The sequence below is a fragment of the Phascolarctos cinereus genome, unplaced genomic scaffold, assembly GCF_003287225.1.
Source record: "Phascolarctos cinereus isolate Bilbo 61053 unplaced genomic scaffold, phaCin_HiC Scaffold_726;HRSCAF=1367, whole genome shotgun sequence".
NCBI classification, from domain to species: domain Eukaryota; kingdom Metazoa; phylum Chordata; class Mammalia; order Diprotodontia; family Phascolarctidae; genus Phascolarctos; species Phascolarctos cinereus.
In genome coordinates, this window is record NW_027556098.1 from 102,046,006 (window position 1) to 102,190,184 (window position 144,179).

At 38.3% G+C, this 144,179-nt stretch overlaps 1 protein-coding gene across 1 annotated transcript; it reads right to left on the minus strand.

The window, feature by feature from the left end:
* Positions 1-5,190: 5,190 nt before the first annotated feature.
* Positions 5,191-83,451, minus strand: SLC9C1 (solute carrier family 9 member C1). The gene is made up of 31 exons (XM_078146070.1): positions 83,289-83,451; positions 82,987-83,060; positions 79,121-79,312; positions 76,738-76,838; positions 72,585-72,713; positions 63,092-63,257; positions 61,851-61,979; positions 60,742-60,903; positions 56,974-57,073; positions 55,401-55,544; positions 53,947-54,121; positions 46,078-46,159; positions 43,563-43,729; positions 41,854-41,976; positions 40,509-40,606; positions 39,412-39,531; positions 35,896-36,091; positions 32,247-32,429; positions 30,944-31,093; positions 26,964-27,015; positions 23,466-23,564; positions 22,557-22,705; positions 21,919-22,044; positions 21,646-21,744; positions 19,794-19,964; positions 13,502-13,633; positions 13,193-13,378; positions 11,809-11,935; positions 10,030-10,094; positions 7,540-7,642; positions 5,191-5,480 (listed from the first exon to the last, which is right to left on the minus strand). The coding sequence occupies exons 3-30, from the start codon at positions 79,272-79,274 to the stop codon at positions 7,571-7,573; spliced, it is 3,657 nt and encodes a 1,218-aa protein (XP_078002196.1). The 5' UTR covers positions 79,275-79,312; positions 82,987-83,060; positions 83,289-83,451; the 3' UTR covers positions 5,191-5,480; positions 7,540-7,570.
* Between the last annotated feature and the right edge of the window lie 60,728 nt (positions 83,452-144,179).

Here is a 144,179-nt window from a genome sequence, read left to right on the forward strand (position 1 = left end):
TGCAACATTTGATACAGTATTTGTTTCAATAACAAATTAAAGGTCATAATATACAGAACTTAAATAAATACTCCCGACGCTCTGACTGATATTGGCTTAGTCCTTAACTATAAACTTCTCCCTTTGACGTTCACCAATGAAGTTTTCTTATTAAAAGGCACATTCTTATCTTCGTGGATGATTGGCATCAAACGAAGTGGTATCGTCATCATCGTCATCTTGTTCTAAAGGTGTTAATTCTATATTGTCTAGATCTGTGTCCGAAACTCCGTGTCTTCGTCTTTCTATTTCTTCTCATTCTGATCACAAAGACCACCAGGACCAGGGCGCTGACCACCATCAGCACCAACAGGGCCCTGGCTTGTCTCCGAAATTCGGGGACACGGCCAGATCGACCCCTCCGACCCCGGCAAGCCTACTTCCCAGGCTGCTGCCATTGCTGCGGAGCCGGGCCTGTTGGGAAGTGGACACAGTCCTAACTCCGCCCGGGAGGCCCTGGAGGTCGGCCCCGCAGGGAGGGCAGTGCCCGAGCCGGGGGCTGCGGCGGGGGCGTGGGCGGCAGCTCTGTCCAGCAGCAGCAGAAGCATCAGCAGCAGCAGAAGCATCAGCAGCAGCAGCAGCAGCGGCAGCAGCAGCGCGGCCGGCCGACAGCGAGCGGCGGCAGCGACAGCGGCAGAGCAAGCCCCGCGTCATCCCGTCGCCGCCCGCTCACCCCACGCCGCACTCAGCGGCCTCAACACCCCAGCCCCGGCTCGGGCTCCGGGAGGAACCATGGGCGCAGCAGGGGAGGGGAGGCGGACTCCCAGGAGGAGGAGGCCAGGCCCTGGCCCACTTTCTTTATTTTTCTTGGAATTTTTTCTGTCTTTTCTTTCACAAAATTACGATTATGGAAATACGTTTTGCACGAGTATAACCTATATCAAATTGCTTGGCTTCTCAATGAGGGGGGAGGACAGGGTAGGAAAGAAAGAATTTGGAATTCAAAACTAAAAAAAAAAACAAATGTTGAAAACTGTTTTTGCATATAATTGGAAAAAATACTTTAAAAAATAGACATACTTTACTTTCAAATCTGTCTTGTGTTACTGTGTTCCCTTCTAAATTGCCTTCTCTCTGTGTGTGTATGTGTGTATTTCAATGGCTCTCATTTTGGGCATCATTCTCTGCCTGTGAACCTTCCCCTGCCCCAAGAGCTGAGAGAAAGAAAGGGGGGAAAAAAATCTTATAACAATTAAACATAGTCAATCAAAACACATCTGCAGAGTAACCATGTCCAAATATGTTTATCTTTTTCTACAGTTTGTGTCCATCATCTCTGTTAGGGGGATAAGCTTTGGTCATTGCATTGATCAGAGTTCTTAAGTCTTTCAAAGTTGTTTCTCTTTATAATATTGCTGTCCTTTTAACTTAATCTCCTGATTCTGTCCTCTCCACTCTACATTAATTCAGATTATCCAGAATTCCCTGATACTGCCTCTTTCTCCGTTTCTTATAGTACAATAATATTGCACTACATTCACATAGCTTAATTTGCACAGTCATTACCCAGTCGTCTAAAAGGAAATCTAAGGCCCCACTTTAGATTACAGCTTTGTTTCTATGTCCCCTTCCAGAAGTGGGAAATCTGTTTTTATTTGCAGCTATTATTCCCTACCTCATTTTATCCATCCTTTTAACCTGCTTCTGCTCAAGGCTTGCTCGTTTCCTTGCTGAGTTTGCTGTATTTGTACACAAAACTCTTTGTGTGTAGTAAATGACCATAGTAATCTGGTGTTTGAAAAACCCAAAGACTCAAGCTTTAAGGGTAAGAACTCAGTATTTGACAAAAATTGCTGGGAAAACTAGAAAGCAGTTTGGCAGTAAGTAGGTGTAGACCAACATCTCACCCTGTATAATTAAGATAAGGTTAAAATGGGTACATGATTTAGACATAAAGGGTGTTATCATAAGCAAATGAGGAAAGCATGGAAAATTTTACCTGTCAGATCTACGGATAAAAGAAGAGTTTATTACCAAACAAAAGATAGAGAGGATTGTGGAAATTATAATGGATAATTTTGATTACAGAAAATTACAAAGCTTTTGTGCAAACAAAATCAATACAGCTAAAATTAAAGGAAAGCCAGAAACTGGGAAATAATTTTTAGAGCAAGTTTCTCTGATAAAGGTCTCACTTCTCAAAAATGAGTCAATTTTGTAAAAAACCCAAAAAACCCCCCAAAAACTGAGCCATTCCCCTATTGATAAATAGTCAAAAATATGAACAAAAATATGAGTTCTTCAGATGAAATCAGAACTATCTAATGATGTGGAAAAAATGTTCCAAATCACTATTGATTAGAAAAATTAAAGCAACTGAGGTACTACTTCTCACCTATCAGATTTGTTAAACATGATAGAAAAGGAAAATGACAAATGCTGGAAGGGATATAGGAAAGCAGGGACACTAATACACTATTGGTGAAGTTGTGAACTGATCCAAATATTCTTTTTTTTTCTCTAATAGTATTTTATGATCCAACTCTTGTGGAATGCAATTTAGAACTCCGCCCAAAGGGCAATCAAACTGTGCATGCTGTTTCATCCAGCAATACAACTACTGGGTCTGTATCCCAAAGAGATCAAAGAAAAAGGAAAAGGACCTGTTTGTACAAAAATATTTCTAGCAGTTCTTTTTGTGGTATCAAAGAATTGGAAACAGGGGATGCCCATCAACTGGGGAATGGCTGAACAGTTATGGAGATGATTGTGTTGGAATATTGTTGTTCTATAAGAAATGATTAGTACACGCTCAGAAAAACCCGAGACCTATAAGAATTGATGCACATGGACAGGACCAGGAGATCCTTATACACAATAACAGCAATATTGTGCAAATTGAAACATAATTCTTTTATTTTCTTTATTTTTCTTGCTTTTTTGCAACATGGCTAACATGTAGGTGTTTTGCATGATTTCACATATACAAATTATAGAATATCATATTACTTGAAATCTCAGTGGAGGGGAAGGAGAAATTTGGGACTCAAAATTTTTAAAATGTTAAAAGTATATGATAATTTTTTTAATTAAGAAAAATAAATCTTTGCATTAAATATTTTAAAAATACTTTGTGTGAGGGGTTCAAGTTTCCATTGTTCATTTCAGATGAGTGAGGCTTATCTGATGTCCATCCCTTCCCCTAGATTTGTATATTCCTTTTCTTATATACCTCAATTAGTAGAAATCAATTCCATTGCCTTCTTCCTCCTTTCTACACTAGTATACTCCTTTTAACCTGTTTTCTCTTCTCTCTTTGAACCTTCAGAACAGAAGCAATCAACCTCTAAGACCTCTGTTTTTTCTTATTTAACCCCTACAATGCATTCTGAAAATTTTAGATTTGAAAACCAGGGATTTTAAACTTTGTATCATGAACCTCTTTCACAGAATAGGCAGGGATGGGGAACCTACAGCCTCGAGGTCACATGTGGCCTTCTAAGTCCTTGGGTGCGGCCTTTTGACAAAGTCCAAGCTTTGCAGAACAAATCTTTTTATTAATGAGATTTGTTCTGTGAAGTTTGAATTCAGTAAGGGCTGCACTTGAGACCTGGAGGGCCACATGTGGCCTCAAGGCTGTAGGTTCCTCAACCCTGGTAATGAATTGTATAGACCCCTTCTCAACATAATGATTAAATAATTGAAGGAAATCCTAAATTTCATTCAGAAATAAGTGAAAATTAACTTACATTTTCCCTTCCAATTTCAGGAACCCTCTGGAATCTATCTACATATACCAGATTAAGAACCCCTTCCTATGCTTCAGAGATATGTCTGTTTTCAAAATTTTTACTAATCCCTAGCCTTTTTTCAGAAACTCTTGAAGTCCTATATTCTCTTAAAGATCCATTTCCCCCCCTGTAGGATTTTACTCAGCACTGCAGGATTTTATTCTTGCTTATAAGTTTTTATCATTTGCCTTTTGGAATATTATATTCTTCTCATTTCCAGGTCTTGTCTGCTCCTACTTGCGATCTTAAACTGCTTCTTTCTGGCAGCTTGTATTTTTTCTTTCTTATGAGACCTTTGGATTTTGGCCAAGACATTTATGGGACTTTTCCTTTTGGAATTTCTTTTAGGAGGTGATTGGTAGATTGTATCTACATGTTGTCCTCTGATTCTGACAAATCTGAATGGTTTTCATTTGTGATTCCTGAAAATACAGTGTCTAACTTTTTTGAGAGTTGGGTTTTCAAGGAGTTCTATGATTATTAAATATCTTTTGTTCTATTTTCCAGTTCAGTTTTTTTAATCTTTTTATGTTGTTCAATTAGTAACTCAAATCAACTTTCCGCTCCCTGTGTGGGACTTGCAAAGTTTAAGTTTGGATATTCTAAAAGAAGTTGCTAAGCCAGTTACTAAATAAAATTTAAACTATTTACCAGCTTATAAATGATGGAGTTTTGAACGTTTTGCAGTCAAACTCCAGACTCAAACATAGGAAAGGCTTCTATGCTGAATATATAGAATACGTGAGTGCCTAGTACATCAGAACTTCCTACTTTCCCACTACTAAAGCATATTCCTGAGGAACTCAACTATCTACTTGTTTCTCCCTCCTTTTGTTTTGACACTGTTCCTGATAACCCTGGGAAAGAGGTGGTCAGGAAATTCTCCAGGCTTCAGCACTTGTAGCTTGGTCCAGGAATATAGGTGTGCACCCTGACCTCTAGTTGCTCCTTGGAGGGTAAAGTAGGTATGGCTGGAGTCAGGAAGACTTATCTTCCTGAGTTCAAATCTAGTCTCAAACACTTACCAGCTGTGTGAGCCTGGGCAAGTCACTTAACCCTGTTTGCTTCAGTTTCCTCATCTGTAAAATGAGCTGAAGAAGGAAATGGACAACTACTCCAGTATCTCTGCCAAGAAAACCTCAAATGAGGTCAGGAAGAGTAGGACACAACTGAGAAATGACTGAACAATACCTCTAATCTTCAGTGTTTCCTCTGCCCCTTCAAATAATTTCTCTTCTTTAAGAATTTAACACCCTAAATGAAATCCAAGATATGAAAAACACATGGACAGCACTAACCAAGGTAATAAGACTCTTTGTCCAGCAGTAGTTTCAAATTGAAATATTGATACTTTAATTTTTAAATACAGCATTACAGTTATTTTAACTCTAGTATTAATATATTAACTATGTGACATGGGCTTATTTTATATCTCTATGAGTAAGAAAACTTACCAGAAATTTACACTGGGATCTTTGAACAAAACATAAATTTAGATATGAGGAATTCCTAAAAATGTCTTCAAGAAAAATGTTACCAGTCTAATCCAGATTTTACTGAAGTCATTGCCAAGGGATGTTAGGGCAGGATCACTGAAGTTTTGCATCTTCATCTATCCACAACAAGGCAATAGCCAATAGCAGGAAATGTTGTATACATAAGAAAATGGATTCTTCAATGAAGAAAGGAAGGCAACCTTGTTAACTAGCTCTAAGAAAAAGGGTGAAAAAATAAATTTTAAGATGTTAAAGACTTTTGAGATATCAGGGTAAGTTCTTGATAATCACAACTGTTACAGTAATTACAGTAGGTCAAATTAATTCAGAGTAGCATCTCTTGAGATGGTTAACGAAAGGAAATTGTGCAAGGGAGTGTAAAGAAGGAGGGTATGACAGGTTACCCTTTTTTATCTTTAAAGTAAGAGATAACTGGATAGAACGTTAAGGTCAGGTTCTGACAAGCTCCCTGAACACATGGGTGATTAATTGGAGCATTGTGCCAATCCAAAGCACTGAGAGAGCTTGACTTTCCCATAGTTACTCAGACTTTGTGTATAAGATGCAGAACACAGATGGGGAACAGAAACAACAGTCTAAGCAGTTATTCATTAACCACTTTTGGATAGCTCAGGCCTCATCCTATTGACTGATGTTGTCACCAAAGCTATTTGAAGGAAATAATTAATCAAAGGAGTGGTTGAGATAAGAATACCATGTTATACTAACTTTGAAGTCTTTCAGCTTCTGACTTCTTTCACACTAACTCTTTTGTTCTTTTCTATGGAGTCATTTTCTGACTGGTATGGCTGTTTCTGGCATATCAGGGTGAGTTCTACTATGTCCACAGTGACTCCTTTTTCCCTTTAAGTTCAAAGTATTTAATAATTTGCATTTTGATTAAAAGCCCTAAACTTCATTGCTTTTATTTTACTTTATTTTTATTGACATATTTTGCTCTCAGATCACCTTTTCTGAAAGTATTTCTCCATATTCCATGAGCAAAGATTTTCAAATAGAAAAAAAGCTGTTCAGCAAAACCAATCAACACATTGACTGTGCTTGACAATATACACAGTGTTGTATACCTGATAGTATGTGCAATACCATATCCATAATCCCTCTGCAAAGAAGAAAGGAAGGTGCATTTTCTCAACTCCTCTAGAGCCAAGCTTGGTAGTCTATAAACCTTTAGAAGGTGCATATAGTCCTTTGTAAAGAAAGGCCTAGTGGACTAGAAAAGGGGATTGCTTAAGACCAAGACAAATATGCACATATGTAATACATATATGTGTACAAATATGCATGTATACATGCATGTCTGTACATATCTTTATGCACACACATCTATACCACAGTTTCTCACACTCTGAGACTATTTCAATTTCCTCTTAATGTGTCTCTTCTCTCCTTCCAGTTTTACCTTAATTCAAATTCTCTTTCATGCTATATCCATATTAATTTTTTTTAAAAGCACCATTTTCATTATGCTACTCATCTGCTCAAAATCCTTGACTCCCCTATGCTTATAGGTAAACATTTAGATTGAGCTTGGTATTCAAAGCCCTCCATGATCTATCTAGTCCTGACCAACACAGCCAACCTTCCATCACTATCATGTATGAACCCATTTTCTCTAGGAAGATTGATCTATGGGTCTACTTACTTACTGTTCTCCAAGTGATCCTTTTTAAAAATTGTGACATTGTTAAGCCAGTTTTCACCTGTCTGGGATATTTTGTTTTGTTTTATTTTTCTTTGCTTATCTGAATCCTGCTCATCTTTCAAGATCAGACAAAAGTCCCATCTCCAGTCCTTCCCAGAGAAATTTCTATTTCCTCCTATCTGACTTCCTCTTTATCACTTAGGTTATAACTCCTTATACTGTCTTGCAATACTACTGTTTCATGTATGTATGTCATAGTTCTTGACCTTGATTGTAAGCTTCCTAAAGATATCTGGGGACTATATTTTACAGCTATTTCATATTTTCCTTAGCACAATACTGGGCAAAGAATAGGGTCAATAAATATTTATTGGATTGGGAACTGATCTGGACAGCTTACACCCATGAGAACAATGAACAGAAACATAAAAGGAGAACTAAGGGACATAGGTTGTCAATTAGAATGTAAGGATTTTCAGGAGCCAGGACCAAAGAGATTTTATTTGAAAAGAAGCTTTCCCAAGATAAAAGCTGACTGATACTCAGAGGCTCAGGAGAACCATCTTAATGTCAGGATATGACATGATCCAAGAAAAGGATTCTTTACCTTCTCCTCTGCAACAGCTGGTTCTGGGAAATCAGGAACTCTCAAGTGCCTCCAAGTTCACCCTGATGTCAGTGGGACAGTCTTTCATGTGTTTGTGAAGATGCTAGGAAATGAGAAAGGGTATAGTGACCCTTCTGGGATTCTTTCTGATCCCACCTTTGTGTTGTTATCTGGACATTTACTCCTGTGTTGTCAACCCCTCACAGTCCCATACTCCTTATCACTCCTGACTCCTTAGAATGGCATAGTCAGTCAGGTACCCTCTGTTCCCTGGAGGTGTCTAGCCTCTCATTACAGTTTTCCCTTCCACAACGTGGGGGATTGCCCCCGCAATCTGGAAAACCCACGTACAATTTTTGGCCCTGCCTTTGTACCAGAGAAGTCTGAATTATTATAGTATTAAAAGATAAAATATATTCATATTACACAATACTATGCATACATTTTATGCATTTCTCAGTTTCTAAACTTTTTTCTGGGTCATGTGCTGGCCTTCACTTGTTTTCTACAGCTTCTGCAAAACTCCCCCCAAATTCTCATTTAATTTCTAATACTTATCAAAACCATGATAAGGAAAGTCGTGATGTGGAAGGGATACCTGTACTTTCAGTTCCCCCTCCTCTCAATGGAGAAATGTTGGACCACAAGACTGGCAATAGGAAATCTGTGATTTCCTAGTGCTAATAAATTGCTAAATACTATCTCTACTACTGCTTCTGCCTCTAGCTAGGATTTATAGAGTACTTAAGATTAGTAAAGCAATTTACTAATGGTATTTCATTTTGTCTTCACAACCACCCAGGGCAGTATTAACTATTTATTCTTATTTTACAGATGAGAAAACTGAGTCAGGCAGAGGTTAAATGACTTGTCCAGGGCCATATAGCTAGTAAGTATTTGAGGATAATGTGAGTTCCATCCACTGGGCCACCTAACTACCTCTCAGATTGGTAGAAAGTGGAGTAACATTGTGATTCCCCAAATCAAAATATATAATTTATTGATTGTTTGTTCCTATTGATAGTCAATGTGATTCTGGAATATGTTAATATCCATTTTTATCGATTCTAGCATGTGTTGGGGATGAGACACAAAATCAACCTAGAAAATTCTACAACAAAAGAAAATCATTGGCATGTGTGGTATCCTGAGTTTTAACATGCTGTTGGAAATGGTTGGTGCTGGGCTGTACCCTCACCTTACACCTCTGGATTCCACTTTGGTATAGGGTTCCCTATTACCACTTCAAAGATAAAAGTCCAAAGCCAGATTGCAAGTTCTCAATGGTCCCTGATATGGAGAATTCTGGCTGTAGTTTTGGTGGGCTTTAGGAATTTGAGTCATCTAGTTCATTCAAGGACTCCAACTCTAACCCCAACTCAAGTCAGTCAATGGGGTTATGGAACTGACCAACCTTAGTCTCACCCTTTCCCATGGCTTCTTCTTCCTTGTGGCTAGCAGATGACCCAGAAAAAAAGTTTAGAACTGTGGCTCCTTCTTCCTGTGGCTTTCCCTACTCCCTTCTTTGGAACTCCAGATTCTCTGAAAGCTTCTTTTCTTGGAACATTCCAAGATAGAAACTTCTTGTTTCCTGCACGATTAGTGGCTCTTTGGCTATGACTACAGAGGTGGGAAATTTCTCGGATCCATCTCTCCCCTCCCCACTAAAACTCCTGGAGCAGTCTCAATATCTGAACTGCCCTGACCCCTAAGCTTCCCTGAAGCATGGTTGACTCTCTTCTGACCATGGTCTGGAGACCATCTTGCCTAAGGCTCCCTGCTGCCATACTTGTTTTCTGGGCTGCCCCAATCCCTGTTCCTTCTCCCCCCTTGGCTATCTCCAGGTAAGCCATGTTGCCTTTCTTTTGGAAGGCCTTCCTTCAAACATAACGAATAAAAGAAATCATTACTTTTAGTGTTGATTGGCTCATTAATTCTTCTATGAAGCTTCTTTTTGTACCATAAATGGACCTTGATAGTGTACATGGGTCATCATTTGAAGCATTATTGCAAATTGCTTGTGCCCACCATGAGTTGCTCCATTGACTTTTGAGTCATAATCTTTTAAATAATAAACATATTTTTGAATATACTTTCAAAGCTATGGAGCTGTCAAAAATTCAGTAGATTCCATTTTTCCCCCAAAACAAGGAAAATAAATTGGGTAATATTCTATAGTGCAGACTTCCTTTTACCAAATTGTAAACTCAGCTAGGTGATGCAGTGGATAGAGTGCTGGATCCAGCTGGAGTCAGGAAAACCTGAGTTCAAATCCAGCTTCAGATACTTACTAGCTACGCGACCCTAGATAAGTCACCCAACCCTGTTTGCCTCAGTTTCCTCATCTGTGAAATGTGCTGGAAAAGGAAATGGCAAACCCACTCCAGTATCTTGCCCAAGAAAAGTCCATATGGGCTCATGAAGAGTTGGACATGACTGAAACGAGTGAACAACAAAAACAACAAACTTAGAAGAACTGTTTTAATTTACCCCAGGGGTTTTTGAAGGTAGGTCCCTTTCAGAAATGGAATCTGTTGTTGATTTCACACGACCTGCTACAAAGAGAAGATCGTATTAGACCAACTAGAGAAATAACCGACACCTTCTATCAGTTCAGAATAATCAAATAATACCAGTTCATACAAATAGTGATTTAGAGCCAAGTTGGAACCTCAGTTTGGGGGGTCAGAAATCACTTTCTAAAAATCTTATTTCTATTGATTTTAAGTATCAAATCAAGCTAACAGCATTTATTAAGCTTCTACTGCATGCCAAGCCTTGTACCAAGCATTTGGGGTACAAAGAAAGACAAAAATAAATACAAAAATCCAGCCCCTGCCCTCGAGGACCTCACAGTCTAATGGTGGAAACATTCGGCAAAGAACAATGTCCAAACAACATATAGACAGGATAAAGTGGCGATAATCAACCGAGTAAAGGAAGTATAATTCAAGGAGATTGAGAAAAACCTCTTGAGGCCTGTAGGATTTTAGCTGTGACCTGAAAGAAGCCAAGGGAAGTCAGGAGATTGAAAAGAAGAAAAGTATTCCAGGAATAGGTGACAGATAGTGAAAAAGTAGAATTGTGAGATGGAGGGTCTTGTGCAAGGAACAGTATGGAGGCTGGTGCGAGTAGATTGTAGAGTACATGGAGGAGAAGGTGTAAGAGGGCTAGAAAGGTAAGAGCAGGGCAGGTTAAGAAGGACTTTAAAAGTCATGAGAAGATTCTATATTTGATCCTGGAGGGAATAGGGAGCAATTACCTAGAACTTATCCAATGGGAGTGGGGTGACGTGGTCAGATTTTCAGGAAGATCAGTTTGACAGCTAAGCAGAGGATGGACTGGAGTGGGAAAAGATGTGAGTCAGAGATGCCAGCCAGAAGGCTATTGCTGTAGTCCATGAATGAAGTGATGAGGACCTGTACCAGGCTGGTGGCCATATCAGAGAAGAGAAGGGAACATAAAGAAGAGATGCTCCAAAGGCAGAATTGACAGCATTTCCCATCATAGTCATTCTTAATTATAATCTTTTCTCCTTCCCTCCCCCAGTGAGCCATTCCTTGAAAGATTTTTTTTAAAGGAAAAAAATATATCAATTCTGCGAAGTGTAACCTAACCAATATGTCACCCAACTGTCTGATAGTGCACGTGATATTCCACGCTCATAGTCACTTGCAGCTGCAATGAAGGCAAAGAGAGACATAGAAATAACTTTTTGAAGTAAATAGACTACAAATTACATGGTGTACCAAAAGTCTTAGTGCAGTTTTAAGACCATTAAGATAGTGAATAAGTTTAAGATAGTTTAGGCTTGGATTCAAGTCCTAAATCTAGAATCTCTCATAGTTATTGCAGAACTGTTTCTGCAGAGGGTTTTGTAGAAGTTTGAGAGAGGATGTACTTGAGAGGACATAGGAAAGTCAAAGTACAACAATAGCCATAATTCTCATTCAGTTCTCTTTTCTCTTTCTCCTTGGGATTTTATAAAAAAAAAGAAAGGGTTTGGGGAAACGGTTGGGTAGAGGGGATGTGACATAGAAACAAAATAGTAGGAGTAAAGAGTTTGAAGGAAGAAAAGATGGAGCATTTGGAGGTTCTAATGTTCTCTACAGAGAGGCAGCACAAGATAGCATCTTGGACTTGGAGTTAGGAAGTTTGGGGTTCAAATTCTCATCTTAATTTGAGAAGTAGAATTGAATTAAAATGTCCATGTTGATATGAATTTCTTTTTGTAGAAAGAAAACTGGAAAAAAAACAGATCTAACTCACCATTAGGTTTGCGTTTTATTGCATGTTTGCAAATAGGGACATATTGTTTAGTGCTGTTCTTGCATTTCTTTAGATTAACTGACGTCTGAATTATTAGCATTTTTGTTATTTTTGCAGTACCTTGTATCTAGAGGGTCAAAAAATACAAATTAATTACTGATTGACATTAACTACAGTAATATTCAGTTATAACTAAGCATCTCTCCTCAAAGCACATTTTCTGTAGGTCAATTAATGCTTCCGATCACTATTCTTAGGTATTAACAAAATAACCTAAGTAACAATTGAAAATTTTGGTTAATTATCCAGGTCTTTTCAACAGTCATTCTGTGAGGACCTTGTAAAAATCAAAATCCAGTTACTGGATTAATTTTTTTCATTCAACTTGGTAGCTTATGGACTTAGCCTTGTGATTAGTAGGAAGATTGGGAGTCAAATCCTACCTCTGATATTTAAATCAGAGGTAAGTGTCTTGACTGCTCCAAGCTTCAGGAGGTTCACTAAAACTTTACTAAATTAAATACGGTTGGGGATTTGCATTGGTTGGAGTTTTCCTGCCCACAAGATCAGGTTTATCGATGTTATAATCTATGGAGGATATAGGAGCAAAAGTAGCTTAAAAACACATAGACTATAGAAATAAAGATCTGAAAGGGACCCCAGAGGTCATTTAATCTCCTTCCCAATGCAGGAATCTCAGCCATTTCCTAATGACAGAGAACTCACTACTTGAGTCAGCCTTTTGAATGTTTGGACAAATCTAAGTTTTAGAGGTTTCTTCCCTTTACTAAGCTATATCTGATGGTCTGTAATTTCTACCTGTTAGACTTAGGCAAAATAAGTCTCTTGCCTCAGCTATACAGAAGCCTTTCAAGCATTTGAAGGTAGTGACCTCATTGAATTTATCACTTATTAAAGGCAGTTTTCTTATTTCTAGTCTAGATAGTACAAATTCTTTCAACTAGTCATTACATGACATACTTTCTTGAACTCCTCACTGTTCAGGCTTTCCTCAATTAAATTCATTCGGCATTTATTAAGTAACCTACTACATGCAAGGTATTTTGCCTGGTGCCAGAGACACATAGACAAAACCAAAAATGGTCCCTATTGTCAAGGAACTTCCATTCTACTGAACTGTCTAGTTTCGTCAATATGCCTATTAAATGTGACATCAAGATCAGAACGTCAAAATCCAGCTCTGATAAAATCAGTACATAATAGAATGGCACTATTATATCCCTTGCCCTGCATGAACTTATATTTCTATTAATATAGCCTAAGATAATATTTATTTTTTTAGAAACCATGTCATATATGGAATATTATACTGCAATAGACGTATGTATTATTACTTAGAGGTCGCATAAGACCATGCCTTTACCTGATGACACGTCTTAGGAATTAGTTTGGGTGCAAAATACATTTTCTGTAACTGACAATCTTTTGCACTTCCATATACAAGAATAACATAGCTCACAGTTTCGTCATAAATGTCAGCTTTGGAATCTATTGGTACATCTCTCACATACACATTACAGAGCTGTAATTGCAGATTGTATGTCCAATCCTATAAGAAAAAAAGGAAACAATATATATTTATTGGTGTGTGTAAATCAGTCTTATTTAAGAAGTACAAGTACACTCAAGTTTTCAGATGAGCTAGAAGGGGGAAGGACAATTAGCATCTCACCTCATAAGCCAAAATTTCCTTGACTTTTTGAACACCAACACCAAGTGCCAGCTTGAGCCATATTTTATATTCTATGGAAGGACAGCACTCTTTAAATGTTTCATACAAATGATATTTGGGGATGAAATAGGTCTGGAAAAAGAAGGAAGGAAGATGTCACATCTAAAAGCAGAAATTTATCATTTCAGTGCTCACACTTTTAAGAAAGATGAAAATATTCTTTGCCATCATGGTTTGAAAAAAAGTGCTTTCCAGTTTATAGAAACCATAGGGGTGCAGCTTTCCTTATAGTTCAACTTTCATAGCCATACATTGCTACTGGAAAAACCATATCTTTGACTATACAGACCTTTGTCAGCAAGGTGATGTCACTGCTTTTTAGTGTACTCTCCAGCTTTGCCATAGCTTTCCTTCCAAGGAGACTTTTAATTTTGTGGTTGCCTTCTGCAGTGATCTTTGAGTCTGAGAACATAAAATCTGACACTGCTTCCATTTCTTCTCTATTTGCCAGAAAGTGATAGGACCAGTTGCCAAGATCTTAATGGTTTTTTTTTTTATGTTAAACTTCCAGCCAGCTTTTACACTCTCCTCTTTCCCCCTCATCCAAAGGCTTCTTAATTCCTCTCCACTTTCTGCTAACAGAGTGGTATCATCTGCATATCTGAGATTGTTGATATTTCTCCTGGCAATCTTAATTCCAGCTTTTGATTCACCCAGCCTGGCATTTCACATGTTATACTCTGCATATAAGTTAAACAAACATGCTGGCAATATGCAGCCTTATTTTACTCATTTTCCAATCTTAAATTAATCAGTTTTTCTGTGTTTGGATCTCAATGTTGCTTCTTGGCCCATGTACAGGTTCCTCAGGAGACAAGTAAGATGATCTGGTACTCATATCTCTTTGAGGACTTGCCACATTTTGTTGTGACTCACAGTCAAAGGCTTAAGTGTGGTCAGTGAAGCAGAAATAGATGTTCTACTGGAACTCCTTTGTTTTCTCCATAATCCAGAACATGTTGGCAATTTGGTCTCTAGTTCCTCTGACTCTTTAAAAATCACCTTGCATATCTAGTAATTCTTGGTTCACTTGTTGCTGAGGTCTAGCTCACAGTATCTTAAGTATAACCATGCAGGTGTGTGAAATCAGTGCAATTGTTTGGTAATTTGAACATTCTTTGGCATTGTCGATCTTTAGGATTGGGACCTAAACCGATCTTTTCCAATCCAGCAACCAGCGCTGAGTTTTCCAGATTTGCTGGCATGTTGCATGCAGCTCGTTAACAGCATCAACTTTTAGGATTTTAAATAGCTCAGCTGGAATTCTATCACCTCCACTAGGCTTCATGTTAGCAATGCTTCCTAAGGCCCACTTGATTTCATTCTCCAGGATGTCTGGCTGTACATCAATAACCACATCATTGTGGCCATTAATGATGTTAAGATCTTTCTTGTACAGTTTTTTGGTGTATTCTTACCACCTCTTCTGAATCTTCCATTAAATTCCTACCATTTTTGCCATTTATCATGCCCATTTTTGCATGAAGCATTCCTTTGACATCTCCAATTTTCTTGAAGAGATCTCTTGTCTTTCCCATTCTATTGTTTTCTATTTCTTTTCATTGTTCATGTAAGAAAACCTTCTTACTCTTCCTTGCCATTCTCTTTAATCAAACCTCTGTCTAAAATTTTCTTTTGTATGTTGCCCTTTTTTGTCACTGGGCGGGGGGAGGAGGAGGATTACTGTTGTTGAACATTGAACTTGTCAAAAAAATTTTCATTTTTATCTATTTATGTTCATTTTAATTTTAGTCACTTAAACAGCTTATCACTAATGAGATATTTTATTTTGTATATCAGCTATTATTTACACAGGTTTTCAAGAAGTGGACAATCAGAAGAAACACTGATAAAAGCCAATTCTTTTCTTCTAAGGAACAATAAGAATCTTAGTTAAGGGAAATTTTGTCCCTTTTGAAATTGTGTTTATATATCTTGAGATAAAATACCCCCATCGTCATTATAATATCTAACATTTATATAGCACCTACTGTGTGTCAGACACTCTGCTAAATATTTAAATATTTTCTCATTTGGTCCTCACAACAACCCTGGGAGGTAGGTGCTATTATTATCACCTTTTTACAGGTGAGAGAACACTAAGGCAAAGAGTCAGAATAAGTTGCTTGCCCAGGGTCATACATCTAGTGTCAGAGGCCAGATTTGAACTCAGATTTTTCCAGCTCTAGATCTGGTGCTCATTTACCGTGCCACCAAAGTATTAGAATAACAACCAAGTTTATGGACCTTTTTTTTTAAATTCAGAAGTCTAGGCATTAAGATACAGAATGTAAAAATCATCAGCTTGAGGTATTTCATTTTATTAGTAAACTTTCTTCATTTATTTTGATTTTGAATAGCTCCAGTTCTTTAACAATAACTCCCTGTAAAAAAAAATTACCTGTGCTTTTTAAAAATTTATACTACTTTAAGGCAGGCCCCCAGAAAATTTGGATGGGAAACTAAAATAATTCATGAGCAAATTTAAAAGAGTCTGACATTTAGATTAATAATTTGCAAAAACTTCAGAAAAACGTGAGATCACAAAGAGAAAGGATAACATCCAGCATATTTCTTAGAAGTGAAATTAGATTTTCTTTTCCACTAAGATGGATCAATACTGTTTCCTTCCCAAGCCCCAGTGGCTCTTCATTCTTCTCTGCTTTGAAAGGAGAGTGGTGCTAAAGGGAGGCAGTGATGATGATGATGATGGTAGCTGCCACTTACATTGGACCGGAGCTCTAGAGCTGGAAGTACCACAAGAGACCATCTAGTCCAGCCCCTTCATCGTACGGATGAGGCCTAGGGACACACATAGGCCCAAGGTCACACATATAATAAGTCTCAGGACTGGGATAAGGACCTAGGTCCTTTGACTCATGTGGGGTCATCATGTTTTAAAGTTTACAAAGTGATTTACGTATGTGAATGAATTTGAATTTCACTTTTTTCTTTTTTTTTTTTTTGACGAGGCAATCGGGGTTAAGTGATTTCCCCAGGTTCACATAGCTAGGAAGTGTCAAGTGTCTGAGGCTGGATTTGAACTCAGGTCCTCCTGACTCCAGGGCTGGTGTTCTATCCACTGCCTCACCTAGCTGCCCCCACAATAGTATTTTGAGCTAGGTATCACATGCATTATTCTCTTCTCTTTGCACACTTGGAAACTGAGGCCCAGAAAAATTATTAGAATCAGGGCACCAAACACATCTCTACAACTGATTCCAAAACCAGAATTTTTCCCACTGTAACATAGTGGGATGTGGGGTGGTGATCGGGGGATTGTTGTTATTGTCCAATTGTTTCAGTCCTGGCTGACTCTTCATGACCCCTTTTGGGACCCTGTTGGCATAGATACTGGAGTGGTTTGCCATTTCCCTCTCCAGCTCATTTTACAGATGAAGGAACTGAGAAAAACAGGGTTAAATGACTTGCCCAGGGTCACACAGCTAGTGTCTGAGACCAGATTTGAACTCAGGTCTTCCTGACTCCAGGCCTAGTACTCTGGTATAAAAGAAATATGGAGGGTAGATAGGAAACAATTTGTATTACACATGATGGTTTTTTTCCCCCAGGAACCTTTTATGCTTGTTAGGGGATTTAAAAAAACAAACAAAAAACTCCACAAAACTTTACCCTAGTGCAGCAATCACACTGTATATATCTTGACAAGATCACAGATTTTGAGCTAAAAGCAACTTTAGAGATAATTTTGTTCGTTTTTATAGATTGAAAGATACCAAATCCCTAAGAAATAAAGTGAGTTGCTCAAGGTCAAACAGGTAGGAAATGACTGAACAGAGATGTAGATCCAAGTCCAATGCCTTCAAACCCAGCCTTTCAGCCTTTTTTTTTTTTGGCTAGGCAATGGGGTTAAGTGACTTGCCCAGGGTCACACAGCTAGTAAATATTACGTGTCTGAGGTTGGATTTGAACTCAGGTCCTCCTGAATCCAGGGCTCATGCTCTATCCACTGCACCATCTGGCTGCCCCCTAAACCCAGCCTTCTGAAACACTCACTTTCAAAAACAAATTTAAAAACAATGTCAAAATTGAGTAGTCAGCGATAGGATTTAAAGGCCTATCCATAAGGAAAACTAAATTACAGGAATAGTGGTGAAATTGGGGGCAGCTGCGTGACACAGTGGATAGAGCACTGACACTGGAATCAGAAGCCTGATTTCAAAACCCGAGTTCAAATCCAGCCTCAGACGCTTACTAGCTGTGTGACCCTGGGCAAGTCACTTCACCCTGTTTGAGTTTCCTCATCTGTAAAATGAGCTGGAGAAGGAAATGTCAAACCATTCCAGTATCTTTGCCAAGAAAACCCCAAATGGGGGCATGAAGAGTCAGACATGACTGAAAACAACTAAACAACAACAAAAGTGGTAAAAATTTATACTTAAAGCAAGAAAGTAAGTTGGGAAAAGCTGTTCTGGTCCCTCACATTTTCTTGTAGAATGTAGGTCCAGGATTCAGTGTAGCATGGAAAGAACACTAGATTTAGAGTCAGAGTACATTGGTACTTGGCTATCAGTATAACTTAAGTCAACTCGCGGGACCTCCTTCCTCATCTGGCAATCAAAGAGGTTGGATTGGACTGGATGATTCGTCTACCTCTACGTCCTGTACCCCAAGCATTATAGTTCACGGTGATTTCTACCTTGGCACTTAGTATCTAGACTACTTGTTTTCTATTTAATCATAAACTACTTCATGGCATCTCTTGCATTCTTTTCCTTGTTTACTTAATTTGATGGTAATCTCTCAGAGAGAACACACAGTGTTCGAAATACCTAGCACCCAGCAATTACTCTTTGAGATAAAAACTGTCCTAATTAGACAAACTGTAGACACAGACTGTCGTCTCTTGTTTGAGAAGTAGATGTGAATCCATTCTGGGCCTGTCAGCCAAAACAAGTCTTGGTAATTGTCTTGTTTTATAGAACACTTGAGAAAGATTATGTCCTTTTTCTTTTTCCACAGCATTCATATAGCAACCACTTTGAGATTCATAAAGTGCCTTGCATACATGAACTCACTTCAATCTCATTTCACCAGCCTTATGAGATAGGTTCTGCAATTATTATTATCCATTTCACAAATAAGGAAACAGCCTCAGAGAAATTCAATTTCTCTGTAGGTCTGTAGTCCTACAATGCTGTAAGCAGGATTGCAGACCAGGTGTTCCTGAACTATGCGGCTTAGCACTCTATCCAATGTGCCATGTCCCCTTTCTAAGTTAATTGTCACTTAGTGAATTATCACATCTGGTTAAGAGGCAGGCAAAGGTACCCCAACTAGTCTTCCCGTCTCTCAAGGTGCTTGTGTAAAAAGAAATATAGAGACCTGAGGCAGATAGGGTGCTTCTGCTGTCTCTGGAGGGAGTAGTGCCTTGCTTAATCAACTAGTTGCCTAAATAAAAAGAAAAAAAACTCAGAAAAGCTGGCTGTTATGTTTCAGTTAGCTAGTTAGAGCATGTATTAATTATACACTTATATATTTACATTTATATATTATTTAAATATTTTATTTTGTGTATATATAGTTACATATACACATGCATATTTATATAATTTGTTGTTGTTCAGTTGTATCCAACTCTTTGTGACCCCATATGAGGTTTTCTCGGCAAAGATACTGGGGTGGTGTACTATTTCCTTCTCCAGTGGATTAAGGTAAACAGAGGTTAAGTGACTTTCCCAGGGTCACACAGCTTGTATCTGAGGCTGGATTTGAACTCAGGTCTTCCTGACTCCAGGCCCATCCAATGAGCCACTTAGCTGCCTCATATTTATTATTATACATATTACGTATGATATATTATACATATTATTTACAAAATATTATATATACATACAACAAATATTTATTATTGTATATATCTACATAAAATCAATTGATTGGATAAGTTTTGAAGTAATCATCTTGGCCTTGTGAATAATGAGTGCCACCTATTAACTAATTTATTTGAAACTCTTCTTTTGGTATGATGGTATACACTGAAGTCCATAAACCAGATTCATTAAACAATTCATTAGGTTGGAAAAAATGTGGACCTTTATAAGTGTCTACCATATGCAGGTTTTGTTCCTTCACAAATCTTTTTATGCCCTCATCCTCAGCCCTCATGTAAATGTGTTAAATATAGAAACATCTTTGTTAAAAACTTAATAGCGAATAAAAGCAAGCAATTATCAGGGGAAGAGGAAGCCACATCCAAATGTTTCCTGACCTCTACTACAGTTTTACAGGTGGCAGTAAATTTCACAGGCTCATTGGTTAAGCAGTTCAATTCTCCTATGATTGCCCCACGGATGAGGTAGTCTGCATAAATTACATGACTTCTTTGTTCTGTCTCCGAAACCATTTGGTCAATTCCAAAATAAGGTCTGGAACTCTCTCGCTGTTCACAAACAAAAAACAAGGTAAAACATACAATTATCCTTCATTACTCCCTACCAAAAAACCCAAAAACTAAAAAAAAAAACCCAACCAACCAACCAAACCCAAACCCCTTAAAGAAGCAATAAAATCCCCCCTCCAAATAATCATTCAATTTGTGGCTCATTACCCTGCCCCATTCTTTGAATATTTATCCTAATATATTCATATAATTTGACTTTTGGAATTTTTCATTTCTTTTGAAAAAAATCCTTAAAGAAGGTGATCACAAAAATGGGGGGAAATGAAGTGGCTGTAAAATATTCCTTCTATGTCTTGCCTTTAATGATTCTTCCTACCTTGTGACTCATGCCCCAGACACAGCTTACCCTAAGTCAATATATTATGAGGGTAGTATGTGTGTGGTCAATTCTCTTTTCCCTCTTTGGAGAAGAGAAGGTGGTAATCCACGTGTTGGGTGGGGCCAATGACAGGTTTGTTTGTTTGTTTGCTTTCAATAAATAATTGAAGTGGACTGGCTCTTCTGAGGAAGAGTTGGGCAAAACTTTCCATCCACATTCTTATCTAGGTCAGCCAAACCCTTCTATAATCAATCCCTTTCTTCTTCTGTTCTCTTGAACTTCTGCTTGATCACAAGCAAACTCTATGGCATCCTACATTTCTTCTGATTACATTCATTGAATCTGAGAGTTCAAATTGGACTCTAGCAGGTGATCATCCAGTCTTTGCCTTAAGACCTTTAGTGAGAGAGGATCAACTCATTCCTGAGACAGTTCATTTCATTTTGGAGTAGTTCTAATTGCTAGAAAATTTTTCTTATACCAAACCAGAATTTCCTTCTCTTCTTCATCTCTATCCCCTTCCTCAGATGTATTCTCACTTTGACTTAGCTACTCTGAATCCTAATCTTTCTTTAAGGTGCAGCTCCAGGGCCACTTCTTCTATGAGACCTTGCCTGATCTGTCCAGCCATTCATATTTTCTCCCTCCACAAATTACCTTGTACCAACTGTATCCCTTTGGAAGAATGGAAATTGCTTGAGGGTAGACAAATCTTGCTTTTGTCTTTCTATCCCTAGTCATTTAATGAATTTATCCACTGAATTTAATGGAGTGAGCCTATTTGTGGTGATTGTTACCCATTTATGAATGAAACTGAAAAGACTGCTATGTGGTAATCAGTCTTCTCTGTTTCATGCAAATGTCAAAATTGTGCTTCTGGAGGAGGTAGTTTGATATAATCGAAAGTGTCTTGAACTTAGCACCAGGGTCCAAATCCCAGTTTACACAGACTAGCTATGCATCTTTGGAAATAAATTATTTAATCTCTGTAAACTTTGTGGATGTGAGTTATTAAAACTTCGTACATGGCTTGTATAACCTATCACCACTTAACCCTGCTTCTTTCTGAACTGGCTTTCCTAAGACGCTTTCCTAAACACCCTTCATGTCTATTTGTGTAGGATAAGATGGGAAAGTTCATAGGATTGTAGGGTCACAGATTTAGAGCTGAAGAAGACTTAGAGGTCATTTAGTCTAACTCCATTTTACAAATAAGGAAACTGAGGCCTAGAGAGGTAATACAAGTAGTAAGTAGCAAGGGAAAACTTAATAAGTTCTTAGTGTTATAAAGTTTTGAATGATATCACCTTAGTACAAATTTTGTCAGTATGGATTTCTTACCTTTATCATGCCAGAGATAATCAGATATATTCCTGTCAGATTATCACCTTCTTCAAATATATTATTTCCACAATCAAAGGTCAAGACTTTGACTCTTTTCTAAAAATCACCAAATGCTCGTATAAGAATGATGTTTTTGTTTGAGGGGAAGTCAACATAAAATAATGACAATGAAATAAAATAATTTCAAAAACTAGCTCAGAATGAAAGGGTGAAAGCAAAACTTGGGAGAGTGAGAAAGGAGATGAAAATAAGTATAAGTAAAAGTATTACCTTAATGAAATCTATGTGGGTTTTTGATTTACTTAGCCACGGAACATGGTATAACACTTCATCAAGAGAAGGAAGTCTGACAACAGGTTCGAAATCGTACACTTCTCTTTTTCTGGCAATAATCATCTATAAATTAAATCAAAAAGAAATTTGGTCTTGGCTGGCTTTGATGGAACCTCTAAATAGTTATTGCTAACACAATGACATTTCCTATGTTTTCTTCTTCTGAAATTTCCATCTCCTTTCCTCTTGCCTACCCCTCCAATAAGACTCCTCTTTTCCTCTCCCAGACACAGTCTGTACTGTTAAAGAAGCAAGAAGGAAGAGGGGTCTACCCACTGTGGTGGCAACAAAAGGAGTCTCTGTCAGTACGTTAAATGATTTTATGCAAGGGATGCTGGTAGGTCAACTATTATTATCTCAAAGAACTATTAGAGAAAGTACAAAATTTAAGCTCAGATTTATACAATAACTATCAATCAACACACATTTATCAAGTGCCTACTGTGTGCCAGGTACCATGCTTAGTGCTAGGGACACAAAAAGAAGCAAAAGAAAAACCCTGCCCTCAAGGAGCTTGCTACTTAATTACTATCTAATTACAATCTAATAAATACTGGTGGAATTATCCTTATTACCTTGTTTATTTCAGAACCTTCAGTTCTATTAATTATTCCTTTTGATTCTAAGCTCCTAAGAATCTCTGAAGCCATATTGAGCAAAGTGTTAATTTCCTCCTTGGTTTTCATAGTGATGGCAATCTCTGGATGATCATACTCTAAATAGCCTGAAAAGAAACAGATAATGTTTCCATTATATCATCAGTCAACTCGTTAAAGCCCAAGTCTTTGCTGCAAAATTCTACAGGTGTATGTGAGGAGAGTAGCATGTGCTTCTTTTAGAACTGGGACTGGGATGAGGGAGGTGGGTGAGAGGGGTTGGCATCATTCTCTACTTCTGTCACAAATACTAACAGAGACCTGTTGGAGTCATCCTTGCTAGCTCCTGTTTGTTCATAAAAAGGATGGTTAAAGTAGGGTCAACAGGAAAACAGCCCCATGTAATGATCTGTGATCACAACTTACTTGTGCTGTTGTATGGAGCCACTGAGACTCTACTCTCTGATTCTTCCTCTGTGTCTAGTTTATACCCTGTGCTCGAACTCTTCCTTGGATACTTGCACTCTGATTTTTCTAGTGTCCTTTGCCCTGGTCTAGATTTCTGAACACTAATCCATTTGAAATACTTGGATTATAATTCAATCTATGCCTTCTAGCCTGGTCTGGATCTTTGAAAACCAATCCATGTTTACTATGCTTAGATGATGCTCCTACCTGTATACTCCTACTTATTTTGGATCTCTGGCTACTTAAGAGAGTCTGCCTCCTCAGACATGGCACTATCCAGACTCTGACTTCTTCTTTCTAGGTTTGCAGTGTCTGCACATTCTCTTCTGTATCAGCTGATTCCCCCAGTTACAAGCTCATGCTTCTCCTCCCTCTTCCACTGGCCTGATCTTAATCCTAGTTTCCCAGTTTTGACCTTACCTGGCCTTCTCTTTCCCCATAAGATCCATGACTGGGCATTGACACACACATCGTGGTGCTTTGGTATGTGAGCTTTACTAAATTCAGTACACAGAATACCTACAAAATTCAAGGAATTGTGGTAGGTACCAAGAACACAAAGATAGATGCTCCCAGTATGTATCCCACTTTACAGATGCAGACTGTTAAGGGATGATTTAGAACAGAATGCTGCACTGGGGTAATTCAACCATAAATGGAACCTAAAAGCCATTATTGGGTTTTGTGGTTATTAACTTGATCAGTTTATTAAAATTTTGTTGCAAAGTTTCTCGAGTTCTGCTTATAGGAAAGTGATGATAGAAGAAGACTTGCAAGGGATAGAACTATAAAATATTAGACTTGAAATTACCTTAGAGATCATTTCATCCAATCTCTATCCAAATCACAAATCCCTTCTTTAATATCTTTAACAAGAACAAAGAGTCACCTAGCTTCCTTCTGAAGACCCCAAGTGAAAGGGAATTATCCCCCTCTGTTCTTAGGCAGCCCATTCCATTTTTGGACAGCTCTAATTGTTAGGACATGTGTCCTTATTTTGAGCTGAAATATGTCTTCCTATAATTTCCAATCACTGTTTCAAATCTATACTCCAGGACAAAGTAGAACAAATTAGCTCCTTTTCCTTTGGCTAAATATTTCTTCAACACATCATTTTAGGACATTTTAATTCCCTTCAAAGATTACTTATGGATAGCTTACAAAGTAGGTAGACTGAGGAGTAAATAATAGATATGCAAGTCACAAAAAAGTAGATTTGAAAGGGTCACTAGAGTAGTGTAGATATAATCTCTTTTTTTTTCTTTTCTTGGTGAGGCAATGGGGTTAAGTGACTTGCCCAGCGTCACATAGCTAGTAAGTGTCAAGTGTCTAAGGTCTCATTTGAACTCAGGTCCCCTTGACTCCAAGACTCTATCCACTGCATCACTTAGCTGCCCCGATATAATCTTAAATAAGATTCATCTGAGACTATATATTGTTCTGTTTTTCTGAATTTTTGCTAGTTTAATGTGAAGAGATACATTTCCCCCATTTTTTGACAGGTCTTTTATATAGTGTCAGCTTTTAGAATAAAATTCAAGTATCTTGACTATCAGTCCAATGCTCATTCTACTAAGCCATGTTGACTATCTTTACCTTTTGTAAAATATAATTTTTAGCCAGCGGTGGTGGTATAATCCCTACACTCACTGCTTTTGTTATTGTTGTTCAGTGTTTTTAGTCATGTAAGACTCTTCATCACCCAGTCTGGGGTTTTCTTGGCAGAGAAACTGGAGTGGTTTGCCATTTCCTTCTCCAGCTCATTTTATAGATGAGAAAACTGAGGCAGACAGGGTTAAGTGACTTGCCCAGGGTCACAAGAAGATGAATCTTCCTAACTTCAGGCCCAGCACTCTATCTACTGTGCCAACTAGCCGCCTCTGTACCATACTACCCCTTTGCAAAATCTTTAGTGTAACATGAAGTTAGAGAGCAGCTGCCCCTTGAGAGGTGTGAAGGCATTGCCCATTCAAATGTTGATGGAAGTAGACAGCATCTAGCTACTGGCTTGCCAAGACCAGTCATACTCCTAATGACCTTTTACAAAGCATGACACGTTATTAAGGGAGTCAGTTCCTTTAGTGAGGAGATAATCTCTGGAAGCCGAAAGGAGAGCCATCTATGGAAAAAGAAACTTATCTCTGAGAGAGTCAAGAGGGAGGATGGTAGAATTTCTCTCTGCTCTTCCTCCCCAACACTGGACATGGCATCTTGCTGCTTGCTCTATAGAAAACACTGTGCCCAGCAGACAGCAGAAGCACCCCTGAGTACTAGCAAAGAAATAAAAATGGCCCTGATAATACGGAGTTTAGCTTCAAAAAGGCTCAGGCTCAGGCGTATTAGAGTATAGATATATCTTTGCATTTCATTTAAGATTTTTAACTCCATGCTGTTTCCGCTACCTCCCTCTAATCTTCTATGATGACATTAATTGGACTAAGGGTAAGTCATTTGATCAGGAATGTTCTGATCAATTCTTCCTCTACTACATAAAGAACAGGTAATGGAATTGACCTGACTTCATGGGTTTCCCTGGTAAAAAGGCTCCATCACCTATCGGCCAGACTACAGGGGATATGCTTCTTTGCTCTCAGGTGGGTTGGTTCTCGAATGGCAGATTCAAGCTGTTACTTGAACTTTACCCAGAGACTTTTTGGCAGAGTTTATGCTTCTCTGGCACAGTCTTTGAGAACACTGGGCCATGTTCCCTCCCTCCCATTCCCCCCACCACACACAAGTGCCTTAAAGTCATGCTTGATTAAGATTTTGTCAGGGAATCAAGAGTATTATTAAGGACATGTATGATCATACATGGAAGTGGGCCACAGTCATGAGGTGAGAATGAGGGACAAAACATGGACAGTCAAGGAGCAATCCTGGTGCCCACAAAATACAAAAAGACCTTAAGTGAGCCCTCTAGGCCACAGGGTGAGTCCTCTGTGGAATATCGTTGGAAAAAAATGGATCAAGATGGGTAAGATGAGAAGGCATAAACAAGTTTCAATTTGCACAGCTGGTGAGAGTTCTCACATTGATGAAATTGTGGACCTAGTTATGCATAACAATAGAACTAGAAATTGCAAAAGACTCCTGAAAACATGGCCAAAAACATAGGAAGGGATTGACACAAAAAGAAAAATGACTCTGGAATCAGAGTACCTGGGTTCATATCTTGCCTCTGACTAGCTCACTACAAGCCTTTTAACCTTCTGGGGCATCACATTTCTCACCTATAACATTAGGGGGCTGAATGGATGGCTTCTGAGGTCCCTTCTAACTCTCAGCCTTTGCTCCTTATGAATAAAATCTTATGAATAAAATGGTAAGATACCCAGTCTGTAATTAAGATAATGACAGAGAAAGAGTCTAAAAAAAAAGAGTACTAGAAAATTCATGAATTACATTGCTATTTATTTAAAAATCATAGATGAGTGAGATTTTGTAATTGGAAGGGACCTTAAAGGTCTCCTAGTAATACGTTAGAGGCAGCATATTATAACCTAAAGAACATTGGATTTAAAATCAGAATCCTTAGCAATGTCAGGGTTCCATCATTTCATATCTAGGGACCTTTGCCAAATCATGTTACCCTCTCAGTCCTTCATGTTCTTCATCTGAAAAACAAAAGTCTACTACTGCTGATTCTAGAATAGCTGGTTATTTGAAAAGTAACTGCAGTTAGAATAATGTAATGTAAACAAAGAAAAGGCTAAAAACTTTAGAGACTGAAACTTTTCCTATAACTGTAATTCTCTTCAGGGGAAAAAAATCTATGTCCCTAAATATGTCCCAGACAGAATTTGAATTTATTGTGGAACCCATACTATCTCTGAACCTGTTGAAACCCAAGGCTCTGAAATGTGCTTATAATACACTAACCATATATCAAGGGTTAAAACGTGCCTTACTGTTACCTACCTAGCTCTTTCATAGCATTTTCTGCATTCTTGGACACACGATTACGTAATACCTATCAAACAAAAAGTGTAAAAATTCACAACCTATGTATATAACTGCAAGCAAAACTCAGTAAAGGATGACATGGCTTTTTAGGCCTAAACTGCCTTCTGGGCATGTTTAATCTATTATGTTTAATCCATACTTTGGGCTGGAGAATTTGAAAAGGAACAATGATATTTACTAGGGACATTTCCAAGAGGTTTAAAGGGGAACCAGATATTTCCCTGGTGGTTTGTGAGGTAAATAACTACACTTTTTTCTTTGTTGAGTGGGTAAAGGTGCTACTGTTGACCTTGGCAACTCTTCAGTAACAAGATGAATTTTTTTTTTCAACCTGTTTTGTGAGGGTAATATTAGACTGCATATACAAAAGGTAAAAGCAGGGCATTTGGCTTGAGCAAACTCAAAAGGTCATAGGATTATAGATTCAGAACTAGAATGATCACAGTACCATCGATTACAGCTCTAGAGTTGGAAGAGGTCTCAGAGGCTCTCTGGTCCAAGCACTTCAATGCACAAGGTTAAAAAAAGATGAGGCCTGGGGAAGTTAAGTAATTTGCCCAAGGTCACACAGATAATAAGTAGCATATGTGATTTGGCTCTAGGTACCTTGGCTCCAGATCTAGGGCTTTTCCCATTATACCACACACTTTACATGTAGTTGAACTGAATTAATAGACACCCAATTCTCTTCTAGATGGGAAGGAGCATGGGGGCCATCTAAGCCAGCCTCCCACTCAGTGTTAACACTTAGCCTAATCTTGGAAGGATATAGAAGCTGACATTGTCCCCACTGTGGTTAGTTGTCCTTTGCTTTAGAAAGATGCTTCCCCTATAATTTGGCTTTGATAACTCCTAGGATGCCTTGTGACTGGTTAAAAAGACTTGGTAATGATTTCTGAAGAAAAGAAGTTTTGCAAAGAACATTTCTTATTTTAAAGAAAGCTAAATTTTTCTAACTTTTTTTGCCCACTAAATATATTACATAAATGTTTCTGAAAATACATTTCTAACCCCACTAATATTAACTACCTGAATCAAGGGTATCTGGCCTTCAATTTAATGGAATAGAGCAAGAGTGTTTTAATTCTTAGGGGATAAAGTCTTCCTGTATTATTCCATTATGAAGACTTTAATCTCTGGTACAGTACGAGTTATCATACTGGATAAAAATAAGATATTGGTTATTCCATTTTGTTTTCTTCCTGAGATTTATGTAAACAGCTTAAGAAAAGATGACATCTTTTATATATTTTTTTGTTCTTATAGGGTTTGCCCCAAAATAATTCATAGGTAAGATAGCCCAGATTGCCAATGTAATAAAGAAACAGGTTGACATATTTTTCAGCACAACAGGTATATGGTATTGTGGAAGGAATACAAGATTGGTGTCAGAGGACATGAATTCAAAATTTTGTTCTCCTGCTTACTACCTGTAGGAACGTGTGCAAATCACTGTAACTCTGACCCTCAATTTCTTCTTCCTTAAAAGAAAGGATTGGCCAGATGGTATCTAATGTTCCCTCGCAGCTCTAGTATCTATGAGCCATTGCTCCAATGTAAATACTTAGATTTTTTTAATACCAGGCAAAATATTTTGGGGTAACTAGAGAGTTGATATTGTCGATGTTGTCTATGGACACATGCCAGTTCTCATCTTCTTTTTTTTTTTGTGAGGCAATCAGGGTTAAGTGACTTGCCCAGAGTCACACAGCTAGTGAGTGTTACATGTCTGAGGCCGGATTTGAACTCAGGTCCTACTGACTCCAAGACCCATGCTCTATCCACTGCACCACCTAGCTGCCCCACCAGTTCTTATTTTTAACCATCCGGAATGTCTTAATATAAAAGCATTAAAAAATTGAGGTAGTGTTGTAGAGTGGATAGAGTGTGAAAAAACTTGGGTTTGAATCTTATCTTAGATACCAGCTCTGTGACCCTGGAAAATTCATTTAGGCTTTCTAAACCACAGTTTTCTTATCTGTAAAATAGGAATAATAATAGTACATATTTCACAATGTTGTGAGAATCAAATGAGATAATGTATGTAAAAGGCTTTGTAAACCATAAGGTGCTATATAAATATAAGCTATCAAAATATTTATTTGCAGTGTAGCAGGAAGAATGATGGACTGGGAGTCAGAAAGCCCAGATTCCTTTGTTTTGTTTTGTTTTTTTTCTCTAGTGCTAATCTGCTAGTTGATCTTGGACAAGTTACTTCATCTCTCGGATCTTTTCTATAAAATGAAGTTAAACTATGTGAACTCTAGGGTACCTTATAGATGTATGATAGATTCCCACCCCCTGTTTTCAATGGGCCAGCTCACTTACCTGCTTTTCTTTGTTTAACTTGTTTGGAAAAAAAAAAGGGAGGAAGAAGATGGAAGGGGACTTGAGTATTGAAAGACAAGGCTGAAGCTCTGTGTAGGCTACAACTTTTATTAATTCTCCTCCTTCTTCCTTTTCCTTGTTTAATACAATGATATGTCAACATGGTGGGGAAGCCCAAGTCCAGGGAAAAAGGAAGGAATCAGTGCCTTCAACACAGTTCAGTTCAATTCAATTCAATTCAATTCAACTGAACCAACTTTATAAATTGCTTTATTACATATCATACACTGAACTAGGTAAACAAAGACAGGATTTAAAAAGCCACTGTCCACAGATGCCTGGGGGATATAACATATAAACATGAGTTTATAACAAAGCAAGACATCTCAAGAGGTATAGGGGGATAAAACATATAAACATGAGTATATAACAAAAGAAAGACATCTCAAGAGGCAGAGAATGTTGACGGCTTGATATTGTAAATGGAGGAAAGAGGAAATAAAGGAGTTAAAGACAACAATGCCTGTAGGCATTGCATCTGTAGTTTGAATTGATTCTAATGGGCAAAAATATGGAGGTAATACATTCTAGAAACGGGAAATGAAAAGGCCCAGAGGTAGAGCACAGAATTTAATGGACAAGGAACAGTTAGTTGGGCCAGTTCAACTTAAATTTTAAGTGCATGAGTAAGAGTAATATAAAATTAAGTCTAAAAAGACAGGTGGGAACCATGTCATGAAAGGATTCAAATGGCAGGCTGAGAAGTTTGGATTTCATGTTAAAGGCAAGAGGAAGCCATTCCTAATGAATAGGGGGATGATAAACTCAGTTTGGTACATGAGGAAAATTAGTTTGGCAGCCATGTGGAGGATGGTTTAGGGAGAGATTGGCAATCCAGGATTCAATTACAAGGCTGTGGTAGAGGTATTTATAGCCGTGTGTGTGTGTGTGTGTGTGTGTGTGTATGTGTGTGTGTGTGTGTGTGTGTGTGTGTGTGTGTGTGTGAGATGGGTGGGTGGGGAGATGGATGTGAGAGATATTATGGAAATAGAATTGATAAGACTTGGCAATTTGAATGAATAAATGATAATGATTTTGCTGTTGTCCACTGTTTTTCCATTGTGTCAGACTCTTTGTGACCCCATTTGGGGTTTTCTTGGCAAAAACACTGGTTTGCCATTTCCTTCTCCAGCTAATTTTACAGATAAGGAAACTGAGTCAAACAGAATTAATGACTTGCCTAGGTCACACAACTAGTAAGTATCTGAGGCTGGATTTGAATTCAGGAAGATGAAACTTCCTGACTCCAGGGGTTGAAGTGCTATCCACTGAGCTACCTAGCTGTCCAAATGTTAAGAACAGGGGAATTAAATCAGTATACACTAAACAACCTCTTTTCTTGTAGTGTGGTTTTGAAACCTCCAATCTATGGGGAGAGGTTAACTTTGTAACAAATAAAAGAACCACTGCTTTTATATTATCTAATATCATAATAGCAGTCTTGGAAACACAGGATTTATTGTGTTACCATCTGTCAACATGAGTCTAAGAATGAAAAGGGCAGAAATAAGTCAAATATAATTTTAACTTTTTATTGTTTCTCTCACCTGAGCAGCTGATTTACAACTAGCAATCTGGTCAATAATACATGCTATATCTGCTTCACCTTGGACATAGCCTTTTAAGATGGCATATGTAAAGGACAATTGATGGCTCATTTTCTTATCCATTACCTGAAGTAACATTGGTGTTATGAGCTGGAAATAAGGATAAATAATATTTAATACAGAAATCTATTTAACCTAAAAAAAATTAGACTGACACTGACAAAATGAAACATTTTTAAAAGTTAGTAGAGTTCTCAAGTTATCTGAGGGATTATATGTAAATATTAAAAAGGAATTTTAAAATAAGGTTTCTACACAGAGTACATTTACAGAGTAGAATGCTGTCTGAAAAATAAGTGAACATTACTTACAAATAAATGTCAGAAACAAAATGGTGTGAAACTCACCATCAAAGAGAGAGTCAAGGCTTCCTAATATACCATTAGCCTTAACATTATTAACAGTAAATTAGGGAGATGATTTCCAGAAATTGTTGCTTTCCAAACTGGACTATGGACCTCTACCACCCACTAGCTATTCATCCTGAAGCTTCTCTGCATCTCTGGAACTCACACAGCAGAAGTGTCCTCCTCTCTTGCTAGCTCTCCCTCTGATTGGCTCCATCTAAGGAGTACCCAGATCAATAGTATTTCATTCTTCTCTAGGCTGCACTCTGGATTTCCCCTATCATGCCTTTCCAATGGGCACCTTTTCCATCTTTCCCTTCTCCCCTACTCTTTTCAGTGTCTTTTTATATGTTGTCTTTCCCCATTAGAATTTAAGCTCTTTGAAGACAGGCAGGAAAGAAATAAACATGTATTAGGTACCTACTATATGCCTTGCACTGTGTGCAAAGCCTTTTATTAATATTATCTCATATAATGATCACATATATTATAATATAATAAGATGAGATTATATATATTATCTATTATCATAACAACTCTGGGAGATAGGTACTATTTTTATCCCCATTTTATAGTTGAGGAAACTGAGGCATCCAGAAATTAAATGACTTAATCAAGATTATGCAGCTAGTGAGTATCCAAGGCCAGATTTGTACTCAGATCTTCCTGACTCCAGGCCCATATTTACTATGTCACAAGGACTGTCCTTTTTTTTCCCCTTGTATTTGTATTTCCAGTGCTTAGCACAATGCCAGGCACATTGTATAAACACTTAATAAATGCTTGTTGACTGACAAAACATAACACTACCTTATACTACATTAGCTGCAACAGTCAGAAAAAAGCCTATATTTAATATTCCAGATCCATAACAATGTGATTTGATGAATATTTACCTTTATGATGCGAAATATACGAAGAAACCTCACAACTTTTATAAAAATCATACTGTTACTCAAATGGTCAAATATTTCATTTTTTCTTTCAATTGTTATTTCTCCAATGATGTCAATCAATGTTATTGCTAACTCACATATGTTCCAGCTATGTAAGAAAAATCTCTTCCTCATTGCTATTATCTGTTTGAACAAAAATGGGTACATTTACTAGTTGAGATTTGACAGCTGACTGACCACAAGAAAAGAAAAAGCTACAGACAGATTTTTCACTGAACGATAGTAAATATCTCACATTTGTCCTGTAGTCCAAAGACACATGTGGTCAGTGGGGAGAAGAGACACCAGAGAGAAGAAATGAAGGAATAATGGAAAGCATAGCTGTTTACCAACCAATAGCCTTGTGTCTTTGAGGGATCCTTTCCTTAGAGACAGTTACTGATATTCATACTGATATTTATTATTATAGTTACTGATGTTCATTATTATAGGCTCAACTCATTTAGAAATTGTGGTCTTGTGCAGTATGTTCTATTTGTGAAGTCAGGTAACTGTGTAATGTGTGTGTGGTTTTTAATTTCATTAAAATGGTTCATTTGTAGGTGTGATATATACAAATTTTGTCTACTTAGAATACCACAGCCCAAGATGATACGAGATTGTAAGATATGTTAGACCTTGATAGTTTAAGAAAAAGTCACTCTCACAAGTAAGTGGCCATATTAATTACATCAAACCTTTGCTTCATTTCATCTCTATTGGTGGGGGTGGGGGTGGGGATGGGGTAGTGTTAGAGGTAGAAGTAAAAGGGTCTATATCTGGGAATTTATCAGTGTAGGGAACATCTTTCTTTCCGCCGATGTAGATCTAAAACTCTTCCATAAGCTAAGAGTCTTAGAGAGTTTCCTGGGGCCACTGATAGGTTACATGACTTGTTCATGGTCACTTAGCTAGCATGTACCCAGAGTAGAACTTAAACCCTGGTCAGGCCTTCTAACCATTGAGCCATATTGCCTCACTCCTGTACTCACATATACAGCTGTCTAAGGTGACAGACACATAGAGTGCTTGCTTCTTGTTCATGTCTAAACAACTAAAACAAAGTAGAGGATTATACTGGCCTATCTGCAGATTTCTTGGATGGATTTCTAGACGTGAATTATTCTAACAACATGGCTGAAGGAAGCAGATAATTATAAACTGTTTATTTCATGCTAGCCGTGTCATCGTTGTCTACTGCTATTTTTGTATCTATTCTCCTCCTCTAGAATCTACAAATATGCATTCCCTTGATCAGGGTTCTCATTTAGGCTTATTCTAATCATGACTTGAAATTGATATTAGAGCCTTTCATATTTGTATACATCTGCAAAGACTCTACAACCAGTTTCAGGCAATTTTTCATGTGAAAGAGCTATTTTTATAACTATAAAGTTTTATATTTCTGGACTATTCTGTTTCTTCTCACCTATCATGGAATTGAGTACTGCTACAGGAAATTATATATATATATATATATATACACACACACACACACATGACAAAATGCTCTTTTTCTCATAAGCCACACACTCTCTTACTACTAGCTATATGCCTGGCTTAGGATAGTAAGGTTTAATTTGAGTTTTCAAATGGTCTTGGACCAAAAACTAGGAAAGTCTTTCTTCCATTTTTATCCAAGTTATCATGGAGATTTCCTTGCCAAATGAATATTTAGCAGATGTAGGATCCTAATCAAATGTGAAATAAATTTTGGCAGGAATATATTTTGTGGGTGAAACAGAAAATGATTTGGAAAATTTGGGACCCAAGTTTCCTTAAGCAACTTCTCAATTCAATTCAACTCAGTACTTTCTCTAAAACAGAAAAGGCTTCATCGTTGTCAGCCACAAGTACTGTGTACTGGTTTTTGCTGCATTCTTCCCTTCTCCTGAGAAGATGTAAAGGATATAGGGTACACTGAGATAAAATATACACTATGTGTGCATCTAAAATGAATACGTTGATTTGTAATTAAAATTATTTTAGAATGTCACAAGTATCCTAAGAAAGCGTATGTTCCGACTATATGCTATTATAGACTTATAGAGCTAGAAGAAGATTAGAAATAACTAATTTAAACCTCTCGTTTTACAGATGAGGAAACTGAAGCCAGCAAGCCCAAGGAATCTGCCCAGGATCAAATTGGTGGTCTGTGATAGAGCCAGGAATAGAACACAGGCATCCTAATGCAAATTTCAGTACATTTTCTAAGGTGACAAAATTTAGTTTTCTTTCTTTTCTTTTTTTTTTTAGTAATAACTCAATACAGATTTACATTTATGTACTTATTTTAAAACTTCTTCATCCTTTTCTTTTAGGCAAATGATTATCCAAATAATTCATCTTCAGCTTATAAAATTACATCTATTTGTGGTTTAGTTTCAAATGCATGCTTCTATTACCTTTGTACCGTAATGATAACTCAATACTTCTAGAAACCCATTATTTCCTTGGTATGGGTACTCTGTCCATCAATATAGATGACAACCCTCCTATACCTTGGTGATTGTATTCATGACTTGCTATAACCATAAACATATTATTTGGTGGTTAACCTTATGCCTAGCCTTTCTGAGTTCCCTGGCTGGTCCTCAGATGATAGTTGAACATTGATATTCAAATCCTTTCCAATTTGGTAGGATCTGCCAAAACTTTTACTTTGCTGGAATTGCCTTTGAGAATCCAGCATCACATTTAAATCTTAAGGCATTGGAGTAGTATCTTTAAAGAGGACTTCGTTGATCCTCTACTACATCTTGGAAAGAGTGCTGGACTTGGAATTATAGTGTATTGGTTCAAATCCCAGTTCTTTTGCTTATTAGCTGTGTGACTTTGGAAATATCTCTTCCCTTGTCTGGGCTACAGACATTCCCTCTGCAAAATGAAGGGTTTAACCTGGATGATTCACCAAGGGCCCTTTCAAGGTCTAGATCTATGATCCTATGATTATAATAGGATTATAATGATGTTGATTATGATAGTATCTTGCAATTGCAAAATACCTTTTAGTTTCTTAATCAATCAACAGGCATTTATTAGGCACTGTGCTAGCTGCTGGAGGTGCTTATATGTATATTATTTCTTTTGATCCTCAGAACAGCTCTATGAAGTAGGTGGGATACATTTTATTTTTGCCTGAGCTTACAAAGCTAGTAATTAATAAATCTGGAACTAGAAATAAAGTCTTCTGCCTCTAACTCAAGTATTGTTGTTTCTGCTAACCTGAACAGTTTCTCCTACACTACACATTTTTGATTTTCCAGTAACACTTTAAACTGCATTTATATTTCCCAAACAACAGATGTAATTTCACTATCTTTAATTTCTAGCTTTTTAGCCTCAGTCTCACAAGACAAGAGTTGAAATATGATCACATTTCTAATTGCATTTGCAAATGTCTAAACATTTACTCTGCACTGAAGTGTATAAATTAACATTAATTTTGTACTAATAATTGAGGAAGAATTTTTGACATCCCTCAAGGTTACTGGTGATACCTAAGTGGTAAGACAAAACCAAGTTTGGAAATTATTTCTTTAAACACAACATATCTAAAATCACACACACACACGAACACACATATAGATGGGCAATAGATGCTTATTACCTTAAATATGGCCTCCATTACGTAAAACAAAATGAATGTATTATTTATGACTTTGACTTCCTTGTCATAGATAGCATTTAATCGTGGTAACAAAGAAATTACAAGAGGAGCCATACTCAACATGATCACAAGATATCCAGTGTATTCAAATTCATCACTAAACACGATCTTATGACAAAATACAAGAATTGGAGTTCTGTTTAAAAAAAGTTTATAGAAGAAAAATCATATCATTATTATATACTTAAGCTCTTTGTGAGACCTGTTAGGACCCACCAGAGAAACTAGGTCCTTATTGCCATTATCAGCACCTGTATAATCCTACTTTTATGCTAGAAAATAGCCTAGACTTTCTAGCTCTTATCTGACCACATGAAAAAAAAAAAGTTTAAAATGAAGACTAAAAACCTTTATTCCAGGATCAAAAGTTAAATCCCAATTGTGCTATTGTGTGGACACACCTACATACTCTTGATCTTGAGCTGCAGTTCCAGGTACCCTACTCTAAGATCCATTTCCCTCCTAGTTTCCTGGCATATGACTTGGACCCTCACTTGTGCCCAGAAGTTCTGCCCGTATTTTTCATTTCTTGTACTTTTTGGAATGTTTGAATACTGTTCATAGTCAGTTTGGATTTCTGATTAACAGGAATTTTACCATAAGTCCCCATTTTGGCCTGACTCACTAGACTTTGACTTGCTATTAAATAACCCTCATGGCAAAATTTATTCTACTGGCCTCACTCAGGTGAGAACCTTGCCTTATATTTCACTGAGAAAAATAGAAGCCATTTGCTGAGAGCTTCCTCTTCTCCTCATCTCACATCACTCACATGCCTCTGCCACTCTCTCCTCCTTCATTCATCCTTGTCTCACAAGGGAGGGGCCTTTTTCTTTACCAAATCAAGTGATCCCTTTCTATCCCATCTTTTCCAACAGACTGCCCACTCTATCATCTCCACTCTCCCTGTTTGTCGGCTTCTTCTCCCCTGCCTACATACACTCGTATCTTCCACACCCTCAAAGAACTCTTACTTGACCCATCTATCCTCACTAGCTCTTTTCCCATATCTTTCCTCCTTTTTTGTGGCTAAACTCCTAAGAAAGTCACCTACAATATATGTCCCCAATTCTTTCCTTTAACTCTCTTCTTAACTCTACAGTCTGAGTTCCAACCTCATCGTTCAACTGAAGCAGCTCTCTTACAATATTAACAAATTCTTAATTGCCAGATCTAATTGCCTTTTCTTACTCTTCATCCTCCTTGACTTCTCTGCAACCTTTAACACCATTGATCATCCTCTTTTCATTGATACTGTCTTCTCTCTCAGTTTCTGTGACACTACTCTTGCTTGATTCTTCTCCTACCCCTCTGAGCACTCCTCAGTCTCCTGTGTTCAGTCTTCATATAGGTCATGCCCACTAACTGTGGCTATTCCCCAGGGATCTGTCCTCTATGATACATGTATGTATCTACATATATATAATATTTTTATATTATGTATTTATAATTACATATTACATATTTCATCTCATGATCAGCTCACATGGATTCAATTGTTGTCTCTATACAAGTGATTCCCAACCTGCTTATCTAGTCTTAGCCTCCAGACTTATATTTTTAATTACCTTTTGGACATCTTAAACTCAACATGTCTAAAATTGAACTTATTATCCTTTTCTTCAAAACCCTTCTCCTTCTAAACTTTCCATCCAGTCATCCATCCAACTTATACCTAGTTCTCATCCTCAACTCCTCACTTACCATTCATATACAAGCTGTTTCCAGGTCTTGTCAACTTCACCTTAACATCTCTGATTATGCTCCCTTTTTTCCTCTGACACTGCCACCATCCTGGCTCAGGATCTCACTACCTCATGCTTGGACTTACTGCAATAGCCTGCTGGTTGCTCTCCTTGCCTCAAATCTTTCTCCCACTCCAGTCCATCTTCCACATAACTATCAAATTGATCTTCATAAAGAGTAGGTCTTACCATATCAACCCCTTATTCAATAACCTATATCAAATCTATAAAAAGGATCAGATCTAAAAAAATCCTCTGTTTGGCATTCCATACCCTTCCTAACCTGACCACCTTCCAACTTGTCCAGTCTTTTTATAACTTACCCACCCCAACATCTTCGGAGATCTGAACTCCTTGCTTTTCCTCACGTAAAACAATTCATTTCTCTTACTCTGTGAGTTTTCACTTGCTGTCCTCCATGCCTGGAATTCTCTTCCTCCTCATGTATATCTCCTGGCTAATGTGGCTTCCTTGAGTCATAGCTAAAGTTCCAGTCTCTTCAAGAAACTTTTCCCAATCTCCTCTAATGCTAGTACCTTCCCTCTGTTGATAATCTCCAATTTATTCTGTATATAGCTTGGTTCTACAAAGTCATTTGCATGTTGTATCCTCTATTGGACTGAGCTTAAGAGCAAGGACTGTTTTTTGCTTTTCTTTCCCCAGTGATTAGCCCGGTGCCAGGAGACATTTAATAAATACTTGTTGACTGGTTGATTCTTGCCCTTCTTCTCTACCTGCAAGCTAGTGTTAACATATTTACATTACAAATCATATAACATCTTTATTCCCTAATGCTCTTAGAGCACAGGTTCTTAATTTTGTATTTGTTTATGGACCTTTTGGGGGTCTGAGGAAGCCTATTGACCCCTCAGAATGATATTTTTAAATGTATAAAATGAAATACATAGGATTACAAAGGAAATAAATTATAGTGAAATATATTATCAAAATTGTTTTAAGTCCACAGGTCCCAGGCTATGAATACTTACCTTGGAATAAAAGCAAAGAATGTAACAATATATTTTGTAGTAAATTTTTTGATAAAAAATATTCTTAAAGGTTGATGGATTAACATGCCATATGAGTAAAGAAAAAAGTATATTGTTTATATAACCTCATAAATGAAAGATAATAAGTGGTATTCATTAGCTTAATATTTTAGACTTAGCCTGTAGCTATATTTCATCATTCACAAATACCAAGGAGTGACTGCTAGCCATCCTTCTGTAGCTTATCTGTTTATTTTTAATTTTTAAGAGACAGCTTTAAGGAAACTATTTAGTGAAAAAAATAAACTAAGAGCTAGAGTTCTGTTCCCAGTGCTAACTGAAACAATTATTAAAAATTTGGGGAGCAAAGTAGTCAAGTTTACAAAAACTTTCAGCTTGTTTCTGTTTCAGAGAGGCAACATGAAAGAATTCAGGATTTGGAGCTCAAATAACTGGGTCTGAATTTGAGTGCAATAGTTACTATCTGGGTAATCATAGTTACTGTCTGGGTTACTTGCATGATCTAACTCCTGGGGCAGCTGCAAGAAAAGTACTTTGTCAACTCTAGTGCATTGTGGAAATAAGTAATCATTAAAGACATGGCTATCTTTACTAATTACTATTCTATGTTACTACACAGTAAATAAAGAATTAAACCTTGAAAACTTGGAAAAGTTTGCATAAATGTAACTACATTTAAATTAAAGTTGTATGTTACTCACTTTGGCAGCACTCCTTTCTCTTTTTTAGTGTTATAAACCCAATTTAGTAATATTTTCCTGAAGATATTAAAAATTTTCTTTTTTTCAGCATAAGCCTGTATTGTCTGAAAACTCATAAATCTGAAATTTAAAAAAGGAAGATAAGAAATTCAAATGTATTTCTGGGATATTTTGAAGTTTTGTAGAGCCTCTATCAAGCATGTGGGTCATACTGTACCATAACAAGGCATGAGCACTCACTCCGAGAACATGAAAAACTCCTGACTTGGTCAAGTCCAAAGATGTAAGTTCAATGATGTAAGGGGCTACAACTGAGAAATCTGCTTTGTTTGACTATGCACATAAGTTAAAGGGGCTTCATTTTTCTTTTGCTTTTCATCAGTACAGGGTGGGAAGGTACATGGGGAATAAGGGTAGACTAAGATAAGGAAGGATGAAGGAGAGGAGAGGAGAAGAGAGGAGAGGAGGGGAGGGAGGGGAGGGGAGGAGAGGAGGGGAGAGGAGGAGGGGAGGGGAGGGGAGGGGAGGGGAGGGGAAGGGAGGGTTAGGGTTGTCTCCCCAACCTACATTTGATTGTAAGCTTCTTGAGGAAGAACTGGATTTCCTTTTTGTTAATAGTATCTCCAGTATTTAGTACAGTGCCTGGCACATAGTAGGCCCTTTGCTATCGTTCATTTGTTTTTCAGTCATGGCCAACTCTTCATGACCCCATTTGGGGTTTTCTTGACAAAGATACTGGAATGGCTTTGCCATTTCCTTCTCCAGCTCATTTTACAGATGAAGAAACTGAGGCAAACGTGTGACATGTTCAGGGTCACACAGCTAGTAAGTGTCTGAGGCCAGATTTGTACTCAAGAAGATGAGTCTTCCTGACTCCAGGCCTGACACTCTATCCCCTGGGCCACCTAGCTGCCACAGTAGGCCCTTTATTGGATTTATTGGATTGGATTGCCCTAATAGGATGTCATTCATAAGAGTAAGGGCTATTTTTTTGTCTTTGTATCACCAGTACCTAAGACAGTCCCTTGAACGTAGTTGACTCTTAAGAAATATTTGTTAAATAAATAAATGAATGAAAGCATTAAATAGGCACTTACTCTCCTTTTTTATCACCAAAACTCCCTGCAGCGCCTACCAAGACTTTGACTGCATTTTGGGACAAAATCTCACTTGTGTATTGCCTTTCATAGCTTGCCTTTAAAGAAATAATGAAATTAATTATAATAGGGAAGGGTAATAAAGATGTCATACTGTCCTTTTCTCTAGGGAAAGTAATTTTGTATGCAGAAATAATAAGTGCTGAAACACCTTTTTTTTTTGCTACATTTTAGCCTTCATATAGAATTTAATCTGTGAGATCATATAGATTGAACACCTTGATCATGCATGCATGCTAGTAACTTAGTACTCCTGGAATTTTCTACAAACATGCTTCCCCAACAGTGACTGTGTGTGACACATGAAAAAGTGTTTGGGATGGAATATTAGAAAGAAAATGACAACCACTAGATACAGCACTGGGGAATAATAAGTGAAGAAAAAGGACCAAAAGCCTTCTCCCTCTTAGTGGTTTTTCCCTTTTTAAATTATTATGTATATATTTATCTGTTTCCACGTTACATCCTTACCCCACCCCCAACAATAAAATGTAAACTCGTTGAGGGAAGGGCTTGCTTCTCATTTTGTCTGTGTATAGCTCCTCCACACCCAGTACAATGCCTTGAACATAACAGGTACTTAATAATTAATGCTCGCTAGTTTGGATTGGATTGGTCTGGTTAGGCCAGGAGTGGTGCCTTACCTCCATTCCTTAAAAAATGTAACCTTAATCCCTAAGTACAAAATGCATTGAATTGGTGAACATTAGATCTACTATCTAATGACCTTGCAAAAATACCTCTGAAAGGCTTTGTGCAATTGTAGGTGATATGGCAGCCTATACATGTAGCACCAAGGGTTGAAAAGTGCTTTATGGGTCTTGGTTTTTATATAGGACAGAGGTCTATATAAGGCCTATGTATAGGAGAGGTAGTGTTCTATAGCAGATACACTCCAACTGCAGAGCTGGACTTGGGGTTACTAAGATCCAGATTTGAAAATCGTTATTCACTTCAGCACGACCTAAACGTCAACTATGATCAGATACTTATTTAATACCGGGTTTCCTCTCCTTATGTAGACACCACGGAAAGGGACATTTGAATTGAACATAAGTCAAGATTAGCCAAAGTAGCTTAGAATTTTTTTTTGGGGGGGGTGAGGCAATTGGGGTTAAGTGACTTGCCCAGGGTCATACAAGTAGCAAATGTCAAGTGTGTGACTGTCAGATTTGAACTCAGGTCCTCCTGACTCCAAGGCCAGAGCTCTATCCACTGTGCCACCTAGCTGCTCCTAGAATTTTTTTTTTAAAGACAAACAAAAAGAATAAAACAAAGTACTAACTATTTGTGCTGATAAGAGGCGTATTCTTGCCAGTTCCATGATTTCAGTGCTAACGCTGGCCTCTCCCATTTCCTTGTTACAGCTCGGACATTTGATCTTCTGCTCTGCATCTTCTGGTGTCAACTAATTGTAAAAATCAAATGTACTAACATAAATATAGAATTAGTATATACATCAAGTAATTAGCAAACAGCCTTTTTTTTCTAAAAAAGGATAGATAATGAAGATCATCTGATATCAAAGATACTATTTCCAGAACTAATCAGATTATCTAGATGTCCAAAATTCTCCAAATAGATAGGCAATGGCTTACTTTATAGATAGCTTATAGAGTTTGGTTTCAGGGAGCCTCCCTGTATTCTGAAGCCCTTGGATCTGGGTTATGATATTGATGGGGTGCTTTGGTGCTTGTACTCAGATCCCACTTCCAAGATCATATTTCTCCCCAGTCTCAAACATTATCTCTGACAATTTTCTCACCAGCTCAAAGACCATGTCTCTGGCAATAACTTGGAGTGGGCCCAATAGGGCAAACTATCTCACTATCTTTCCCTGTTTCAACAACAATTAGAATTAGAATTACTGCAGTTACATGAATGAACAAGACTATCTTCTATCAACAAAACTATCATGTACTGATTCCCACAGTTATTGTATACAATCCAGAAGTCAAGTTATAGACATCAACTCCTGAAGCTATCTTGTTACAGACATAATAAACTGAAAATACACCCCTACACCCCTTGGGAACCCTTTCTCTGGTTTCCCGTAGTGAATGACACCTGTGCCCAAGGTTATATGTTACCACCTGATTAGCATACTTGCCACATAATTCACTACTTTTCCTATATAAGCTTTAGCATCATTCCTGTTAGATGGCAAGCTCCCTAGGTATCTCTGCCCACCATATTAGCATTACAATAAATTTTTTGCCACCTGACTGGAAGACTGCTTGACTCCATGAATTCTTTCCAGACAACTCTGCCTTATATTTCGGTATTTTGGGGTTCCTACATCCCCAAACTGCAATAGTATCACCCAGGAATCCAAGGACCTTCTTCCCACTGCCAGGTTCCCTGAACTAAGGTTGAATTCACCATTGGTTTTGACTTACTTCTACTGGAGTGTGAATCACTGCTTAAGGATTATGGGGGTCATCTTTGGAACACTTTTTCATCTGATACCCTTTCTTCAGCTAACACCAGGAACATGAGATAATTTCATCCCGTTCCATTACAGTAGATTCATGGGGGATGCGGTTAGGTAATATAATGGCAAGTATTATGACAGCATTCTCCATAGCACCTGATATAGCAGATTGGAATGGAAAGACCTCTTGCTCCTTAAATAGGGGCCTAAAACTCCAGTGGGGGGGGCAAGTCAGAACCAATGTTCTTCCTATTATGCTATTAATAATAATATCAATAATGATAATAACTAGCATTTATATAGTATATTACAAATATTATTTCATTTGATCCTCACAACCACCCTAAGAAGTAGGAACGCATTCTATATTTGCTGATTAATTAATATCTATAGAGTTCTTCCCCCCCCAGTATTGTGCTAAACGTTAGAGAACCATTGTAACTTGTCTACTTATCCTAAAGATCAAGAATCATGAATCTGTACTCATTTCATGAATTGTATTTACTTGAGGTTAATCACATCATACTCTGTAGGGAAGATAAAGTAGGTTAATTGCTTACCTTATATGGATTTTGAAATGTGATTTTTTTGTCAACCAAATTCCAATCTGCATTGGCAAGATCTCTGTCAAATCTTAAAGCAGAGGCTGCAATCTTGGTTATTTCTTGAAAATGTTGAACTGTGTAATAGAGTGACTTGCGTTTTGTTAATGTAATATCACGGATACCTATCAAACAAAGAATGAATCTTTAAATTGTGGAAGGCTTGGCTTCCCTACGTAGATTTATATAACTTCCACTCATTCAGCTTTTAATGTCTTGATAAGAAATATGAACAGAAATGAAAACAGAGACTCAAATCAGCCAGTTTTATGGTGGGAGCAACTTAGAAATAAAAATGTTTTTGCTTCCATACTTTCTTTCGTTTGGAAGAATGAAAATCAGGGTGAGAACACTTGTGAACAAAAATAGCCATACTCCCTTGTTTTCAGTAAGAGTTCCATGCAGAATACAGAATTGTTGTCAGACAGAATAAAAGCTTTCTAACTCCCCGTTGTTTCAATTCCCTTCACTTCAACCTAAGCTCTGGTCAAACAAAGACAAAAGTGAAACAGTTCCTCCCTCAAGGAGCTTATATTCTACTGGGAGGAGGCAAGATGTCCATATATGTCTATACAGATTCTCTCTCTCTCTCCTCACACACACATACATATACATGTATATGTGTGTATATGTATATATTGTGGAACTATATGTATATATACATACATATATACATATATAAAAGTTTTGAGAGGGAAGGAACTAGTAACTTGGGTAGGGAGATTGGAAAAGGTCACATATGGAAGGCAATACTTGAACTGAGCCTTTAAAGAAACCAGAGATTCCAAGTGGTGGAGGTGAGGAGGTAGAGCATTCCCGGCATGGGGGACAGCCAATGAAAAGGTACAGAGAAGGAAAACAAGATGGCATGTATACAGAACAGCAAGGAAGTCAATATGATTGAACTTTAGAGGGAATGGAAGAAAGTGACGTGTAAGACTGGAAAGGTAAGACGGGGGAAGGTTGTGATGAAATTTGAATGTTAAGCAGAGGAATTCATATCCTAGAGGTAATGAAGAGCCACTGGAGTTTATTTAGTGTGTGGGGTAGGGGGATGGGGCATGGAGGGGCTATGACATGGTCAGAAACCCCCCCCCCCTTTAAGAAAACCTCTTTGGTGATTTTGTGGAAGATGGATGGGTAATTCAATATCTATATCCAACCCTAACCTCTTGCCAAAATCCCAGAACTAGATTGTCAATGCCCTACTGGATATCTCTACCTAGATGTTCAGTTAGCACCTCAAACTCAACATGTGTAAAATGGGATTTATTACCTTCTTCCCTCCTCAACCTGCCCCCTTTCTAAACATTTCTGTTTCTCCTAAGGGCCTTGCCATTCTTCCCCTTGCCCAAGTAAGTAACCTCTGTGTCATCCTACTCTTCCTTCTCTCATATCTCCCCCACATCCTATCATTTGCCCAGGCATCCTTAAGATCTTTAACCTCATTTATGACCCATCTCAAGTGCCACCTCATCACTTGGAAGGCCATCTCCATCCTAGCTTTTTCCCCAACACAATTTTCAATACTCTCTCCCTCCTCAAAAATCTTCATTTTACTAATCTTCCATGTATCTTTCCCATAAAGAATAAGCCTCTTTAGGACAGTAATTTTTTTTTCATTTTTATTCCTGTATCACATGACTTGTACATAATATTTGTTGAATTGAATTGAATGGTTGCTTCAAAATAGTCAAAGCGAAAAAAGAAAAGACCCCAGTTCAAACTCTGCCTTAGATACTTAATAGTTTGTGACGCAGGGTGAGGCATTTAACTCCTTGTGGCCGAGGTTTCCTCATCTGTAAAATGAGGTGGTTGAATTCAAACACACTTATGATCTCTTCCAGGTCTACATCTATGATTCTAAGTTTATGACTGATATACCACATATTACCTTTTTTTCACATTTGGTTTTCATTTTCTCATTAGTATACTTTTGTATACTAGTATGTTGTGCCATTATTGCCTTTTGAACTCTTCTAGTCTCAGTAGCTATACATGGACTTCCTGTACAGAAGTTTTATTTTGTTTGTTTTGACTGACTGACTACCTTTTATAAGCCAAAGTAATTGAGCCATTTGAAAACCCATAAAATAGGCCAGGAAAGATAAAGGAGTCAGGACAAATAGCTTAATTGACCCTGATGTTAATTATCCATATTTCCCAGTTTGTTCCAATTTCTACTTCTGCCTGCATAGAATTATATTGATTTGGCATGTAACTTATTTGGGTTCATGATGATAAATTTTTAGCTTAATTAGCAGAAGCCATTTTGAGATGAATGCTACCTAGAATCTTGGTCCAGCCTTTTCATTGATCTGCTGTGTGGTCTTGGGCAACTCATTTAATTTCTCTGGGACCTGGATTTCCTCATCGGTAAAATTAATAGGTTGTATTAGATGGACACCATTTACCATCTCTTTTCTTAGATTCTCTGCATATTTTTTGTCTTCACAATATAAATACGGCTTACCTAAGTGGATAACTGCTCGAGGTAATGTGATTGAATTCATCAACAAAGTAATTAAACATACTGTCACTCCATGAAGTAATATCTACAATAGAAAAACAAAACAAGAAATCTCTGGCAATTCATATATTATGTCATTACCAATGTAAAATTAATACCACTCTTAGCTATATTAATAATGCTGTGTACAAGTAGCTGATTCAACTTTAGTGTATAGGCAATTTTCTTTAAAACTGTATGTGGTAGTAGCATATGGTTGCCCTGCTATTCCTTTCGTTCCTCCCCAAACCGTCTCTTTGCGTCTTTGAGTGCTGTGCATTTACGTCACAAAGATCACCTGACCCGGGGAAAGAACAGATCGTGGCAGAGAAGCCCCACGAGGCCCGATTGCCCTGTGAATTCTCTTTTCCTGCTTCTTTTTGTGCTCTCCAGAAGAAAGCATTGTATACCTTTAGTTCTACTTCTTCCTCGCCTCCATTTCTTATACTTCATGATAAAACTCCTTGCAGAGATTAGGTAGAAACATGAGCTAAAGACTTCTCCATCTCAACCTAGATGACATTGTTATTTTAAAAAGGCCAGTTTAGAAAATACTAGACATTATGAATAATCCCCTTTTCCAATGGCCAGACCATAAAAAAGGTGAATGACCCAATGGGAAGCTAGAATAGCAAGTATTTAAAAGTTTACCATCATGTGGTATAGGGCAAAAAGGACTAGACAAGGAGTCAAGAGATCTGAATTTTGCCATAAATAGTCTCTATAACCTTAGACAAATCAGTTTCCCATTTTGGCACTAATAAAAGTATTGGACCCAACGGGACTCTTCCAACTGTGAAATTGTTTGTCTATAGTTTGAGCTAAGCAGAATTAAATAAAGATTGGAAAGACAAATTTATTTCAAAGAGGCAAAAGGAACTATGAAGGATGACTGATACAAAAGCTTTCATTGAACCAATTCTGTTTCCTGGCTATGACAATTTCTAATGGTCACAATGATTAGGTCTTCAGTACATATTATTCTGTGGTTAAGGATCTGTTGGTTTATTCAGATACCAACAGCAGAAATGTAATATCAGACTGTATATGGTGAAGTAGAATCATGGAATTAAAGAGTAAGGAAGTAAGAGGTAACTCAAAGATCATCTGGTGAAACTGTTCATTAATCTTCTTTAAAATATCACCTACAAGTAGTCATCCAACCTTCACTTTGTTGAGTCTTTGAGGTGTGTTTGACTCTTGATGACCCTATTTGGAGTAATCTTGGCAAAGATACTGGAATGGTTTGACATTTCCTTCTCCAGCTCATTTTACAGGTGAGGAAACTGAGGCCAATAGGGTTAAGTGGCTTGCCCAGGGTCACACAGCTAGTAAGTATTTGAGGCCAGATCTGAATTGAGGCCTTCCTGACTCTAGGCCTGGCTCTTTATCCACTGCTCCACATAACTGTTCTAACCTTCACTTAAAGATTACCAAATGGTTAATCTGCAATCTCTTAAGGCAGTCCATTCTACTTCTGGGGAGCTTTTTCACAAGAAGGACCAGCCATATCAAGGATTTTTTAAAATTCTCTTTGGCAATTTTATTATCATGTTACTATAATTTTGCCCATCTGTGTAAATGAACTTTATATACAAATAATTTTTGGCAAATATCATATTTTACTTTAAAATAAAAATTTTTGTCTTACTACCTCTAATATGTATAAGTAGATTGCATCAATTGATGCAGTTTGATTCTTCAAGGTATTCTTAAATTTTAGTCCTTCTAGTTAATTGTTAAGGTTTTTCTTACTTACATCACAATATTTTTAAGGATTTGTGTTCCTGATAGAGCATATTTGCTCTATCAGTGCAGAGTGCTACCTATCCATATATATACATATATATATATATACACATATACATATATATATGTGTGTGTGTATGTATGTATATATATATATTTATTCATTTATTTATTTATTTATTTATTTAGCCCTGAGTAATTCTTGTCCATGTACTGGATACCTTCTTTTAGACCCTTGCATAGACTCAGGCTAACCATTAAATTTTTTTTAATTTTAAAAAATGTAATTGTCTCAGTTCTTTTTCAGATCACCCACTTCCTGGAAGATCTCTTATGCTATTTTTTGCAGGTAAGTCATTTCTGGAAATAGGCTGCAGCTTACTTATGTGCTCCACTGACTTTTGCAACTTTGAGTCTTCAAAGATTATGGCATTGCAGAATTTGCAGCCCAATGTTACGGTATCAGCAGGAAGATATTATTGTTTAAAAGATTTGTGTGTGTGTGTGTGTGTGTGTGTGTGTGTGTGTGTGAGAGAGAGAGAGAGAGAGAGAGAGAGAGACAGACAGACAGACAGACAGACAGACAGAGGCAGACAGAGAGAGATTGAGAGGAGAATGTCAGCAGCCCGCATCCTTAAAAGTGCTTCATTATGACTAAGCATCAGTGTAATTGTGGGAAAGTCACATAACCTTCTGAAGTGGAGTATTCTGGGAAGATGGCAGAGTAGCTCAGAAAACTTTCAGCTTTCCAAATTTCCTCCACATGCACAAAGACAGAATGTTACCTCAGAGTGAACACAGAGCAACAGAAATGAACAGCAGTCAGGATAAAGCAGTGGTCTTCTTAACAACTTCAGAAAACCCTAGGAAATATTGGACCTCCAGGGGCTGAAGTGCGAACACCTCCAGGCTGACTCTGCAGAATCAACAAACTGCAAGCCCTGGGGGCAGCTGGGGTGGGAGGCAGTGTCAGCCTCAGGAACTTTCACCTCGCAGACAGTGTGTGGTGGTCAGAAGGCTGAGGAGGAGAAGATTGAAGGATCTTCTGCTGTTGAGGGACACCAAGCACAGTTGTGTTGACCTGATGCAGTCCTTGGCTGTGGCTGTTGGGGAGAAGGAGCTAACATGTGCCTGGTGAGAGTGGTAGCAGAGGGGTGGGGACCCTGCTGGGTGTGGGCACTTGCAGGAGAGCAGAGTCCCTGGTTTCAGCTCCAGGGCAGAGAAGACAGCTGTGGTTTTGCCACCACTGGAAGGACCACATGAAGCAAGAGCTTTTACAGGGCAGTGTGGCTGGGACCCTTAGCCATGGCTTAGAGGTAGAGAAGGTTGGGCTCCAGGACAGAGTTCAGAAAATAACAGTAAGAAGGACTTGAGACTTGGGGCATCATCTCACCCCCCTTCACAACTAGCACTTGATTATAATATTAGCTACTAAAAACAAAATAAAAATAAAAAAGAGTAAACAAAGGAGAAAGAACCCAACCATAGATAGCTACTATGAGTGTAGAAAAGATCTGGGTTCATATTCACAGGAAGACAGTGGGGCTAAAAAAACTATTCCTTTTTCAATGAGAAATGTCAAATGGTCACAATTCCAAAAGGAGAACTTTAAAAGGACTTTAAAAATAAAATAAGAATGATTGAGGAAAAAATAAGAGCAATCCAAGAAAATCAAGAAAATTATGAAAAGAAAGTCAATTAAATGGAAACAGAGAATCAAAAACTTGAGAAAGAAAATTATTCCTTGAAAACTAGAATTGGGCAAAGGGAAGTTAATGGTATCATAAGACACCAAGAAATAATAAAACCAAATCAAAAAGAATGAAAAAATAAAAGAAAATGTGAAACATCTCATCAGAAAAACAACTGATCTGGAGAACAGATCAAGGAGAGACAATATAAGAGTAGTCAGACTACCTAAAGGTTATGATAAAAAAAAAGAATCTTGATAACACATTACAAGAAATTATCAAGGAAAATCATCCTGAAGTTCTAGAACAAAAAGGCAAAGCAGAAATAGAAAAAAAAATCCACTGATCACCACCTGAAAGAGATCCCAGGAGGAAAACTTACAGGAATATAATAGCCAAGTTTCAAAGTTCCTAGGTTAAGGAGAAAATATTGCAAGCAATAAGAAAAAGTATTAAATATCATGCAGCTACAATAAGGATTATGTAAGACCTGGCAGCTGCTACATTGAAGAACTCTAGGTCTCAGAGTACTATATTTCGTAGAGCAAATGAGCTGGAGTTATGACCAAAGGTAACTTACCTAGCAAAGTTGATTATAATCCTGAATGGAAAAAAAAACACATTTAACAAACTGAAGGACTTTCAGGTATTTGTGACAAAACCAGCAGAACTTAATGCAAAATTGAACATATAAGATCCAGGAAAAATATAAAGTAGACTTCAAAGGTCAATTATAAGGGACTCAATAAGGTTTACCTCTTGTATGTAAAAATGTTATCAGTATTCTTATGACTGTCATCATTATTTGGTGATTGCCTTTTTTTTTTTTTGCTAGGCAATGGGGTTAAGTGACTTGCCCAGAGTCACACAGCTAGTAAGTGTTATGTGTATGAGGCCAGATTTGAACTCAGGTTCTCCTGAATCCAGGGCTGGTGCTCTATCCACTGTGCCACCTAGCTGCCCCTATTTGGGTAGTTTGAGAGAAAAGTTTGGAATGAGCTGTGTATGCTTGGGTGAGTCTAAAAAAATAAAACCGTGTAGGGATAGATAAAAAGGAGTAATTATATCATACAAATGAGACATGAAAGGAAGAAGCAAGTGGGGGGTGGGGCAGGGTGGGTAGTACCAGCACCTTACTCTTTCATTGGAAATGGGATAAAGAGGGAACAACACATATCTAGAAGGGTATAAAAGTCTTTTAAAATTTGAAAGAAGAGGGCAAGGATAAGAGAGTGACTCTTAGAGGAGTAGGTAGGTTAAGGTATAGGAAGGTAAGGTAGTAGGTAGAAATAAATTAGAAGAGTGAGAAAGGATGGGGTTAATAGGGCAAGAAGGGTAGAGAGGAAAAATAGGAAGGAGAGAAATACATAACATGTAATTATAGCTTAGAATGTGAATGAGATGAATTTACTCATAAGACAAAAATGAATAAAAGATTAAAAATTTGAATTAAGCAATTCGTTGCTTTCAAGAAACACAATAAAAATTGAAGATACACACAAAGATAAAATAAAGGGATGGAGTAGAATTAATTATGTAAAAAAAAGGAGAGTAGTAATCATGATCTTAGACAAAATTAAAGCTAAAATAGATTTAATTAAAAGATAAAAATAAGGAAACTACACCACATATCATCAATATTATTCAATAGTGTTTTAGATCATTTAGACAGAATAAAAAACCTAAGCATATGCCTGCCAAAAAAAAAAAATGAAAAAAAAGACACATGAACTACATGAACATAAACACTTTTTATACAAATAAAGTCAGATTTAAATAGTTGGAGTAATATTTATTGCTCAATATAATAATAAATCACAATTTTACCAAACTATTCTACTTATTCAATGTCATCCCAATTAAATTACTTTAAAACTATTTTACTGAGTTAGAAAAAAATAATAACCAAGTTCATTTGGAAGAACAAAAGGTCAAGAATTTCAAAGACACTAGGGGAAAAAGATGTAAAGAAAAGAGATTCAGCAGTATCAGACTTTAAACTATACTAGAGGCAAGAGCATTATTGAAATATAAAATGGATAATTTTGATTATTTTAAATTAAAACTTTCTTGTATAAATAAAATTTATGCAGGAAAGAATAAAAGGAAAGCAAAAAATTGGGGGAGGGGGGAACTTTCATAAACAATTTCTCAGATAGGATGTGATTGTGTTGGAATACTGCTGTTGTATGGGAAATGATGAGCTGATAGACTTAGAAAAACATGGAAAGACTTGGCAAGGAAGGAAGATGCTATCCACCTCCAGAGAAAGAGATGACAAGTGGAAATATGTACAGTGCAGTCTTACATATGTGTGTGTATGTATGTATGTAGGTATGTTTATAGGTTTCTATGTATTTGTATACATTCTCTCTGTGTATACACACACGTGTGTGTGTGTGTGTGTGTGTTTGTGTGTGTGTGTATACACATTTAATTGTAGCCTTCTCAAGGACAGGAAGGGAGAGAGGGAGAAAAAAAATAAAAAGTACACAGCAGATAACAAAAGAAAACCTAGAAGGATGCAAAGAAAAGCTGGGTAACTTTAAACAAAAATGATTATTATTTTTTTTTATTATTTGTTAATTTTTGTTATTTATTAAACAGGTTTTCTTGAAATGAAAATTTGTTGTTTTATATTGAATCCTCTCTTATGTTCTACTGTATACATAGAAATGTATTTTTCCTTTTTTCATTTTGTATTTAAGTTTAAAATGAATAAAATATATATATATGTACATACATATGTATATATATATATATATGTATTTATAATATATCTCTGAGAATGATACATATAAGTAGGCATACATATAATATTGTGTTTAGAAAGAGGTCTCAAATTCTATTCCAATGGCAACATAGAGAAGAGTAGCCCCTGGATTCTCAAAAGCTATGCCAGTGCACAGTGAGGTCTGGAAGGTATTATCAAGCTAGAAAATCTTTGACTTGCATTTCTGGTGATGGGCAGGATGCCTACCATCTTAATATCAGCCTAGCTACATCTGGAGCTCATTACCAAACCACTGGTCACCAGGTGATTGTTTTCGTTCATAGCATCTACTAAAAACGGAGATGGGAATTGTAGTCAGTGGAAGGAGCACTCATGCTGATAAAATTATAGATCTTTTAAAGGAGAGAATATTCCCCTAACTTCTAAGTTTAATAATACTGTTATCAAGCCTTTACAAATTTAAGAGTTAAGTCTCCTTTAGTCATTGATTTCTAATGATCTAGTTACTTTATCAAGTGATTACTTGAGAAATTGCAATTGGATGATAATAAAACTTATACTTTAGAAGGTTCATTATTAAATCTGAAATGCTTTTCTATTGTTATCCCATGTTTGATAGTATTCCTCCGAAGTTTTTTTTTTAATATTTTCCCTGAGATTCTAGATGTTTTGCCCCCTCTAATAAATTATTTTATCTGATATTATGAAGCAGCTGCTTATAATTCGATTGATAATAGCACTGCCTATAAATTGGCCCAACCATAAATAATGGACATCCTTTTGTTGATTAAGGTCATGTTTTATGTCTATAAAAAGTGTATTTGTGTAAGTCTTGAGTATATGCAAGATTGATTTGAAAAGTCGTCAGAACTGGTATTCTTACCTTGGCATATGGGAATGCCCCTTTAGCTTTAATAGGGAAGTTGGTGCCTTTTCCCCTTTCTTCATAGCCTTTATCTGAACCATTTTTTTCTGTATGTAGATAAGTGCTATTGATCTACTTCTCCGAAATATAGGTAGGTGATATTCAGCAGAAGGATGGCATGAGATAGTGGGTGAATATCCAGCCTCAGAGTTAGGAAAACCTGAGTTCAAATCCTGTCTCTGAAACACATTGGCTGTATGTTTCTGGACTAGTCAATTAATCTCTTGGTATCCTTAGGCAACTCTCTGAGATTATAAATTATAGAGAAGTTTCTTCTTCTCATTGGTAGTAGGGCAAGTTTCCAAAGAAGTTCTCTTCACCAATGAAAGCATAGATTTACACCACGCATGCACATACGCGTGCACAGACACATACCTGACTCCTCTGATGCTTCATGGAATATCGAGGTGATGTTGGGCCCTTGGAGGTTAAGCCAGAATGTAAGCATTAGTAGGTCCTACCCACAGTGAAAAACCTTTGATCACTGGTCCGGTGATGGACAATGTGTCTTTTGTCTAAGGACTAGACTAGTTGAGTTCAGAGAGGTATATCATAATAAAATTTCTTGGTCACAATAAAGACCTATAAAACCAACTACCAAGATCTAGAGAGGTTGTAACTGGTATTGGTGGAGGAATGGCAACAGTGATAAAATCAAGGATCCTTGAAATATTGAAATAAGATGAAACAAAGGTTTTTAAAAAGTCCCAAAAGAAAATTGCAATTTTCTTTACCTGAGATTTTTCCCTTTGTGATCCAATGGAATTATCAGTGTAAGAAAGTATAAGAGCCATGTTTATGTTAAGTAGCCCCCTCATTTCACTCCAGACAATTGTAAATGCCCAGCGCCAGGTAAATCCATAGCCAAGACGAGATAAAATAGGGCTCAGTATCAGAAAGACCAGAATTCTGAAAGAGTTAAGAAACATCACTTCTTGTAATTATGAGGTCCATTGTATTCAATGAGAATTGTCATCTCTCAGAAGAATGTTCTCCTGCTCAGGAAGGCAAATCATTCTGAGGAATTAGCTGTTACTACTGAAAGATAATAAGCCAAGACAATGGTATAGACAGGGATCAGCTCTGAGCAGCAGCTCAGGACCCTAGTCAGGACTGCTCAGCTATGATTGGTAGGCTGACTGTGCTCTTGAAATCTGATCTTGAAACTCAGGGTACCTTGATTGATCATTTCAGGAGGAACTTCACCTTTGAAGTGTCTAGTAATTGATCCTATTTTTTGTGGCTTGAGGGTTCTGTGTCCTTTGGCTATCCCTACAGTCACTGACCCAGGTCAGGTCATGGAATCCTAGATCATAGAAAAATAGAGATGGATTGGTCAACTGGTTCAAACTCTTGTTTTACAAAGGAGGAAACACAGACTTAGTGGTAACTTTTTCACAATGTTGTCTTCTGCATAGCCTAGAAAGTGGGGTTCCCTTGTTGGGATCCTGTTATTTTGTATGTTTTATTGGGGAAAAGAGGGACTTAACACCAACTGATTTAAAGCAAAATGGGTCACTAAGTTGGTTAGTAGCCTAGAATGAAAGTTAGCTCATAGGCTATTCACTTCCTAGACTCCCATTCATCAATAAAGACAATAGAATAAAGAATGCAATTTTTTTTGGGGGGCAATTGAGGTTAAGTGACTTGCCCAGAGTCACACAGCTAGCAAGTGTTAAGTGTTTGGTCTGAGGACGGATTTGAACTCAGGTTCTCCTGACTTCAGGGCTGGTACTCTATCCACTGTGCCACCTAGCTGCCCCAACAATGCAATTTTTGATGTGATCAGTGTGGGATGTTTTGCTTAGCTATTTTTGTGACATAGGAATTTCTTTTTTTCTTTCTCTCTCTTGCCTTTCTTTTGTTTCTTTCTCTTTTTCCTTCTTTTCTCTGCCTCTCTCTAAGTGTCTAAGGCCAGATTTGAACCCAGGAATAAAAGTCTTCAGACCTGGCACTCTGTGCCACCTAGCTGCCTTTAATAAATGTTAATTGGTTGATTTATAAATTCATACTTCATGTTTCCACTGGGTTGGAATAAATTTCATATTTTACATAATCCTAACTTCTAATAGTGTGAATTCAAATATACGTGAGCTCTTCTGAGGATTCCCTATTTATACTAATCTGAACTTTACTGTATAAAAGAGAGATGAAACTGTAATTGCTCATTAGTTATAATCATTCATACCTGATGACAATCAGTGTGAAGTAGAGGTGCACTGTGTAATATATATCCGAGAATGATACATATAAGTAGGCATATGCAGGAATCAACATTCCAACAAGGGTAAATACCATCAGAGAAGCAAAAAATCTGACAGTTTTCCAGAATCTGTGTTTTCAAGAAAAGCATATATTTAAAAATTAAAAATAATTCTAATATGTTAACAATTTTACATACAATTTGAATCAGTATCACTTGTTTCTAGCTCAACTTGAAAAAAATATTAACACTAATCTGTAGGACTTATCAGGACTGAAATATAGCAGCGTTGGATTCACCATGGCCTCTGTAGGTGTCTGACTCTCACGAAAGCAAGGTCTAAAACTTTTGTTATTGTATCTGGCAGCTATTACACAAGAGTCTGACATCTCATGTTATGGTTCCATATTGCCATTTGATTTTGTGATGGTATAAGGATTTAAGGTCTCTTCAACCTAGAGGGGAGTAAATTGCATTATTTCCCAATTCCAGATTCTGCTTTGGAACTAGCAGCCCCTAACAACTACACGCAACCAAGTTTGCATACATCCCTGTTAAAAGGGAGCTGTAGGGCTGAAACTATTTCATAAGAAGAAATGTTTGCCTATGTTCTTGGTCCTGTATTTCCTTTTGGAGATGCCCTGTCACTGCGGCATAGAGGTTGCTTCCAGTTCATCAAGAATATTTCTTTGAATATAACATACTCAACATTCTAAATAAATTCTAAAATAAATTCTAAAATAAAAATTCTAGAATAAATTCTAAAAAACATTAAAAAGGAAATGTTTGGCTTACAATTGTGTTTAAAAAGAATAATGAATCTAAAAGATAACCAGAAGAACACTCAGTAGCAAATATCCTAACAGTTGGTCCTTATTCAGGATCATTTCCAGCGAGATTTTACTCATCCAGTAAACGGGGTTAACTGCCTCATTTCATGGCCAAACAGCACTGTCTTTCTTTTACATAAGGATTGAAAAGCTATGATGGTCAAGTCTAGGGGTGGGGAACCTGCAGCCTCAAGGCCACACGCAGCCCTCTAGGTTGTGAATTGCGGCCTTTTGACTGAGTCCAAGTTTTACAGAACAAATCCTTTTATTAAGGGGATTTGCTCTGCAAAGTTTGGATTCAGTCAAAGGGCCACCACACTTGAAGACCTAGAGGGCCACATGTGGCCTTGAGGCTGCAGGTTCCCCACCCCTGGTCAAGTCTTCTTTCTTTCAATTACTTTCTTTTTGGCCAAATTATGACAGTTCTACAGAATCACAATGACCTCGGTGTTCAGTTCAACATTTTACTTTGCAAGGGTTGGCAAACTAACATCCTGACAGCCACCTATTTTGTACCACTCCTAGCTAAGAAAGGTTTTTACATTAAAAAAAAATCCTTTTATTGTATTTAAAAATGTAAAAACATTTTTAGCTCCCAGGCTTCACAAAAATAGGTAGAGGGTCAGATCTGGCCCTCACATTTACTTTGCTGAACACTGGCAAACTACTTCTCTTACACAATTCAGAGTTATAGCTTTGTGAAACTATATGAAGACATGGCTACTCACTTGAAAAGGAACAGATCGAATCCTGGTTTAAAGCTTGAAGAATTTAAAAGTAGAGCTGACACAGACAAAGAAATAATTCCAGACATTCCACTCCATTCAGCTATTTGAAAAAGTAAACAAAAGTGTTAATGTATCATTGATAATATATATTAATATCACTGATGATCTAGAACTGCCTCTACACCAGAGTACAGTTATCCCTTCCAATGGGGTGCTTGGGTGCTTGTGTTTGGGTGCTTGTTCTTGGACCCCAATTTCTCCCTAGCCTCAGAAATGCTATCCCTGACAGTTTCTCCCCAGCCCAAGGACGCTGTGCCTAGCAATTACTCATGAGTGGGCCCCAGCAAGACCCTTATCTCTCCCCCTGGTGCAGCTACAAACAGCCTCTGAAGGAATTATTAGTTTGAACTGGCTTTGTACTGTGTCATAAAGATATTCTTACTCACTGGACTATCTATACTATCGCCCTACCTCATTATCTACATCCTGGACTCCTCATTATCTGTATCCTAGACCTAAGACGTATGTATGCATACTCCCTACATCTATCTTGTCAAACAAGACATTGATTGGTGGCAGACTGGACAACTCTTAGTTACCCCTGAACTCTAGTTAACTTAGTGACATAGCAGGCCTAAAACCACACCTCCATGTGGCCTCCCTTGTGGGCTTTTCCCAGTGAACTATGGGTAAAATGCCTATGCAGTAGGTACAAGAAGTGCATGTTCTTTTAAGAACTGACCACTCCTTAACCACTCCCTAATCCCACCCTGAATCACCTAGTTAGCATATTTGACACATGTTTTATTGTATTTTATCCTATATAAACTTTAACTGTACCCCTTGAGATCGAAGCTTCCTTGGGATTCTTGCCCACTGAAAAGCATAACAATAAATCTTTGCCACCTTGACTTAAAGAATGCTTGAGTCTGTGAATTCATTCCAGACCACCAAGTTCTGTACTTCGGTCTTTGAGGGGTCTCAACCTCTCAGACCGCAACACTTCCACACTGCAGGGGTTAGGGGCATGGCACCCCTGCAATCAATCTGGAAAATCCATGCAAAATTTTTTGGCTCTCCCTTCATACCAGAGAAGAAGTCTGAATTTTTTCTTTTTCTTTTGTGGGGTGTTTATAGTACCTCATTGTAAAATTTGAGTTAAGTATTTGGTCATGGGCTCTGTGTCATCTATTGGCTTCTGAGTATTGTCTGCACCTTCCTCAAACTCCCAAAAATTCCCATTTAATTTCTTGTGCTGACCCATGCTATATCAAAACTATGATGGGGAAGGTCATGATGTGGAAGGGATAACTGTAATCACCTTGGATGACTTAATAGCATGATGACCTTATGGAGCTACTAACTACTACTAACTACCTATTGAATACCTTGAACTGGATGTTATGTAGATACCTTAAATTCAACATGACTGTAAAAGAACTCATTACCTTTCCCCCTAAAGCTTTTCCCAACTTCTCTATTTCTGTCAATCCCATTCACTCGCATTCCTAACCTTAGTGTCATCCTCAACCCCTCATTCTCTTTCACTGCCCCTCCCCAACTTATCTGTTGCCAAGTCCCATCAATTTTATATTCACAAAATCTCTCCAATATGCCTCCTTCCCTCCACTAACATTGCCACCACCCTGGTGCAGACCCTTATCACCTTATGGGTACAGTACTGTCATAGCCTTCTTTTCTCAAGTCTCTCCCCGCACTAATCCATCCAACACTTAGTTACCAAAATGATCTTCCTAAAGTGCAGATGTGATTAGAATTTAAACTATATTATAAGGTGAGAGCATTGTTGAAGTGTAAAATGGATAATTGTGATATTTTAAAATTTCTTGTATAAATAAAACCTATACTGCCAAGAATAGAGAGAATGCCGAAAATTGAGAAAAACTTTCATAGACAATTTCTCAGACAGAATGTAATTGGGTTGGAATATTGCTGTACAGTGTAAGAAATGATGAGCTGGTTGCTTTAGAAAAACGTGGAAAGACTTGAACTTTATGAAGGAAGATGCTGTCCACCTTCCGAGAAACAGATGACAAGTGGAAATTGTAAATAAGCATAGTACAGTCTTGCAAATATGTGTATGAGTATATGCGTGTATCTATGTTTATGTTTATAGATATCTATGTATATGTATACATACACGTGCATACATGTGCTCAATTGTGCTTCAATGTGCTTAATTGCAACCTTCTTTGGGGAGGGAAGGAAAAAACTAAAAAGTACACAGAACAGAAGAAAAGAAAACCAAAAGGAAGCAGAGCTGGACAGCTTTGAAAACAATGTGTGTAGTATTTATTATTTAGGTTTTCTTGAAACGGAAATTTATTATTTTGTATTGAATCCTCTCTTATGTTCCGTTGTGTACACAGCAATTTTTTTTCTTATTTTGGATTTAAGTTAAAAATAAACTTAAAAACTTACAAAAATAGATAAATAAAATGCATATCTGACAGTGTCTGTCCTCTGCTCAATAAACTGAAGTGGTTCGCTGTTACTTTTCCAATCTAATATAAAATCTTCTGTTTGGCTTTTAAAGCCTTTAACAACTTGGTCCATTCTTACCTTTGCTGTCTTCTCACACCTTTCTTCCCTCCACATGCTCTATGATCCAGCAATGCTGTCTTTCTTTCTTTCTTTCTTTCTTTCTTTCTTTCTTTCTTTCTTTCTTTCTTTCTTTCTTTCTTTCATGTTTTTGTTTGTTTGTTTTGGCTAGGCAATGGGGTTAAGTGACCTGCCCAGGGTCACACAGCTAGTAAGTGTCAAGTGTCTGAGGCTGGATTTGAACTCAGGTCCTCCTAACTCCAAGGCTGCTGGCCTTCTTTCTGTTGCTCATACAAGCAGACTCCATTTCCCACAGCCATGCCTTTTCCCTAGCTTTCTTCATCTCAGTCTCCTGTCTACCCTGACTTCCTTCAAGTCCCAGCTAAAATCCTACCTTCTACAGGAAAACTTTTTCCAGTTTCCCTCCTCCCCCTCCACCCCACAAGGCAAGTGCCTTCCCTCAGAAACTACCTCCCAATTACCATGCATATATTTTGCACACAACTGATTGCATGTCCTCTCTTAAAATAATGTTAACTCCTCGAGGGTAGGAATTTCGATTTTGTCTTTCTTTGTATCTCTAGTAGTTAGCACTCTGTGTGGTAAGTATAAGGGCTTAATGAATGCTTATTGACTGATTGGACTTGAATTTCAGATAGATAGTGCAGTGATTATAAGGGTACTTGGGAAATTCTCCAAGTCACCAGGGTTACACCAGGTTTTCAAATACGTGCTCCACATTTGTACTGGGTAATGTGGGTCCAACCCAATGGGAAGCTGTGGTCACTTATGGGCAACTCTGCTACAGATCAGAGTTGCTAACACCCCCTGGAAATGGGTGCTAATTATTATCCTCACTTTAAATTTGAAGAAATTGAGGCAAACAGAATTTAAGTGATTTGCTGAGGGTAACACAGTTAGTAAACATCTGAAGCTGGATTTGAACTTGTCTTCCTGATTCCAGGCCCAGTGGTCTATTCATAGCATTATCTAGCTTCCCTGAAAAATGATTACTATTTCTGAATAATTCAATTAAAACAAATCTGATTGAACACCTATTAAATGCCAACTACGTGCAGAGCAGGGGGCTAGATGCTGAGAGACTAGCAAAGTTTAGATAAGATGTGATTCCTTCCCTCATAAAGCTAGCAGAATAAAGCCTATGACTAGCAGAATAAAGGGTCCATGAATAAGTTTTTCACTTACCCACATAAAAGTTGATGTATATTAATGAAAAGCTAAGCATTCCTTCACTGACATCATCACTAAATATATTCCTGAGCGAAAACTTGAAAATTTTGTAGTTTACAAATCCAAAAGCAATACTTCCGAGAAATTTTTTCATAATTTCATTAATAATATTAATACCTGCAGGAAATTGGAATAAGGGAATTGGAAAGTTTAAATATCTGTTCCCAAATGTGAATCTCATCCTGAGTCCACCCATTTCCTATCTGGAAATTACTTTTGGATGAGAAGAAAGAAGCATTAATAAAAACAATTCTGGCATAATGTGATAAATCAGCAATATCGCATCATGACTAATAAGGTAATTTTGCTGCATGCTGTTAATGGTATTTTAAAAAATTACCATTGTCCTCACAGTATAAACATGAATACTTCTATAGTCATAGGCTAGACACTTGAGAAACTCTTATCCTAAAGTGATTCAGGAGTGGAGCCAGGCAAGAAGATAAAGGAGCATTTAAAAAAAAAAGCCAGGAGAGTGTGACATCTCAGAATTCATAAATTCAACTCAATTCGAGAGCACCCACTTCGTGAAATGCATTATGTTGGGCAATAAGTATACAAAAAATGAAACACTAAAAAAAAAATGAAACAAGACATAGTCTCTACTCTTGAGGAGCTTACAATCTAGTAGAATTCAAAGGAATAAAGACTAGCAAGAAGGAAGGAAGAAGAGAATAAAATATTAAAAAGATGTCAGAGAAGATAAATATTGAAAAGTACTGCTAGATATGATGATAAGGAAGTTTTGGAGGCCTTTTGAGAGGGCGAGGTGTCTGTGACTGCAGAGGAGAGTGTTAGATCCAATTTCTTAGGGACAACCACTTTCCCTAATAAATTTAAACTGCTCAGAATGCCTCAGTGTCCTTGTTGTTGCCGATTATAATTTTGGAGTCACTGGGAGTTTTCAAGAGATATTGATTGCAAAAGTGAAATCAATAGGTCTTGGCAACAGATTGGATATGGTGGTGGGGAGAGGTGGAGAAAAGAGATAATGAGGAATTAAGGATGACAAGTTGCAAGCCTAGGAGTTGGAGGAAAGAAAGGAGAAAATAATAGGTTCTTACTTAATGTTGTAGAAAGGTTCTCATAATATCTGTCAGCAACTTCTAAGGTGATCCTGAAGGTATTATCAGCTAAAGCAGCCATCAGCATGCATTCTCCTTTAATTAAGTGTGTGAGGCCCTTTGAAAGACCTGTGAAGAAAAGAAATTGGTTTTCAAAGTGGTATTAAGTGAAGAGATACATATTTATCAGTAAACTGCAGTCTAACTGCCACTTGTATGGCACATTTATCTTTGTCTGCTTCCTAGCCACGCTGACCCACCTCAACAAAAAGTCATTTCAAGAGAACTTGATCAGTCACAGGAAAAGCAAATGAAGGCCTACAAATACACTAAGGCTAGTTCTGCATTCTTAATTCAATTGACTTATGGTTGCTTATGGTTTCCATAAAAACTGCAACCTTAAAATGATCATATCCTGAAATGATACCATGTTTAAAAGCAAAGAAATGTTTGCATGGAGCAACCATAGCAATACATAGTAATAACTGGATTAAGAATCCTAGAATCATACTCTCAGGCCTGATTGACATAGTGCAATGTTTCCATTACATTTTTCCATCAGACTAGGAGTCCAAAGACCTGGGTTTGAATCCTGAGCCTGCCACTGAATAAATGAATGATTCTGTACTAATCCCTTAATTTTTCTGATTTTTAATTTTCTAATTATTAATGTTCCTTAGTTTCCTTGACCATAAAATGGGAAGAAATAAACTTGCCCTACGTGCTTTACAGAATTTACAGAATAAAAGTGAGGCTCATATAATATAGAATGCTTTGTAAGCCATGATGCACTATTCAAAAATGCAACAATTATTATTATTAAATGGTTGTCTAAAGCAGATGTGCCAAGCAGAAAGTTTTTGAAAATTGATCTCTTTATTTTTTGGGAAGGCAATTGGGGTTAAGTGACTTGCTCAGAGTTACACAGAGAGTGTGTGTTATGTGTCTGAGGTAGGATTTGAACCCAGGTCCTTCTGACTCCAGAGCCAGTACTCTATCCACTGTGCCACCTAGCTGCCCCAAAATTGATCTCTTTAGCCAAAAGACCTTTCCAGAATAGTCTAAGCTTTCAACTCCAACTCAAAACTGGCCTGAAAAAGTTACAACCCAACCCAGTAACCCTGACACCTCCCCTCCCCACCCTACACTCAGAATATCAATAACAATTTCAGTAGCCCAGGGAATTTAAATGCAACCTAGGAGAATCTAGATGGGCAAGGAAGGAGAAAAATGTGACCTACCAAGATTCCTTATGGAACTTGCAGTCAGCATGGGATCCGTACAAACAAGGATGATTGCAAATAATACCCGGGAAGTGTTTCCCAAAGCTAACTTATTTACAGCCCTCAGATACCAGTCAACTAAGGCATAATTCAGGAAAAAGCCAGGGACCGTAAGAATGAATATCTGTGGAGACATTTCATAAGACAAAGAACTCAGACCATCTGTATTGCCTTATGTTTCACCCTTATAGAAGTAGATACACAGGGAAACAGAATGACAGTGCAGCATAGAGAGCTAGCCTCTGAGTCAAGGAAGACCTGGCTTAAAATCCTGCTGCTGACACACACTGGCTGTGTGGTCCTAGATAAATCACTTAACTTTTCAGTACCTTCAGGTGACTCTAAGACTCCAGTTACAGAGCAGGTGCCTATTAGCATTGGTAGAGGGAGTTTCCTCATTGGGAATTCTCTGTAACTATGAAATTTATTATTTTCCTAGAAAAAGCATTAAAAGATAAACATGACACTTAATATTTGCAAATATAAAAAGATACATCATGTTGAGAGAAAGGGGAGAAGAGACAGAAAGTAGACGGGCAAAGAAAGTAATAACAAATGAAAACAACTGATATTTTTATAGCAATTTAAGGACAAAGGGTCTTTACGTCCATTGAAGATGGGAAAGGAAAGCAAGAGATGAAACTCAAATCGTATCCTTCCCAGCCTGTAACCTTCAAAATGCTTTGCTCAGGCTGCCTTTTCCTCTGCTCATGGAAGCTATTTGTAGATGGAGTGTTTAGATAGATTTTTAGATAGACGAGGGTTTTTTTAAAGAAAAAATAATTTAGAATAATGAAACAAACAATAGTGCCAGCAGGAACCCAGTAATAAAATAACTAGAAACCTTCTTTGTGGCTTTTCTGATACATGTTGACTTGTACACAACAGAATACAATTAAATCAAACAAACCTTGAAATGTGTTTTAAGGGGAAAAAACAGAGCTGTTTGTGAGTCAATGATGAAACAATCTTATTAAAATTTTAGAGAGCTTATCAGAAAGGGCTATTAGGACAAATCCCTGTCCTTCAGATCCAGAGACACATGAAGCAGGTGAATTGAAAATAAATCACAGGCTTTTGGGGGAATTATAACTTTTCAAAATGAATACCCATGTAGAGCAACTCTGATCTCTATCATAACTTGGGCCAAAATCAGTTCCATGTCCCTCCGCTTAAAATCATGTGACTTTAGTGCCTGAGGTTATGGGAGGAAAAGCTGCTTTTACCCAATAAAGCCCAATGATCCTGATGGGGTGCTTGGGTGTTTGTACTTGGACCCCAATTCCATGACCATGTTTTTCCCTAGCCTCAGAAACACTATCTCCCCAGCCTGAGGACACTGTGCCTAGCAATTACTCATGAGTGGGTCCCAACAAGACCCTTACCTCTCCCCCTGGTGCAGTTACAAACAGCACTTGAAGGAATTATTAGTTTGAACTGGCTTTGCACTGGGTCATAAAGACATTCTTACCCATTGGACTATCTATACTACCACCCTATCTCATTATCTACATCCTGGACTCCTCATTATCTGTATTCTAGACCTAAGACATATGTATACTCCCTACATCTATCTTGTCAAACAAGACATTGACTGCTAGCAGACTGGACAACTCTCAGTTACCCCTGAACTCTACTTAACTTAGTGATATATCAGGCCTAAAACCACACCTCCATGTGACCCCTCTTGTGGGCTTTTCCTAGTCAACTCTGGATAGAACTACTGCCTGAGCAGTAGGTACAAAAAGTGCATGTTCCTTTAACCACTCCCTGATCCCACCCTGCATCATCTAGTTAGCATATTTGACACATTTTATTATATTTTATCCTATGTAAACTTTAACTGTACCACTCTAAGGTCGCAGGTTCCTTAAGAATCCTTACCAGCTGAAAAGCGTAACAATAAACTTTTTGCCAACTTGACTTAAAGAATGCTTGAGAATGTGAATTCATTCCAGACAACCCTGTCCTGTACTCCAGTCTTTGAGGGGTCTCAGCCAATCAGACTGCAACAATCTTACTCAGGAAGAGCAAGGAAGAGAGACAGCCTAGAAGTGCCAATCTCTGTGATATAAAGAAAAAGTGAAAAAAAGTCCCACAAAGATTCTACATTAAGTTCTTCCCTGACACATACTGTCTCTGTGATCCTGGTCAACTGTCCAAGACTGTCTCTAAGATAGTAGTCACAGAGTTGGCCTCAGACTCAAGAATCAGTCAATCAACAAACATTAACTAAGCATGTGCTATGTGCCTACACTGTGCACTATGCCAAGAGTTGGTGCTACAAATCAAAAAGAAAGTCCCTCACCTTCAAGGAGCTTACAATCTAAAGAAAGAAGATAACACATAAAAGGAGGCTGAAAAGCTGATTGGGAGGGAGGAAGGTACCCTAAATGATGAAGATGAAGTCACAACGAAGTCCAGTTGAGAGGAAGGGAAAGTAGCATGATAGGAAAGGAAAAGATGGCTGGCCTGGGGGATCTTTTCTTAAATGGAGGATGGAGGAGGAGTTCTTTATTGTTCCCTCAAGCCCTCCCATCAGAGAGACAGAGCCAAGTTTGCTTGGCTTAGGCATATCATTTTGTTTTGTACTTGAATCTGTGTAAAGATGTACGTTTCTTCTATTGGAGAGAAAACTCCTATCAAAACCCTCTGCTCTGCAACTTAAGAGTCTTGGATAGTTGACTAGGATCACAGAGACAGTATGTGTCAGAGAGAGAACTTCATGTAGGTACATCTTTCTGGGACTTTTTTTCACTTTTTCTTTATATCATAGAGATTGGCACAGTGTAGGCACATAGTACATGCTTAGTTAATGTTAATTGATTTACTGATTCCTGAGTCTGAGACCAACTCTCTAAATATTATTTTAGAAAGAGAAAAAACAAAGGTATAAATATATCAAGATAAAGATACAGATAAGAATATATCTCCATCTCTATTCCTATCTGCTCCTCCTGAATCACTGTCTTGTTCATGGTGGAAGGGCTTGCATAACTCAATGAAACTATCAGCTATGCAGTGCAGGATTACCCAAGAAGGACAGGTTATATTGGAGAGTTCTGACAAAAAGTGATCCACTGGAAAATGAAATGGCAAATCACTCTAGTATCTTTGCCAAGCAACCCCATGGGCAGTATTAAAATGATAAAAGATATGACACTGGAAGATGAGCCTCTCAGGTCAGAACACATTACAGGGTAAGAGCACAGGACAACTACAAATAGCTCCCAAAAGAATGAAGGTGCTGGGCCAAAGCTGAAAGGAAGCTCAGCTGCAGATCTGTCTAGTGATGAAAGGAAAGTCTGATGCTGTAAAGATCAATATTGCCTAGGAACTTGGGATGTAAGATCTACGAACCAAGGTAAGCTGGATGTGGTCAAACAGGAGACGGAAAGACCAAATATCAACCTATTGGGTGTCAGTGAACTTAAATGGATGAGAATGAATGAATTAAATTCAGGTGGTCATTATATATACTACTGTGAGCAAAAATCCCTTCAAAGAAATGGAGCAGCCCTCATGATCAATTAAAGAGTGAGAAAAGCAGTATTGGATTTAATTTCAAAAATGACAGAACTTTATCTGTTCAAATCCAAGGCAAACCATTCAGTAATACAGTAATACATCAATAATATAAGTCTATGCTCCAACCATTGATGCTGAAGAGGCCAAAGTTGCTCAGTTCTGTAAAGACCTAAAACATCTCCTAGAAATAACGTCACAAAGAGGTGTCACATCTATCATAGGGAATTGAAATGCTAAAGTAGAAAATCAAAAGATAATTGGAATAACAGGTAGGTTTGGCCTTAGAGTACAACATACTGAGAAGCAGAGACGTTACCTTGCCAACAAAGGTCCGTGCAGTCAAAGCTATGGCTTTTCCAGTAGTAATGTATTGTATGACTGTGAGAATTGGACTATGAGGAAAGCTGAGCACTGCAGAATCAATGTTTTTGAACTGCAGTGCTGGAAAAGACTTTTGAGAAACCCTTGGACAGCAAGGAGATCAAATCAGTCAATACTTAAAGAAACTATTTCAGACTATTGATTGGAAGAACAAATATGAAAGCTGAAGTTTAAATACTTTGAGAATGAGAATGAGAATACAGCACTCATTGCAAAAGACCGTGATGTTGGGAAAGATTGAAGATAAAAAGAGAAAGTGATGGCAAAGGATGAGTGGGATAAATAGTGTCATGGAGGCAATGAACATGAGCTTGGACAGACTTTGGGAAATAGTGGAGTAGAAAAGGGCCTGGTGTGCTATGGTCCATGAAGATCAGACACAACCAAACAACAAAATTCCTATCTATCTAGATATCTCCATCTATATAAATAGGTAGGTAGGTAGGTAGGTAGGTAGGTAGGTAGGTAGATGGGTAAGTAAATGGATAAATATGTAAGTATACAAACAGACAGACAGACAGGTAGATAGATGGATAGATAGATAATTTGTTTCTCCAAATAAAATGCAAGCTCTTTGATGAATAGGACTGTTTCATTTTCATTTTTATTTTCTCAGTTTTTAGCACAGTGACTGACACAGAGTAGGAACTTCATAATTGCTTGTTGATTGACTGAATAACAAAGTTAAGCACAGAACAGTAAGTGATTATACTGAATCAGGTAACGAAACTTAAAAAGTACAAAATAATACTTCAAATCCCTGACAGCTTCAATGCTTTCAGTTGATAGGAACTTGTAGCATAGAATTGAGAGGGTTTTGATAAGGTTTCTACTTCCCTTTCCATGCTGTGTGACTGATGTGGAGAATCCAACCACACACCAAGGTTGGAGAGGGGAAAGGCAGCTTACTACCAAGAGGGTAAGAAAAGCTGCCTCTACCTCACATCCATATGGTGCATATTTACCAGGCTCCATTAATCAAACAATCTGGGAGACTAGAAAGATGATGGTACCCTCAATAGAAATAGGGAAGTGGAAAAAATGGGTGGTTTGTGGGGAAAAGTTGTGTTCTGTTTGGGGAATTATGAATTTAGAATACTTACGAGACATCCAAGTGGAGATTTCAAGAAGACAGATGGAGATTTGGAGAGATTTGGAATTGGTACATGAAAAAGAGGTGAGTAATTGATATATAGATTTGAGAGCCACATTTATAGAGATTACCAAAAGAAATGGTAGAAAGAGAAGAGCATAGGGTCCAAGATAGAGCCCTGGAGTACACTTAAGAAAAGAGGGTGGGAAAGGAATGATAAACCACCAAAGGAGACTCAGATGATCCAACAAGTAGGAAGAGAAACACAACAGATCAGTATAACAAAAACTCTTTGACCAAAGCGGGGATCAATCATTATTTCAGAAGACTGATGATGAATATAAATCCCTTACCATGGAAGAGCAATGATGGATTGAGATACATGTATTCTCAAACATGGCCAATCTATTGATTTATTGCGCTTGACTATACTTGTTACAAGGGAAGTTTTCTACTTGAGGGTAAGGAGAAAGAGAGGAAAAGGTAGATTAATGAGTAATGATAGACAGGAAAAAGAGAAACAACAAAACAGTTTTAAATACAGAAGAAAACCTACCAAAAGAGAAGGTGGCATAAGTAGAACACTATTATTATTAGCTCGTTCAATTGTCATTCCATTTGTTTATCTCAACTTGTTGTATCTAAGCTGAGAATAAGCAAACACAATTATAAACATATTATTCATGAAGGGAAAGCTATTGTAGGAAGATCTAGATAATAGCCTATAAATTAAGTCATTATACACCTTGATACTTGATGATTTCAATGAGAAACTGGATAAAGGGGAGGGTAGCAAACATTCTGTTGGAAAAAATAATTTGGAACCAAGAAATGACAAGGTTAAACTCAGGGAGATTTCTCAATAGCTTTATGTCTGTATCTCATGAATATTTCCCCCCACCCCCAAATTTCAGAAAGCATTGGACAAGGTGAGCCAAGCTCAACACAATAAAAACAAAATTAAGTATATCTCTAAAAGACAGGGAATAAATGTTTAGGGTCATAGCAGTAATTTCTGACCCAGATTCCTGTTTGTAACTGTATCTTTAATTTATTAGTGCAAAGATACAAGTAAATACTAGATTAGAAGAAGGAATACATACGAAAATAAGTATGCAATTTCAGCAACTCCAATACAATTTGGAAAGAAGAGGAAGAGGAAGAAGAAGAAGAAAGAGAAAAATAAAGAGAAGGAGGAAGAAGAGAAAGAAAAAGAGAAAAAGAAGGAGAAAGAGGAGGATGATAACAATAATGATGACAGCAAAGAGGAAGATGGAGGATGAGGAGGAGGATGATGGAGAGAACCTGTCCATCATCCAAAAAAAAAAAAGTGTCCATAAGCAAAGACATTGACTCTCTTGATCATTTCTCATTTCTTAGAGAAGTTTGGTCAGTACGAAACAGTAGCCAGAGAGAAGGGACCAAAAGAGACCAGAAATCAACTCAGTCACAAATTCTCAACGTCTTTAGCTAGCAGAGAGACATGGCATCTAACAACAATAAATTTAGAGCTCCAACTCATTTAAAAACAATTCAAAGGAAAATGACAAAAGACTTCAAACACTATTGTCTCAAATAATAGTGAAAAGAAGCTGAAGAGAAAGGCCCACTGAGAGGGTTAGCATAAGATCTAGAAATGACAGAGAAATGCTGAGGGCAGTTGTAGATGAAACCAGGACAAGAAATAGATACTAAAAGGAAAAATAGTCTCATTGATGTTGGTAGTGGAACTCATCAGCTTAGCACCCTCTGTGAGACGGATGCAATGATATATGAGAAGTTGAGAAGAGTAGCTGGATCAGAACCAATATGCATAGGAGAAACTTATGCTTAAAGTGAAACAATTTTAAAGGTGCTCAAGTGAGAATTTCTAAGATAACTCCAACAGGGAAAATTTCCAAAAAAAGCTTGAAGTGATTAATATTGTTCACAAATTATCCACATAATCTATTGCAAGATTTGTAAGAAAAAATAAAAAGATATGGATCCATTAATAACCAGATAAAACTCAGCATTATTAGCAATATATAACTCCATAACAAGATTGTATTTAAAGAATAATATACTCATGAAACTTAATTTTATACATTATTTACATCTGAGAAAATATTAGATAATTGTTATTTATCAGAACTAGATATAAAATAATCAAATTTACAGATTTTTATGCATTTTAAGCATTTATGAAACAACTTGCAGTAATTTATAGCAATTATTAAATGGATTGGCCAGGGTCGGCCAGCCAGAATGGTATCGAAATCAGGACTTGAACTCAGGTCTTCCTGATTCAAAACTGGCACTTTAACCAGTTTATGTTTCCTATAGCTACTGTGTTAGAGGTTTGAGAACTCACTGGCTTTCTAAGACTTGTAGTTCAGATGGGCAAGTGTTTCCTGACAGCCCTTAGAAGAATTGCATTCTTGAGATTTTCAACCTAAAAGATAGACTTATGTCATACCTGGGAATTTTGAAAAAAAGATACACAGAAGCTGCAATGAGAGAATAAAGAAACTACATAAAGTGATCAACTGCAGTAGAAAAGAAAAAAAAAGGCAGCATCTTCAGCCCCATCTGAAAATGAATGAATTGAACTGCAGAGGGGAGCAGCAGCAGCAGAAGGGTGATGAAACTCACATAGAGAAAGAAAGAGAGATAGCTGAGCTGTGGCAGGGTAGAGACTGTGGTACACCATGAAATCTCTACAGGAGGCATGGAACAAAAAACTCCAACTGAAGCTACTTACTGTAATCATTATTTCAAGGACTGAGGGAAGTTTGGAAAGGTGTGATTTTTCCCTCACTGTCCTTCCGTATGTCTTTCTACTAGTAGACACTGTTATAGACTGTTTTCTTCTTCTTCTTTTTTAATCTGAGCTGAGTCTTTTATCCAGAATTTGCTTCATATAAAAATCCATAGTTGGTCATGAAGGCTTACATCACTCACTTGTATACTTACTCAATGTTGGTAAAAAAGAAAAGGAGGAAGACAAGAAGGATTGGCTAAAAATACACCAAAATCTCAATTAGAGTACAGAGCAAAACCTCTGTTCAAATATTGGAAATTTTCATTACTGGGGACTCTGAGCTATTAGTCTGATATGAGCACTATAAAATATTGGAGAAAGGGACCACACAGACTTGAAGATTCAAGGCTAAAAGGTAAGCTAATTTTTGTAAAAGAGTGGAGTAGCTTAATGCTTCATCCTCTGACATGAGAGAAAAGGGGGACAAAACAAAATAAAAAAAAAAGTTATTTTCACACACAAAATGTTTTCTTTTCCTTAAAAATGTATATGTTTCTGCTGTGTAGATAAACACTAAAGGTCTCAGTTTATCCAAAATATGTGAGTTAGTGGCTCTATATAAGTACAGACTAATTTAGCTTTTCCCTAACTTTGAGTTTCCCTAACTCATGCAATTGTAAATGGAATCAAAGAAAGGACTGCAGAAAAATGAGACTATTAATAGTGGCTAGCAGTCCTATAGCATTTTAAAGTTTGTGAATGGCTTTTTCTATGTTAACTCATTTGATCCACACAACAACCCTGTGAAGTAGATGCTATTTTTTATCCTTATTTTACAGATGAGGAAACAGGCTGAAAGAAGGTAAGTGACTTGTCTCACAGTCACAGTCACACAGCTAGCATGTGTTAGAGGCAGGATGCAAAGTCAAGTCTTAACTCCAAGTATTGCATACCGTAAGACCAGGCCTCAGCCAAGAAATTAAATCCCCAAATTTACTTTTGTCTGAATGAATGGAAAGCACTCCCTTCTCACCTCTGCCTGCTCTTAGAATCCATAGCTTCCTTCAAAGGTGAGCTCAAAAGCTACCTCTTTTTTTTTCTTTTATATTTAAAATTCTGTTCTTTTCCCAATCACACAAAAACAATTTTAACATTCTTTTTTCAAATTTTGAGTTCCAAATTCTCTTTCTTCCTTCCCCCTGCCTCCTACCCCCCATGTTGAGAAGGCGAACAATTTGACATACGTCATAAATGTATCAAATGCTGCTTCTTACAAGGACTTTTTATTGACACTAGCCCCTCCTCTCACTCTAAGCATATTTTGTATTAATTAATATTTTGTATTAATTAATGTTGGTTTCTCTCAATGGAATGTAAACACTATGAAGGCAGGAAATGTTTCATCTGTCTTTGTATCCTCAGGGCTGAGCACAGTGGCTAATATATACTTGTCACTTACTGGAATGATTAAATCAAAAGTAGGAACTAACAATTGAATCATTTCTCTAACACTATTTTTCACTCTCCCAGACGTAGCTTCTCCCTAACTTTGAGCTTAAAGAAAAAAGAACTTTTTTTCCTTAAGAATCTTAGTTGGATTTGAAACTAACTTCTGGAACCAGATATTCTATATGCTCTAGGCAACTCCTAATATGTAGCTAAATTATATTAAATTATGTTATAGGAGAGAAAATCACATTGCTTACCTGCCAAAATAGTTTTTGAAGCATATAAAAATCTGTCTCAAAGGAAACTGAAAATATAATTACTGGAGTAAACAAATTAATAAATATGACAGGATCCATCCATTGTACCAACTCTGTATATCTTTGCACCTGGGAACATGAAGGGAAGTAGAGTATTTCTAACATCACAAACAAATGCCAGCTTCACATATTATAGCTATTAATAATAACATCTATAGGAAATGCTGACTACCCACAAAATATGGAAAGAGCCCATTTAGTTTGCCAATGTGCACTTTAACAACTGAGCCATTTTCAAAGTTTAATCTGTTGTTGAAAACCTCATAAGCATATTAAGTTATTTTCCATTCCTTTTAGCAAATTCAGCGGAATCAGTGCCCTTCTCTCTATTCACCAGGTCAACACCCTAATGTCAATGATTTTTCAGTTGGACCACAGCAATGGCCTCCTAATTGGTCTTCTTGCTCCAAGTCTCTCTGCTCTCCAAATTTGTATTCCTAAAGCACAGGGATGACCATTCTCTTCCTCAAAACATTCCAGTGGATCCTTATTATTCTGAAGATAAAATACAAACACCTCTGCTTTGTTACTCGAACTCCTTCACCATCTGGTTCCATCTTGCCTTTCCAGGTTCACTGAATATTATTCCCCTTTATGAGTCCTACATTTCTGACAAAGTGACCAACTTGCTGTTCCCATTTCCCGGTATTCTATGCCATCTCCATACTTTATATAGGCTCTCTTCAGTGCCTAGTATACACTGTCGCCTCTCCTCTACCTCTTAGAATTCCTAGCTTCTTTCAAAGTTCAACTCCAGGGTTCTTTTTTCTACAAGATCCACCCAGAAGCCTCCTCTCCTTCCCTCTCATCCTACCCTCCGCAGTGTCAGCACGTTCCCTGAAATGACTTTGCATACATTTTCTATTTAGGTTTTGAGGTACTGTTGTGTCCACATCCACATCCTATCAAGTAGAACGTAAACACCTTCAAGATAGGGACTGTATGGTTTTACTTATTTTGGATTTGTTTTTCCAGAGCCTCCTACAGTATCTGGAAGGAACATCACTGAATAAATACTTGCTGAATATTATGAATGAATGAATGAATGTTGTTATGAGAAGCAATCTATTGTCAGAAAAGGTCTTGTACAAAACTGATTGGGCATTACCTTCCTGACCCCGATAGGTTAGACCTTCCAAACTAGAAAAAAATGATTTTAGCTAACTTGCAGCAAAGGACTTTCTCTTTACTCTCTCAAACTGGTTTCTACCCTAAACAAGAAATATATTAAAACTCCCTAAATGAAGGAAGTTAGATGTTATAGTGGATAGAGCACTGAACTTGGAGGCAAGAAGACCTCAGTTCAAATCTTGCCTCAAATACTTAACTTTGGGTGAGTCACACATTCATCTGTAAAAGGGGGATTGTTGAGTTGTTTCAGTCATGTCCTACTTTCCGTGACCCTATTTGGGATTTTCTTGGCAAAGATATTGAAGTGGTTTGCCATTTCCTTCTCCAGCTCATTCTGGAATGAAATGAGGAGATGAGGAACTAAGGCAAACAGGTTTAAATGATTTGTGCAGGGTCACACAGCCAATAAGTGTCTGAGATCAGATTTGAACTCAGGTCCTTTTCTGACTTCAGGGCTGGTGCTCTATACACTGAGCCACCTAGCTGCCCCCAAAAGGGGGATAATAACAAACTTCACCTCACAGAGTTACTCTGAAAAGCAAATGAGTTAACATAAGTAAAGTGATTATAAAACCTTAAAGCAGTATATGAAAAAAAAATTAATATCCCCTATCTTTATAGTGCTATTATTATGAGAATCAAAGTTCAGTTTGCTATTGGTGCCTCCCAAGTATTGACCTGTTCTCTGCTTGGGTTTCTGGCTGAACTGTTTGACAAATTTCCTTTCTTAGATTCTCACCTCTGGTATTCTGGGCCTATGGCCTACGATTCCCAAAATTATCCTTCAATTAGACTCGAAGGACTAAATGACCCTTAAGATCCTTTCTAACTTGCCAGTCTTAGGTTCTTATGATGCTCAACAACATATGACTCCTATTGCCTGCTCTGATGTCGGGTATTCATCTACCTCAACTCTCTTGGTTGCAGCTCCAACCATGGGAAGAAGAGATAGCCACTCAAGCTGTGAGTCCTAATCTATAACCAGACTTCTGGCTGGGGTGGTAAATTCAAATGTGAAATTGTAGGATAATGGAGTAATAGCTGGAAGTGAACTTAGAAACAGTCTATTCTAACCCCCTCATTTTTACAAGCTCACAGGGTAAGTGACTTGGCCAAGGTCACATGGGTAAAAAGCATTAGAGGCAGGATTTTAACCCAGGACCTTTGAAGTATTTCATCTGCTAATCATGAAAATAATCCACCATGACAATAATTGTTTTTGTGTTGGCTGCAGTGAAAATTCAGCTATAATAAGGGGGTAGAAAATTTATCAGATGAATAGGGCCTGTGTTCCTTTCCAATAAAATTAAAATTTTCTGTGCTTAGTCTTACACAGCAAAGCAAAAATTTATATAATAACCCCTCCATATTTATAGATTTCTGATTCATAAATGTAAGTACTAAAAGTTCACTGTGTTATCTCATGATCTCACCCCAAGTATCTCTCTTAAACTATTGATTCTTGCCCTTAAATCCTACCACTTGACCCTAATAAGCTTGGTCATCTGGGCTAAGAATTGTGATTATGGGACGTCGAGTTGACAGGGAATTTGGATTTCTTCTAGTCCAATTACCTCATTTTATAGATGAGGAAACCTGAGGCCCAGAGCCATTAAGTGATTTGTGCCAGGTCACAGTTGTAAATAGAAGAGCTGAGATTTGGAACAAAATCTAAGAGCTGGGAAGTGAGAGACAATGTAGTACAACCTCTCTCTGCCTGCTTGGGTTTCTGCCCCCCAATATTCTTAACAAGGGTCCGCCATGTTTGAAGATCTCACCCTCAGTGAGGGGGAACCCATTATCTCCTCGACAGTCCATTCTACTTGGGGATTGTACCAAGTGTTGGGTGGTTCTTCTGCATAGCAAACCTAAGTCTGTCTCTTGGTAACTTCCCCCTACATCATTCCTCGTCCTGACCTCTGATACCAAACCGAACAAATCTGCTCTCTCTTCCCCATGATTGCAGTGGATTCTGAAAGAACAGACCTACAAAGCATTTGGCCCACAGGCCGCTTCGGGCCTGCATGCCACTTGCAGCCCGCAAAAAGATTTTGTCTGCAAAAAATATAGAGGATGTAAAACAGGCTTGCACAACATAACGCCTATGGACTGCTATGGCGGGCCACAAGTCTCCATGTGTTGTGCAAGCCTGTGACAGAGCATGTGCTCCAATTCCCTTATTATTCTGATCACCATTTTCTAAACATGCTCCAGGCTGTTAATATCTTTCCTAAGATGTCATGCCCAGAACTGAACACTGAAATAAGAAATAAAAAAATAAATAAAATAAAACCCCTTTATCTAATGTCCTTTTTTCCTTCTTCTTCTTTCTCTCCTCACAAATCTAACTGAACAAGAAGTCAGGAAGCCTGAATTTGACAGTTCTTTTACTCATCTGGGGGAATTTGGGCAACTCATTTAACTATTCTAATAACCTTTAGGTTCTTTACCTACAGAATGAGACAATTGAACTAGTAAAAGGTACTTTCCAGCTCTCAAATTTGAAGATCCAAAAATATCTTCCTTTCTTTCCTCCCATACGTGCTCCCATACTTGATTGCAATTAAGTGACCTCAAATAGTTGAGCAATGTATAAGTGAAAAAAATATATGACCAGGATAATCACTTTGTTCTGGGTAAGGCTGCTTGTAATCCTATAGCACAATGGTGGGGCAAGAGGGAGGGAAGGGAAGATTTCCTTCATTTTCCTGTCATATTCTCCTCAGTAGCCATCGGACTCCAGCATCAATAATAACTCTCTATAACTGCATGCACATTGGAAGCACCTCAAGTGCAGAAACCCTGTTTTCCCCTTTTTCTGTGTCCTAACATCTGCCAGTGCAAGTCATTGATCTATTAAAACCAAAGCCAAAAACATTTGTCACACAGATGTTTCAGGAGCTCCTTCAACCCAGTTTATGTTTCTGTTGCTTTTTACTAAAATATAATTTTTGATACAAACCTTAAAAGATGAAAAACTTAGCATTTCGAAAGCACATCCTACTAAAAACAGGATTATTGGGAGGGGAAATAGTGAATCTTTCAGCTTGATCTTCAAAAATGCTGCAAACAAAAGTATTTGCAATTAGTGGAAGGGAATATATTTATCAGCCTTTCAGATGGCGCGTTTGGCTAGGAATAACAGTGATACATTTATATACATGGTAAAATTTTGTGTTTAATTTCTTGCATTAAAACCCTTGCATTGCTCCAGCATGAGGTTCCTGAAATTTAAAGAGCTGTTCCTCAAATACAGACTCATTTCTCAAATTCTTGGCAAATACCTATAGCACAAGCTATGAAACAGGTTCTGAAGGTTCTTGCACTAACAGGGGCTTAGTAACTGTCAGAATCAAAGGTCCAGTCCCTGTGGTGCTTGGCTGTAATTGGTAAGTATTCTCCTAATCTTGCCAGTCTTGGGTTCACCATGCCACTTGATGGCTATCTCTACCTGAACCCCAGCCTAAGAGCATGCCAATCAAATGTCTTATGACTCCTATCACCATTCCCTCTGACTTTCATTAAAAACTCTTTTCCTTGGCCACCACTTTCCTGAATGTACATTAATCCCTTCCATATTGTAGGGGTTAAGGGTACAGCAACCCCACAATCTGGAAAATCCCTGTAAAATGTTTGGCCCTCCTTTTGTACCAGAGAAGAAGTCTGAATTATTATAGTATGAAAAGATAAAATGTGTTGATATTTTACAACACCATACATAAATTTTATGCATTTTGGAGTTTCTAAACTTTTTCTGTGTTCTCTGGTGGTCTGCAGGTATCATCTATAGCTTCTGCAAAACTTCCCCCAAATTCCCATTTAACTTCTTATGCTGACCGAAGATATTTCAGAACTGTGATGGAGAAAGTCGTGATGTGGAAGGGATAACTGTATTGTCTTCTCTTGTTAAAATGTAAGCTCTTTGAAGGCAAAGACTGTCTTGTTTGTTTCCCTTTGCGTCCCCAGAGCTTAGCATAGTGCATCGCTCCTAGTAAGATCTTAATAAGTGCTTCATTCATTGTTGTTTCCTCACTGAGGTATTACCTTCCCATCTTTGAAATCCTATAGGTAGTAATTGATACAAGGACTAAAGGTCTTTAGATCTGTCTCCTGGAAGATACCAAAGTAAATACTAAAGAGAAAAGCCAATTAGAAATCTCCAGAATAAGGAAAGTTAATAGTCACTGATCTTATTCAATGCTTATACAGTGTTTTACTTTTTCCTGATTTTAAAGCACAATAAACAACATCCTAGCTAATCTCTGTTTGTTTGTATAGTCCTACTATTTTATACACTCAGCAACTTAGCCCTTTCTTGCCATTATTTACACAAATGACCATAATTAAGAATTAGCCTTTTTTAATCAAAGAAAACAGCAAGAAGAAACCAGAGAAGTTATGTAGATTAGAATATAATAATTATCATTGTAGGTAACATTTATATAGCATACTATGTGTCAGACCCAGTGTTAAGTGCTTTACAATTATGATCACAACAACCATGGGAGGTAGGTGCTATTATGATCGTAACTTTACAGATGAGGAAACTGAGGCAAACAGCGGTTAAGTGATTTTCCCAAGGTCATATAGTGTCTGAGGCTGAATTTGAACTCAAGTCTTCCAGACTTCCAATGTTCTATTCATTGTGCCACCTAGCTGCCTAACATATCAAAGAATGCACAAGTAAATGAGCCCTTCAGCTGGAATTGAGATAAGATCTCAGATCAAACCAGGAGAGAGAACAAGTTTATCAAAGGGTAGTCTGCTATCAGCAGTATCTAGAGATGAAGGCATAGAGACATGATAGGGACTAGCTTCTCCTACAGGTTCCCCCAACATGACTACAGTCCTCCATTCAAAAGTCCACACTTTTCCTCTCTCACAGTTCTCCTTTGAGGTCCCTGGTGGAGTTATCTGTCCAGTAAGTTGAAGTTAAGTCACTTCTCCATTCACACAGCATGATGGCTTAGCATTCTCTCAGTAACTCAGGAGTCATGTCCCCTTACACAGAATACAGTGCAAGACTTTCAGGGCACCCTCTGAAAACCCACCCTCAAGTTGGGAAGAGGAAGAGTTACAAGTATGACACTCTCATTGTTTTCCATCAGTGAGTCAATTCTCCAATGTGGGAAAAGAATATGGGAAGAAGTTTCTAGATCTGCTTCACCAGTAAGGGACTAAGTAGATTCAAGCCATTCTTTGCATGAAGGTGTAGACAGGGAAAAAAAAACAGCTTTCAAACTATTTAATCAACACTGCCCTTAATTCTGAAGGATGATCATTTCAAGGTAGAGCAGACAAAACAGAAAATGGAATAGAATGTTAAGGAAGAATTGTATACACACCTCCAAATATATTTATAACACACAACCCTAATACGATTTTAGGGAGATTCTTTGAGTGGGTGAATATACGACCAAAATACGTTTTCCAGTTGGTATGGTCAGCACTACCGGTGTAGGCATAAATCCAGGTGGCATTCTGGGGAAGGAGCGTCATCTCACCACCTTTGAAAATCTCACTGTGAAGTCTTCTCCCTGCATAGCACAGGATAAAAAAAAATGAAACTTTACTTCATCATATCCTAGAAATCATTTGTGTAGTAATTTCCCTATGTTTCTTTTTATACTATTTCCAATGATTCCCAACTGTTTAGGAGCAGCTACTTATCATGCTAGGTCAACCTGAAAGTCAATTGGCTTCTTTCTTCCTTCATCTATTGGGCAACACAACTAGAATGGTCTCTAGAATGATTTAGGACCTTCTAGAAAAGTCCTGGAGGGGGGCTGCTAGGCAGCGCAGTGGATAGAGCACCAGCCCTGGGTTCAGGAGGACCTGAGTTCAAATCTGGCCTCAAACACATAACGCTTACTAGCTGTGTGACCTTGGGTGAGTCACTTAACCCCATTGCCTCAAAAAAAAAAAAGTCCTGGAGAAGCTGGTATGGAATTGGGATATGTCTGAGTGCAGAGGAGAAGAAATAAATATCTAACAATTGGCTCTCCAGGGGGAGAAATGCATACTGGATACATTTTTTAGTTTAATCTCCATTATTGGCAGTTTCTCTATCACTTTCTTAAGTCTAGACAATCAATAAAACCATCAAAACAAAATTGAATGCTTTCCTCAATATATAATTGTGTGCAGTGGAAAGTTCTGAAATCAGTAGACATGGGTTCAAAACCTAGCTCTGTTGTTTACTAGCTATGTGGTTATGTGCCTTACCATTATTGATTATAATGTAAATAATAACAATAGGTGACATTTATATAGTACTTTGAAGATTGCAAAAGACTTAATCCATTATAATAATGAGGGAGCTCAGGCTTGTTGATCTTTAATGTCTTTCTATTTCTAAATACTATGATCTGACAATCTAATGAATTAATAGTGCAATAGACACACTGCTGGATTTGAAGTGAGAATATCTGAGCTCATGTTCTAATTCCACTATTTACTGTGTGATAATGAGCAGGTTGCTTCACTTTCCTTGTGTTGAAGTTTCTCCATTTACAAAATGAGAAATTTGAGGAAAATGATAAATGTTGGAAAAGATATGGGAATATTGAAACACTAATGCATTATTGGTGGAGCTGTGAACTGATCCAACCATTCTGGAGAGCAATTTGGAACTATGCCCAAAGGGCTATAAAACTGTATGGACCCTTTGGCCCAGCAATACCACTTCTAGGTCTGTATCCCAAAGAGATCATAAAAATGGGAAAAGGACCCACATGTATAAAAATATTTATAGCAGCTCTTTTTGTGGTGGCCAAGAATTGGAAGTTGAGGGGATGCACATCAACTGGGCAATGGCTGAACAAGTTGTGGTATAGGAATGCGATGGAATACATTCCATAAGAAATGATGAGCAGGAGGGTTTCAAGAAAACATGAACTGATGTTGAGTGGAGTGAGCAGAACCAGGAGAACGTTGTACACAGTAACAGCAACATTTTGCGATGACTAACTTTGATAGACTTAGATCTTCTCAGAAATGCAAGGATTAAGACAACTCCAAAAGATTCATGATGGAAAATTCTATCCACATCCAGAAAAAGAACTACAGAGTCTGAAAGCAGATTAAAGCATGCCATTTGTTCTCTTTTTTGTTGCTGTTGTTTCTTCCTTTTCATGGTTTCTCCCAATGGTTCTAATTATTCTTTATAACATGATTAATGTGAAAATATGTGTAATATGAATGTATATGTAGAGTCTATAACAGATTGCATGCCGTCTTGGGGAGGGGAGAGGGAAGGAAGGTGGAGAAAATTTAGCACTCAAAATCTTGTGGAAGTGAATGTTGAAAATTAAAAACAAATACATAAATGGCCCTCCCAGGATAAACTCATCATTTTAAATCTCATCACTGTGAAGTTAACTCGTCTTGATTGACTCCACCTCCCTCAGCCTCCTTTCCCTCTGTTTGGAGAGTGGGAGGGTGGAGTAGCAAACATTCCTCCCAACTTTCCTTCATAGGGGACACAAACTGGACTTTTAGCTCACTCCACCTCTGTTGCCCTGCCTAGTTTCAACTCCATGGAACATAACTTCCCCACTCTGGGTACCTCCTAGTATCCCATCCTTCATCCTCCCACCCCTGCTTTTTTTCCTCCTTTCATAGGTTGTCTCCCCCTTTAGATTGTAAGCTCATTGAGGACAGGGGTTGTCTTTTTATTAAATTTATCCTTAATGCTTAGCACAATGTCTAACACATTACAGATACTTAATAAATGTTTGTTGGACTCGATTATTGGATTAGAAGTACCTTTCAGCTCTAGATATATGATACCAGGACTTCATTAGTACATTTCCTACTTCTTGGCTGGAGATCATTGCTAGAAATATGAGGCTAATTAGGTCCAGTATACATCTCTCCATTGCCCTTTGGGTTACCCACAACCTTAATTCCAGCATGTCCAACACATACAACATCACTATAAGAAGATGGATGGTAAAAAGATGGCTTTTTATGTCAAGGAGCAGTTAGGTATTTTAAGAAGGGCAAAACCTTTGGTGAGCACACATGCCCAATGTTTATATAAAGAGGATTTTTCAGTTGAATTCCATCTGTGGTTGTACTGAAGAAGGATTTTCACACAGTCTTGACATACTGACCTTATTAGAGGAGAGCCTGTATCTGTGCCCTGATGGGGCTGTGACTCTACAGCATCATAGAAGGGGAAACTGAAGTCAAGGAATTGAAACTCCACTGAAGACTATGGAAATGTTTGAAGTATCCAGTCAGGTCCACATTGTTATGCTTTCACATGATGGTAGGTTTTTGTGAAGATTTGTTGTTTACTCTCTTTTTGTTGTTGTTCAGTAGTTTCAGTCATGTCTGACTCTTTGTGATCCCCATTTGGGGTTTTCTTGGCAAAGATACTGGAATGGTTTGCCATTTCCTTCTCTAGCTCATTGTACAGATGAGGAAACTGAGGCAAACAGGGTTAAGTGACTTGCCTAGGGTAACACAGCTAGTATCTGAGGCTGCATTTGAACTCATGAAGATAAACTCTCCTGATTCCAAGCTCAGTGTTTTGTCTATTGTACCTCCCAAGAGGTTACACTAATTACACTAACAATCTCCTCCTTGAAAAATGAGATAATCATTTCCTTTTTCCTCTCAATTTTAGCATTTGCCAGTAACCATGTGACTTGCCACTCCACTCTCTAAATCAAACGACCAGAGGTCATGCCTGCAAGAAGCAAAGTTTTCTACCTTATCTTTCTACCCTGCCACAACCTTTGAGTCACTTCCTTCTTCAATCTTCTTCCTACCTCTTGTTCTGTGTGCTATAGTCAAGGGAAATATTATTGCGTCTGATAAAGGCACATGAATGGACTGACCCCATTGCTCCACCATCTTTGTGACTTCCCTGGCCCCCCACCAATTATATATGTTGCCTCACCCATTAGAATGTAAGTTCCTTTGAAGTTAGGAGTATCTTTACTTTTGTATTTGTATCTCTAGTGCTTAGTGAAGTACTTGGCACACAATAAGCCCTTGCCAAATGCTTTACATTCATTAATTGATCTGAGAGCCAAATGGCAACTCAAAAGCTATGCCTAGCCTAATATTACTTATGGATGTGACCGTCTAGATAGGAAGATGGGTCTCCCACCAGCAAAGTCTCCACCTCACAATAAAACATCAGGTCTATTCATTAACTGAACATAGGGGAACAGGTATACAATCTAATTTACTTTACTTTTAAAGCTTCTTCACTCTTGATAGTTGGTCAGTATGAGTCCTTCCTCTGTTTCAGAAATCAGCTCTCAACACCTGTGGAGATGAATATCAATAAACTATCAATACATCCTCTCTGGGGATGCAGTTACTGCATTTTATTTGCACAAGGGAATTATTTAGCCTGAGCTATGTTGTCCAGGGACTATCTTACATGGCAGCACCGGAATGAAAAAAAAATGGAAGAGTTGGAATTTAGTTAGCCCAAGCATTGAAAGGGTAAGTGGGAAGAAGAAGAAGAGCTGGAGAGAACAATTTAGGAACCTGAGTGGTGGGAGCAAAGGAGGCAATTTCCACCAGTCTGGCTGATGCTGGCTGGTTGAGTGGAGAGGCAATTGCTTCTCTCAGGAAGAAGCCAAGTCAGATTTAGGGAGAGAAATTGCCAGCGAGAAAGAGCTCTTGGCACTGAGGACATGTCATGGAGATGGCTAACTGAACCCTGCAGAACCTTGTCTAAGCCCCACCCCTGCTCTTCACCCATTGGCTCCTAGTATCTGATCTATTACCTGATTGGCCAATGTAGTACAAGTCAGGAATTCTCAATTCATCTGTTGTTTCTTGAGATTTCAGATGTGAACAGGAAGTCACTCTTCTCAGGTTAAGAAACTTGACATCATGAGGTGGCAAATACAATATTCCTTTTAAAAACACTTTAATTCTTTAGTTTATAATAACTATAGGTAACAGCAACTAATGGTGCTGAAATTATTATTTTTTAACACAGAACAGAAAACATTTATGATATCAACCTCACTAAATATATAATTATATCCTGATTTCACAAATCCCTACATCATTGCCTAATTATTCCCATACCATAGTGAGATATTTAAAGGACATTATCTTAAATAGAAATATGTATGTATGTATATATGTGTATGTATGTATGTATGTATGTATGTATGTATAACTAGTAACAGGCAGATGATCAGTCCAAATACTCATCTACTTAGTTGTTTAGGATGTAGAAAGGATTATAATTCTACACTGTATAGCTCAGATATTATACATCTGCATCTTATGACAGTGAGCAGCTTGCAAAAAGTTTGACAGCTCATTTAACAATCAAAGTTATGTTATTTACAAAGATCAACTCAAAGCATTTTTCCAAACTAAATCATACTTACTCTCTTTTCTTTTCTGTTTACTTACTCTTCACTTTGCAGAATCTGGAAAGAGTTAATATTTTGTAATTCATAAGTCAAGAGAGTCATATTTTTCAATTCTTACCAATATTTCTTATACAGTTTTTACAATGGTAATGTACATTTTAAACATAAATGAAATTCTAAGTTGATTGCATTTAAGGCCACTATAGAGAAAACTTGATCAAAGTGTTCCTTAAAGGACAAAAAACTTATTTTGCAGTTTTTAAACATGTTGCCCTAATGTCAGATATCAGGTGGGCAATTGTAGCAAACAGAATGCTATAGCCAGATAACTCCCCAAATTGAACATAATCTACACACTTTAGGTTTGGGATCCAATTAAACCTGGATTTATAAACATTTAGTATTCAAAATCATTTTCCAATTAAAGTTTTAGCCTTAAAAGCACTTAGCTTCTAGCTGCTGTGTCTGAGTTAAACAAAACTTCTTTCCACACTCAGCTTCAGTCAGTTAGCATTTGTTAAGTTTCTGCTGGATTGTTGTTTGTCCTTCCCTCTCGAAGAGGACCGTGACGTCAGGGAGGGGATGCCATGACATACAAGAGAATTGAATTTAAGTGAGGGAGAGCTGTGCAAAGTCTTATCAACAGGAAGAATATTTGTTCAACTTCTAAAATTGGTGCAAGAAGAGGGTGAAGGGAACACCTGAAAAAAAGCTGGGGCTAAAGAAAATCTGTCTCTGAGATCTACAGCCTTTCTCCTTCATGCATTACTGCTCCTTAGAAGACCTTTCTTATATTGGGGGCCCCGGTTTTTCTTTCTTCAGTTTTGGACAACATGGCCTTTTTTTTCCTCACACAGAAAGGACTTTATATGGATTTTGAGATGCACACTTAGCCTGTCACACTGCCTTGTCAGGGCCCCCAAGACAGATGGGAAGAGAACTCAACCTGTAGGAATTTCCTGTATTGAAATGACAGCCTCGTCTTTCTCCAATTCCTGCTCCTCTTTTCCTTTCTCCCATCTTTTCCTTTCCTCACAGAAAGTGTATAAGGTACATATTTGATATACCTAATAAGCATAATGTACCAGGCAGGGTATCAGTTGCAGAAATGTTTTTGTATTTCTGGCAGGGATTAATTAACAAATGGATGCAAATATACATGCATCTCATGGACTGAAGAGGTCTAGCCTCGAATATAGTTTAGTACTTTTGCATAGCCTGTTGTAAGAATGATTAGCATCTCACACTGTTTTTGCACTTTCTCCTGAAATTTCATCAAACCTAGGGGCATTACTTCTCTAAGTGGAGAGATTAAAGGGAGAGAAAGGTTTGTATTGTCTAATAAAAGCACACTGACCAGATTCGACGAAGGTGAGAAATTTAGATGAACTAAATGCTATTTTCATGTTCTTGTTTTCATTTTCTGTTTTCTCTGTATCATTTAGGAAATCTCCTTGGCTATGCTGTTTTTGCTATTCTGAGTTCTTATCATATGCAAAAATTCTTAAGCTGACCTAGGTTTAAATCTTTCAGTTTAATTTCTAACTCAGTCTTTTGGGCAGTTTAGCTTGGGTGGGTGGGAGACTATCAATGAATCCCAATTGAGATGTGGGTGGTCTGCCCTTTAAGAATCAAAGGTACAGGGCACATAATAAACCTTCCTTGTTCATAAACTAATTGGAGGCCAGAAGAGTTGGGGAGAGAGGGGCAGAACTACAGCTGAAGACTGATCTCTCAGAGATCAACAGCCTGGACTTCCTTTTGAAGCTCTGTGTCCTGTTAGGATTTGATGCACACTGTTATGCAGCTTGGCATGTGTAGACAGACTTCCCTACTATATATCAAATCCTGAGGGAGCCAGAAATTCTATTTTATCTCCCTAGGTTACTTCTGGAGATCCATATTAATTTGAATGAATTCTACCGATGACTCCACTGTGAGAGTAACCAATTATAAAAAGCTGCATCACATCAAAGACACAGCAGACACGCTTCTCTTACCCATAGAAGATCTAAGTGTTAGGAATAGGGAGAAAGTCAATCTGCAGCCAGAGTTCCTAACAGAAAAGTTTCCCCTTTTGAACAAATTTTCTACTTTTGGCCCAATAAAATGGGGGTCTCTGATAAGAATCTGGGGTTCAGAGCTTTGATTCTTTTGTGGTTGCCAAACTGTGGCAAATCAAATCCTGAGAAACAAGGTTTACAAGTATTAATAGTCAATGTATTTATCAGGCTAGTCAGGGGTGGGGAACCTGGGGCCTCGAGGTCAAATGTGTCCCTCTAGGTCCTCAACTGTAGCCGTTGAACTGAATCCAAACTTGGGCTGCACTTGAGGACCTAAATGAAGTTTTGATTTAGAGGACTGCACTTGAGGGCCTAGAAGGACACATGTGGCCTCAAGGCTGCAGATTCCTCACCCCTGGTAGCCAATAATTAATCAGCTGATAGTCATTGGTTTCTCTCAGAAACCAAATATACCAAGGAAGACTCCTAAGCACCTTAAATCAAGTGTATTCCTTCTAATAGGGAACTCCCCTGATAAGTGAAACTCCACACTGATTGTTAAACATTTAATGATGAGGTGGGCTAGAAAATCTTTAGCTCCTCTTACAGATCATGTAGCTTGATCAGCAACTTTCAGCAATCTGGGCAGGGAAAGCCATTTCCTTCCAGACCTCTCTGGTTTCATGAACTTAGGGTCAGCCTAAACTCCAATGAAGGGGATCAAGGACAGGAGTTCATTCCAGCAGGGATAGAACTTACCCAGATTGGATTCTCTTTACACTCTAAACAGAAATCAGGTTTCCCTTTTGGGTGGGTTCCAGCCTGGATGCCTTGAGCAGAGCTGGACTGATTCTGACAGTCTTTAGATGGGGACAGGCTTCTCTCTAAGCCAGCCTTTTTACACAGAACAGAATATTACAAATTATTATTAATAGTCAAAAAGTACAGTATTGAAATTAATTTTTCTCACCCTATAGAATATGTCAATGGGGTTTCTGAGTTTGCCATGTCCTTCTCCAGTCTCTTCCCATTTTACAGAAGAGGAACTGAAACAAATAAGGGTTAAGTGACTTGCTCAAGGTTACGCAGCTAGCACAGGTTTGAATTCAGATCTTCCTGACTCCAACATGGTGCTCTGTCCACAGTGGTCATCTACCCAAGAGCCAGTGTGGCTTCAGAAAGGGCTGTGGAACAGTCAATATGGCGTTCACTTCCTGACAATTACAGAAGAAATGCCAGGAGCAGAAAGGAGGTCTGTACACAATGTTCATTGATTTGACCAAGGGCTTTGATTCTGTTAGTCATGAGGGTGTGTGGAAGATCATGGCAAAATCTGGCTGCCTGGAGAAGTTCATCAGTACCGTATGCTTACCCAGGTTCTGGATAATGGATGATGTTCTCATACTTTCCTATTCACCAAGGGAGTAAAGCAAGGCTTTACTTGCTCCCAAGTTTTTTAGCATAAAGCTTTTTTTTTTTTGCTGAGGCAATAGGAGTTAAATGACTTGACTAGGGTCACACAACTAGTAAGTATCATGTGTCTGAGTTCACATTTGAACTCAGATCTTCCTGACTCCAGGGCTGGTGCTCTATCCACTGCGCCACCTAGCTGCCCCCTAGCATAAAGCTTTTAGCAGATGTTTTTGGATGCCTTCAATAAAGGCAAAAATGACAAAAAAAATCAGCTACTGCATTGACAGCAAATTATTTGACTCAAAGGCTACAAAGCAAGACTGAAGTAGAAGCAGAGTTGGTATGCAACTTTTTGTTTGCAGGTTATTGTATGCTGAAATGCAACAGAGGATGTATTTTCTGCTGCTTATGCTAATTTTGGCTTAAATAACACCAAGAAAAGATAGGTTCTCCCCCAGCCAGCACTGTACTATCTGTCCTTGGAACCATCAGTTATAGCAAATGGAGAAGTTTTGAATGCTATGGATAAGTTCACTTACCTTGATAGTATACATTCCAGGAATGTACACATTGATACTGAGGTTGATGCACGCATTGCCAGAGCTAGCTCAGTGTTTGGGAGGCTCTGAAGGAAAGTGTGGGAGGAGAGGTATTACCAAACTGAAGGTCTACAGGGCTGTTGTGCTGACCTCATTGTTGTATGCCTGTGAACCCTGGACAGTATACCAGCATCATGTTAGAAAACTGAATCACTTCTACTTGAATTGTCTTAGGAAGATTCTGAAGATCACCTAGCAAGATAAGGAACCAGACATTGAGGTTCTTTCTTGAGTTGAACTGCCAAGCATTCAAACTCTACTGCAGAGAGTGCAACTCTGATGGAGTAGCCATATTGTCTGAATGCCAAATATATGTTTCCATGAAAGACTATTTTATGGAGATCTCACACAAGGCAAGTGCTTACATGGAAGTCAGAAGAACTGATACAAGGACACTCTCAAGGTCTCTCTGAAGAACCTTGAAATCCATTGTGAGACATGGGAGACACTGGCACAGGACTGTTCAGCATGGTGTGCCTGCCAAAACAAAAGGCACTGTGCTTTATGAGCAAAGCAGAATTGCAGTGGCTTGTAAGAAATGTGGGATAACAAATTTAGAGACATTTCCACTCAAAATATTCATACGGACTACTAGTGACTGATCTGTAGGAGAGACTTCTGAGCTTATTGGTCTGATCAGCCACAGCTGGACACATTGTACCTTGGCACCAACACAGTGATGCCATTTTGGTCCTGCCTTCAGGCCCAATGCTCTATCCACTGTGCCACCCAGCTAGTCCTGTGGAAGAACTTTTTGTTGTTGTTATTGGGTTGTTTCAGTTGTGTCTGACTCTTTGTGACCCCATTTGGGGCCTTCTTGGCAAAGATACTGGAGTGGTTTGCCATTTCCTTCTCCAACTCACTTTACAGATGAGGAAACTGAGGCAAACAGGGTTAAATGATTTGCCCAGGGTCATAGAGCTAGTAAGTGTCTGAGGCCGGATTTGAATTCTGGAAGATGAGTCTTCCTTACTCCAGGCTCAGTGCTTTGTCCACTTTGCCCCGTAGCTGCCCTTGTGGAAGTACTAAAGAGGCGCAAATAAAACATGAGAAAGGATTGCATTCTCTAGAGAACAGGCAATAAAGTATTGAAAGTCTTTTCTGAGGTCTTTTGCCTCATTTAGCAGTAGGGAAGCCTGGATGGTGAAAACGTAATTATAGGGAGACAGAAAGATTTACCCCTGGCCAAAATGCAGGCTCAAAGCTAGGGACATTTCACTATTGGTCATCATACCTGATGTAGACAGGAAAGTGGGTAGCAGTCAAGGCAATAACCTTGCCTCCTTTGGCTTACCTTTTGTTCTGGCTATTCATTTGTAGGCCATCACCGAGAAAATCTTGGGAATTTCTAATTCCAAGTCTGAGACAAGAGACCCTGATCTCAGTACTAAGCACAGGGTTTGGGGGGAAAAAAACAAAGACCATCTTAATCAAATGCAGCTAGGTGGTGCAAGAGTGCGCAGAGCACTACTCCTGGAGTCTGAAAGACTCATCTTCCTGAGTTGAAATCTGGCCTCGGACACTGGGCAAGTCACTTAATCTTGTTTGCCTCAGTTTCCTCATCTGTAAAATGAGCTGGAGAAGGAAATGCAAAATACCCCAGTATCTTTGCCAAGAAGACTCCAAATGGGGTCATGAAGAGTTGGATATAACTGAAATGACTGAACAACCACAACAATCAGGGAGCATTCTGAATGGTTTTTCTTGGCTGTGTGTGGCATCTCCTAACTACAAAAAAAAAAAAAGAACCTTTTGGCTGTCCTTAGGAAGAGGCTTTCTTGGCACTGGTATCCTAGGAGACTGGAGCTGAGATGCCGATAGCAGAAAATAACGCCCATCAGACCAGGAATGAGAGGTGGTGCGGGGGAGAACAGTAGAGATGTGATGCCACGTGCATGTGCAGGCTCAGCACTTAGCAGTGCCCGCTAGGAGCAAACCCACAGAGATCAAGAGATGATGGCACATCAAAAACAAGAGTAACTTTCAGCAATGTGTTCCCCATAGGTGAGCCATTCTATATGTGTGTTCCCTGTGTGTGGGTGCCCATATATGATCCAGTCTTCCCATAGGTGGTACGTATATTTGTGGGGGAGTATGCCCGAGTGGATGGGGCAATACTATTTTCTATGATCCCGTGAAATGTCTCTGCTTTAAACTAATTAGCTAAAGTAATTCCCACCTACCTGCCAAGAGTAGTTGTCAGGATCCAATGAGATAATCAGATTTGGGGGGCAGAGCAGAAAAAAGTAGAGAAATAGAATTTTATGAAAACATTGAACTAAAATCAAAATCTAAATGTTACTGAAAGTTAGGAGGTGGGTAAGAGTGCTGCAGGATGGGAAATTCATATCCAGAGCTGTTGCCCAGTTGGTAAATGAGACACTATGTAAGAATGGATCCTAATGTCTATGAGAAAAAGATTTGACACCTACTTTTATATTCTCTCTGTTTTAATCTTTCCTTTCTTCTCCTCAGTAAGACTGCAGAAAAAGGTCTGTGGTTTTTAAATTCCTCTCAGGTATATCTGAAGGATGTGTCACTCTGGGAGGTAAATAAAAAAATAAATTCACAGAAGTATGTAGATCCTGAGTTATTTCCCTAAAGGTAAATGGTTCTGCACAATTCATTCTTTGTCTATTTATGAAAGTCCTCAGAACTGTTCATTTTTGTAACACTGATGTCACAAATCATTCTTTTGACTCTTCACTTTTCTCTGCATCAGCTCATCTAATTCTTCCCAAGTCTTTCTGAAAACCATCCTCTTCATCATTTCTTACAGTATAAGAATATCCCATCCATTCATATACCACAATTTACTCAGCCATTCCCCAAATGTTGGGCATCCAGTTTTGTTTTGTTTTTGCCACCACAAAAAGAACTGTTTTGAATGCAAAAATGTAAAAGCAAACAACTTTGAGAGCTGTGAGAAGTATGATTGATGAAGTCATCATTCCTGATTCCAGAGGACCAACAATGAAACATGATATTCATCATATAGACATGATGGATTTAGAGTATAGAATTGGATACATACTTCTGTCCACAGCCATTGAGGGAATTTGTTTTGCTTGACTATGTGTATTTGTTACAAGAAATTTGTGTTTCTTTTTTTTTTCTAATGGAGGTGAAGGTGCAAGGGAGAGAAAATAGATTTCTCTTATTTTTTTCTTTAAAGAGATGTGAGGGGTTCTACAGATGAGAAACATTGCCTGTATTTTCAGATGAGGTCACTACATTATGAGTTTCACTTAATTATTTTACTTTGTTGCAAGAGAACTCTTAGAGGGAGTAATCTCTAAATGTTTGTAATGTAAAAATAACACTCTGTGTGTGTGTGTCTTTCTGTCTCCTCAGTCAGTAACACAGGAGCAACGTAGAGGATAGTTTCTTATTTGGAGATGAAATAGGAAGTCCCTTTTAACAAGGATTCTTGTCCTGGGGCGAGGTGGGGAGTTTCTGTGAAATTGTTTTTTCAAATTATATTATGATAACTGTATTTTAATATAATTAGCTTCATTGCTATTCCTTTGCATTTTATTTTATACATTTAAAATATTCTGAGAAGGGGTCTTTAAAAGCTTCACCAGACTGCCTTGGGGATTCATGACACACACACAAAGGTGAACACCTATAGAGGACCAATGCCAGAACTGGGGTGGAGCTTAGAGAAAGAGGGAAGTTAAGCATGTTTCAACAACTTTGCACAAGCTTCTCAGTCCAGGGGAGCTGTTTCAAAAAGTGAATCCAATATCTGTCAGAAAGATTTCAGACACTGCTTCTATGTTGCCTCTGCTCTGGTGTTTCCTCCTTTCCCTCCTCAGGACAGAAAGAGCAGGTAAGAAGTTTTAACTTGCACCAGATACTTTTGAAGGGCATGCCATCCCAGCGGGGAGATGGATCACTAACAAAAGAAGAGAAGGATGCCAATCTTGGGTTACTTCTGCAAAGGGAAATGAGCCTAAGAACACTAAGCTTGCTAATCAAATATTCACCCTTGGATCCTTTCCACTCCCTCAGGAGCTTTCTCTAAACAGATGAACTTGAAGTTCATGTAGTTAAGTAGTCTTTTATGGAAACTAACAACACAGATATTTTCTAGAAACTTTACTCTGGTTGGTGTTACTACCTCCTTGCTCCAGTGTTTCATATGTCTAAGGATATTAGGTGAAATAGGTGAAGATTTTTAATTTTAGGTTATTCACATGTATTGCATCTATTTTGTATACACGTACATGCATTTATAGTGTGTTCCCTTAACTTTATCCTCTGCATTAGGAGTTCTTAACCGTTTTTGTGTCAAGGACCCCCTTTGGAAGTCTAGGCAAGCCTACAGACCACCTCAGAATAATGTTGTTAATGCATAAAATAAAATATATGAGATTAGTATAGAAACCAATTATATTAAAATAAAGTTGGAATTTTTTTTTCTCCATTCAAGTTCACACACTTCTTGAAAACACAGATTCCTTGGGGACTTCCACTTGAGATTATAAGCTCCTCCAGCACAGAGACTCTTTCACCATTGTCTGCATCCCCTATGCTCAGGATAGTGCCTAGGACATTGTAGATGCTTCGTAAATGTGAAACAACCGATAGCAAACTGAAAGAGGGATATGGTGCCAAAGATATTACTGTCCTATGCTGGAAGGGAAAATAAAAACAATAATCCTCTAAAGCAGTGTGTGCTTTGAAAGAGATATTTTATCACACAGATGCAGCCAGGTAGAGTGATAACCAAAAGAAATAAGATTCTGTTTGAGAAAGGTGAAAAGTTATCAAAAGAAGAAGAAAAAGTCTCCTGCAGTAAATAAAGTATATAATTATTTCCATTACTATTTGAAAGGCTCTATACTTACTCTTCATCCTTCTTTTTCTAAAACTGGGTTATTTAAGATTTCTCTTTGGTGTGTTTTATAATTTTTAAGGTGATCCTTTGTATCTTTTGTGTTTTCAGTTTTGTTAGCACATAATTATGCATAATAGATTTTGATAATTCTTTTTTGCCCTCTGGTTTTGTTTTGATTTCACCTTGTTCATTTGCTACTTTGCTGACTTGATTTTCTGACCTCTTCTTTTTTATCAGATTGGCTAAATGTTTATAAGTTTTATTGATTCTAAGAACCAGTTTTTAGTTTCATTTGTCATTTCTATAGTCTTTTTTGGTTTCCCAGTTTATCTATTTCTCCTCTAATTTGTAAAGATCTTCTCTGTTGCGCTGTGGGTTCCAGGATTTAACAAGGACAAGGAGAGACAGTTATCCAAGTGAGATATTCTTTATTAGCATGCAACCTGGTAGTAGAGGGGTCATACTGGCTTGTCTCCATTTTGTGGCAAAAGATTAGAAGTGAGAGCTGGCAAAGGATTTTCATCCTTAGATGTGTCTTCTTCTGATTGGCCTGGCAGCAAATTATTGGGAACTCCTCTAGCTATCCTGATTGGTGGACCTTTTAATGAGGAGGTGAGCCAAGAGTTCACAATCCCTTCCTCATTACTGGGAGAGGAGAAGAACTACTCAGGTGGATGGATCCCTTCAGCTTTACTACAGCTTTACTACAGCTAGGGAAAATGATTTTCAAATGCGACTGACCTGCCTCTCACTGGCATTTAAGAAACCCAGCTTCCTGTAGCAATCTTTGGCTAGAAAATCATAAGCTATCTCAATCAGATTTTTTACTGGCTTAATCTCCCTTTTTAGACCAGATCATTCTAAATCTTGATGAAGAGAGTAGTAAGGAGAAGGAGACATGTTCTGTGGAGCGATCTGGCTCCATATAGCTTTTGTTTGCTTTCTCCTATAAACAAAAGTAAGGATCCTTGCTCAAGACTTTATCTTTAAGCTAATGTAAGAAATGACCTTTTGAACAGAAAAGGAAATATTACAAATTAATAGTAATAATCAAATAATACAGCATTAAAATTAATTTTTCTCAGTACCTGTTTTAGGTTTTCTTGTTGGTTGACTTCCTAATTTAAAAAAATGCATGTTTAGTTCTTTAATTTTCTGTTTCTATTTTGACTTCTACTTTCACACTTGTCACCTTGGTGAATTTAGAAAGAAATCTCTTAATGGCTTCTTTGTTGTTGGTGGTTGTTTTATTACTTACCCTTCTCCTATTTCTGTTGTCTGGGGTCTTTGAAAAGTTAAATAATTTCCTCGGGTCTGGTTTTCTCTCTAGGAATGTTTCAAATGCCTTTTTAAAAAAATTGAGTACATACCTTTTTCTATTAGTGGCTAGACTCAGATTTGCATCTTTGGCTGCCCCTTGAGATCCTTTACTCTTCAGAACACATTTTTCCACTCCCTCCTGTAGTTTCTGATAGGTGTAAAATAGTCTCGTGATATTCAAATTTCCTTTTCTTGTATTTGAAGGTCTTTCTTCGGGTTGCTCGTAAAACTTGTTGTTAGTGGAATTGTTACGTTTAACCAACCATGAGTCTTGGAGTTTGTAGCGTAGAGTATTTTCTAGAAGCCATCCATGGATTCTTTCAGTTAGCATGTGGTTTTCTGTGTTCAGAAATGCTGGTCAGTTTTCTAACATTGTTTCTTGCATTGAATGTTAAGGAACTTTTTTTTTAAACTTACATTCTTCTGAGAGCCTTATAATCAAGAGTGTGTCGGAGCCAACTCGAATTGGTTCATGAGAACTGGTGGTTAAATTTTCATCGTGAGCATTTATAACTCAGAAATTGAGGTAAACACTACAAATCAAGGCTAATTTATTATTTTGTTGATTGTTTAGTCTTAAGAAGGTGATGGAGGGGCAGCTAGATGGTGCAGTGGATAGAGCACTGGCCATGGATTCAGGAGGACCTGAGTTCAAATTGGGCATCAGACACATAACACTTACTATCTGTGTGACCCTAGGCAAGTCACTTAACCCCATTGCCTAGCAGGAAAAAAAAGGGATGAAGAAAATGCTATACTGCAGATTAAACTTAAAAGTATGTGTACATACTTTTTTTGAGTCAATTTATTAAGTATTTCCTAACACATTACTGTTTATAATTCTTAAATTGTCTTAATGCGTCCTTTCTTTAAGATCATGTTTTGATTTCATGGAGATTTCTCGTTCCTTTAATAACACACTTTTAAGTTTAATTTTTATGTTAAAGTTGTATTTTGTTTTGGTCCCCTAACCACTTGCCCTCCCTACCTCCCCTTCAAGTTAGTATAGTAAGTTTATAAGCAGCCAATACAGAGTAATAACATCAGGAAGTAAGATGGCAAGGAGAACTAAGAAGTCACTTACAAACTGTCCCAAAGATCAAGGAAGCATATTTTCAAACGATATTATATATTAAATACCTCTTTTTTTTTGCATCAGCTGAAGCATAATAAATTCTACTCCAACCCACTATTTTAACTCTGTATGTATCTTTCATTTTTTTTTTAAAGCAATTAGGGTTAAGTGACTTGCCCAGGGTCACACAGCTAGTAAGCAGCAAGTGTTTGGTCTGAGGTCCAATTTAAATTCAGGTCCTTCTGACTTCAGGATGGGTGCTCTATCCACTGTGCCACCTAGCTGCCCCTGTATCTTCCATTCTTAAATGTGTTTCTTGTAAATAGCATATTGTTTGGATTCTGATGTTTAATCCACTTTGCTATCCATTACCATTTTATGGGTGAGTTCATCCTATTCACATTCAAAATTATAATTTTTATGAATTTCCTTCTATCCTATTTTACTCACTATTGTCCCTCTCAGCCTTTTTTAAAAAATCTTCTTCCCTTAGCCTCCTATTCCATATTTTACCCACCCCCATAAGAATCCCTCCCTTATCCTCTCCCTCCACCCTCCTAAATCTTAATCTACACACCCTTCTAAAAGTCCCTCCCCTACTTTGTCCCCCAGTTTTCTCACCTCTCTACAAGTCTATGTTGGACTTCTACACCCTTCCAGAGTGCAGGAAGTTTCCTCTTCAGTTAGATCTGATGAGAGCAAGGTTCCAATATTATCAGCTCTCCACCTTAACTTGTTTACTCTGTATCAGCTCTTCCTTTCATGCCCCGTTTCTTTGAGATAATTGCTCTTTTTTCTTTTCCCACCCTATTTTGTTTTTTAAAATCACCCCATCATACACAACTCAGCCCCAACCTTTCTTTCAAACTACTCTCGTATTTATGACAGTCTTAAGAATACTGACAACATTTTCATACATACGAAGTAAATACACCTATTGCTTTTAATAAGGCTACAGTTGACTTCTGCTGTAAGTCCTGTAGGTCAGTTTATGTAGCCCGGTTGCTATCAGCATGGGGGTGGGGTTGGAGAGCTGAGTGAGTGAGTTAGAGATCAGAGGTTAGCTTTCTTTGTTGTTAGTTCACCGAGTTTTTACCTTGTTCTTAATGTCCTAAACCATGGAGATGGGTGAAATTGCTTTATTTCAAGAGCATAATTCCTATTTTAGGGAGATTTGAAAGATTGTGAGGATTAGAGAAAATATTTAATCTTCTAGCATGTGGTCACTGACCTGGAATTAGCAAATTGATTTTATACCATCTTGTCTCTCCTCAAGCCTCCTATGACACCCATTCCCTTCATTCTTACAACTGGTTAGAACTGTACCTCATACTTTACTGAGAGAAATTAATATTATATGATTATATTAATAACTAATTATGAATTTGTTTTTCTTCTATTTTTGTTAATGCCCCCCAAAAGGTCGGTCAGTCAGTCTCTGAAGGGCATGGTTGAGTGATGAAATTACTCCTAGTTCCCAAGACACAAGCTAGATTAGGCTGGACTCCACCCAACTGGAAGCCCAATTTCTTTTTAGAGTAGAAACAAGATCCAGTCCTGGTGAACCTTTGACTGGCGAAGGAACCCTTTGTCCTTGATCCCCTCTACTAAGAGTTTAGGGCAATCCAGCTCATGAAGGAGAAGACTAGCTAGAGAGTTCAGATGGAAATAGCTTCCCATGCCCAGACGCCTGGAGGCAGCTGAGTCTCTTGATCAAACCACATTCTCAGCAAGAGGAGATAAAGACTTTTAGCCCACCTTCTCATTAAAAGTCCACCAATCAGAGTTGAGTTTCACTTGCCAGGGAAGTTTCCCGTCAGAAGACATTTAAGGTGTTTCAAAGCCCCATCTTTGGTTACCAAGAGAAACCACTGACCATCAATTTATTGATTATCTGGGTAGCCTAATTAATAAGTTGATTACTAATTACCCCAAAACTGTTTCTCTTGGGATTTTCATTCATCACATTACCAAAACAGAAACAAAAACTTTAGTCTATTTGCCCTGAGTTCTCTCTCCCCCCATTTCATATCTCTCTGACATATCATCCCCCACTACTTTCTCCTTCCTCTCTGATGAAGATATAGACTTCTCCTTTCCACATCCATCCAACTGCAAGCTGTTCCTCCATTGCTCCCATCCTCAAAAAACTTTCACCGAATTACACCATCCCTATTCACTGTTGCTTGATTTCTCTCCTTCCCATCTCCGATAAACTTTTGGGAAAAAATTATCTTTTCTCAGCAGTTCCACTTCCTCTTTTTTACACTCTTTTCTAAATCAGCTACAACTTGCTTCTGACCTGATCCTTCAACTGAAACCTCTCTCTAAAGTTTATGATAATTCCTTAATTGCCAAATCTAATGGCTTTCTTTGGATTCTCATCCTTCTTGGCTTCTGTGCAGCATTTGACACCTTTGACCACCCTCTTCTTTTGGATGTTCTTTCCTCTCTGAGTTTTCATGCCAGTCCTCTCTCCTGGTACTTCTCCTACCTTTGGCTGTTCCTTCTCATTGCCAGATCTTCATCCTTATCACTACCCCTAAATTATCACCCAACTGACCGCTCCCCCCGCTTTTTATTCTCACTGGACTATCTTCTTTGGTAATCTTATAAGATCCCACGGGATCAGTTATCTTTTCTATGAAATTAAGTCCCATATCTAGGTACACATCCCTAGTCTTGCCCAGGAGCTCCAACTCCATCTCCAACTGCCCATTAGATATTTTGAATTGGATATCCAGCAGGTATCTGAAGCTCACCATATCCAAAACAAAACTCATTATCTTTCCCCAAAGTCCTACCTCTTCTAAAATTCCTCATTATTGTCGAGGGCACCACTATCCATCCAGTCTCTGGGTTGTCAACTTCAGTATGCCTCCCAACTCTTTACTCTCTTTTAACTCACATATCCAATTAGTTTCCAAAACTTGTCATTTGTACCTTCACAATGTATCTTCAGGCTTTCATCACTTTTCATCTGCACTGTTATAATAGCCTTCTATTTGGTCCCTCTACCCTTGTCTCTTCCATGTCCAATCCACCCTTTACACTGCCTCCAAGATGATTTTCCTAAAGCACAATTGTGAATATATCATTCCCTCATTCAATAAACTCCTCTGGTTGCCTATTATGGCCGTCCAATGTAAAGTCTATTGTTTTGCATTTAAATCTCTTTACAACCTGTCTCCTTCCTCACTCTTTACTCCTATTTATTCTTCATTTTGCAAGTTAGTGGCAGGCGTAAAACCTCCAATTCCTAGTTTGATGTTCTTTCCTTAAAAAAAATTAAATTAGATCTTATTTATATTTTCTGCCTTTACATCATCATATTTATCTCTATTACCCCTCTCTCCCTCCTCCCAGAGAGCCATTCTATATTACAAATAGTATTTAAAGCCCCACCCCCAGAATAAAGAAAAAGAAGGGGGAAAAATCAGCACAATTGATCACTAAGTTGAAAAAATCCAAAAACATGTATAATGTATAATACCTGTGGACCTCCTACCTCCATAAATGGGTAAATTGAAGGTATACTTTCATATCTCTTCATATCAGTCTTTATAACTTATATTTATCATGTATATTATATTTATAATTTGTTGATCTTTATAATTTTGTTACATTCAATTTTGATTGTTTTGTGTGTGGTTGTTATTGAATGGGATGTCCCAGTGAAGACTTCTCAGTGTAATTAAGGTAATGAGTTGAGAAGGTAGTGTGAGAAATGAACTCTCAGAAGTGAAGGCTCCTCAAAGGGTCAAATAATTCTTGATATTATTACTTTCAAAATCCTCCCTCACTTAGACCCTGTTTTTAAGCACTTAACAGAAAGAATAAGCCCTGCCCCACCCCCAACCTGAGCTTCCGGCCTCTTTCCTTGTCTTTGAATTTCAGACCTAGAACGTAAGCCTCACCTCCCAGTTAAGAGGATAGGAAGAAACTTTCGAGCTTAGAATGTAAGCCCACCCCCAGGTAAGGGGGTAAGGGATAGTGGTGGGTGGAAACTTGTTTGTGTGGTGGTTGGAGATTTGCTTTCATAAGGCGGCCCCTGTTACTCCCTCTCTCTCTCTCTTCTCTCTCTCTCTCTCTCTCTCTCTCTCTCTCTCTCCTCTCTCCCTCTTCCCCCCCCGCCCTCTCGTGAGATTGTAATAAAGGTAACCTTTACTTTCCACCATGAGGTCTCTGAGTTTAATTTGGGTTGGGGTGGCTGTCCCACACATTATTTCAGCTAATATTGTTGTAGTTACTACGTATAGTATATTGTTTTCTTACCACTGCTTACTTTACCCTGCATCAGTTCATATATATCTTCCCATGCTTCTCCGTGTTGATCATATGCATCATTTCTTATAGCATACTAATATTCCATTACATTCACATACCACAACTTGTTTAGACATTCTCCAAGGGGTATCTACTCTTTCCAGTTCTTTGCTATCTCTCTCTCTCTCTCTCTCTCTCTCTCTCTCTCTCTCTCTCTCTCTCTCTCTCTCTCACACACACACACACACACACACACACACACACACAGGAAATCTCCTCTCCTTTCCAGAGAGGGTTTATCTTACTCTCTTTGTTATCTATCCTCTCTGTCTCCTGGTTCATGATCAATATAATTATCTAGACAGGGGTGGGGAACCTGCAGCCTCGAGGCCACTTGTAGCCTTCTAGGTCCTTGGGTGCAGCCTTTTGACTGAGTCCATGTTTACAGAAAAAATCCTTTTATTAAGGAGATTTGTTCTGTGAAGTTTGAAGTCTCTCACTAGAGAGGTACGAGAAGCCCTCCTGCGTCTCCTTCCTAAGAAATAGCACAGTCAGTGTGTTTATTTGTTCAACTCTTGGCATAGTCGGCAGAATCTGGCCTTCAGAAGGAAAGTATGGGGTTTTAGTGGGACTGGCATGGGTATCCCCAGATGTTTTCCTGTGATTTTGTTTTTTGTAACTATGGTTCTATGGATTTCTCCCCAGGGATGGAAGGATGGAGGATGGCCTCCTTCCCAGGAGTGGGAGGATGTGCCACTTACCCCCAGAGGCTTTGAGGAAGTTTTGCTGAAGTGTTGGGGGTACACTTGATAAAAAGGGAGCTAGAAAGGCTTCAGGAGTGTAGGAATGCTGTTTGAGACTCAGACTGACTTAGCCCCAGAGCTGTGGGAGAGTCAGTATGCAGTGGCAGAGACAGCAGCATTCTGCACCAGTTCAGAGAGAGACCTTGGAGCAGTGGCAGAGGCAATGGCCTTGGAGCAGGCAGCAGCAGCCTGAGAGGAACCAGGTGAAGAGTGGTAGCCGAAGCAGCAGCAGCAGTGGGAGCAGTTTCCCTGGAGCCCAGAGTGGGGCCCCGTGGAGATAACCTCTCTTTCCGCTTCCCTACCCCACCTGCACTTGTGAGGAGACCAGCCAGAGGTGACTATGACTGTGACTGTGGGGATTGGGAGAGGAAAGTAGACAATTTAGTTTCTAGTCTGGTTAAAGTTAACCATTGTGAGAAAAAGTACTGTCAGTGGAAGCCCAGTTATGGGAGGTTTGGACTGATTTATCCCAGGAATGGGAGGAAAGGGAGGCATGTGAGAAAGCCAAGAATTGTTAGACCCAAATTCTCAGGGCCCGGATGTTTGTTATTCCCTCCGCTCAAGAGCCAGAGTTATCAGATAAGCTGGAGGAAGACTTTGAATTTGTTGTAGTAAAGGTGAAGGGTGCATGGGAGAAATTCCTCTTAAGTTTTCCTGCACCAAAGGAGGAAAGGGTTAAAGCTAAGATGCTGCCAGAGACAGCTGGGATGGGGGGCGGATTTCTATTGAACTTCTCAGAGCCAAGGCCATGGCTGGAGTCAGAGCAGGTGGGAGTAGCCCCTCCCTACGTGAGGCTGGAGGGAATTAAGTTGTCCTGAGCCCTGGCTGGAGTAGCTCCACCTGAGAGGTGAGATCCCTGAGTGTGCCAGAGGGGCGGACGCCCTGGAAGTGTGCTATGCCCAGAGCCCAGGTTGGAGTGGTCCCTTTTCCTGTGCAGGGGGAGAAGGAGCTGCCCCAGAGTAGGGGTGGTGCGGGCCAGAGACAGAAGCTGGGGGCAGGAGACCCCAGAGACTGCTGCCTGGACCCAGGAAGAGCAGGGAGCTGCAGAGGGTGGAGCAGCCCCTTCCAACATGAGGCAAGATCTGCAGCAGGAGCAGGGAGCCAAGGAGCTCGGGACTCAGCCCTGGGTCAAGATGAAAACTTTTCAGCAAGGCAGGAGCACTGAGCTTGCTTTCCTGCTACAACCCTCAGGGATGGGTTGGGACCCAGAGGTGGAGTTGTCCTTGGTGGGATGGGGGAAGTGCATGACCCCTAGGGACCCACACTGTTGCCTTTGTCACCCAGCCACCCCCCCAGGCCTTGTGGACTGGACTGGAGCTGGAAGTGTGAGCATGCCTGGGAGCACCAGGTAGGAGCCTGCAAGGGCAGAGTGCCAGTCCCACGGAGGAGAAGGAGGCACCGAGGGCCTTCTGGAAGAGGATTGGACCCTCTGCTTTGATTGAGGGAACTTATAGCCTGCTGTGGCCCAAGAGATCAACTTCCACCTATATGGATGGAGAGTGTTGTGTTCTCTGCTGCCCCTGGGGATGTGCTGTGTTAAGGGAAGACCCTGGCCTGGGACCCCCTGATATATTAGTACTACCTGAGGGAGGAGGAGCTGACTGCTAGCTCTCCAAAGACAAGAATTTATAAGGGGGTAAATGTGCTATGAAATATACTGTGCTATGTTACATATTGAATGCTATGTTCTGTTTTAGGCCTTGGGGGAAAGGACAAGAAACTTTCTTGTCTGTTTTAGGCCTTGTGACCACTCTGATGATATGCTGTGTTTGTATACCTGATCATGCCCAACATAATGTCTATGTTGCTAGAATCCATATTGTTATTTTAGCATCTTATTGTTGTATATTGTTGCAGTTCATATTGTTGTTATGTTATTATGGATTGTGGATGTTATGCTTTAGTTTCTTGGCTTGAGGACCCCTAAAAGTGTCACCTATTGTAGATTGTAAGAGCCAAAGTGTTGATGGGGTGAGCTCAGAGATCTCCCCCACCTTTGACCCAAATGGAATCTGGCTCCCACTTGTCTACAGATCCCAGCTCCTCATCTCCCTTTGAAAGCCTTAGCCTTACCTTTTGATCTTATTCTGATGTCTTCACTCCCCTTTGTCTGCAGGACCCAGAAAACCCTTAAACTTTCAAGTTTCTTATCTCCCTTTGGAAGCCTTAGCCCCACCTTTTTCCCTTACTCTGATGCCTTCTAGTTCCCTTCATTACAGGCCCCATAGAACACTTAAACTTTCAGGTTCCTTATCGACTCCCCTTATCTCCCTTTGACAGATGCCTTTCTGTTCCCTCCATTAGCTATTCCCATTGTCTATTCAATCTCTCAGACCTCCCCAATTAGAATTCTTACCTAGACCCTTTTCCCAGCCCTCTTCTCTGGCCTCCCAAAGTTACTTTAGTATATAAAATCTACCCTGGCCCCCATTCAGATGCTGAGAATCTCAAGCCCAAAAGGCTGAGACTTTCTCATGCCTGCTTCTCCTCATGGCATTACTAACATTCAGCTAATAGACTGAGAATCTTTCATGCCCCAAAGACTGAGCTTTTCTCATGCCCGCTGGTCCTTAGGGGTGCCACCTGGCCTATGCAATTTATCACTAATAAACTTTTCCTCTGGCTGAAAGAAGATTTGAGTTGAATTCATTCAGGCAGGTCCTGGTACTGCAATCTTGGGGTTCAAGCACCCCAAAAGTCCTAGGCCTCTTTGGTGTTACCTAGGTAGATTGTAAGGGCCAAGTGTTAGCTGTGTGGATTGTAAAGGCCAGGATCCTGGAGGGGTGGAGTGTAAGTAAGGTGAATTTCAGTGTGTGTAAAGTGGATTGTTATTCTTTCTTCCCAGGATCCATGGCCATAACTATCTCTACCTCCCAGGTGTTAAATATGAATTCTCATGATCATGGTTGAAAACAGTTTCTACCACGCTTGCACAGTAGATGTAGGGATGAAATGATGTAAAATTGTGACGCTATTGCTGGCAATGTGCCTTCTTTGTCTGTTTCCCTATAAAGCAAGCAGGCACTGGTCAGTGACTGGGAAACCCTGTAGAGGTGAATGTGCAGGCTAAATGCTGTGCCTGCCTTAATTGGCCCCCATCAAGGCTTTGGAGGGGGAATCTGTATTTACCTCAATGGGAGCTGGCCCCCACTGAGGCCTGAGGGGATTTAGGGGACAGCAGAAGTTGTGCTGGTCTTGACTGACCCCATCGAGTCAGGGGTTATTGCCCCCCTTCACGATGGCCCCTGTGAGATCGGTTGTTAGGGAATGCTATAGGAGTTGGTGCTCCTGAAGAGGTCTAGAGGTTTTGGGGTGCTGCTGGGAACCCCAAGATCACAGCGCCGCAACTTGCCTGAATGAATTCAACTCAAATCTTCTTCCAGCCAGAGGAAAAGTTTATTAGTGATAAAAACACTTAGGCCAGGTGACACCCGGAAGGACGAGGGGGCGGGAGAGATTCTCAGCCTCTGAATGGGGGCCAGGGTGGAAATTTTATACACTGAAAGTAACTTTGGGTGGCCAGAAGGGGGCTGGGAAAAGGGTCTAGGTAAGAATTCTGATTGGGAGGTCTGAGAGATTGAATAGACAATGAAGGAACCGAAAGGCATCTGAATGAGATCAAAAAGATGGGGCTAGAGCTTTCAAAGGGAAATTAGGGGAGTTGACAAGGAGAGTCGATAAGGAACCTCAAATGGGAGCCAGATTCCTTTTTAGGGGCAAAGGTGTATCTGAATAAGATTAAAAGGTAGGCTAAGGCTTTCAAAGGGAGATGAGGGGCTGGGACCTGTAGACAAATGGGAGCCAGATTCCCTTTGGGTTAAGGGGAAAGACCTCGGCCTGGGCCACACCCCATTATCAGCAAACACACCCACACTCCCATTATCAGCAAACTCCTTTTGAGAAGACTAGACTAGAATAAAGTAAGCTTATTTAACCCCTTATTATGACTCCATTCCTGTCTTCCTGTGTGACCAGATCAAAAGTGAACCTGCTAATGAGAGAGGTGCTAGAAGTCTTTCCGCATGTCTTTCCTAAGAAATGTCGAAGTAGGTGTGTTTATTTGTTCAACAATGCCTCACTCCCCAAACGATGCCAGCTCTTGCAGGTTACAGAGAGGACACTTACCCATGGTAGGACCAACTCTCTCACACACACACACACACACACACACACACACACATACACACACACATGCACACACACACACATACACACATACAATTTCTCTGATGCAGCTGGATCTATTCCCTCCACCCTATTACCTTATTTCCCCATTTATCTGAAAATCTCCTCCCTTAGTCCATGCCCTTCCACTCCCTAGTTGTCCTCAGGAATTCCAATTTTGCCATTCCCTAGGTAAGATGACTAGAATTATTCCGAAGTACCAAATTCCCCAGATAACACCTTTTCACCCTTAGGGGCATTTGTAATACAGAACATTATTTTGCCATTTAGGTAGTAGGGCCCTTTAAGCCATGGAAAGCAAAAGTTGGTGCTTAATCTTGCCCCAGACCTCTTTCCTCCTAAATCTAAACAATAGTGAAATGTACTCTTGCATAGCTCAGCATAGCCCTTACCTCCAACACAAATGGATAAGAAAGCTTGCAATATAATTGCTTTAGATAATTATGTTTATACCAGAGACCAGGACACCTGGTCTGGTTGTGTGATCTCTGATCTGTAATAATGGAGTGCTTGGGTGCTTCTGCTTGTACTTGTGCCCCAATTTCTCCCTACTCTCAGAAACACTGTCTCTAACAACCATTCCCCAGCCCAAGGACACTGTGCCTAGCAGTTATTCATGCATGGGCCTCAGCATGACCCTATCTCTCTCCCTGGTACAGCTACACAGAGCTGGGCTGCTCAGGCCCCAGTCCTCAGATCATGTCTTTGGAAGCCTCCCAATTCCTCAGTAAATTCCTGTGTTGTGAGAAAGCTTCCCCTTGTTGCAGAGCATTCTCTCATCAAGACAGAGGGAGAGGGGTGTCCTTGACCAGCTCAAGAACTCTTCCTCTTGCCAGACTTCAAAGATCCATCCCCCTCCCTGTCCTGTATACTCCCTGTACTTTCCCATCCATAGCCCCAAAGACACCTGCATCTTTGGATTACCTCATCAGTGTTCCTCGCATTTCTTTCCCGTGCTCTTTTCTATATAAACCCTAGCTTGACCCCTGATGGCTGCTGCTTGATTTGGATGTGCATACCCCTGGCAGCCGCATACTAATAAAGCCACATCTTAAATTACGTCTGGATCTCACTCACTGATTTCTCAGTACAACACATTCATCTGCAGAACTGCCTCTCACAGTCAAAGCAAGAACTCCCTCTTCCCAGATTTTTTTTTTTTTTGCTTTTAGGCAATTGGGGTTAAGTGATTTGCCCAGGGTCACACAGCTAGTAAGTGTCAAGTGTTTGGTCTGAGGCCGGATTTGAACGCAGGTCCTCCTGACTTCAGGGCCGGTGCTCTATCCACTGTGCCACCTAGCTGCCCCTCCTCCCAGATTTTCAATAGTCTGATCCCTCCCTCACATCATCTACTGTCTTGCCAGCTCTTGGGGTCACCTTTCCCTCATTCCTAGACCTCACCTTGACCAAATACATCACATACTTCTGTCTCTCCCCCCTGTTTACCTTTCCCCTTTCATGAACCCTCCCATTTTGTTATACAGTCCCATAAAAAAAAATTAAGCTATAGGCAAGGGTTACCAGTTTCTGTCCATAATACCTTAGGCCTGCCTCTCTATTGTTACCTCCACTTGACTTCCGTTTTTATCACTGCCTCCCTGTGTACATTAGAAAGAAGTCTCTTAGGACTTTCTCTGCTGTCATTGTTCCTTGTTGCTGTCTTTGGCTGCTACATTCACTCCTTCCTCCTGTATTTCTCTTGTCAGGTGAATTCAAGAAACAAATAATCTCTTCAGGTCTGGTTTTCTTTCTAGGAATGTTTCAAATACCTTTTTATTATTGAGCATCCATCTTCCTCCCATTTATGTAGTTTCATTTCACTTTGCATCTGCTGCTCTGCCTAGTTTCAATGCCATGAAATAATATACCCCTCTCAGGATAAACTCATCACTTCTAATCTCACCACCCTGCTGTAAACTCAAGCCTTAATTGACATTACCTCCATCAGCCTCCTCTCTCCTCTGATTAGAGGGTGAAGTACCAAACTCCTCCCAATGTCTTTCTTATTTCTGCCTTCCAGGAAGAAACTGGACTCTAGGTTCAGTCCACTTTGCATCTACTGTTCTGCCTGGTCTCAACTCAACAGAACAAGATGCCCCTATTCTAAGTACCCCATCCTCCAGTGTCTCCCCCACTTTCCTGCCCCCTTTTGGGTGTTGTCTCCCCTTTACCTGTACTCCATTAGATTGTAAGCTGCTTGAGGTTAGGGACTGCCTTTCCTTTTCTTGCTTGTATCACCAGCACTTAGCACATGGCCTGGCACATAGTAGGCACTTAATAAATGTTTATTGAATTGGATTTAACATGTCCTGCCCCTCTCCAATATACTCCCACATTGTCCTTTCCCATTCCTTGGGTTTCTCAATTCTCTGGCCCAGTGGTTCAGAGCTCTGCCACCCTGGTGCCATTGCGATCAAAAGTGATTTCTGTCATTTGGAGTTGTCAGGGTTCTGGGGGGAAAGAGGGTGACACATGGGGTTGAGATCTATTTCAAGTTCAGACATATGTCCTGCTCCTTTCTTTTCCTCCAAACTCCAGTAGAAATCTTGCAGCATGGAATATTGTTGTGACACTGGACACCCAGGTCTCAGCAAACTTTTATGTAATTTGCAGCCTGGATCTTCACTGGAAAGAAGGAGAGGAGGCTTGGGTCCTTTGGTCAGCTAGTACAGCTTCAAACCTGGCAATGTGTTGGCAGTGGGAGAAGGCATGCCAGGTGAGCTGGGATAGGTTTCTGTTCTTTTTTTGGTTCCAGGTGTCCTAGGCCATGGAGACAGCTGGGGTTATTTTATCTTTGGTGCATAATTTCTGTTCTGGAGAGGTTTGAGAGATTATGAGGATCAGAGAAAATATCAAGTACTCCATCTTGTTGGTCATGTGACCCACTCAATGCTTATTCTACCATCCTTCCATGCCTACATTTGTTTAGGTTGTATATTTTTTTTCCCTTTTAAATGTTTCTTTTTTTTTTTTAGTTTCAGATTCTTTGTTTGTAATGAAGAATAAAAGCACTGATATAGCTCCTCTTGGGAACAACGTGACCCTGAAATGTAACTTGACGATCCCAGTAGATGTTCTGCAGATTACCTGGCAAAAGGTCCAAGGGTCCGTACCAGAAAACATAGGCACCTACAGCAGCCAGTATGGTAGAAAAATTTTCCCACCATACAATGAAAGGATCCACCACAGCAGTGAAGAACTGACATCGTCAAGCATGACTATATACAATGTGACCTTGGAGGATGATGCATGTTACAAATGTCTCTTTAATGTTTTTCCAAATGGTATCCATGAAGGACAAATGTGCTTCAGTGTACAAAGTAAATGGAAAACTGTTTTTGTGCCATACTGTTTTCTAGAAGGGCCAGATTGTCTCAAAAGCAGGGATGGGGGACAAGGAGAAGGGGCAGATGTTACACCTAACATTTTGTTATAATGGCACTTAAGATCAGAGTCTTCAGTCATAGAATATCAGGACTGAAAGTAGTTTAGAAATTGTTTAATCTAAACTTCTCATCATGCCATGCTATATCTCCTAGGTCAAATGACACATTTAATGTGGTCATGACCTGTGAAGTAAGTCCAAGTATTTCTTGTTGAGAAAATGCAGATAGAGGCTACAAAAGTGCTCGCATTCAGAAGGTATTTAATAAAGGTGGATGCTTATTTTTAAACAATAGCAAAAAGTATCTGAATGAAAGATAAGAGTAGGGCAGTGTAAAGAATTGCTCAAAAAAGTCAACTAGTGGTTCAGTTGTGACTGCTATTTGCCTCTCCCCTCCCCATCCCCACCCCCACATATCTGGGTGTTTCTTTACCTGTGGTAACTTTCTTTTCTTCTTGTAATATTCAAAGTCAAGGATTGTATGTCCTCAAATGAAATTAGAGACTCCATGAAGATGCTCCCTTTTTACTGTTCTTAATGTAGTGAAGTTTGTGGAGCCCCAGGGTACATGGCTACAAATACCCAGGAAAACTATTATCAACATATTTAAAGCTTCATGACAAAAATTTGGGGAGGACCATCAGTATGGAAGTTAGCATGGCCTAATAGATCCAGGCCTGGCTGACGAGACAGGAAGACCTGGGTTCACGTCTCACCCACCTCTGACACATACTGACTGGGATTCTGGGCAATTTGTTGAACAATTCAGTGCCTCCTGGAAATGCTTGAGATTGTAAGTTGCTGAACTACTTAGGAGTTCTCTAAACCAATGAAATTGTAGGTCCAGACTAAAATAATTTGCATGCTTTATGGATATGGGTGATTTCTGAATTTTCTTTTTGTTTGACTTAGATGTCTGAATTAAGAATTGAGTGCCATCCTCATCCCAATGAGGGAATCCTTATAGCCATCTGCTCAGCTACAGGAAAACCTACCCCTCGCATCACCTTTTCCCATGAGAGCCTGCTGTTGGAATCGCCTAAGGAACACATTGATCAGAACCCAGACGGCATAGCTAATGTCACCAAATGGTATAACATGTCACTGGAGGCTATGAGATCTTTGAAACTTTGGAATGTATCCTGTGACATGGATCATCCCCTAAAGAAGATAAAAAAAATGTTTGTTATCCTCAGGAATCAGAATGTAAGTAAAAAATAGAGACCAGTGAGATAAAATTTTAATTAATATGCTTGTTGTGGTCCATATCTTTCAGGTAAATGAAATATTATTATATGTAGGAGTGTGTGTGTGTGTGTGTGTGTGTGTGTGTATGTGCTTCTGTGTGTGTGTGTGTGTGTGTGTATAAGGCAAGTAGGTGACACAGTGGATAGATCACCAGGCCAGAGTCAGGAAGATTTCTCTTTATGATTTCAAATTTTATTTCAATCCCTCCTCATCCTCAGAAAACTAGATTTCTTCATTCTAGAACGTGTCTCTCTGGCATTCCTATCTATTCTGAACACAATTAAGAACCAGAGGGAAAGCAAAAACACCTTGGAAGCAGCCAAGGAAGCTATCTCAAAGTCAACTAGCTCACTTTATAATAAAAACATTTCCGGTCTTCACTTATTTTATTTTTAAAGTCTTATCAATGTGTTTTGTTTTTATATTGCAAACATTTACAGGTTAGTACTCTCACTTTGTGAGAGGTCTCTTGTAACTGAGTAAAACAGTTAGGAAAAACTGATAATACTATAAGATTGTCTGAAAGTATATGTGACATTTCACATCTGTAACACTACCCCTCCACCTTTCACCACATTCATGTGCCACACCTTATTGAGCCATTCCTCAATTGATGAGCAGCCTCTTAGTATCTAGTTTTTTGTCACCACAAAAATGCTGTTATAAAGATGCACTTTTATTTTACATGAAATATAGAGCATATGTATTATATGGAATATATAGCAAGGTTGGTTATCTGTTTGCTTAAGGCAGGACAAATTAGCTACAGCAAATTAGAAAGACAGAAAGATTGCCACAAGTAGGCATGCCAATACAAAGCAAGCAGTGTCAAATATTAACCTGGAAGTTTGGGTGGAGCCCAAAAACTTATAGAATGCAGACCCAAGACCCTAAACACTACCACAGTCTGAGGCCTTTGTGGTGCAGTAATAAATAATTCTAAGCATATAAATTTCACTAAGTCCTGGGAGTCTTGAATGATACTCATTAATCTCTTTTTAAGAAAGTCAAGAAGGATATAATGCAATTTAAAAAAATCTAAAATAGTTAAGTTCTTTAAAAAAAAAAACCATGCCTTTTTTTGAGACCAGGCATAGTGATGCATACCTATAATCCTTGTTACTGGAAGGCTGAGACTGGTGGATGCCTAGAGCTCTGAAGTTCTGAGCAGTGGTAATCCCAAAGCTGATAGGGTATCTGCACTATGTTGTCACCTATATGATGATCCCCTGGGATGAGGAGTCCACCAGGCTGCCTGAAGAGGGGCCAACCAGCCCAAGGTGGAAATGGAGCAAGTCAAAGTTTCTCTGCTGATCAACAATGGAGCTGGGCCCAGAAATGACTGCCACTCTATCAGCCTGGGCTACACAGGGAGACCCAGTCTCAAAACGAAACAAAACATTTTTTTTTTTGCTTTTAGGCAATTGGGGTTAAGTGACTTGCCCAGGGTCACACAGCTAGTAAGTGTCAAGTGTTTGGTCTGAGGCCAGATTTGAACTCAGGTCCTCCTGACTTCAGGGCTGGTGCTCTATCCACTGTGCCACCTAGCTGCCCCCAAAAAACTTTTTGAGATTGAAATAGGTAAACATCAACAGGAAAACTTATCTATACAAAATGAAATATTGCAAATAGTGAAATTTTAACATTCATTTTAACTGTATATCAACAATAGAAAATGACAATATAGTTTGCTAAGCGACTTGGTCATCTAAACAAACTCTCTTCATATATATGAAATATTGTATCATTATAAGACTTAAAAGTCATCCATAGGTATTTGTGTCTGTTCTTCTATGAGCCATCCACTAGCAACTAAGAAGAATGAGCCAGTGTAAGTTGGAAAGTTATTGCTTATCTGCTAGTGGATTATTCATACTCTAGTATATCTCTAGGAAACTCTGAGGTGAGAAGGAGGGAGGAAATAAACATTTATGAAGCACCTGCTATGTGCCAAGCACTGTGCTAAGCATTTTGAAAGAAAAGGGAAAAGGAATGACTCTTCCTCTTAAATTGTGATTAACTCTTTTTTACCACCCTCTACCTAGCCTATCTGCCAGTTTGAAGGATAGAAGTTAGTTTAGAAAAAGGAGGAGAAAGAGAGAGTGAGTTTTAAGGCAGTTGGCATCCACTGGTAGTGGAGGAGGGGAAATTAAGCTAAGATGCTGTTCACCCTCCTCTTTTCCTCATTTAATGAGCTGATCTGCCACAAGAGTTAGTCAATCAGCTGAAAAGCATTCATGAAGTACCTACTATGTGCCAGGCACTGAGCTAAGTGCTGGGGATATCATTACAACACTTGGGGATGTTGTGGCCTAAGATGATGACAATGATGTGAGGCACAGAAGTAATTCTGGTCCATACAAGGAGTATGCATGTAACCCATCAGGTATAAGAGGTGTCGTGATGTAATTAATGATCAAGCCCTAGACTTAAGTGGAGGAACTTGTGTTTAAATCATGAATTCTATTACTTCCAACCTACGAAACCTCATCCAGATCATGCCCTCTCTGTATGCCTCAGTTTCCTGATCTGTAAAATGAGCAGGTTAGATTCAATAACTTCCAAGGATCCTTGCAGCTATAACTCAATATGAGCCTATTTCTGAGCAAGTGTGTTTCTCTGACTACTTTAGAAAGTAAATTCTCATGATTGTTGTATTACCTATGCTGCTTCTCTGCTCTTTTACTAAAGATACTCAAGTGGAATTAAATCTAGCCCTGAGCAAAATTATCCCATTCATGGAGTCAGTCATTCACTTACCATATGTCAAGCACTATCATACGTACTGGGAATGTAAAGAAAGGGGAAAAAAATATGGTCCCTGTTCTCTAAAATCTCACATTCGAATTGGGGAGATAACATGTGAACAATTATCCTTTTAGAGATATATAAAAGCAGAGTCAAGATGGCAGAGAAAAGGCAGCCACTCACCTGAGCTCTTCCCAAAACTCCTCCAAACACCTTTAAATAATGTCATAAGACAATTCCTGAAGTGGCAGAACCCACAAAAGGACAGAGTGAAATAATTTTCCAGCCAAAGACAACTTAGAAGGTCAGCAGGAAAGGTACCTTGCACCTGGGTAAGAGTGGAGGGCAGTCCAGCCTAGGTCTCTTGAGCACAGCCCTGGCCACAACAAACCAGGGGCAGGCCTTGGGAGTGATCAAATCACCTGTGGCAGCAGCTGCTTCTGGAGTTCTCAGCCTGAATAGAAACTTTGGCTTTCAAATACAAGACTCAAGAGAAGCATGAAAAAGTAAACAGGAAAAGGAAATCATAAGGAACTTAATAAGGTTAAACTGTTTACATTCCTATATGGGAAGATGATACTTGTAAGTCATAAGAACTTTATTATTAGGAAAGATAGGGGTATATATAGACAGAGGGCACAGGTGTGAGTTGAATATGAAGGGATGATATCTTAAAAAAAACAAAATTAATGGGTGAGAGAGGAATACACTGGGAGAAAGGGAAAGGGAGAAGTAGAATGGGGTAAATTATCTCACATAAAAGAAGCAAGAAAAAGCTTTTAGTGGAGGGGAAGAGGGGGAGATGAAAGGGAGTGAGTGAACCTTATAATCATCAGAATTGGCTCAAAGAGGGAATAACATACACACTCAATTGGGTATAGAAATCTAGCTTAACCTACAGGAAACAGGAGGGGAATGGGATAAGATAAGGGGGAGGGGTGATAGAAAGGAGGGCAGATTAGGGGAGAGGGTAGTTAGAAACAAAATACTTTTGTGGAGGGACAGGGTGAAAGGAGAGAGAGAATAGAATGAACAGGGGACGGAGATAGGATGGAGGGAAATACAGTTAGCAATAGTAACTGTGAAAAAAGTTTGAAGCACGTTTCTCTGATAAAGGCCTCATTTCTCAAACATATAGAGAACTGAGTCAAATTGATAAAAATAAGAACATATATAGAGTGTGTGTGTGTGTAGAGGTAGTGTATCCCAAGAGGGTTGTCACTAGGGAAGGTGGGGTGTGGAAGAGACTGGAAAAATACCTCCTGTAGAAGGCAAGATTTGAGCTGAATCTTGAAGGAAGGCAGAGAAGGCCAGAGTAGGAGACAAATAAGGAGAGTATCCAGGCATGGTGGGATAGCCAGTGAAAAGACATGGGTCAGGAATGTCATGTGTGAGGAACAGCAAGAGAGTGGGTATTGCTAAATCATAGATTACGGAAGACAATTTTTAAAAATAGGAAGGAATACATTTGTGAAGGAATTTAAATACAAAAGATTCTATATTTGAATCTGGAGGCAATAGGGAGCCACCGGAATTTATTTTCATACAGTGGTGACATAGTCCTGCGCTTTAGGAAGATCACTGTGACAGCTGAATGGTGGGTAGATTGGAGTAGAGTGAGACCTTCTACAGGGAGACCCACTAGCAGCCCAAGTAGGCAACAGTCCAAGTATGAGGCAACGAGGGGTGCCACCAGAATGGCAGTGTCAGAAGAGAGAAGAATATATTAAGGTGGTCTGGATTCTGACTCAGAGTGAAATTATGAAAGTTTTCTTCAATTCTTAAAATGTCTTGCAGAATAAATATGCCAAAGCAAACCAACACTGGATCTAGAGAAAGGTACTGATAAGTTTTCCTTATGATTAACCAAAGCAGAACACAAAGTTAAACTTGAAATAGTAAACAAAATAAGATACATGTATAGGGAATTAGGGTGATTAATATATGGCATTTATGGTTTGTGTTTTCTAGCCATTTCCAATCACTCATCATTGAGGGTATGTGAACACCTGATAGCATCTCTCTTCATGTGCCCATGATATTCATTATCTGTTTTCTAATCTTCAAAATAAAAAGGTAAGTTGCAATAGTAATTGATAAATGCAAAAACTGGGGGTTAGACTCAGGACTGGCCTCACGTTTGGGCAAACCTGTTTTTAGTGGCCTTGGAAAGGCACAAATCATCTACGTGGCCTCCTTTCTGATGCTTAAAACTTAAGCCTTATGAAACAGCACATTATATTGAAAAAACCCACTGGATGAGAACTCATATGACCAGGATTTAAGTCTCTGCTCTGCTGATTACTAACTGTATGATGCTGGGCATTAACCCACGTGATGCCAAGGTCCCTTTCAGTTCTAACGAAACGTAGTTAAGCTGAAATGCAATGCAGATTCCTGAGAAAAAGTAAATTTGGAGCTGTTGTTAACTGTTTACAGGTATTAAACAAATGTATTTTTTCAACAGGCAGTTATGTGGTGCAGTAGATAGATTGCTGAGCCTGGAGTCAGAAGACCTGAGTCCAAATTCGGACTCAGACACTTCCTAGCTATGTGACCTTGGGAAAGTCATTTAACATCTGCCTTGGTTTCCTCTAATGTAAAATGGAGGTAATAGTAACACTCACCTCTTAGGGTTTTTGTGAGGATCAAACAATGTAATATTTGTATAGTGCTTATCACAGTGATTGTTATATAGTGGTATCTAATAAATGCTTATTTCATCTCTTCCCCTCCTCCCCCATTCCTATCCCCCTTACTCTTCCCCTGGCCTTCCTCTCAGGTGTAGGATTTGGTAGGAAAAGAGCAGGTAGAGGACACTAGAGAGGGCGCAAAAGACAGTGAGGGGGCCAAAAGCATTATATAAAGAGGGTAATTATTGGTAGGCCTATCCTGACTCATAACTCACAGTTTTGCTTAGGAACTGACCAAAATCAAACATGTTTTTCAAATCAGCCCAATTGGTAGGAGAGGAAAATGCTTGGTTTAAAAGATATATGATCTCAAAATTAGATTTTGGAGAGAATATGATAATTTCAATACTGATGTCATATCACTCTGTGCTAATTGTTATCAAATACATTTAAGGCATGGTACCATTTTCCAAATGGCACCTCCAGAATATCTAACTACCCCAAGTTCAAGGTACTCCATGGGTCCATATCCCCTCAAAATCCCAGTTCATAAACTCTCCTCCCACTATCATTTACTTTTTTCCTACTCAATAGAAATAATTGGTTCGAAGCAAAAGTCTTGAAAAGCAGCCATGTGGCATAGTGGATAGGGCACTGGGTCTGAAATTAAGAAGACTCATTTTCCTGAGTTCAAATCAAGCCTCACGCACTTACTAGCTGTGTGACTCTGGACAAGTCACTTAACCCTGTTTGCCTCTGTTGCCTCATCTGTAAAATGAGCTGGAGAAGGAAATGGTAAACCACTCCAGTAAGTCTGCCAAGAGAACCCTAGATGGGGGTCACAAAGAGTTGGACATGACTGAAAACAACAGAACAACAAAAAAGTTACTTGAATGAGATAGCAAATAAAAGCAGAAAAAACAACTTTTCCCCCCATAAACATGGGCCACATTCTCATACAAATACACACATGATCAGTGGGGAGAGTGGATAAGCTTAGAGATCACAAATGAGAGCCACATATGGGAGCCAGCGCATACCTGGGCAATGGCCTCATTCCTCCAGTACTCCATGGGTGCCAATATCTTGTGGTCCTCCTGGGTCTGCTGCCTGCTGGGGATGGTGGCTTTGATGGGCACATTCATGTGGATTTCTGAGTGTTTAATAAGGAAATAAACATTTATTTTTATTTTATTTCATTTTTTTTTTTGGCAATTGGGGTTAAGTGACTTGCCCGGGGTCATACGGCTAGGGAATAAACATTTATTAAGCATCTACTATGTGCCAGGCACTGTGCTACGCACTTTTAAAAATACTATCACATTTGTTCTCACTATATTCCTGCAAGATAGTGGATATTACAGTTGAGGAAATTATTGCAGAGAAAAGTTTTGATTTGCCCAGGGTCACACAGATAGTAAGTGGGTGAAGTCAGATTTGATCTCAGGTCTTCCTGACTTCAGGCCCAGGCCTCTATCCACTGCATCACCTGGTAGCCTTTGGCAAAACCTGGCTGCCTCTAATCTTTGCAGGGACTTTTTATTTTTATTTTATTTATTTTTAGGCAATTGGGGTTAAGTGACTTTCCCAGGGTCACACAGCTAGTAAGTGTCAAATGTTTAGTCTGAGGTCGGATTTGAACACAGGTCCTCCTGATCCCAGGGCCAGTACTATATCCACTGCACCACCTAGCTGTCCCTTGTAGGGCCTTTTTATACTGGTGTCTGATGTTTTTTTGGCAGCTGCAAGATAAACAGTGGTGGTTGGGCTTTGCTCCCTGATACCAGCTGCTGGGCATCGTTTCTCTCATACCACCTACTTCAGCTCTGGAACGGGGTGGGGGTGGGAAACGCTAGAAAACCTTTACCTGATAAACCACACTGATGTATCTTTAGTCTTTATCATCAGATCCAGTTAACAAAAGCCAGGCAGAGTGCCCCCACTCCAAGACTGTTTTTTTTTCTCTCCAAGTGTTGGAATGATGGCTTGTATCTTTTTGTGAATGATCTATGGGAGACACTGTAGTGCAATCAAAGGAGCACTGTCTATGCAGTGGGAGTACTAGAGTTCAAATCCTACCTCTCACTTAATACTTATATGACTTTGAATAAATCGAGTAATAAGTGATTTGTCTAAGCTATTAGGTTAGTACATGGCAATTACATACAACAACAAATCTCTGCATTTCTGTATTTTTTGTGCACCTGCCATTTTTTCTTTCTGTACCTCCCGGGCCTCAGTTTCTTCATCTGTAAAATGAAGGGAACTTTGAAGATAAACTTCCATGATCCTTAATCCATATCATGACATTAGGGAAAAGTATTAGGACTTTCTGTGGGCAAGAGTAAGCTCAGAAAGATCCTATACTGATGATTCTGATGGAAGAAATAATATCTGTATATATTGAAGCAAATGGGCATTCTCTTATTGTTCTCTTTGTACCCATCTCCAGGATAAAGAATACAAATAATCACAGCTCTGGTCAAAATCTTTCCTTTGAGAAACCAAAGAAAGAGAAGCCCATGGAGCCAGACCCCAAGAAAGAGAATATTCTCAATCACAATGAGGTAATTGGTGATCATACAATCTGTACTCTTGTTGTACATGATTTTAATCTGTGCTATAAATGTTCAACTGTGGTTGTGGTATGGCATAAATTTTTTGTGCTTTGATTTTGAGAGTGGAAAAAATAATCACAAAGGGAATAAGTGATTTGCCTAAACTAATATAGCAAATTCATTACATGGCAATTATATGCAATAAAAATCTCTGCATTTTCACATAGTTTTATATATCCACCAATGTTTTCTTTTTATTCTAAAACCATATTCATACGACATATATGATTAGAATGTCACAATATTTCCTCCAATCATGCAAATTTAAGACATTAATTATGAATATTTGTGTGTTTGCTTTTAAATTAAAATCACTAGGGGCAGCTAGGTGGAGCAGTGGATAGAGCACCGGCCCTGAAGTCAGGAGTACCTGAGTTCAAATCCGGCCTCAGACCAAACACTTGACACTGTATGACCCTGGGCAAGTCACTTAACCCCAACTGCCTAAAAAAACAAACAAACAAAAATAAATAAATTAATTAAAATCACTGTTTAAGTAGCAGTTATTCTGAAAAAAGATTCATTCATTCATTTAATACGTATTTGAGGTTGTTGTAAAATGACGATTTAGTGTTAAGTCAGCAATGTAACATATGGATGTCAAAAAAAGTACTGTGATTTTAGGTTTTGTTAAGAGAAACACATCATCTGGGCATGAGAAAGAACCAGCACATGCTGGTGAGTGCAGAAGCAGTGAGGCAGGACACCCCTGGCTGTGGGCACTTACAGGAGGCTGGAGATTTGATTTTGGTTCTAGGCTACAGGGGGACACTGTCCAGGGGTACTATCCCCCATACCCCAGCACTAGAGGTGATAGCAAAAATTAAGCTATTACTACAAAAAAAATGCCCAAGTAAAGGTGAAAGAATCCAACATTGTAAGAAAACTTACAAGGGAAACAGAACAGAGCATGTAGTATTTATCATAATTTATTGCTACATGTTTTGAATCCTCTCTTATATACTGCTATGCACATGACATGCTTCCCCCCCTTTTCTTACTTTGTATTTAAGTTTCAATATTGAAGTTTATGATTTTCTTTTCCCTTTTCTCTATTCTGTATTTGAGTTCTGGTGTTTGAGTACTAAAGAAAAAAGAAAAAAGAAAAAAAGAAAAATATAATCTCAAAAAGAAAAAAAAATAATTTTAAACATAATTTAAAAATTAAAAAAAGAAATTAAATTTTTTTTCTAAAAAAAAGAGCAGCGTTTGTAAGTCATATTTTTGCTGCATTGACATAAGTATCCTTAAATTTCTCCTCCTTTTACTCTCCCATCAAAATTGTTAATGTTTTCATCATCGGAATTTCATTCCTGAGAGCCTCCTATCTACCTTTGATTTCCTTAGTACATCCTCAGGAAATGGAATCTTATCTATATAGTCTCTGAACTTTTGGTCATTTTTTCCCAAAAAAAACCTTGATATAGTTCATCAAGAAGAGAAAACTTGGGGAAATTGAATGGATAAATGGATAAGTGACCTTAATATTAAAAATCTTATTATAAAAAAATTAAAGAGATCATATATGTCTTACACTATGGTTAGGAGATTAGTATTTAACCAAGCAAGGGATAGAGGAAATTTCCAAAGACAGAAAAGATGATTCATTACATGAAACTGAAAACCTTCTGCACAAATATAATTAATACACCTAAACTAAGAATGGATTGAATGGGGGGAAAAATCTTTATATTGAATTTCTATGACAAAGGTTTAATCTCTCTCTCTCTCTCTCTCTCTCTCTCTCTCTCTCTCTCTCTCTCTTATTTGCATTTTAAACATTGCCAGAAGGAAATTTGTTTGACTGGGCTGAACATTTTTGTTCCAAGAGCTTTTTCTTCTTTTTTCATTGGTTTGGGAGGATAGTAAGGAAAGAAGCTGAAATACTTTTTTTTGGTCTTTTCCTCATGCAGAATCAAACATATATTTTTCAGATACAGATGAAATACAGTGACACATGCAGGTGTTTATTTTACTTGGTTATGTGAATTTGTTTCAAAAAGATGTTTTTTAATTGTAAGGATGGGAAGCAGAGAAAATAGATGATTGTTAATTGAAAAAAAGAGTAAAATAGAATTTTAAAAATCAAAGGAGAGTTGAAGCATATTTTAAAAGTAAAGATTGCTGAAGTATGTTTTTTAAAAGCAAAGCCAAAAATGACATAAGCCTTACAGATAAGCCTCAAAACTAAAGAAAATAATTGAATATTCAGTGAAAAGAAAGAATTTGAATACTTTCTTCAAAAGAATCCAGGGATGAGAGGGGCATTCAACACGTAAATTGATCAAGCTGAAGAAAGTTAAGTCCTTTCAGATAGAGGTAAGAGTAAGAAATGAAATGTTTTCCCATCCAAGAGAGATAAGGACATGAGTTTGGAGTAGAAAAGTATTGCTGCTTCTTTCTTTGCTTTTCCTTTAGAAAAAAAAAAGCTTCACACACTGTCTGGGAGGCTTTGCAAAGGCAAGGAAGGTTACAGTTGGCTAACAAATCTGAGGAATAGTAGAGGAAATAGGAAGAGAAGTTAACTTCAGGGCCAAAAAAGCTTATCCTCTCATTGACAAACAAATATTGTTTGTGGGAAAATAGAGCGGAATTCCCCTGGGTTAGGGAGAAAAGGAGGTGCTACAGAAAGGCCTGTGTAGTCTAGTCATGACTTAAGAGAAGTGTACAAGAAACCTTCAATCCCCACACAGATACACACATCTGTATCAAGATCATGAATTCCATGAAGCCATCTTTGAATCAGGAAGATTTATTAATGACCTGGGAAGGCCGGGCATCCCGCATGTGTAAGAGCACACATGTGACAGCACAGGAATTGACAAATGCACACCTTTTTATTCCCTATTCCTCACTTTCCCCCAATTTCCCTTATTCCCCAGTTTCCTTCTCCTGTCTCCCTATTTGCTGGGTACTGTAGAGGTTAATTTCCCCAAGTCTCCGCCCCTAATTGCATCTCCCATTTCCCGCAATTCAGGAAACCTGGCCCTTACTTGGGAACACCCCTTTTGATGTTAAATATCTAATCTTAGAAGTGGTTTCCCATCTGTTAATCTATTCACCACCAAGAGTGTTTTCTTTAACTCCTTTTGTTCAACTTCCACTTAGCCCCCAGACTGCATTCCTTTCCACTTGACTTTTGTGGAAATAAAAAAAAATTAAAAAAGCAAACTATTTCTCACATTCCCTTCCAGTTTAAACTGACTCCAACTTCTGATTGAGCAACATGCAGAAGCAACATCCCCGTATATCCCACAACACATACTTGGTGGAGTGGGTGAAGAGAATAATCAGAGAACACTTTTTGGGGGAGGAGGATGAATTTTCAGAAGTAGTGAGAGTTGGGTAAAAAAGAGACTATCTAGCAGTCTTACGAGGCAATCTGCCCAGGGAGGGAAGGGACACTGGCTTGGAGAAAGGGGTTGAGGTCTTGCAGAGAGCTTTGTAGGGAATATACTCACTTCAGAAAAACAATTCCTCCAAGCCAGAGCTATACTTCGTGGTACTCCTTCCCAACAGAGGGGAGGAAGCAGCTGGGATCCCATGGCACGGTTAGAGAAGGTAGAACAGGTAGGGCATGTTACATTCAAAGAGGAGAGGCCATGGTAACAAAAAAGATAAGCAATGCAGGGAAAAGCCAAGAACAGGATCAAAGTCTCTTGTCTTGGCTTACAGAGCATTTCTGTCTACATTCTTTGGCCTCTGTCAAGAATTAACATTCCTTGCAGGTTGGTTCAACATTAGGAAAACTATCAGCATCATTGAGCATATCAACACCAAAACCAACAGAAATCACATGATCATCTCAATAGATGCAGAAAAAGCTTTTGACAAAATACAACACCCATTCCTATTAAAAACATTAGAAAGCATAGGTATAAATGGAGTCTTCCTTAAAATAATAAATAGCATCTATCTAAAACCTTCAGCAAACATTATATGTAATGGGGACAAGCTAGAAGCATTTCCAATAAGATGGGGGGAGGTGAAACAAGGATGTCTATTATTACCACTGTTATTCTATGTTGTACTGGAAACATTAGCTTTAGCAATAAGAGAAGAAAAAGAAATTGAAGGTATTAGAATAGTCAAAGAAGAAACAAAGCTATCACTCTTTGCAGATGACATGATGATATACTTAGAGAATCTTAGAGAATCAAGTAAAAAATTACTTGAAATAATAAACAACTTTAGCAAAGTTCCAGGCTATAAAATAAACCCACATAAATCATTGGCATTTCTATATATTACCAACAAGGCCCAATAGCAAGAGATAGAAAGAGAAATTCCATTTAAACTTACCGTAGACATTATAAAATATTTAGGAGTCTACCTCCTGAAACAAACCCAGGGACTCTATGAACACAATTACAAAACACTTTTCACACAAATAAAATCAGATGTAAATAATTGGAAAAACATCAGTTGCTCATGGGGAGGCTGAGCTAATATAATAAAAATGACAATCCTACCTAAGCTAATTTACTTATTCAGTGCCATACCAATCAAACTACCAAAAATTATTTTATAGAGTTAGAAAAAATAATAACAAGATTCATTTGGAAGAACAAAAGGTCCAGAATATCAAAGGAACTAATGAAAAGAAATGCAGGGGAAGGTGGCCTAGCAATTCCAGATCTTAAATTGTATTATAAAGCAGCAATCATCAAAACTGCTTGGTACTGGCTAAGAAATAGAGTGGTGGATCAGTGGAATATGCAAACAGTAGTCATGACAAACTAAATTACCAGACCCGACCTACTCTTTGAAAAAAACTTCTGGGAAAACTGGAAAAGAGTATGGCAGAAACTAGGCATAGACCCAAATCTCACACCATATACCAAAATAAAGTCAAAATGGGTTCATGATTTAGATACAAAGGCTGATACTATAAGCAAACTATCAGATCTGTGGAGAACAGAAGAATTCATGACCAAACAGGAGATATAGAACATTAGGAAAAGCAAAATAGATAATTTCGATTACATTAAATTGAAAAGTTTTTGCACAAACAAAGCCAATGCAACTAAGATTAGAAGGAAGGTAGAAAATTGGGAAAGAATTTTTACAGTCTCTCCAATAAGGGCCTCATTTCTAAAATATATAGAGAATTAAGACAAATTTATAAGACTACAAGCCATTCTCTAATTGATAAATTGTCAAAGGATATGAACAAACAATTCTCAGATGAAGAAATTAAAGCCATGTATAGTCATATGAAAAAATGCTCTAAATCACTGTTGATTAGAGAAATGCAAATCAAAAAAACTCTGAGGTACCACATCACACCTATCAGATTGGCCAACATGACAAAACAGGAAAATGATAAATGTTGGAGAAGATGTGGGAAAATTGGAACACTAATACATTGTTGGTGGAGTTGCGAAATGATCCAACTGGTTTTGGAGAACAATTTGGAACTATGCCCAAAGGCCTATAGAAATGTGCATACCCTTTGACCCAGCAATAGCACTTCTAGGGCTATATCCCAAAGAGATCATACAAATGGGAAAAGGACCCACCTGTACAAAAATATTCCTAGCAGCTCTTTTTGTGGTGGCAAAGAATTGGAAATTGAGAGGATACCCATCAACTGGGGAATGGCTGAGCAAATTGTGGTATATGAATGCAATGGAATACTATTGTGCTATAAGAAATGATGAACAGGCTGACTTCAGAAAAACCTGGAAAGACATGTATGGTCTGATGCTGAGTGAAGTGAGCAGAACCAAGAGGACGTTATACACAATAACAGCCACATTGTGCAATGACTAGTATTGATAAACTTAACCCTTCTCAGCAATACAAGGACCTAAGACATCTCCAGAGGCCTCGTGATGAAAAATGCTGTCCACATCCAAAGAAAGATCTATGGAAGTTGAATCACTATCATTTTTTTTTCTCTTCTGTTGAGTTTTGTTTCCTCTTTCCAATGGCTCCTCCTATTGGTTTTAATTTTTTACTTACAACTTTTTTCACTAATGTGAAAATATGTTTAATAGGAATGTAAACGTATAGCCTATATGAGATTGTGCACCATCTTGGGGTGGGTGGTGGGGAGGAAGGGGGAGAAAAATTTTAAACTCAAAAGCATATGGAAGTGATTGTTGATAAATCAAAATAAATTAATAAAATTTTTTAAAAAAGAAGTAACATTCCTGAGAAGGCGTTATAGAGCAGGCTTCTTAAACTATTTTTTTTTTAATCATGGATGACTATGGCAGTAGAATACATACATAGGAGTACAAAGGAAAATAATATTGAAATATGGTTTTCAAAATATTTAAAAAACAAAAAAATAGTCTATAGATCCCCAAACTAGAGTCTCCCAGAAGTGGACAGAAGTAAGAAGGGTCAAAATAAAGACATTTCTTGGAGAAAGGCCTATTAATGACATTGAAATGAAGAGAATAAATGGGGTAGACCCAGGCAATCAATTAATGGAGAAGCAGTTACTAATTGCCTCCTACCTATAAGATTCTGTGATAGGCCCCGGGAATACAAAGACAAAAGGAAATTAGTCCCTGCTTTCAAGGATCTTACATTTTAACAGGGGAGATAACATGACCATATGCAGCCATATGCAAAATGAAAAACAAGATATATCATAACCTTGTTGTGGGGAGGGGGAAGCGAGGCACTTGTCGCTTCAGGTAAGGATCAGGTTAGTACTCATACAGAAGGCAGTGGTTGAACTGAATTGAAGAAAGTCAAAGATTCCAAGATGCAGTGGCGATTGATGAGTGAGTGCATTCCAGGCATACAGGAGAGATACTGCAGATACGTGAAGTTTGGAGATGGAGTAGAATGTGTGAAAAACAACATGAAGGCTATTTTGGCTGGACCCATAGAGTGGGGGGAGGAGAATAATGTGTGTTGAGGTTGAAAAGTTAGTTTGGGACCAGGTTATGAAGGGCCACAGCTGCCAAAAACGAAGTTTATGTTTGATCATAGAGTTCAGAGTGACAGGGACAATAGGTATCATACTCATTTGATCTGGAAAAGAGAAGGGTAAGAAGGAGAGAAGATAACAGTAAAAGTAAACTCAAGGAAATGGTGGGGGGGAGGGAAGGGGAGAGCTGGTTAATGGGAGGAGGAAGAAGCTAAATTGAGATGACTGGATTTGGATTAGTGTAAGCAAAACGAACTCCAGAGACTCAATCCTAACTTTAAAAGGAAGAAACACATGTATCTATGCACAAATACATAAAACAGGCATATCTTTATGGAACAAAATGCAAGCTTAATGTAGAACACCTTAAATGTGAGGGATAGATTTCTTCAAAAATATATTAGGGGAATAGAGGAAAAATCTCCAAATGATAAATGGTCAAAAGTGTGAGAAACGGGGTTCAGTCACTCCTTGGTAGGGTTACAGGTTTAGCCCAAGCGTGCAGCTGCAGCTCACTGCTCCCCTAGAAACATACCATGCGGAGTTCCGTCCCCCCCCTTAAGAAATGAAACTTAAACTGAAGTAAGTGAAGGAAATGTTTATTCATGGTTCTTGCAAGAAGCATGTGTATGGTACCCCAGAGGAACACACACACACACACACACACACACACACACACACACACACTTGTTTTGTTTGTTTTTCAAATTTTTGTTTTTATTTTTTGCTAGGCAATGGGGTTAAGCAACTTGCCCAGGGTCACATAGCTAGTAAGTGTTATGTGTCTGAGGTCGGATTTGAACTCAGGTCCTCCTGACTTCAGGGCCGGTGCTCTATCCACTGCGCCACCTAGCTGTCCCAACACACAGACACAGACACACACAGACACACACACACACACACACACACGTACAGAAGTGAGAGCAAGCTTTATATGGTTAGCTCTTCCTGGTTCCTCTCTTCAGAGCTGGGATTGGCCCCAACTCTTCTGGGTTACAGTTCTTCATCATACTCCCACTACATGTCCTCTTTGACATGTTCTCCGTCCTTGGTCATGCAACCCATGTTCAGAAAATGGAAGGATAATTTATGCATGGGTATGTCAGTTAATATTAATGAAGCTAATTAAGCATGCACAGTAATTAGGACTTGGTGACTGGGACATCAACCCTTGAGTTTGATCTGTTTTGCACATTCTGAGTCCCTCTTGTTCCTTGAACCTAGGGGTCCCTGACCATCAGTCTTTCAAAACAGGATATGCTTATCTGTTACCATACCATTCTTTAAGAAATTCCTTCTTTGGCAATATCTGTGGAAGCAGAACTCCTCCTGGTAGGTATTCCTTATCTTACAAAGGAAATGAACCGGTAGATTTTGAAAGAAGAAACTCAAGCTATCAATGGTCATTTGAAAAAAATTCTCCAAATGACTAATAGAGAAATGCTAATTAAACAACTCTGAGGTTCCACCACACTTTCGTCAGATAGGCAAAGATGACAAAAAATGACAATGACAAAAGTTGAAGGGCACCATAGACAGTGAGGGGAAAAGGTTTTGTTTTTGTTTTTGTTATTTTTGCCTAGGGTCTTGATTTTTCTCAGGATAGGGAGCTCACAGGGAGCAGCTCCCTGTACTGGCATCTATCATTACCTTCCCTGCAACATAGAGTCTGATTGTGACTTGTCCACAGACACATAGCCATTATTTGTCAGAAGTAACACTTGGACCTGGGTCTTCCTGTGTCACTGTGTTATTGAAAAACAGCAACAAAATTAAATATATTTCCATTAAATGGCATAATGTCTAAATTTTTAAAAGGAAAGGTCAATGAATTTAGTGTTGGCAGAAGAGGGAGGGGGGTTAATAGCATAATGCTAAGAGATTTTTATTGATTTCTTCTTTTTTTAACCCATAAAGCTTTTAAAAAAAATAATTTCCATCAAGCAAGTTACTATAAAGCACAATATATTGGTGACTGAGTTTACATTCTTTACTCCACTAGCTTTGTACCTCCATGATGATTCACTATTTCCATCATTATAAATGTTTCCTCTTTTGATGTAGGTTGCAACCTCTTCATACCTTAGAAAATGTTTTAATGAGTTGCCATCATCAAAAAAACCCTTATCTGGTGATAAGACTTCACGAATTTTGCAACATAGTACTCATGTCCTTACCTGTTTGAGAGAACATACAAAAAGTTATGTTTTGCTGACATAACCTTTGGGGTAGCTAGGTGGTGCAGTGGATAGAGCTACAGGCTTGGAATCAGGGTGACCTGAGTTGTGCTTTGCTGACATAGTGGAGAGTTGGACATGACTGAACCACAACACCTCAACACTGCATTGAAGGATCAGAATAGTACCTAAGTAGCAGATCTCTCAGATCATAGTAATAAAATATTACCTATATGGTCTTCTGTATATTATAAAGTGCTTTATTATACAGTATTTCATTTGATTCTCACCACAATTTCATTAAGGCTATAAGGCACTTATATTTTTCCCATTTTACAGATGAGAAAACTGTAGCTCAGAGATGGTAAGGAATTTGCCTGAGATTACAAAGCTAAGTGCTAGATATGGGGCTAGAAACCAGATCCTCCAACTCTTAGCCTAAGGCTTTTTCTACTATGCCTTACTGCCTCTCCTACGGAGTGTACTTCCTGCTTTGTGATACAAATTTCAATTCCATTAAAATTTTTTAGACACAAAATATAATTCTGCCATCTAAAATTTCTAGCATTTTTATCAACATTGTAACTTGTATAACCATATATTATTAGAGCCCCCTCAGGTCTTGTCACAAAAAATTAACACATTTCTAGCTATGTTTCTAAATGTCTGAATCTTCAAATTTTACATGTAGTTTATTGCAGTGCTATAATATTTTAAAGCAAAATGAATTTAAATTAATTTTGGTTCCAGAATTGTGGGAGAATTTCTAGTGATGTTATAGAACCCAAGCTTGATAAGCATTTGTTATTAAGCATTTAGTACATTCAAATTCACATTCATGCAAGTTAGATATACATTAACTGAAAAATGGTGTCTAGTATAGAATGAAAAGAATGATTTATACACCTGGCATCATTCTAATAGAAGACATTTAGTACTGTATCCAATAAATGATTTTTATTGTTGTCCAGTCATTTCAGTCATGTGTGACTCTTTGTGACCCCATTTGGAGTTTTCTTGGAAGATATACTAGAATGGTTTGCCATTTCCTTTCCCAGCTCATTTTACAGATGAGGAAACTGAAGCAAACAGGGTGAAGTGACTTGCCCAGGGTCACACAGCTAGTAAGTGTCTGAGACCAGATTTGAACTCCGAAAGGTAAGTCTTCCTGATTCCAAGCCCAGTGCTCTATACACTGTGCCACCTAACTATCCCCAACAAATGAAAACAAGAACCGATTTTAACATTATTAAGATATCCAATATGATCCATTTAATACAATAAACAAAAGCATTTAAAGAAAAAAATCTTAATTTTAATTTCACAAATATTTCTTCACTGGGCCCTGGAGATTCTAGTTCTCTGCCACAATCACTAGTTCTTTCAAAATCCTGCTTTACTTCAGCAAATAGCCCATGCTTACTAACCCCTTTCTGCCCATTGTAAGAAGGCTACTTCAAACAGAGCGATTACCCCTGGCCTGGAAGTCTAAGTCACATCCCAACCATGCTATTGTATGAACATGTCTGCATAGCTCAGATCTTGACATGTTGCTCCTCATTCCTGTTGTGAGCTCCTTTCATATCTGCTTTCTTGTGCTTGGCTTGAATCTCGAACTCTGCCTACACATTCTTCCCTATCATTGTGCTTTCTTGCTCTGTTTGAACATCTGGATACTGTCCATGTGACACATGGCCTTTAATCACCAATTCAAGGTAGCCTAATTTGACTTCAAAGCTTGCTAATATCCTCCAATTTAGTATCGACAGCCTAGACTCTGCTCTTGACATTGCTATTAGGACATAAAATTACTACGCAGGCCTAATGGGCCAGTGTAGGTTTGGTCCTGGTCTCTATTGTAGCCCACAGCTTGACACTAACATCTCTTTTAAAATGCATATCTTCATTCTATAATTCCTTTAAAACAAATATAAATAATTTATTGTATTTCTGGAGTAACTTCCTCGATAGGGGGGAAAAATAGATAAAAAAGAGGAAAAATTACTTTATGTCAAGAAGTAAATCAACGAATTGTTGTCACAGCAAAGAAATCACCAAATTAAATCGTCATGATAAAACATACTGCTTAAATCTCATTTCATAATAAAATAATAAAAATTAAAATGGAGTTCATTAGAGCAACATCTTAGTCATCTCATAGCTAAAGTTCACAGTTTGAGAACTAAAAGAAAAACTAAGGGGGTGATTTAGGCTATTTTGCTACATATTAAATGAATGTTTTAAAACACAAAGTGAAAAGATTTAGCAAAGACGCAAACCAATGACCAGTTTGAGAAATCATTAAAAATTTGAGTTTAAAATAGTTGGTTTTTTGAAATCTATAATTGATCGACTAGATCCACTAATATTTGCTTTTGTTTTCTTTCTATTTCAGAAAAGCATGTGAATAACGAAACTTATAAGAAAAGAAGAAAAATGAGTAAATAATCTAGAAAAGAAACAGCACAATGAATAATTATTCTGCAGTGATAGGAAGTAAGTCAGAAAAAAACTATGAAAAAGTAAACATGATAATAAATTCTATAGGATTTTAAGAAGTAATGGAACAACAGAAAGAAACTGCAGAAAAGTTTAAAAAGAACACTTAAAGGAAAATATGAAAAACAAGAAATTTAGGAAAAAATCAGTAAGATGAACAATGGAGTAGAAATATTAGAATTCATGATGGAATATCTCTCCAAAAGGATGCTCTGAAAAAAGAGAATAACATATTTGGAACTCAAAAATAGAAAACTGAAAGAACATTTTGAAAAATAACCATAAAATAAGCAATATTGGAAAAACACTTTAGTTATGGGCAAACCAAAGTTACTGACCTTGAAGAAAGGATATTCAGAAATAATTTAAAGATTCTAACAATCATGAGGGGGAAACTGACAAATTTAAAAGCTACAGCAGGAAATAGTGAAATAAAGTGGTCCCAAACATAGTGAAACTAGAGGGCAAAGCGCATATTGGAAGACTCTAAGATGATTGATAAGGCAGCTAAGTTGTGCAGTGGATAGAGTGCAGGGCTTGGAGTCAGGAAGATGTAAATTCAAATCTGGCCTCAGACACTTAGTAGGTCTGTGACCCCTAGCAAGTCACTTAACCCTATTTGCCTCAGTTTCCTCATCTGTAAAATGAGCTGGAAAAAGAAATGGCAAAGCACTCCAGCATCTTTGCCAGAGTGAGACGTGACTGAAACAACTAAAGAAAAAACAACATCATTGGTAAAGATTGCAGCTTCTGTCACCAAGGAATCTAGCCATTCAATTTCAGAAGTTCAAGATCAAACAACAAATATTATAGGCAGCCTAAAGATAAGCCTTTTGCTATCAAGGAAAATGCATCTGGATTATGATAATGCCCAAAGTTACTCTCATGTATGATGAATCAGAGAAGTAATTGAAATATGATATTTTTAAAAAAAAGGTAAAGATTAAGATGCACCCACAAAACAACATACCCTGAAAAGGTCAATGTAATCATCAATGAAAAATTATGTCTTTGTTTTTCTGGGTCATGTGACCAACAAGATGGAGGACTGAGCATTTTCTCTGATCTTTATGATTTCTCAAACTTCTCCAAAATAAGAATGATGCACAAGAAAATACAATTTCAACTCTCTTCACTAGAACACTAAGAACCCAAATGAAGTAAAAACCCAATGAACTAACATAATAATCCTTAACTCCTAACAGTCCGGGGCTGGGGAACCTGCAGCTTTGAGGCCACACGTGGCCTTTTAGGTCCTTGGATGCAGCCTTTTGACTGAGTCCAAGTTTTACAGAACAAATCTTGTAATTAAGGAGGTTTGTTCTGTGAAGTTTGGATTCAATCAAAGGGCCACTTTTGAGGACCTAGAGGGAGACATGTGGCCTTGAGGCAGCAGGTTCCCCACTTCTGTACCTAGCCACTCACTCAGCATCCCTCCTCTATCTCCCACCATGCTACAGGAGCAAAGCTGCACAAAAACACAGATTTACAACAGAATTCAACTTGACCCCCAACTCTCACATCTTTATCTACCTTCTCCCTTGCCTCAGTTGCCTCAGCAGAAATTTGCTCAGACATTAGTGGAGGAAGTAAGAAGTGCTAATGCCCTGTGTGACAAATGAGCCATCCAGAGAACTGAAGAATGGAAAGAACTTAGGCAGGACATGTGGATGTGTTTGTGTGATTCCCCACTAAGCCTGAAGGAAATATCCAGCATTCAGCTTGTACTAATTCTACCCTCCTAGAAATTATTTAGGGGCAGAGACTGAGGCTGCTGAGCTGTGAAATGCCCAGGATTAGAGGCAGAACTCTTAACACCAGCACTCTCTTACTTCATGCTTGATTTATGGATGAAAGGAGTCACTCATAAGTCATTGACCATTTAATAAAAGAAGGTTGCTTTATGCTGCACAGCAAGGATATGGAGGCATTTATCTGGGGCTTTGGTAGATGTGGCCTCCATCATCTCCCCATAGAAATGTATCTGATCAGTAGGTCTACAGAGTATGGAGATTTGAGAGGTCTTAGGCACTTACCAAGTCTGAAAGAGCTAGGTTCTGTGTGACTGTGTTTTTTATGCCCCTCAATAAGCAGGAAGCTGCATTAGGAAAACTGGAGCCAGTCTAGTCCCAGAGGTAGCTTTGTCAGCCACCATGTTGGCTAGTCAGGGAAGGAAGCTGTGCCAGGAAAATATTGGTCTTATCATATTCTACTCCTGTTGGCAAGGTCTTTTCCTAGAACAAAACTCAAATAGAAATAGAGGCCACTAAACTATGTAAGAACCACTGTGGTCCTCATATTGACTTAGAAAATCATATATGTTTATATATTTTCTTTTTATTAATACATTAGCACATTAAAATCTGATAGAAACTATATTTTAATCTGATTCAGGCCACATTCAAGAATGTTGTAGGCCTGATGTAGACTCCCATTATTTGACACCTCAGTTCTAGAAGACCTTCCACCATTTAAACGCTTGCTGGCAATAGTAAGGGAAAAAAGGGAAAAAACCTAACAAAACAAAACAAAATTAAACAAAATAAAAATGTAGAGAACAATAAAAATTGTTGGTCTTTTCCACCTTCCAAAAGACCAAGGACCAAGTCTTCACTGATTCATGTTAACTGCAGAGAGCACAATTCCAATGAGCTGGCCACATTGTTTGAATGCAAAATGTACTCTTGCCAAAAAGACTGTTTTATGGAGAACTCACACAGGGCAAGAACTCACATGGTGGTCAGAAGAAGCGCTATAAGGACATTCAAGGTCTCTCAAGAACTTTGGAATTGATTGTGTGACATGGGAAACACTGGCACAGGATTGCTCAGCATGGCATGCCCACATCGGAGAAGGTGCTGGGCTCTATGAGGAAAGCAGAATTGAAGTAACTCAAAAGAAATGTGAGATGCTCACATTTAGAGAATCCACCCCAAATGTTCACATGGACTATTTGTGCCTAGCATTCCAAGATTGTCTTGGTCTGATCCACCACAGGTAGACACACTGTACCTTGACTCCAACATAGTGATGTCCTTTTGGTCCTCTTCCAGAACAAAGGACACCAACAGCCAAATGATGCCATATCTTTGTAGTTCAAAGTGGGCAGTTTAAGGTGGGTCTCCTAATGTAGCATGGCAGAACAATGAACCAGAGCAGCACCAGGAACATCAGAGCCATAGAACAGATGATGATAACTCTGGTACAGTCATAAGCTTCTTCTCCTGATGTGGGGTAGTGACTTTGACCAGGAGCACCTTCATAAACATGAAGGTCACATGAGAGACTCTTCTATCACAGTTAAAATTCTTCATCATGTATCAGAGTCTCAGTAAAGTAGCCCAGAGGTTATAAGTCTCTTGCATGCAATCTGTCCAGGAATCTAAGCCGAAACCAAGGATCTCTCTTTATCACCATGCTTTTGGTATTTTCTGGCCTACTCGACAAAACCCCTTCCTGGAGGCTTCATCAGGGAGATAATACCAAATCGTTGCCTCTTTAGGGACCTCTGCTGAAGCACTGGCCCTTCCTTCTTCAAAGGCTGAGTAATAACCATCCCTTGCTTTTCTATAGTTGATACCTATTTATACTTTTGACCCAGAGACTTCACTACTATGCTCATACCCCAAGTAGACCATTGATAAGAATGTCCCAATAATCACCAAAATATTTTTAGCAGTATTCTTTGTGATATCAAAGAATTGTAAACAAAGTAGATAAATGCCCATCACTTGGAGAATGACTAATCAAATTGTGGTAGCTGATTATAATGGAATATTACTGTAAGAAATGATAAATGGATGAATTTGGAGAGGCATGGAAAGATCTATATGAACTGATGCAGAGTAAAATAAGATGAGCCAAGGAAACAATATACCTAACAACTACAGCAATGTAAATGAGAGAAAAAGTGAATGTTGAAAAGTTATAAAGAACAAGCATGTCCTGAAAGAAAAGATAAGAAGTCTTCGTATGTTGTACCTTATATATGTTTTCAGAATTTTTTATATATTGATCAATTTTGCTGATTTTTTTCTCTTCTCTTTCTCTTTTAATTCCCCCCCACCTAATAGTATTTTATTTTTTTCCAATTACATGTAAAGATAGTTTTCAATATTCACTTTTTTGTGTGAAGCAATTGGAGTTAAGTGACTTGCATAGAGTCACAGAGCTAAGTGAGTGTGATGTATGTGAGGCTGGATTTGAACTCAGGTCCTCCTGACTCTAGGGGTGGTGCTCTATCCCACTGCACCACCTAGCTGCCCCTCAACATTCACTTTTATAAGATTCTTAGTTCCAAAATTTTTCTCCTTTCCTCCCCAAAATGGCAAGCAATCTGATACAAGCTACACACATACAATCATATTAAGCATATTTCTGCATTAGTCATTTATGAAAGAAGAATCAGAACAAAAGGGAAACACCATGAGAAAGAAAAAAAAGAGAGAAAATAGTATAATTCAATCTGCATTTAGATTCCATAATTCTTTCTGTGGATGTGGATAGCATTTTCCATCACAAATCTTTTGGAATTGTTTTAGATCATTGTATTGCTGAGAAGAGCTAACTCTATCAAAGGTGATCATCACACAATGTTGCTATTACTGAGCACAATGTTCTCCTGGTTCTACTCACTTCACTCAGCATCAGTTCATGTAAGTCTTTCCAGGTTTTTCTGAAATCTGCCTTCTCATCATTTCTTATAGCATAATAGTATTCCATTACATTTATGTATAAGAACTTGTTCAGCTATTCCCCAATTGATGGACGTTCCCTCAATTTCTAATTCTTTGCCACCACAAAAAGAGCTGCCATAAATATGTTTGTATATATGGGCCCTTCCCCTTTTTTTAAGATCTCTTTGGGATACAGACCTGGTAGTGGTATTTCTGGATCAAAGGGTATGCACAGTTTTATAGCCCTTTAGGCATAGTTCCAGATTGCTCTCCAGAATGGTTGGATCAGTTCCCATCTCCACCAACAATGCATTAATGTTCCAATTTTCCCACGTCTTCCCCAACATTTGTAATTTTCCTTTTTCTGTCATATTAGCCAATTCAATAGGTGTGAGGTGGTACCTCAGGTTGTTTTCAATTTGCATTTCTCTAATCAATAGTGATTTAGAGCATTTTTTCATATGACTATGGATAGCTTTAATTTCTTCATCTGAAAACTGCCTGTTGATATCCTTTGACCATTTATCAATTGGGGAATGGCTTGTATTCTTATAAATTTGACTCAGTTCTCTATATATTTTAGAAACGAGGTTTTTATCCCTTTTTATCTTTTAAAATACTTTTTGTATATAGTATATGGTTCTATATGGTTCACTGGGATATGGTTTTATATGATTCTCTGGGAGGTGAAAAGGGAGGGATATCAGGGAAAACTATAGTGAAGTTAAAAAAAAAAGACATCAATAAAATTTTGTTTTTATAAATAAACACAAATATGAGTTAAAAAACAAACAAACCAACCATGCATTTGAATCAGTCCCTCTCCAAAGAAACTAGAAGGAAGTAGACTACTTGTGTGATACAGTGGATTGAATGCTAGATTTGGAGTCAAGGAAATTTGGATTCCAATTCTGCTTCTCACACTTTCTAAATATGAATATAGTCAAGTCCCTTTACCTCATTGAAACTTGGTTATCTTCTTTTGTAAAATGAAAATAAATAATAGCTGTGGTACCTACTGCACAAGATTTTTTTGAGACTCAAATGAAATAATGTAAGTAAAGTGCTTCGCAAACTTAAGTGCCCTTCCAAAAAAATCCGAATAAATCTCCTTACAGAATGTTCCCAAACAAATGGTTAATTTATTATTACCTGAAAAAAGTAATGTGTTCTCTCACTACCACCAGTACTGTCATTGATAGTTGTGTTTTATCAGCATTTTGTTTCCTCTCCATGTTGACTTTACTTCCATTGCTGTAGTATTGATTGATTGACATTGCTATCAGCAAGAGTATGCTGGAGCCCAGCTCATATCAGCTTGAGAGAGCCAACTTTAACTTTTTCACCTTAGAAACTGGCAAATGCTATGCAAATCAGAAATCTATTTATTCATTTGTTGATTGTCTTGATATAAGAAAGGGATGGAGAAAATGCTAATAAAGTAGACTGAACTTAAGAGTGAGGAAAACTACACTTTACTAAAAGGTACCATAAATAATGAAGCAATAAAAATACTAAACATACATGCAACAAATTGTATAGCATCCAAATTCTTAAAGGAAAAGTTTAAATTAAGGGAGGAAATAAATACTAAAACTATAGTAGTGGGGGACCTCAACTTTCTCCTGTCAGAACTAGAAAAATCTAACAAAAAAATAAACAAGAAGTTAAGGAAATGAATAGAATTTTAGAAAGGTTAGATATGATGGATCTCTGGAGAAAATTGAATGGGAATAAAAAGGTACATAACAGCTACACAAAAGTTGGCCATGTATTAGGGAATAAAATGCTCACAATCAAATACAGAAAAGCAGAAATATTAAATGTATCCTTGTCATATCACAATGCAATAAAAATTATATTCAATAAAGTGCTGTGGAAACATTAAAAATTATTTGGAAACTAAATATTCTACTTTTAAAGAATGAGTCAATCAAAGAAGAAATCATAGAAACAATAAATAATTTCATTAAATAGAATGACAACAATGAGGCACCATACCAAAATTATGGGATTCAGCCAAAATAGTATTTATAGGAAAAATTATATCAAAAATATTGCAATGCTTACATCAATAAAATAGAGTAAGAGCTGATCAATAAATTGGGCATGAAACTAAAAGTATAGAAAAAAACAAATTAAAAATTCTCAATTGAATAAAAAAATTGAAAATCCTAAAAATCAAAGGAGAGATTAATAAAACTGAAAGCAAGAAAACTATTGAACTAATAGGTAAAATTAGGAGCTGGTTATGAAAAATATCAATAATATCAATAAACCATTGGTTAATTTAATTTTTAAAAGAAAACCAAATTACTAGGATCAAAAATGAAAAGAGTAAAATTACCACCAATGAGGTTGAAATTAAAGCAATTATTAAGATCTATTTTGCCCAAATACATGCCATTAAATCTGACAATGAACAAATATTTACAAAAAAATAAATTGTCCAGATTAACAGACAAGGGAATAGAATACTTCAACAACCATATCTTAGATAAAGAAATTGAAAAAGTCATCAATGAACTCCCTAAGAAAAAATCCCCCAGACCAAATATATTCACAAGTTAATTCTACTAAACATTTAAGAAACAATCTTAATACTATATAAACTATTTGAAAAAATTAGTAAAGGAGCCCTAACAAAGTCTTTTTATGACAAGAATATAGTGGTGACACCTAAACCAGGAAGAGCAAAAATAGAGAATGAAAACTACAGAACAATTTCCCTAATGAACATTGATGCAAACATTTTAAATAAAATATCAGCAAGGAGATTATAGCAAACATCATAAATATCACATGCAATGATCAGGTGGGATTTATTCCAGTAATTCAGGACTGGTTTAGTATTAGGAAAATTATCAGTGTAATTGACCATATCAATTAAAAAAACAAAAAACCCACCAAAATCATATGATTATTTCTATAGACGCAGAAAAAGCTTTTGACAAAATACAATACTTATTCTTATTGAAAACATGAATAAAGGGAGTTTCCCCTAAAATAATAAGTAGTATATATCTAAAACCAAGAGCCAGCATTATCTCTAATGGGGATAAGCTAGAAGACTTTGCAGAAAGATCAAGGGTGAAGCAAGGATGTCCATCATCACCACTAATATTTAATATTGTACTAGAAATACTAGATATTAGAATAAGACAAGAAAAAGAAATCGAAGGAATTAGAATAAGCAATGAGGAAACAAAACTATCACTCTTTGCAGTTAGTATTATATATACTTGTAGAATACTAGAGAATCAACTAAAAAACTAGTTGAAATAAACAATTTCTTCAAAGTTGCAGGAATGAAAAGAAATCCACATAATCATCAACATTTCTATATATTACCAATATTCCACTCTAGATATACTTAGTATCTTTGAGTCTAATTTCTTTTAATCATGTTTTGATCACAAGTAAATTATTATCAATGTAGTATTTCTTCACACAATTCTAGAAGTATGATATGCAGACCTTGGTTAACCAGGTGGATGTTTTACCTTTCAAGGGAAGAAAAACAAATACCTTCAACAACAGGGAAGTTTAGAAGTGGGGAGAGATGGTTTAGGGAAAAAGATAATGGATTGAATTTTGGGCATGTTGAGTTTAAGATGCATCTGGGACATCCAGTTTGAAATATCTAATGAACGACTGACATGGAACTGAAGCTCAGTGGGGATTGGCGGAGAGTTGGGCTGGATATAGACATCTGATAGTCATCTGCATAAAATGATAGTTAAACCATGAAAGCTGAAGAGGTGACCAAGAGAGGTTATGTAGAAAGAAAAAAGGTGGACCCTAGATAGAACCATCAAGAAGGAATATAGTAAGAAGAGACTATCACTATAATAGATTCCACCACACACCATAAATTCTACTTCTCACAAATATTGAAAGACATTATCAAGGGTGGGGAACCTGCAGCCTCAAGGCCATGTGTGCCCTTCTAGGTCCTCAAGTGCAGCTCTTTGACTGTTAAGGGCCCTAGAGGGTCACATGTGGACTCAAGGCCACAGGTTACCCACCCTTGCATTAAATCATTAGCAGATTTCATGCAGCTGGCTAACTTTTCCCTTTACACTATAATATTGGTCAATCAGCAAGCTTTGGGGGCAGCTAGGTGGCGCAGTGGATAGAGCACTGGCCCTGAAGTCAGGAGTACCTGAGTTCAAATCCGGCCTCAGACCAAACACTTGACACTTACTAGCTGTGTGACCCTGGGCAAGTCACTTAACCCCAACTGCCTAAAAAAAAATTTAAAAAATTGTTAACAAGCTTTAATTTAAGTGCTTACTATGTCAGCTACTGTGCTAAGCCCTGAGAATATAAATGGATAGACCCTGATCTTAAAGAGCTTACATTCTTTTTTTTTATTTGGAATTATTTTCATTTAATTAACCATAATATGACATTTAGGTATGTATTATTGTTTGTTGTTGTTATTAGATGAAGTTTTATAAATAGAACCATTTAGTTGCATTGCATTTCACAATTTACAAAGTACTTTCACATCCATTATTTCATTTAATCTTTACTACTCCTCTTCAAGGCAGGCTTGGCAAGTATTTGTATTTCCATACACAAATAAGAAAAATAAGGCTCAGGGAAGTTAAATGTCCAGAGGAAGGACCCCTGGGCCTTGACACCCCCCCTCCCCTGGAGGGACTTCCAGGCCTTGTCATCTGCCCTTTGGCAGCTGAGCTTTCCTTTGTCTGTTGTCTCCCCCAATGTGACTATGATCCCCTTGGAAGCAGAGACTGCCTTGTTTTTCCATTTGCATCCTCAACACTCAGCACAGTGCTTGATACATGGAAAATACTTAATATAAAAACTCCTTCAGGTAAGGTCATACAACCAATGAGAGACAGAATGAGAGACAGAGTGGGGGTCTTCTTCATCCCACTCCAGGGCTCTTGGCATCATCCCTTGATGGCTTGTTACCTGTTTTTTTCCATTAAGGGTTATTTTAAATCTATCACACTTCAATTGCTAAATCTTATAACTAGATATCAATGTCTGGCTGTTCATGCTTGTTGGACTTTTCTAAAATGAAAACCATCTGGGGAGTCAGTCCAGATTGGCGTCCAAGCCTAAACCTTTAAAAAAAAAACACCTAATGAACTGAAACAAAACCAGAACATCAGAATAATATCTGAATCAAACAAATATTTTAAGTGGTTGTGAAGAGGTCTAGGGGTTTTGGGGTGCTGGGACCCCAAGATCACAGTACCGGGCCCTGTCTGAAAGAATTCAACTCAAATCTTCTTCAGCCAGAGGAAAAGTTTATTGGTGGTAAAACATATAGGCTGGTGACGCCCGTAAGGAACCAGCGGGCATGAGAGGTTCTCAGCCTTTTGAGCATGAGATTCTCAGCATCTGAATGAGGGCCAAGGTGGATCTTAAATACTAAAGTAACTTTGGGTGGCCAGAGAAGGGGGTTGGATAAAGGGTGTAGGTAACAATTCTAATTGGGGAGGTCTGCGAGATTGAATAGATAATGGGAATAGATAATGGAGGAACAGGAAGGCAGAAGTGTGAAAGGCATCTGCACAAAATCAAGGTGGGGCTAGGACTTTCAAAAGGAGATAAAGGAAGGCCTTTCTGGGGCCTATAGACAAGAGGGAGCCTAAGGCTTTTAGGGCACATATGAATAAAGATTAAAAGGTAAAGCTAAGGCTTTCAAAGGGAGATGAGGGTCTGGGGCCTGTGAGTCAGGTTCCCTTTGAGGCAAAGGGTGAAGATCTTGGCTTGGGACCCGCCCTCATCAGTTGATCCTCTGTCCTTGGACATGTCCTTATCTTGGCTTCACACCAAATGTGTTATTAAGCAGGACCTTTCTTTTTGGCCCCATTCATTCCACTTAAAGCAAGTGGAACTGATCCATAACCTATGAGGTTCCTTATCCACCTCTTCCTCCAGCTCTCCACCGCAAGAAAGCACTCCAGAACTAAGTGGTTTCCTCACTCCTCAGATGTTCTATTCAAGTGAAAGGCTCCAAGGTCTTGCATGAGTCTGCAAAAAAGATGAAGGCATGAATACAGACCAAAAAAAAAGCTTATTCATTGCCCCTTCTCTGCTCCAAGTAGAAAAATCTAAGGACATTCCACCTATTGAGCACAAGGAACACAGATGAATCTCTGTATATGTAAATCCTCCCAGGAAATGGCTGCCTTCAGTCCCAATACAGAAGACAATTCTGGCTGAAACAGCTTCTCTTTTCAGGCTGCCTGCACTGAGTTGGTGTGATGGCTTGTAAGTCTTTCTGGACAGCTCCTATTCCTTCCTCACCTGCAAGGCTGCCAAGTCACTGGCCTTTGCAGACTTAAGACTATTCAGTTCATTCTGTTTTATTTCTGTGTCTTTGTCATACTTCTCCATCGAGTACTCTAACTTCTCTTCCAGTTTCTGTTCTTTCTTGAGGAAGCTTTCAATTTCTAGGTGGACCTGAACTCTTCATCAGTTTTAAGTCTCAATTTGCAATCTCTTCCAGCAAGACTCCTTCATTTTTGTTGCATTTTTTTTTCTGGATGTAGGCAATCTGCAGGTCTGTGTTTTTCTTCACATATCAGCTTTCCATATTAATCATTGTCTTCAACTCTTGCAGCTGGTCCTTGACATTTGTGATGTATTCATTCCGACCCAATTTAAGATCCATTCTTAGGGTGGATAGCAGGGAGAGGAGACAGAGCTTCCAGCAATGATGCATTTGTCCTGCCAATCCTCGTGACTGATAAGCCCAAACAGCTTTGTTCTTAGATTCTGACCCCTTTCTTTGTGGTGACTACCTCTGCCTACACTTTGGTTCTCCCAGGTCCAGGTGGTTGCTTATGGTTTCCCCTTTCTCAGCTTTGTGCATCCATTGCATCTGAAGAGCTTCTATTCTAGTGGGGGAAGAAAATGCATAAAAGAAAACTGAAAAGGGGGGAAGGGAAGGTACTTAGCACTGGCATGTTTGAGAAGTCCCTAGTGCAGCCTGATGAGAAAATGAGAGATTGCTGGTCTGAACATCCTCCAGAAATGGAGATTCTAGAAGCCATCTAATTGAAGGGAATGGACAACAGGAAAAGAGGGTACTTCTGAGGTAAGGATGCCAGGGCTGGAGTGAGCTCCCAGGGAAGGTTTCTGGGGCATGATGAAGTCCAGATGGCAACCTGGTTAGAAATGAAAAATTAGTATGTGTTCCACTAGATGGCAGCAGGAAGCAAGCCTTCTTTCGACCCTACTAAGTTGCTGCAAAGCTTAACAATTCAACAATCCAAACAGAGGAGAGAAAAACATATTGAAAGAGTAATTGAAGCCTTACAAAATTCATCACATACGCTTCTTAGCCCACTTAGCTACTCGGTCATAGGGTGTACAAGTTTAATGGGGGAGACAACATGCAAACAGCTATGTATAAAATGAATATTTATATCTATATCTATGTAGATATAGATATATAATTGGGAATAGTCTCAGAAGCAAGGCACTGAGATTAAGAAGAACTAGAAAAGGCTTCTTGATGAAGGTGAGCTTTGAAGGAAGCCAGGAGGAAGAGATGGGAAGGGAAAGAATTATACTGTAACAGGCAGTGAAAATGCTCTGAGTCAGGAGATGGAGTGTCATTGTGCAAGCAACAGCAGGGGGTCACCGGCCCCCAAAAGGCATGAAGGGATCTCACAGTGCTATATTAGGAAATGTTTAACAATCAGCTTGTAGGAGTGGGAAATAGACTCACAACACACTTTCAAGTTTAACCTGCATTCTTCACATTTTCTCCAACATTTCTTAAGCCTAGACAATCAACAACAATAATAAAATAAACCCAGCCCACATTTATAGCTTTTGTCTGTTCACAAGACGTGACTGCTCATACTGAAAATTCAACAGTAACTCTACCAACCTGTTATGAGCTGGCTCCAGCATACCCAAAGAAGGGAAACAAGGTGTAAGAAAACTGAAAATGTAGAAAGGGGGCAGGTTATGAATTACTTTGAACACCAAGCTTTCACAAATAATGTAATTTTTTGAATTTTTTCTGCTATTCAGATGCTTTTACTACTGTAGCGCTTTTCAATAAGAATTCCAAATTTAATATTCTGAGTCTTAAGTATAGGGGTCCCTTAAGAAAAAGAATTGATGGCTGGGAATCCCCAGTCTCTCAGGGAACATAGCAGAGATCAAATTGACTTATTCGTGACCCAGGGAACATGCCCTTCCTGGATCTGATCTGTGGAAACTCTGGGCTTTCTTCTGGCCATAAAATAAACACAGCATGGAAAAAATGTGCATTTCAGTATATGACAAACTCTGAATGGTATCTCGACAGTTGCTTCCCAAATCTCAGCTTCATTTCAGTTTCTTCCTCTGACCTTCCAGGAGCATCATTAGCATCCTGTGTTGAGAAAACACAGCAGGAAGAACTAGGAAGAGAAATCTCATTTACAATAATTACATAATAACTATAATAAATAACGATAGTCTAAAATACTTGGAAGTCTACCTGCCAAAACAAACTCAGGGATTATATGAACAAAATTACAAAACACTCTTCACGCTGCTCCCCTGACAGTACATTAATGCCCCAATTTTTCCACATCCTCTCCAACATTTTTTTCTTTTCTGTCATGTTAGCTAATCTGTTACGTGATGTGGTACCTCAGAGTTATTTTAATTTGCATTTCTCTGATCAGTAGTGATTTAGAACCTTTTTTTATGTGACTATTGAGCCTTGGTTTCTTCTGAAAACTGCCTATTCATATTTTTGACCATTTTATTTATTGGGCAATGACTCATATTTTAATAAATTTAACTCAGTTCTCTATATAATTTCTCAAGGGTAGGATAAGCCAATACAATAAAAATGACAATTCTAAGTTAATTTACTTATTCAGTGCCACACCAATCAAACTACAAAAGAATTCTATTATGGAGCTAGAAAAAAATAGCAATAAAATTCATCTGGAAGAACAAAAGGTCAAGAATATCAGGGTTTTTTTGGCTAGGCAATAGGGCTAAGTGACTTGCCCAGGGTCACACAGCGAGTGTCCACTGTCTGATGTCAGATTTGAACCCGGGTCCTCCTGACTGGAGAGCCGGTGCTCTACCCACTTAGCTGCCCCAATAATATAAATTTTTAAAGGAAAAAATGATATTACCTAAGTCAATTTTCTTTCCTTTTTTAAAATTCAATTCTATTGCCATGGAGAAGGCAAAAATTACCATGTCCATTATACATATGAGAAGGAGAGGGAAAAGGGGGGGGAAGAGAGAGAGAAAGAGAGAGAGAGAGAGAGAGAGAGAGAGAGAGAGAGAGAGAGAGAGAGAGAGAGAATTTAGTTCAAGCTGTACAAGGAGTTGATCAATTCTCTTTTGTAGGTGGATAACATTTTCCATCATGAGTCTTTTGGAATTATGGTGGATCATTTTATTGATTAGACTTATGAAGCCTTTCACAGTTGATTATCTTTATAATACTGCTGTTGCTGTGTAAATGCTTCTCCTAGTTCTGATCATCTCACTCTGTATTAGTTTACATACATAATTCCCAGTTTTTCTTGAAACTATCCCTTTCATCATTTCCTTTGTGTGTGTGTGTGGTTTAAGTCTTGATTTCCTCATAATAATTTTTGTCCTATCCATCTCATGTTATGTGGGTCATAAATGCAATAGCTGACCCATTGGGTTCAGTATACATCTTCTCTTTTTAAATTTTTTAAATTTTTGTTTTTTATTAATTTATTTATTTTTAGTTTTCAACATTCAATTCCACAAGATTTTGAGTTCCAAATTTTCTCTCTACCTCGCCTCTCTCCCTACCCCAAGATGGCATACATGCTGAATACTCCTTCTACCCTCCCTTCTATCTCTCCCTGAGTTCTCTTATCCTCTTCCTTTTCTATTTTCCTGTAGGGCAGGATAGATTTCTATACCCCATTTCCTGTATATCTTATTTCCCAGTTGTATATGAAAACAAATTTTTTTTTAACATTTGTTTTTAAAACTTTGTGTTCCAAATTTTCTCCCTTCCTCCCTCCCCACCCTCATTGAGAATGCAAGCAACTCAATACAGGTTATACATGTGTAGTCATGCAAAACACTTCCATAGTAGTCATGTTGTGAAAAACTAACTATATTTCCCTTAATCCTATCCTGCCCCCTATTTATTCTATTCTCTCTTTTGATCTTGTCCCTCCTTAGAAGTGTTTCCTTCTGATTACCCCCTCCCCCAATCTGCCCTCCCCTTTATCATCCTCTTGCTCTCTTGTTCCCCTTTCCCCGCCCTATTTTCCTGTAGGGTAAGATAGATTTCCATACCCAGTTGAGGGTGTATGTTATTCCCTCCTTGAGCCAAATACAATGAGAATAAGATTCACTTATTCCCTCTCACCTTACCCCATTTCCCCTACACTGAAAAAGGCTTTTCTTGTCTGTTTTATGTGAGATAATTTACCCCATTCTACTTCTCCCTTTCTCCTTGTCCCAGTATAATCCTCTCTCACCCTTAATTTCATTTTCCAGATATCACCCCTTCATTTTCAACTCACCCTATGCCCTCTATCTATGTATACATACATATAATTTTTTTTCCCTCCCACTACCCTAATACTGACAAAGGACTCATGAGTTACAAATATCATCTTTCCATGCAGGAATGTAAACAGTTCAACCTTAA

Excerpts from the sequence above, each read along its gene's own strand:
- SLC9C1 (XM_078146070.1), bottom strand. The coding sequence starts at position 79,274 with ATGACGCTCCTTCCCCAGAATGCCACCTGGATTTATGCCTACACCGGT. Across the intron at positions 23,565-26,963 it reads AAATGCTATGAAAGAGCTAG|GTATTCTGTGTACTGAATTT; the intron begins GTAGGTAACAGT and ends TGAATTTTGTAG. Across the intron at positions 21,745-21,918 it reads CCCACATAGATTTCATTAAG|AAAAGAGTCAAAGTCTTGAC; the intron begins GTAATACTTTTA and ends GGTGATTTTTAG.